Source organism: Hyaena hyaena, unplaced genomic scaffold (assembly GCF_003009895.1).
Source record: "Hyaena hyaena isolate Hyena2069 unplaced genomic scaffold, ASM300989v1 scaffold_21, whole genome shotgun sequence".
In the NCBI taxonomy this organism is placed as follows: Eukaryota; Metazoa; Chordata; class Mammalia; order Carnivora; family Hyaenidae; genus Hyaena; species Hyaena hyaena.
This window is the reverse complement of record NW_024080653.1, coordinates 4,906,221-5,024,990: the sequence shown is the minus strand read 5'-3', so window position 1 is coordinate 5,024,990 and position 118,770 is coordinate 4,906,221. Positions and strand designations below refer to the sequence as shown.

Below are 118,770 nucleotides of genomic sequence, written 5' to 3'. Positions count from 1 at the left end.
AAATACCAGTTACCCGATTACTGAGTTTGACAGCTTTACTGAGAAAGAATTCACATGCCGCGCATTCCAGGTATTGCCAGGCGCACGACCATCACAGGACGCTGCGGTCACCCCAAAAGAGGCCACGCACCCCTTCAGCAGTCACTTCACAGGGCGTTCCACCCGCCATCTGTGTCCTGTCTCCGCGGCTCCGAGCAGTGCGGGTCCCTCCCACGGGGGGTGCCCACAGCCCCTGTCCTAGTGTGAAGGCTTCCCTGGCCTCCGGAGCCGGCCTGTGTCCCCGTAGATGTCACGCTCCACCCCTTTCCTGCACTGGGATGTGCGCTGCTCACCTGCTGAGGGACAGAGCTACCTCACCCCTGGCACCCCCTCCCCCACACCGCATTGCTGCCTCAGGCTTTCCTGCACCTCCTCTAGGCCCAAACTCCCTTCTGTAGACACCCTTCCCCTGGGGCCCTGGGATCCTTCCGGGGAAAGGTGCCCTCCCCTCACCACCCGAGGCCTGGGCAGGCAGGAACCGTGTTTGACGCCATCTGCCCGAGATGCCTCTGGGACCCCGTACCCTAGGCCCAGAGGCTCCTGCCCATGACCTCGATCCCTGTGAGCCTAGGGCTTCCTCTGGGTCCTGTGGTGGACAAGCCAGAGAAGCAGCCTGGTCTTCGTGGGTGACAAGCCAGCCACTTGGCCACTTCGTGGGTGACCAAGCCAGCGGTCACTCAGGTGGTGTGGCACCCTCAGCCCCACCCCAATTAGGCCCAGTTCCTGCTCTGGCTGGGGAGGGTTCTGGGCCCCCCCCCAGGTCAGGGGAAGTGGGGGCACGTCTTCAGGGTCCTTGCTGCCTGCCCTCTACCCTGGGACCTCTCTCTCTGTCTCACTGCCCCTGCTCCTGACACTGGACAAGCAAGTGACCCAGGGCACAAGGTATTGGGTTTTGCTGCTGGTATTCAGGTCCTTTGCCTTCCCTGTGTTCTCAGAGGTCAGGGGGCTGGACCTCAGCCCAGGGGCCAAGGACAGAGTCCCGGGTAGCCTGGCCAGCCCCGAGCAGCCCAGCTCTGCCCTCCACAGCCCTGCGGCACCCTGTCTGCCCAGTGGGCCTCATCATGCCGGCCGAGGGTCAGGCTCATGCTGACCCGGTGGCCTCGGGCTCAGGAGCCCCGGGCAGGACCGCAGTTCCTGGTTCCGACTCTGGTGAGCATGCAGACAGACCCTCCCCTAAATCCCAGTGCCGGCCTTCCTGCCACACCGTGGGGACAGCGAGTGCTTGCTGGCTGGCCCCACGTGGGGAGCACGGGCCCGAGGGACAGATGAACGCTGGGGGGACGTGGAGTGCCTCCAGTTCGATGGTTACCATGGCAGGGACGTAGCGGGGCTCCAGGACACCCTCGGAAGACCCTGTGCCTGGGGCTGGGGGGAGGGGTGTCACTATGGTCAGGTGGGGTGGGGGAGGGGTGTCACTATGGTCAGGTGGCGTGGGTCAGGTGGGGTGGGGGAGGGGTGTCACTATGGTCAGGTGGGGTGGGGGAGGGGTGTCACTATGGTCAGGTGGCGTGGAAAGTTGCAGCCAGCCCCGGGGTTTTCCTTGCCCTGCCTGGACCCCAGAGGAATTCCTGTAACCCCAAAGCTCGAAGATCTGGCCCACCCTCTGCATCTGCTATGGGTGACCCCTGTGTGTTCAAGTGTGTGCACACGGGTGTGTTCATAGGCAAACCGTGTCACAGACCTGTCCTCTGACCCTGGTCAGTGAGGCCAGCTACAGTGGTGCAGAGGGTCTGCACAGAGACAGCTTAGGGCCACCGGTCATCTCCCCTGCCTGTCCCCCAAGGAGCCTCCCTGGGTGCAGGCATCCGGGGCACCTTCCTGGGTGGGCAGAGGCAGGACCCTCCATACGGGGCCCAGGCAGTGCTGGGCTTGCCTCCTGGGTGGGGAGGGAGGTCCTCGACTGTGGACCAGGCCCTTTCCCTGGGTGCACTCCTAGATCACAGCCCTCAGTCACCTTCACCATCGGTTGCCTCTGACCCTGCTCGCCCCTGGGGTCTGAGCACCTGGCACCCGCCAGGCCGTTTACGGGCCATTCCACCTGTGGCTCCTTCACCCTCAACAGGGCCTGTGAGGCAAAGCTGCTTAGAGCAGCCTCCACACAATCAGGGCCGGCAAGAAGGTTCTGGATGCCCTGTTCTCCTCCACAGGCCTATGGTGGGCTGGGACTGCCCAGAGCAGGGGGCTCTTAAGGTCTGAAGGGAAAGGAGGGAACCTTTCCTTCACCCTTGGGGGGGGTACTTTCTACACAAGGGGCCCCCTTAGAAGAAGGGCACATTCTGGCACCCTCTCCCTAAGGGGCCGACTCCCCCGCGGGAGCCTTGGTCCTTGCTCTCCCCAAAGCCTCCCCGGGCCCTGCGGGTGGTAGGTGCCCCTCCTGCCGCCCACAACACCCCTGCCCTCCAGCGGGGCCCCGCCAAGGGGTTTTGCTCATCAGCTGGGGAATGAATGGATGGATGAACCAGCGTGACCCAAGTTACATAAAACCCAGATCCCGGCTACACTGGAACTCCCGCGGCTCCCACAGGGGGAGGGGCGTAGACCTCACCCCCCACCCCCACCGGCGGCCCCTGCCCCACGGGCCCCTGCAGCAGGCACCGCGGCGGTGCAAGATGGCGCGGCGTGGGGTTGGGGGAGGGAGCACCGTCCCTCGGTGCCCGGCGCCGCCGCCCCAAACGCCCAGCGCTGTGCACTCCCGGGCGGGGGAGGCCTCCTCCTCCTCCACGGTCGTCGCAGCGTGGCACAGGCGAGGGTGCCCAGTGCAAAAATAACCCCCCGCCCGCCCCCAACCCCCCAGCGCGGGCACCGCCCAAGGGCGCGGGGCCGGGCCGAGCTGCCTCCGAAACCTGCGTGTGCGGGCCGCGTGCCAGGCCCCGAGCCCCGCGCGCGTGGCCCCCCGCGCGCCTCCCGGCCCCCCTGCGCGCGCTTTCGTATTCCTCCCGCGCGCCACGGTGCCCACCCCCGCGTGTGCCGCCGTGCCCTCTCCCGCCGCCCGTGCCCCCCACCCCCGCCTCCGTGCCTCCCGCGCGCCTCCGGGTCTCCCATCCTGCGTCTCCCCGTCGCCCCTGCCCGCGCCTCCTTCCCCACCCCGTCCCGGCGCCCCCCAGCCTCCGGGTCCCCCCTCCGCGCGGCTCCGTGCCCCCCCACCCCGCCGCGGAGGGAGCCCCCCCTCCCGCGCGCGCGCCCGCCAGTGTTTTCGGACTGCACCAGCCCCGGAGCCCCGCGGCGCCGCGGCCGGCCGGGCGGAGGCTCCTCGTCTGCCGCCGCCCCGCGCCCGCCCCGCGCCCGCCCCGGCCCCGCGCCCGCGGCGGTGGGCGCTCGGCGGGCCGGCGGGCAGGGCGCGCTCGGCACCTGCGGCGGCCGCTCGGGCGATGGCGCGGCGCGGCCCGGGGCCCCGGGCGTCCTGAGCGCGGCGTCAGCCGGGGATGCCCGCCGCGCTGCTGGCCCTGGCCATGTCGTCGTCCTTCTTCAACCCCAGCTTCGCCTTCAGCTCGCACTTCGACCCCGGTGAGTGTGCTGGCCGCGCCCCTGGGCCAGCCCTCTGCCCGCTGCGGCTGCCCCCAGCCTGCCGGTGCAGCCCGCCACCCCCTCCCCGTCCCCCACTGCGGACATGATGCTTCCTGAGCCGCGGTTTCCTCTTTTGCATGGAAATTAACCCTTTCCCCACCCCCCAGTAGGAGGACCTGCTCTGGGAAGGACCCCCTAGAGGCCCGGTGGTGGAGGTGGGGGCAGGCCTGGTGCTGAAGCCTCAGCGGGGGGGAGGGGGGGGCGCAGGTAACTGGGGCAGGAGGCCTGCGGTGGCCCCAGGTGTCCAGGGGAGGACGTGGCCAGGACCAGGGGCCCCCTGGGGGGTGTGGGAGTGTTGCTTTGGGTCCCAGGCCACCATGGCCCCCTGCCCGCCTATGGTCTTAGTGTGGGAGGCCCCTCTCCGTGCTGGGGGCCGGTTCTAGGGAGCTCTGCCTGGCTGCCCAGGAGCCTGCATAGGGCGTCGGGAGCAGCAGCCGCCACAGGACAGCCCACTGGGCAGAGGCTCAAAAGAGATGGGCCTCGGTGGGTGCCCAGGCCCCCTGGACAGCGTGGGGCAGGCCGAGGTGGCCCTGTCCGGCTGGCTGCAGGCGCCCTGGGGCCCAGCCTCTCACTCTGCAGACTGGTCTACCCGTGGCTGCCTGGCCTCCTGCACTGGTGGGCGAGTGCAATGGGCCCAGCGGCCAGGGGCAGCTAGAGGCCTGCCTCTGTCCCCAGGACGTGGTAGGCTCTCTTCCCTCGCCTTCGCCAGCTCCCGGCCCCTCCACCAGCGGGAAGGCAAATCCCTGCCCTGGAGCCCGGGCCCAGGGGCCTGAGTCCCACCCACATGTCACTGCAGCGCTGGCACAGGCGAATCCAGCCCAAACGAAGCCAGGCGCGCACGTGCGGGGCTCTCCTGGGCCTCCCTCCCTGGGGCAGGGCCGAGTGTGTGCAGCCATGCGGGGGTCCCCTGGGCACCGCCCCATCTGAAGGCACTTACTCCTGGGAGAAGGGAGATGACGTGAAGTCTGTCTGTTGGGTTTAGGGGGTGGGTGTCAGCCCCAGGCAACCAACCCCCAGGGCTTGGAGAGGGCGCTGGCGGCGGCGGCCGGCCCGGAGGGTGAGCAGCCCTGTGCCTTGGCCCTTTAGGGACAGGCATCCAGGCCACTCCAGGCCAGTGGTCCAGGCAGTGTGCCCTCTGGGAGGCGGGGGTCCAGCCTTAGGAAGTGCCGGCCTCGGAGCTGTTAGCAGGGTCTGCTGTGTGCGTGTGTGTGTGCGCGCGCGCACCAGGACTGCCCGGCATGGAGGCTCTCCCCCCTACCCGGCCTCTTGCACTCTCTGTGGGGCCCCGACGTGCCCTGTGTAGGGTTCCGCGACCCCCTCCCTACACTCGGGTGTGTCCCGGGCATGAGACCCTCCCCCACTTCAGAGAAACAGCAGTGCCCTGCGCTTACCAGTGTTTGCGTAAACAGCTGTGATCGGTGTAATTATAATGTGTCAGTTTAATGACTTACAGGGAAAAAAGTTGTCAGGGGGGTGAGGGGAGGTCTCCTCTGCAAATTCAGTGAAGGGCAGAGCCGTGTCCTCCCGCGGGAGGGGCGGCCCTGGACGGTGGCGGTGGGTAACAGGCTGGGGTGCACAGCTCCACGTTGGCCCCATGAGAGCGATGGGGAGAAGGAAAGGTGGGGTCCGCTGGCCTCCCGCTAAGCGCCCAGCGTTCAGAGCCCAGCTCGCAGCCGCTGGAGCCCCTCTGCCCAAACTCACCTCTGGGCTGTTTTCTCATCTGTAAAACGGGATAGCAGTGCCCACCCCCAGGCCTGCGTGGGGGTTAAGTGCCTGGGGAGTGAACAGAGGTCTGTTTTAGAGGTGGCTCCGTGGCGCCTCTCCATCCCCAGAGTGGAGACAGGTGGCTGCATGTGTTGGCTGGGGGAGGGGGGGGGACCCTGCTGGGGGCCACCAAGCCCGGAGGGCAGGAAGACCCGTGTTCTCCACTGTCTTGAAGTCTGTCTCTGTGGTTGCCCAGCAGTCAGGGTGGACAGAGAGGCCGGGCCCAGGCAAGGAGACCTCATCAAGTGCCAAGCCAGGCCGTGCAGCTTTCTTGGGGTTCCGCGGTGGGTCCCCATGGTGGGGGGCGGGGATGGTGGCAGTTATATTGAGAAGGGGACTGAGTTTGAGGCTCAGGCTGTATCTGCTCGAGTGAGGCCCAGGCTGGGGGGCCTCGCCTAAACCAGTGCCCACCTGGGCCCCCACCAGCTCGCAGGTCTGGGCAGGATCAGGTGCCATGGGGGGGGAGCCAGGTCTGCATGTGTGGCCTTGGGGCCCCTCGGGCCGGCGTAGGCTGCTGCTTCTGGGGTCCTCTTTCCGAGGATCTGGGTGAACGTGCGAGGTTTCTGGTAGACGTAGCCGTGTGACCTTAGTGCTGTGTGGCCTTGGGCTGGATGAACCCTCAACATCTCTGAGACTCAGTCCCCCACACGAGAAACCCGGCCCTGGAGAGCCCAGGTGGGAGCCATGAATTGAAGGATGACGGGGTGTCACAGGGAGGGTCAGGAGCAAGTGGGCCGGGCTGGGAAGGTCGGGATGGCGTGGCCCCGAGGGAGTGAGGGTCACCTGTCCTGGAAGAGTGTCCCGAGGCAGGGGCTCGGCCAGCTGAGGCCTGAGGGACCCCAGTAGGTGCCTGGCAGGTGCAGGCCTTGGTCAGGGTGCTGCTTCTGGTGGGCCTACAAGTCCCTGATCCCGGGGGACCTGGAGCTGTCTGAGAGGCTGTCGTCTGGCTCTGGCTTCTCCCCGAGAGCCCCCCTCCCTGGCTCCGTGGCCGTCTCTGTGGCTGTAAGCTGGGAATTAGTGCGGTGCCCACCTCTGGGGGTCACGTGAGGGTTTGCGGGTTCACGAGGGGGTTGGGGAATCTCCCGGAAGACAAGACAAGGCAGCCCTGGCTCGCTCCCCCCACCTCTCAGCTCATGTCGCACCCCTGCCCGATCCTGCTCCCCCCCCCCCGCCGAGCCTGGCCCACCAGGAGCTCACTCGCTGCTCTTGACTTGAGATTGGCACTCAGCACCGGGCTGGGCACACCCAGGGCCTTAGGGTGACACCTCGGAGGGCGGAGCTGAGGGGACGCAGGGAGAGGCACACCTGGGGGCACCCGGGATGGACAGCGGGTTCGAACTCCGGTGCCCTGGGGCTTGGCCGGATGCCCGTGCTCCCAGACCCTCCTGGACTGGCTTCTCATGCCCTCAGGGGGTGAGGGTGTGGGGTGTGCACCAGCAGGGGGAGCCATGCCCCCTCCCCCCCCACCCCCGCCGGGCAGGGTGGGAGGGGAGAGTTTCTTTGCTTCTGGCATATTCTCTAGGAAGCCAGCCTCTGCCCTATCCTCAGTGGGGCTGTCTCTCTGCCACAGGTCCCTGCACCCATGCAAGCAGGTACGCAGCCTCACGGATGCGTGAACACTCACGGATGCGTGAACACTCACGGATGCACACATGTTCTCACTTGAGTAAAGGTGATCTACACCCACACACATCACACATGTGCAGACACCTGTGCAAACACACGTGCTCACACACACCTGTGCACACACGTATAAACCCTTGCACACACCTGCACGCCTCCCAGGCACACATGCACATACAGGTGCATGCCTACACACGTGCCTCTTCACACAGACGAACGCACATGTGTACCTCGTGCTGGGGCAGAGCCTGTTTAACACGCGTGGTCACCTGCTTGGGGCGGAGGGGCCCTTGGCGGCCTGAGGCTCCGGAGTCCTGAGCTATCTGTCCCAGTGGGTGGCCCTCAAAGGCCCCTCAACCCGCAGTCATTGCCTGGGGGTGCACCTGCCTCTCCTTTATCTGGGACACTCCACTCCTCCACGTACCACGTAGCGCACCTTCCCCACCACAGCGGGCTCCCTGGTGATTCACAGTGTCCCCCCGCCCGAAGCTCCTGCCAGCTGGGGCCTCAGGATGGAAGCTTGTTTGGAAACAGTCCCTGTGGGTGTTCAGGGCGGGCCTGAGTCCCGCGGCTGAGGTCCTTGGGGAGAGCAGCAGACTGGCTGCGCCCAGAAGCTGGGAGAGGCCGGCAGGACGCCCAGGGAGCGTGGCCCCGACCGCGGACTTCTGCCCCCAGCGCCGTGGTGGCCCCCGCCCCACGCCGGGGATGTGCTGTTCCGGGAGCCCCGTCCCTCCGAGCCTCCCCTGGCCTCCGGCGCCTGTGTGGACACAGGGTGGCCGTCCCCACCTGGCAGAGTCTTGGAGGAAAGCGAGGCGACTGCGCACAGGCATCCTCAGGACCTGCCTGTCGCGCGGGAAGGGGCGCCAGCGGGACTGCGGGCCCGAGGCCACCCTCCCCACCCCCCGCAGAGGAAGCGGCAGAGGAAGCGAGGGCCGGGGACGCCGGGCCGGAGCCAGTTCCCAGGCGGCCTGTCTGGGCCGTGTCCATGCCAGGGCCCCCAGCTTCCTCAGGCAGTGGCAGGGCTGAGGCGGGGCGCCTGGGGGCCCCGAGGGGGGTGAGGGGTCTCCTGAGGGTCACTCTGGGGTTGGACCAGCCGTCGGAGCCACGTGCGAGAGGTCGCCCGGAGCCAGGTACGTGGGGGTTTCTGGGAGGGCAGGGGCCGCTCTCCCCCGTCCGGCGCCGGGGGGCGGGGGCTTGTGGTCAGAGGCCCCCGGCCCCCCCTGCTCTGGCCCCGGCGGAGGAGGAGGCAGGACAGGAATGGGCAGGGCCAGTGCGGTGGCTGGTGCTGGGTGGCCTGGGGTCACCTGTCACAGCGAGTGTGCCTGCGGCAGCGGGGTCCTGGCCACTGGAGGTCCCCTCCCACAGCGGGGTGCCGCCGGGCCTGGCCGCGCTCAGCCCGCGAGGGTGCGGTGGTGCCCGCCTGCTGGTCGCTGTGCCCCAGCAGCTGTCCTGGGGCTGGCTGGTGGGGGGTGAGCTGTTCGTCCACGGGGGCTGGGCCGGAAGCCAGGCTCTGCCGAGGCCGCCCCTGCGCTGAGCTGGGCAGCAGGATGGTGCCGCGGACACTGTCGTGGGACCTGGGGGTCCTCGTTGGGGTCTGGCTCCAGGGAGGGTCCCCCAGGCTTCATGCCCTGTTGCTGGCATGTTAAATTTCTTAATAATTTTGTACAAGGGGCTGGGGGGGGGCGGCCGCCGTTTTCCACGGTGCCCTGCGGGGTCTGCTGCGCCTGCCTGGGCTGCCGTCCAGCCTCAGGCCCCGGCCTGGAGCCTGCTGGGCAGGGGCCACTTGTCCAGGGATGCGGCGACTTTGCAACAGACAGGTCTGCGCCCGCGCTTGCTGCCTGGGGCTACGGGGCCACCTGGGGCCCAAGAGGTGCTGGCCCCCCCCCGGCCCCCCGCCTGCGCACGGGGCGTGAGGGGTTGTCTGTGGGTGTCCTGCCCACTCCGACGGCGAGATGCCCGGTGACCCGCGGTGGATGCTCATTGCCTTCCGTCCCCCACTTCCCTCTAACGGCTTTGCTGAGATATAATTCACATTCCGGAGGACTCAAACCCCCCTGCCCCGGGCTTTTTTTTTTTTTTTTTTTTGAGAAGGGGAGGGCAGAGTGGGGCGGGGACAGAGGCTCTGAAGCAGGTTCCATGCGGACAGCAGCGAACCCGATGGACATGGGGCTTGAACTCAGGAACTTCGAGATCATGACCTGAGCCAGAGTCGGATGCTTAACCGACTGAGCCCCGGACTCACCCCCTTGAAGTGTGTACTTTGGTGGCGGTTACCACACTCACGCGGTCCTGCAACCATCTGAGCCGCAGGTCTTCAAGCCCTGGTGTCCCCACGCGGGCTGCCAGGCCCTCCCCGCTCCTGCCGCGCCCCCCCCCCCCCCCCCCCCCCCCGCCTGTCAGCGCCCTGCTGAGAGAGCATGAGGAGCTGCTCGGGGCCGAGCAGCCGCAGTGGACGCCATGGGCTGCCCAGTGCGTGGTGTCGCCGTCCCGGGGTGCCGAGCGCCAGCCTCACTTGCCTTTTCCCACCGCCTGGCGCTGCCGCCGCGCCCTCTCCGGGGCCTTGTTGCCCGTTGGGAGGTCTCCTCTGTGAGCGCCCATTCCAGCCTCTCCCGAATCGGTCTGGGGTGGTGTGTATACATCCGGGGCCAAGCCCCAGGTCAGACACAGGTGTCGTGGCGCTTGCACTCCTGAGCGGGCTGGCCTGGGTGGCGAGTCCTTCCTGAGGCCGCGCTCTGGGGCGCCAGGCTGGTGGCCCGGCCGGTGGCCGTGGGCCCTGCACCACAGGACCTGGGACGCCGCCTGTCGAAACCTTCCTCCTCCCCCCTGTCGTCTTCTCAGAAGGCTGGTTGCTAAGCATTTGGGCACCTTGTTTATTCTAGAAAGATGCCTGGTCGTACTGGTGTGAGGTGGGTCCCTTGAGAAGCGGCCTCTCGCCCCCATGGGTGGTGGGCCCGGAGGAAGGGTCTTGCTCAGATGCCTGGACGGCCGCTGGGGCTTCTCAAGGCCGCTGAGCCTTGGAGGGGGCTGTTCTGGTCCCCTCGGGCGCATTGCTGCTGGTGGCCGAGGCTGTGCCTGGCCCGGGCGGCGCCCCTCCCTCCTCCTGCCCTAGCCGGCCTCGCCCCGACTCTGCCCTGCGTGGGGTCCAGGCAGAAACTTGGAGGCAAGGATGGCAGGAAATTTGGGGCTCGAGTGAGTCTGAGCCCGTGGCCCCTGGGGCTCTGCCGAGCTGCTGTCCCCAGCCGCCCCCACCCCGGCCGAGCTCAGGAGAGGCGCTTGTCTATCTGCTGGGGCCCCTCGGACGTGCGTCGGAACAGGGTCCCCAGGTGAACGGGACGGTCAGACCTGCTTCCCGGGGTGTCGGCCACAGGCCCCCGGGGGAGCGCAGGCCTTGGGCGTGCGTGTCCTGGGAGGGCAGGGGACGCGGCTGGGGACCGGGGGGGGGGCGTCTGTGCAGAGGAGACGGTGCGTCTGTCAGAGGGGGGCAGAGCGGGGGTCCCTGGCGCCCACATTACCGGTTCTCGCCCAGCCGCCCCCCCCAGCCATGGAGTGGGCCCAGCGTGCGGGAGGCGGCTCTGCTGCGGGTGCTGACCAGACCTGTGCTTCCTCATGTGTCACTGGACAGTGTGCAGATTGCAGAACTTCCTTCCGTCCCTGTGTTTGTGACAAGCTGGCCTGATGTGGGGGCGGAGCCGGCGGGCTGCTCAGCTGGCCCTGGGGTGCGGTCCTGGGGTGGGAACTAGAGGGGGCCCCCGGGCGCGTGCCCACCCCCAGACTGCCAGCATGCGCTCCGGGTGTGTGTGTGTGGCGGCTGGGAGTGTGAGTGTGCAAGTGCATGCGTGCAAATCTGGGAGCAGGCACGTGCGTGTGCCTGTGAGGATGTAGAGGCGTGGGTGGGTGTGCATGGGGGGAGGGTGTGAACGCGTGCAAGTGTATGAGCAAAGGTGTACGTATTTGAGTGTGTGCGTGCACGTGCGTGTGAACGCCCGTGTGTGAGCACGTGGGGACGTGTGTGCTGTGTTCCCCTCCCCCTTCTCCGAAAGGAAGGCCCCAGGCCCCATGGAGATCTCCTGCTGGGACCCAGGCTTCCCCTTTAGGCTCTGGGCCCCGACCCACAGCGACAGCAGGAGGGGGCTGGCACTGGCCGCACCGGCTGCTGGGCCGCCCTCCGCAGACCGATGGTCGGGGGCTCTGGAAAGAGCCCTCCTGGGTGAGCGGCTGCCGTGACCCCACCTGGCTCCTGGCCACAGCCGCCCGGGCAGGTGTCGCGCCCTGCGGGGTTGGAGCTGTGACCGCCGGCTCCGGGCCTGTCACTCTAAGTGGACGCTGGCACTTGCCCCGCTAGGAGGGGGCAGTGCCTTGACCTCAGGGCCCCGCCTCTGCCTCTGGGGTGCGCGACTGTCAGACCACGGCTCACCACGGAGCCCGCCCTCGGCCCTGAGCACCTCCCGTGCCCTCCGTCCTGCACAGAGCAGGAGACCCGGACTCAGGGGTGAAGAGATGCGGGAGGTTCTAGGGTGGGGGCCACAGCCTCCCCACCCAGATGCACCTGCTGGGGGTGGGGCTCGGGCCGCTGCGCCCCTGCCCGGAGTCAGGTTCCGGGGTGGGGAGGGTGCGCCTTGGTTTCCCCGCCTGGACGCGCTCAGGTGAGCCTCGGGGCCGTCTGTGACGGTTCTGGACGCCGTCCCAGCTCTTGTGGCCTGGGCCCTGCACGTGTGGCTTTCATCCTGGGAGCCCCGTGCAGGAGGCTCGGGCCCTGGAGGCCGGCGTGTGTAAGTGTGCGTGTGTCTCCGGCTGCCATTCCCACCCCGGCACCCACAGCCTCTCTTACAAGTGGGGGCTGTCGTTTCAGTCCCCGGTCCGTCCCGTCATCCCTCCTGCTGACCTCTGAGATCTGGGGGGAGAAGGGAGGAAACACACGGGCCTGGGGCCCCCCCAGGAGGCGCCTGGCCATGCTAGCTCCCGGCCCTGGAGGAGGGCATCCATGTCCCCATTCGGGAATTCCGTTCCTCTGGGAAAAACTTCCACGTCTGCGCCCACAGACCAACCTTCGTGGAAACCCTGGCCCCCGCAGCCCCCAGTGCTGGATCTGCCCACAGGCCCCTCCTGCTGCCCCCCCTGCCCTGGGACCCCCAGAATCCCGCTGAATCCTGCTCGCTTCGGCTGGGGCTGGGAGGTGGGGTGGCGGGGCAGACAATGGGTCACTGGGGCCTCCCTGGGATGTTGCCTCTGATGCCCTGGGCACGCAGACTGCCCCCCTCCGTGCTGTTCACCGGCCTCATCCTGTGAGCTCCGCGGAACGCCCTCCTGGCTGCAGCTCCTTCCTGAGCAGGACCCCGTATGCGTCACCGGGCAGGCATGGGGGCAGAGGGACTGGTGCCAGGCTGTCCTCAGATGCCCGGCCGAGGCCCCACCCCGGGCCAGCGCTGACCCCTGCACCGGCGTCCCCGTGGGCTGGGCAGCCCGGCCTGTCACGGGAGGAGCCCGGGGAGCCCTGGGCTGGGCTGGGGACCTCTCGGCCGCTCCCGCTGGGGAGTGAGCTCTCCGTGGTGTGAGCAGCAGAGGGCATTGGGCTGCGACGGACAGGCCTCTGTCGTGGATGTGACCCTTGACCTGGCCTCCGCGGGTGTCTGAGTGCTAAGCGGACACTTTTTAAAATTGAGGTGAGGCTCACGTCACGTAAAGGGAACAGTTCGGGAGTGAACGATGCAGGGCATTTAGTGTAGCCACCTCTCTAGTTCCAGAACATTCTCTTCTCCCCATAATGACACAGTGTGCCACTAGCAGCCCCTCCCCATCGCACGGCCCCGGCAACCCCTCCCTTTTCTGCCACCTCGGACGCTCCCCGCCAGGGGCCTCACCACACTGGCTTTTCATTAAAAAAATTATGGCATTGGGGTGCCTGGGGGCTCAGCTGGCTGAGTGTCTGACTCTGGCTCAGGTCATGATCAGTCAGGTTTTGAGAGTTTGAGATGCACGTCGGGCTCTGTGTGGAGCCTGCTGGGAGTCCTCTTGCTCTCTGCCCCTGCTCCACTGGTTCTCCCTCTCTGTCTCTCTCTCAGAATAAAATAAACTTAACAAACACAAATCACGGCAGTGCCAGGTGGACGGCAGGGTGTGGCCTCTCCAGAGGAGACCGGGGAAACCGAGGCACGTGGCGTGGAGGTTGGAGGGGTTGACGGGCCCTGCCCTCGCTCCTTCAACATGGCTCCCTAGTACTGCATGTGTCTCAGACCCCCGGGGATGTCCCCTCACGCCAAGCCCAAGTGGGGGTTAGCGTGGGCGGCTCAGAGGGGCCCTTGGGTGGTGATTTTGAAGACGGCTCAGGCCCTGGGTGAGGAACGGCCTGGAAGACCCCCGACGGTTGGGCAGGGTCCTGACTCTGCTGGCGGCCATCAGTGGCCTGGGCGGGGCTGGGGAGGAGGGTCCAGGTGGGGACAGCCAGGTGGGTGCTCAGAGGGGCCCAGAGCGCAGCTCAGTCCACTGTGCTTTCTGTACGATGCAGACGTGGCCAAAACTCAAGTTCCTGGGTGGACGGGGCCGGCGGGGGGGGGTCCATGGACCTGAAGGCAGAACCAGGGTCCCTGCCCCTTCTGCGTCCCCATTGTTCCTGGGGGAGACCTCACCGACCTCTGGCCAGGTGGCACCCCCGAGTGGGGTTTGAGGGGTGTGGGGGGCAGAGCCCAGGACTCGGTGATGCCAGGACTCTGTTCCGCGTGCCCCGTAGCCGTGGGGGTCTTTCCAGACGGATGCGCAGGCCACACGCTGCCCAGGCTTCTGCCGCCCAGGCAGGCGGCGCTCGCGGTCTGAGAGGTTTTCTTCCGGGTGAATGGTTTTTTAACCCGATCGTGACCTGGATCTGTGAGCAGTTCTGCTGCCTGCCTCTCGTTTTCAACCTTATCGACGTGGGACTGATGTCGACTCAGCTGCGCCCGTTGACAGCTGGCCCTGCGGGAGGCCTCGCCCGTAGTCTGGGGGCCGCGAGCGCTAGGCCGCGCAGTCACGCGACGGACACTCGCCCGGCTCCCACTCGCGTCATCGTGTGTCTTCCTCTTCCTCAGCAGCGTCATGGCGGGACTTCCGCTTTGAAAACTTCTCCAGCTCGCTTTTTTGGCTCCTTTTCAGATGGGCCCTTGTGTTTGCTCGCTCCTTCCTTGCTGGTGGACTCTTTCAGCTGTTTTTGTAATTCTTAGAAAGGTCGCCGCAGTGAATGTCCGCCCCGGGTTTCTGTCTGCGGTGTTGATACCCTGTTCCTCGTTGGTTTGTTCGGGGCTTGTGTGCCCTCCGGGCTGGTCTCCTGGTTTAAATTCCCAGACAAGGCGGGGCGCCTGGGGGGCTCAGTCGGTTAGGCATCCGACTTCAGCTCGGGTCCTGATCTCTCGGTTCGCGAGTTCGAGCCCCACATCGGGCTCCGTGCTGACAGTGTCCCCCTCTCTCTGTCTGCCCCTCTCCCCCCAATAAGTAAACAGTAAAAAACATTCCCAGACAAGGAATCACTTGGCCAACGAGAAGGGGGGTCCCCAAGGTGCCGCACCCACATCTCTGAGCCGCTTTCCAGCTGATGCTCCGAGCCTCGCACAACGAGTCTGGCGGTTGGTCTGGTGCGCTGGCTTCAGCCGGGGCGAGGGCTTATAGAACTCGCTCGGGCTGGAGGCAGACGTCATCTTTTGAATTGAACTTCTTTGATCAAGGACGAGGCTGAACGTTTTGTCGTGGGCTTTGCTTAGTCTGTTTATATTGTGGGGTCTTAATGTATTTTTTAATTTTCGCTGATGTGGGCCCCATGGAGTAACGCTACCAGTTCTTGTGATGTGTTTTTTGGAAATCACTTCTCCTGGTTTGCCATTTCCCTTTGATCGGGGTCTTCTATGGAACGTACGTTTTTATGGAACCAAACCCATCGATATTTTGTGATTCCCTTGTTGCTCTCAGCTTAAACACTCTTTTCCACGAAGAAGCCTGACGTCTCGCTCTTACCTTCTCCGGTGCTATAATCTGACTCCCAGACACCAGTCTGAAGTTACCGCGGTGGGCGGAGGGGCGGCCGGTCCCCCCCGTGGGCCCCCAGCCCCGCCGGCGCCTGTCTTCTGTGCTGGGTCTTCTGTCCTCTGGCCGGCCAGCCTGGCTGCGGGCGGGTCCTTGAGGCCTGCCCCCCCCCGCCCCCGCGTCTTCCCACAGCACCGGGAGCTGTTACTGATCACGGTGTCTCCACGTGTGAGCCACCACAGGCAAGTGACCTCTCTGCCTGTTTTAGCTTCTGTCACCAGTTTAGAGTTTCGTCCGCCTTAAGGTTACAGGACTTGCTGACTGGTGCCTGGGTGTGTGTGGAGGGTGGTGCTCTAGGTCATGTGACAGCCCCGCCCGGACACCTGCCCCCACCTGATGGCAGAAACAAGTGACATTTTCCTTTTACGGGAAGCCCGGCCGGGCACCTGGTTCTGTTCTGACCCCTTCTGTCGCCCAGCTCCCCAGGAACGCTCCGTCCCCTTCGCAGCCCGGAGGGAGACCCTCGGTACACAGCAAGTGCCCCATAAGTGTGAGGCACCGTTCCCAAACGTGGCCGGGCGGTTTTCCGGAACGCGGTGCGTCCTTTGGAAATGACCCGGCCGCGCCGAGCCGCGGTGCCCAGGCCGCCAGGCCGCGGAGGCGGCGTCCGCTCGGGAGACGGCGGGGCCGGAGCCGTGGGCAGCGGCCGGGCGGCCTCTGCAGTGGACGGAAGCGTGTGTTCAGTGTAACTGGCAGGAGAGGGTCCTCCGCCATCAACGGCCGCGCAGGGGGACGCGCGCAGAGGCGGGACCAGGGACCGCGTGGCCGGGAAGGCCGGCGGGTTCTGGTCGGCAGAGCCAGCGCCCGCGGTGACCGGCGCCTGCTGTGTGCACGGTGGCTTTTGTCGTTCCTTCTCGGGTGTTTCCGTGTCGAGAACGCGTTGGCTCTTACGTCTCGTGTCTTCGCGGGAAGGGGCTGCGCTCCACGGTCCCTTCCGTGTGGGTTCGCCTGCCGACAGCAGGACCTTAAGGACGAAGGAAAAGGCCCCTTTTGTGCCCGGTCTGTGACCCGCCCTGCCCGCAGGCTCCGGAGGCCGCAGGGTGGGCGTTAGCTGCGCTGTTAGGAGGCCCCCTTGGGGTTTTCCTCTAAGCCCCCTCCCCCCCCGCCCCCTATAGCTGCCCCCAGGCTGTAGTCACCCCTCAAAGGGTCCGGGCCCATGGTTCAACCTGCGCTTCCGGCCACCCCCAGGCCCTGTAGTGTTTATACCGTTCCCGTGGTCGTGCTCCCGGCCCCCAGTTCTGCCCACAGAGGGGAGGCTGGGGGGAGGCCGGGGCTGGGGCTCCTGAGGTAGTCCTGCCCAGCGCAGTCCGTGCAGCCCTGCCCGGGGGGCGGGTGCCCGACCACGGTGCCTGCTGCCTTCCTCAAGGGTCCGGCTGCCGGAAGTCCTGCCCCAGGCTGGGGGACCGGCCAGAGAGGAGGTGCAGGTTGGAGTGTGTGTGCGGATGCCCAGTGGGTCGCGAGGCCATGGTGCATCCTTGAGGGCACTGGCTGCACCCGGGGGTGCGGGGAGCCAGAGCCCTTCAGCCTGGGGAGGAAACGCAGCGAGTCAGTGCCTGTGGGTCGTGTGCTGTCAGCCCAGTGCGGGGACTTCTATGCGCACACCCCTGAATTGGCCCACGGAGGTCCTGGGAGGGTGTCTGTTTGACCCCTTGGGCATGGGGACACAGCCTGAGGCTCCTCCTGGTGCGGGCCCAGGGGTTTCCTGCCTCTCTGGCCCTGCCCGGCCCCTGGCACCTGGGCCCCTCTTCCTTCCTTGTGGGTGTGGGGAACAGGTTTGGAGACCCGAGCAGGAGTCCAGGCTGTGCTCACCATCTTTCTAGGCCCTTGGGCTCACACTGCCTCCAGGCAGCCCTCCCAGATGCCATGTTAGCTTGCAGCCCTGGGTTCCTACATCAGTGCAGAAAGGCATGGGGACAGGGGCACATCAGGCAGAGGTCAGCTCTGCCACCCTAGGCAGGCTCTTTACTTTCATGGAGACTTCATTTCCTCCCGTCCAGCGGGGCCAGGCCTGGAGGCCACTCAGTGACCATTTAGGACCCCATGAGGCCCTGCTGAGACTGGCTCTGACCTGAACTGATGGGCCCGGGATGCCAGGTGTGCTGGGCTGGGTGGCGGGGTGAGGGGTCGGCCCCTGGGGCCGAGGGGTGGGGGTGCTTGGTGTGCAGAGGGATTGGGGGTAGAAAACTTCCAGGGGCCAAACGGAAAGACAGAGGTCTTCAGGGGAGGGTGTCAGTGTGTCAGGACAGGAGGCGCAGGCTGCTGTGCCCGCCTCTGTCTGGGGGACGCCTGGCCTGGCCCATGGGCACTGGATGCGCGGAGCCAGGGGCATGGGGGCCACCCGTACATGTGGGGAGGCCGTGTCATGCTGTCCTGACACGTCAGTTCCCCATCTGGTGAGGGTTAGCCATGAGGGGGCCCTTGTGGACAGGTGCCGCAGAGGGGGGGTCCCCACTGTTCCCAGGACAGAAAGGGGGGCACTTCAGCAAGAGGGTGACTTGGAAATGCCAGGCCGCACAGGGGGACTCTGCTGCCCAGTGGCCATGGCACCAGCTTCTCGGGGACAGTGGGATCCCTGTGCTTCAGAGGCCGGACAGGCCTGTCTCATGGCTCTGGCCCCCAACGGCAAAGAGCCCAGCATGTGGGCAGCCCCGAAACTTCTCTCGCACAGCGGGGCCCCTCCCGGGTGCCATCCTCATCGCTTTAGGGAGATGACAGCCCCTGGGACAGGCTCCGGAGAGGGGATGTGGGGTGACCAGAGTCTGGAAGAGATGTGCAGGGGAGTTTCCTGCAGCCCCAAGACCCTGGCCTCATGGAGGGGTGCCTGTGAACCCCGACAGCCGGCCCCCGGGAAGGCTTTCCCAGCCCCGTGTCCTCTGAGTGAGGCCTCAGCGGCGCCCAGTGGCCGTCCTGGGAACTGCAGGCTCCGGGCCACGATGGCCACTCTGCCGGGAGCCCCGTGGCGACTGCGTGTGGGTGGCGGGTCTCAGAGCAAGGGTCAGGGTGGGCTGGGGAGTCGGGTTTGGCTGGGGCCTGGGTGCGCCTGGAGGGACAGGGTGAGTCTGGGGCCTGGAGCCTCAGAGGCTGCCCCGTGACCTCCTCTCCCTCGGCAGACGGCGCCCCCCTCAGCGAGCTCTCCTGGTCGTCTTCCCTGGGCGTGGTGGCCGTGTCCTTCTCCGGGCTCTTCACCGTCATCGCCCTCATGCTGGCCTGTCTGTGCTGTAAGAAGGGTGGCATCGGGTTCAAGGTGAGGGCTGGGGGTCCCAGGGGATGGGCCGCTTGTGTCCACTCAGCACTGAGCCTCCCTCCCCTGGGGGGCTGCCGACAGGGGGGGCCGTGGAGGCTTCCGGAGACCCAGCCCACTGTGGCCCCCGGTTTGGAGCCCCTCAGTGTGGACACGTCCCAGCTCAGGGCCAGGCCACTAGGTGTGGTGCACAGGTCGGGCACTCTGGGACGGTGAGGGGCTCACGGAGGCTCCTGAGCCGTTGGGAGGGGGCTCGCTTCCCCAGAGGCCCCTGACTCCTGGGTGGAAGAGGAGCGCTCTTTGCTCAGCGGTCCTCGAGTGCCTGCTCATTCAAACCGGCAGCGGGAAACCAAAGCCGCCCAGACATGCCTTCCCTGTACCACAACCGCCTTGCCTGCTGGACCTTACTTGGGGCGCCTCCTGCTCCACAAGGTGGGGGCTGAGTGTTGGAGCCGGAAATCAGGGGACCGTGCACAGTGGCAGTGATGGCTGCTACTCACAGAGCATCAGTGAAACGCACGGCGCGGCTTCACTATGGCTGCCCCCGCAGAGTTAAATTCCCCAGGGTCCTGGGCTGAGTTCTGGGGCTAAGTCCCCCTCCTGAGGGGGCACCCTCTGGGGAGCTGGGCGTGGCTCTGAGTGGGGAGGGGAGGACAGGACCGGGCAGAGGGGCTGGCAGTTGAGAACCCCACGCCGAGGCTCCCTGCCCCCCGCCCACGAGGGGTGAGTTCCTGCCGACTTAGCAAATAGCGGGCTAGGCTGTGGTCATTCACCCCTGCCCTGGGCTGGAGGTCGGATTCCTGGGCCCGGCGAGTTCAGGAGGGGAGGGCCGTCCTGTGGCCCCCATCAGTGTCCGGACTAAGTGGCCCACATCCCATTTTAGAGAAACAGCGCCCCCCCCTCCCCCATCGCATGTCACAGAGCCGCCCACCTGCTCGGTGAGGACGGGGGGCTTCGCTTTGACAAAGGCCACCCTTCCAAGGCTGTGGCTCCTGGTACCTGGCCCTGGGTAGGCCGTCTCCCTGACCTGTGAGCATCCAGCAGCTGGGCCCCGCAGGATCCTGGGCCCAGAGCCGTGAGGTCATGGGGGCTGGGGGTGGGGGAGCCTTGTATAGGTCAGCCCCTCCTCAGGGCCCTGCGAGAACAAGGCCCCAAACAAGGGCCAGCCTTGGCCCCTCCTACCCTTGCCCTCCTCACCTCCTGGAGAACATGGTGCCGAGAACATTCCAGCCCCAGTACGCGTGGGTGGGAGGGCCTGCCTGCACCAGGGGCTCCTGCCTGGTCTCTGGGGGCCCAGGGCTGGGCACCGTGGAGCTTGCTGGGAGAAGGGGCCGGGTGGCAATGCTCACACTGTCCTACTTGCTGGCCCGCTGTGTTGGAGCCGTACAGCAGGCTGTCGGACGGCAGCGTCAGGTATGGGCTGGGGCCAGGCCCCCGTGGGGTGCATGGGGCTGCGGCTGGCATCCCAGGGCCCCGAGGGTGGGCTCGCGAGCCCTGGGCAGAGAGGTCGTTGCAGGAACCAGCCCCTGCCCCCTGTCCCCAAGGTTCTGTTCTTTCCGGGCAGGGGCAAGGCCTGGCCCACAGGGACACCAGCTGAGAACATAGAAAGCAGGAAAAAGGAGGGTCCTGGGGTCCCGGGGTCCCAGGGTCACGCAGCACCAAGGGAGGAACCTAGGCCCCCTGGCACCCAGTCCAGCTGCCTGTCTATATGGGTGGGGCCCTCTGGGCCTCAGTTTCCCCACCTGGGCAGTGTGGTGGTGGGCTCCAGGGAGGAGAGCTGCTGTTGTTTCAGTAGGAGCTGTTTTGTGATCAGGCTCTGGATTTCTGAGACTTTGGCTCTTCCCTGGAATGTGCTCTGTACCTGGGGGGAGGGGTCTTGCCCACAGACAGGTGCAGCTGTGGCATTTCAAAATAGCAGCCAGCCAGGTGGGGCCCAGCCCCCGGCTACCCTGGCCAGGCTCTTAAGGAGCCTTGGGAGCGGATAAAGGCCCGCCTGGGTCAAGGTCCAGGGCAGCCTGGAGGCAGACGGCTGTGGTAGGTGGCAGGGGGCCTGGCCTGGGGGTGGGGGTGGGCTCCTTGCTCTGGGCACTCAGGAATGCTCCTTGCTGGAAGGGACAGGGGCTCTTGGATGCCTCTCCACTGAGGCAGGGTGGGTGGCGTGATGGAGCCCCCATCCCTGTCCCCACTCTCCAGCCCTAACCTTGAAGCTGGGTTCAGAGGCTGGGTGGGGTGCGGGCTGCAGGGGCGAGGGGTGGCAGGAGTTGGGGGCTGACCGGATGGGCAGTGGGCAGCTGGCCTCTGCTTCTTGGCCTCCTGCCTCTGGCCCCACCCCGGCCAGCGCGGGGCCAGCATGGCCCACCATCGCCGCAGCTGGTCAGGGTGGCCCGGGCTGGGCAAGGCGCTGCCGCCCTGGGCTCACGGCCCCCACGCCTGAGGCTCGGGCTCTGGGAGGCTGGTTTTCCTCACAGCCAACCAACACAGAACAAGCAGCCTCTGGCCCTCTGGGCAGCTGGTGTCCCTGGAGGGGGGAGGGGCTAGGAGAGCAGTGTGTTCTCTGCCCTGAGGCGCCAGAGGGTGGGTGGGAGGGACACAGGCAAGTGTCTCCCCCCCACCCCGGGTCAGGCCCCCCAGCCCACTCCACGCCCGGGTCCAGAGGAGGTGAGAGCGCGGTCCCTTCTGAGCCTGTCCGGTACCCCGGGGCCCTGCCCTCGTCCCCGAGCCCTGGCGCCCCAGCTCCCGGCAAGCCTGGCGCCCACCTACCGCTGCAGGAGTTTGAGAATGCCGAGGGGGAGGAGTACGCCGCCGGCTTCTCGGCACAGGGCTCCCCCGCCACGGGGGCACAGAACGGGCCAGACGTGTATGTCCTGCCACTCACCGAGGTCTCGCTGCCCATGGCCAAGCAGCCGGGGCGCTCAGGTGAGTGCGCCCCCGGGGAGGCCCCGCTGGGGTGGGGAAGGTGTGACTCTGGGCTCAGCAGCCAGTGCTCCCGGGGTGGGGTGACAAAGGGCAGGTGCGTGTCCCCTTCTGCCGGGACCAGGGAGGCCGCTTGGGTCAGCCTTCTGCCCACCAGCTGCCCAGCCTGCTGTGCGGGGCGTGGCACCGGCCCCAGGGGTGAGGGACCCGTTGCCCTGGTCCTGGGACGGGAGGAGGGGCTCCTCTGCTGTCCCTGGACGCTTGACCCCTGACCACCCACTCAGTGCCCGCAGGCCATGCAGGGACATGGGCTCCATTGTGCCCAGTGGGCGGGGCCCACCCACTTGGGGAGGAGGGGCTCTTTGGGGCCCCCGCTGTGGGCGGGGCTGTGAATGGGCCTTTTACTCAGGCCTTGGGGGACCCGGGGCGGGTGCAGGCAGGGGCCTGGCCCCTGTTGGTTCCCCACCCCGGGGTCCCCCCACCAGGGTGACCACCCGCAGGGCCGACGGGGGCCCAAGCTTGCGAGGTTGTAGGTCAGCGTCCGAGCTGGGCTTGGAACCCCTGTCCGCTGGAGGCCGGTGCTCTGGGAACCCCTAGTTGTGTCTGGGGTGGGGGACAGTCCCTGGCTTCATGCGGCTTCCACAGCAGCCCGACCTCAGTCCCCCTCCCTGAAAGCTCGAGGCGAGGCCCATGCCCACCCCCACCCTAGGAGCCGGTGCCAGTGGGACGGCTGTCAGGCCCTGTGGGCGTGAGCGCGCCCTCCCCACCTGCCCTGTTCCGCATCTTGCCAGGCCTGTGACCCTGAAGCCCAGACTTCATCAAGGGCTGCGGGCCCCCAAGGCACTGGTCTGGGTCCTCAGCCCTAGGGCCCAGGGTTCCGTGGGCATCACCCCCAACCCTGAGCCAGCGTCAGGCAGGGGCCAGGGCCTGGGGCTCAAAGGCACGTGCACATCTGCTGACACAGCCCAAATCTACATCCCATGAACCCCTGCTGCAGAAGGTTCCCCTGACCTTCCTGGACGACCCTGGGACTCTCTGAGCCTGTGCTGAGCCTGGACACTGTCACTGGTCGGGGAGCCAAGGGCCATCCCAGGGGACACTGCCCTTCCCCCCCCCCCCCCCCCCCAGGCTGGGCCTGTCACCTGCAGGCAGTGTCAGGGACCTTGAAGAATCTTTGATACTTGGAGTCTCCCACCCCTCTGATGGGGGCGGGGCCAGGGCCAGGGGTGAGTGGCTGTCTCCATTTCTGTAGCTCACGTGTAGTTCTGTAGGGTCCCCATTTCTGGGGACAGGAAAGATTTCAGGTGATGCTGAGGGGCAGCCCACCTGGAGGTCAGGGGTTAAAAACCAGAGTAACAAGCACCGCCTGGGGCTGGAGACTGTGGAGGAGGAGCCCGCAGGCTGGGGCCCATGCAACCCCCACCTCAATTCCGTTCAGCATCAAGGTCAATAGTCCCTGGGAGCGGCCCCCACTCCCGGGGCTCCCCCGGCATTCCAGGCCCAGCCCTGTCCCCTGGGCCCCCAGGACAGTTGGCGTGGGAGCAGAATTCGGGGAATCCCTTGCGGCACAGGGCACGAGTGGGTTCAGCAGCCCTGGCCCTTCCTCTGGGGCCCTCACTGACCCTTCCTCCCCGCTGACCTCACCCAGCACAGCCTGCAGGAGAATGGCCCAGTGTGCTCCGTGCGGGGCTGTGCCAAGCCGGCCCCAACAAAGGAGCCTTTGCTGTGCCTGGTGCTGGAATGCCAGCCTGTGGCAGGGGTGAGGGGACGGGCTGCTCCAGTGCCCTCCTCCCCATGGGCTGGGCCCCGGCCACACTGCCTGCCCGCCCGGCGTTGCCCTGGCTCCAGGCCCTGCGGTCTCCAGCCTGGCTCGTCCCCGTAGCCTGGGGCGCAGCCTTCCCAGACCCACCCAGAGAGTTGCCCGGATGTGACTTGCAGGTCCGCAGCGCCCCTGGGCAGCAGGCGCCCGGTTCCTGATGGTGGCCCCGGCTCTTGGGGGGCTCAGGGCCAGCTCCCCAGAATAGGCCAAGTGGGCAGCCCCTGAAGGGCCCGGGTAAGGGGTGATGGGGGCAGTGACAGCCTGAGCTGGGGTCCCTGAGCCCCCCGCCCTGTTATAGTGCAGCTGCTCAAGTCCACAGACCTGGGCCGGCACAGCCTCTTGTACCTGGAGGAGGTTGGCCACGGCTGGTTCGGGAAGGTGAGTTGCGACCCTGGGGCGCGGTGGGGGAGAGGGGCTGGCAGGCAGAGGGGCAGGGTGGAGATCTGCGTCTCCTGGGAGCCTCCCCAGCCCTGGGGTCCCTCCGGGGGGAGCTCTGTCTCTGCAGCTCCTGCCGTCAGATGCTGGGAGGTACCTCTGAGAGGCGGGGGTGGGGGAGCGGTGTCTAGGTCCTGGCATCTCCCTGAGCCCCAGCCTGGGTGGGGCGACAGGCCCCTCTTCCTCCCTGCAGACCCCCAAGGAGAGCTGAGGACAGCTGGGGGCCTGGGATGGCCGGCAAAGAGCAAATGTTTCAGCTGGGAGGGTCCCCCTGGGAGGGGCCCAGAACCCCCCCTTTGGCAGATGAGGGAAGCAAGGCTTGCAAGCTCGGGTTCAAGGGGAGAGAGGAGTGGCAGGGCCCGGAGGCTGAGCCCAGGGGGCCCGGTGCCGCCCGCCCCGCAGGTGTTCCTGGGGGAGGTGAACTCGGGCATCAGCAGCACACAGGTGGTGGTGAAGGAGCTGAAGGCGAGCGCCAGCGTGCAGGAGCAGATGCAGTTCCTGGAGGAGGCGCAGCCGTACAGGTGCGCGGCCCCCGGGGGGGGGGGGGCGGGCCCTGTGAACAAAGCCAAGCTCTGTACTGTCCCTGCCCCTCCCCCACCCCTGCAGAGCCAGCCCCCCTCCCCGCCCGCCCGCCCCCTCCCGCCCGGGGTTCGAGTCAGGGGGGCAGTGTGTCGGCTCCTGCAGGGCTCTGCAGCACAGCAACCTGCTTCAGTGCCTGGCGCAGTGTGCGGAGGTGACCCCCTACCTGCTGGTGATGGAATTCTGCCCCATGGTGAGTCCCCGCTCCAGGGCCCCGCGGCCCCTCCGCCCCGCACGTCTGTGCAGGATGTCTAGAAGGAGGGCCTGGCCTCTCCGCAGAGGGGCCTTCGCTGAGCTGGGGACCCCTCCTCACCCTCCTGGGGGCCATATGTTCCCCCCCGAGGTGGTATCGGGGCAGAGGCACCTGCGGGAGGAGGGGGTGTGGGGCGGGCCCAGCCGCCTGTCCTGCTGAGTTGAGACAACGTCCTGGATTCCGCTCACCCAGTGCCCCTTCCCTCTGAGGGGGCTCCGCCCCTGTTCTGAGCGGCACTGGGCAGACAGGGGTCCCCGCGGTGTGCAGGCCCCCACCCTCTGGTTCCTGGGCTCCGGGCAGTAGCCACGACCCCCCGGGGCTTCCCCAGCAGGGCCAGGCCCTCTCCAGCTGAGCCGTGTCAGCAGCTCAGGGATTTGCCAGCTGTCCCTCTGGTCACCTGCCCTGTGTTCCGACCTGGCTGGGCGTCACTGCTCACATGGCCTGTCTGCCGCTTGCCAGCAGGGAGGTGGCGAGCATACGGGCCCCAGTGGTCTGTACCTGGGGGGGTGGTCACTCCTTCACCACCACCCTAACCGTAACCCCAACCCTAACCCGCAGGGTTGCTTGGGTCTGCGGGGGCAGTAGACACAGTGCCGTCTGCCTGTGGGGCTGTCCTACTGAGAGCCGGCCACTAGGGGGCGGACTTGGGGGCTCCTCTTGATAGCTGCACCCCCAGGTTGTCTGCAGGCCCTGGCGGGGGAGGGGCTGGGCGGTGACAGGGCTGCCCCTCTTGGCAGGGGGACCTCAAGGGCTACCTGCGAAGCTGCCGGCTGGCGGAGTCCATGGCGCCCGACCCTTTGACCCTGCAGCGCATGGCCTGCGAGGTAGCCTGTGGCGTCCTGCACCTGCATCGCAACAACTACGTGCACAGGTGAGGGGGGCGGGGCTGGTGGCCTCTGCCCCTGCGGAAGGGAGCGGCGGTGCCTGCCCTGGGGCTCATGTGAGGGTTACCTGGCTCAGTCTCTAGTCAGCCTCCAGGGGCCGTGGTGCCAAGGAATCTGGTTAAATCACCGCCAGACGAGGTGCGGGGAGGTGCCTGCTTCTGCGGGGTGGGCGGCTGGCCTGGGCGGCGCACAGCAGGGCCCACGGCCCATCCTCTGTCCCTGGGGCGGTCAGAGCCACCCGCGGGCCCACACCGGGCCCTGCGGGCCTCTGGCTCCCTGAGACCCCAGAGGGGAGGGATGGGCTCCGTCCTGCTTCCCACCCTGGCCCTGGAATCGGAGGGACGGACCAGGGTGCCCAGGGTAGGGGGATGTGCCCGGAAGAAGCGGTAACGGTCAAACAGCCCCGCCAGCCCCGACGCCGCACGGGCCGTCCTCCCCAACAATATCCTGGTGCTGAGTGATGACACGTACGACTCCAGCATCAGTGATTTTGTTGAAGAGGGCAGCTGCCAGCCTCCTGACCTGCCCGCCGGGCACCCCGCCCCAGGCCCCCGCACACCCGGCAGGCGCAGGCTGCTGCCGTGTTTGCCCCGGTGCCCTGTGCCCCCAGAGCCGGCCGCGGGGCCCAGCCCTGTGTGAGCAGGGCTGGGGCAGGATCCCCGGGATGCTCAGGACCCCGGCTCCCCTGTGGCTGCCCGCCTCCCGGGGAGCTGAGGGTGGGAGGGAAGCCCACAGGGTCCCCTGCTGGCTCGTGCCCGGGACGGGTCGGCAGACGTGTGAACGGCTGGGGTCGGGAGAGGGTCCGGTGACGGCGGGGCAGTGCCTTCACCGAGGGCCCCGTGGCCTGCTCCGGCTCTTCCTGGGCCTCGATTTCCTTGTCTGCATCGTAACATTTGAGGTCCTGTCCACGCGGACACCCCAGGGAGCCCCATGGGGGGTGAGGGACGGGGGCTCGGGGCAGCGGGTGGACGGGCTGCCTCTCAGACACCCCCTCCCGCTGGCTCATGGTGATGCCCTTGGCCACAAGTGAGCTGGCCCGTCAGCTCCCCGAGTGCCCGCAGCCTGGCACTGCCACTGACCCCCGCCCTCCTGCCCTCCAGTGACCTGGCCCTGAGGAACTGCCTGCTCGCGGCCGACCTGACAGTGAAAATCGGTGACTACGGCCTGTCCCACGGCAAATACAGAGTAAGTGGGCGGGGCTGTGCGGGGGGAGGGGGAGGGCAGAGCCACCGGCACCCTGGGGTGACCCTATGCCCCGCGCTTGCAGGAAGACTACTTTGTGACCGCCGACCAGCTGTGGGTGCCGCTACGCTGGATCGCGCCCGAGCTGGTGGATGAGGTGCACTGCAACCTGCTGGTGGTGGACCAGACCAAGGCCAGCAACGTGTGGTGAGCCCCCCGCTCGGTGCCCGCCCCGGCTCTGTCTGCTGCCGTCACGGCTCACGGCTGCCAGGCCTGGGTGTGGGTGCGTGTCCAGCGAGGACCCAGGGCCCGCAGACCCTTGGGGACCGAGTCCCCCCACCCCCTGTGCTGGAGGGGTGCAGACTGGCCACCCTGAGAAGAGCCACACATGCGATGACATGCTTATCTGCTCCCCCTCATCACTCTGCAGGCGGGGGTGGGGGTGGGGGCTGCTGGGCCCTGCTCCGCCCCCGTGATCTGCTCAGGGTCAGGGCACACGTTCGGGTTGGAAAGCCCACTGCCGTGTGGCGGCACCACCCACCCTCAGCACGAGCACCAGGCAGGGCACAGACCCAGCCCCACAGCCTCCAGAGGCCCCCTGGGGTGGTCCCTGTGCCTGACCAGCCCCTCCCCCCCGCCCCCCCAGCTCCTCAGGCCCGTCTGTCTCCCCTCTGCTCCTAGCGAGCCCCCAGAGCCTGGACCCATGGACCCACCCTCCCTCCTGAGCACCTGAGTCACTTAACCGTAGCCCATCAGCCGCTCCGCCCCGCCATCCATCTCCCTTCCCCGCCCGCCCTGCCGCACGCGGACTGGGCTCCTTTAGACGGCTCGGGCCCCTCGACTTCCCTGTTGTCAGATTTGTTCTGTTTCTCACGTTCCGGGTCTCCCGGCACAGCCTGGGGCCCCAAGGACCGGGTGGATTCGCCTTCTCGCAGCCCTGCCTGCTCCCCAGGCCCGCCCCTGCCAGGCTGGGGTGCACTTAGACGCCCCCTCCCTGGCCGTAGCCCCCAGCGGTGCCCAAGGACTGGGAGCTTCACCAGGGCAGCTCCTGGTCCTGGACCCGTGTCTGACCTTCACCACAGCAAGGGAATGAGCACACGGACAAAGGAATGGACTTGAGTTTGTGGAAAGGCCAGTGTTGCTTTTATTTGCCCAGGTGCCCTGGACACAGGCTTGGGCCTGGCCGGGTGGCACGTCCTGCCAGTTTACTGAAGGCAGGTGCTGTCCCTTGGGAGGGGCGTCCCTGGGACGCTGGTGCAGTGACTGGAGCTGTCCTGTGGTGCCCGCGGCTCTGAGGTCCCCCGCAGCCATGCCGTGGCCAGACACGCCGACCCCCTCTGACGGCCGTTGCCTCCACAGGTCCCTGGGCGTGACCATCTGGGAGCTCTTTGAGCTGGGTGCGCAGCCCTACTCTCACCACTCCGACCGGCAGGTGCTGGCCTATGCGGTCCGGGAGCAGCAGCTCAAGCTCCCCAAGCCCCAGCTGCAGCTGACGCTGTCCGACCGCTGGTGAGGACCCTGCGACGCCGGGCTGGGGGCAGCATCCCCAGTAGAAAGGTCGAGACCAAGGAGGGAGCTCGGAGTGTGACTGCCTGGGTGTCCAGCTCCCGCTGCCTCGCCCCTCTGGGGCCCGTACTGAGTCCACACGGAAAGAGCCTTTTTGCCCAAAACTCAGACTCACCTGCAGCTAAGGTGGGGTGCGCTAACGGCAAAGCGCTTTGGCCCGCTGTAGCCCCCCCAAACCTCTGAGCCCACCTTGGGAGACTTGGGGCTCCTGTAATGCACTTGGAGGTTCTCTTCGATGTCCTTGGAGGACTCAGGGCGTGGGGAGGGCCAATCTGCTCCTCTGCAGGGGGAATGGGGTCTTGGCTGCGCGGTGCCCCCGGTGGGGGTGGGCAGGGCTGAGCCCCAGGCCTCCCCGCCCCCACAGGTATGAGGTGATGCAGTTCTGCTGGCTGCAGCCCGAGCAGCGGCCCACGGCCGAGGAGGTGCACCTGCTGCTGTCCTACCTCTGCGCCAAGGGCGCCACCGAGGCGGAGGAGGAATTCGAGCGGCGCTGGCGCTCGCTGCGGCCAGGCGGGGGTGGCGCGGGCCCCGGGCTGGCGGGCCTGGCTCTGGGGGGCGCAGGCGAGCTCGCCTCCGCCTCGTCCTTCCCGCTGCTGGAGCAGTTCGCAGGCGACGGCTTCCACGCGGATGGGGACGATGTGCTGACGGTGACCGAGACGAGTCGTGGCCTCAACTTCGAGTACAAGTGGGAAGCGGGCCGCGGCGCTGAGGCCTTCCCGGCGCCTGGGGGTGCAGCGAGCCCCCGCCGCGCGGTGCGCCTGCAGGAGCTGTGCACGGCTGACAGCGCGCCCCCGGGCGTGGTGCCCGTGCTCAGTGCGCACAGCCCCTCGGTGCGGAGCGAGTACTTCATCCGGCTGGAGGAGCCCACGCCCGCCGTCGGCCATGACCCTGACTGCGCCGGCTGCACCCTCAGCCCCCACGCCGCGGACCTGCTCCCTGATAGTGGTGACCAGGATAATGACTCGGAGGGCAGCGAGGCCACCTCGTTGGCCATGGAGCCGTTGCTGGGCCATGTGCCGCCTCCTGAGGGGTCCTGGGGCCGCTGTGACTACTACCTGCTTGGGAACCGTGCTCGGGAATCATCCTGTCCGCTGAGCTCGCCTTCGCCGGGGACGCGGATGCTGGCGCAGCCCAGGGAGGACGCCGCCGACTGGGGTACAGCTGCCTTCTGCCCACCCTTCTTGGAGGACCCGCTGGGCACGTCCCCAAGTGGGGAGGAGTTGGGGGCGACCGAGGGCTGCAGGGCCACCCAGCCCAGACACTGGAGTTCCAATGTGTCCGCAAATAACAACAGCGGCAGCCGAGGGCCGGGCTCCTGGGACCCGGGACAAGCGGGTGGCTGCATGGACTGCTGCCCTGGCACAGAGCACACCTTACGGGCTGTCCCTGATCTGGGCCGTCACCTGGCCCTAGAGGACCCCAGAGAGCCCCTCCTTGGGTCACAGGGGGCCTCCTCTGGCCAGGAGCTAGGCCGCTGCTTTGGCCTCCCTCAGCTGTGTCCTGCTGAGGGCCTGGCACCGGCCATCTGCCTGGTGACATCTGCTCGGACAGAGGCCGCCATGAGCCGGGCTGACAGCCCCCAGACCGAGCCCAGGCTTGCTGAGGAGGCTGAGGGCCCTGCCGGACCCCGACTGCCCCTTCCCTCAGTCCCAACCCCGTCCCAGGAGGGAGCCCCGCTTCCTGCTGAGGAGGCCAGCGCCCTCGACACCCTGCCCGCCCTGCCCACGCCCGCCGGCAGCTGGGAGACTGGCGCTGGGGCGGCCCAGACCCTGGACAGCTCCGGCGGCTGCCCTGAGCTGGGGGCGCCCGTCAGTGAGGACGAGGACGTGACAGAGGCCACTTCTGGTGTCTTCACTGATTTGTCCAGCGATGGCCCACTGGCCGAGAAGCCGGGCGTGCCGCTGGCCTTGCGCTCTCTGCAGAAGCAGGTCGGGACCCCAGACTCTGTGGACTCCCTGGACATCCCATCCTCAGCCAGCGATGGCGGTGGCCGTGAGGTCTTCAGCCCGTCAGTTGTCGGCACTCCCGGCGGGCAGCCCCGAGCCCTGGACAGCGGCTATGACACAGAGAACTACGAGTCCCCCGAGTTTGTGCTCAAGGAGGCACACGAGCCCTGTGAGCCTGAGGCCTGTGGGGAGCTGGTCTCTGAGGGGGAGAGCCCTGGGCCCGAGACTCAGCTCCCCACCTCTCTCGGTGGTGGCCGGGGCGAGAAGAACCCCTGCCGTGACTCCGCCTACTTTTCAGACCTGGACGCAGAGCCTGACTGCAAGGCAGGCCCCCAGGAGAAGCGAGGAGGCGGCCTGTCCTCCAGGCTAGAGCGGGGCCTGGGGGGCTCTGGGCTGCGGTCTGCACAGCCCTCCCCTGAGTCTGCAGGGGCTGGGGTGACGCCAGGTCCCAGAGAGGTGCCACCACTGTTGCCGCCGCTGCCTGAGGGCTCTCCTCCAGAGCCGGGCGCCTGCCCGGAGGGGCCCAGACCAGACCCTCCTTGGCCCCAGGGCCCTGCCCCAGGGCCCCCAGCGCCCAGCCCGGGGGGTTCCAAGGTTTTCCTGCTGACCCCGGTCCCGCTGAGCTCGGAGGGCCACCTCCCTGACCTCCAGGAGGCCCCTGGAGGGCCCGCACAGCTGGCACGGGCTGGGAGTCCTGGTGCCCCCAGAACCCCGCTGTGCCTGGCCCTGCCGCGGCCGCCCGCAGCCCCGGAGGGCCGGCCGGAGGAGGAAGAGGACGACAGCGAGGAGAGCGAGGAGTCGGACGAAGAGCTCCGCTGTTACAGCGTCCAGGAGCCCAGCGAGGAGAGCGAGGAGGAGCCGCCGCCCGTGCCCGTGGTGGTGGCCGAGAGCCAGAGCGCGCGCAACCTGCGCAGCCTGCTCAAGATGCCCAGCCTGCTGTCGGAGGCCTTCTGCGAGGACCTGGAGCGCAAGAAGAAGGCCGTGTCCTTCTTCGACGACGTCACCGTCTACCTCTTCGACCAGGTGCGCGGCGGCCCCGGGCTCTGCAGGGGGGAGGGTCCCCCCCGCGGGACGGGAGGCCGTGGGCGTGGCCGCTGCTGGCGCCCCGAGCCACGTGCCGCTCTGACCCTCCAGGAAAGCCCCACCCGGGAGCTCGGGGAGCCCTTCCCTGGCGCCAAGGAGTCGCCCCCCGCGTTCCCGGCGGGCGGCCCCCGCTCCCCCAGCGCCCCCGGCCGGCCGCGGCGGGCGGACCGCTGCCCCGACGACTCGGCGGCGGAAGAGGGTGAGCAGAGAGCCGGGCGCCGGGAGCGGCGGGGGCGGGGCCGCCGGGCGGGCCGTGACGTCCGGGCGGGCGGGTCTGCGTGGCGTGACGTCACGGGCGGGGGGCGGGGCCGCCGGGCGGGCGGGCCTGCGTGGCGTGACGTCACGGGCGGGGGCGGGGCCGCCGGGCGGGCCGTGACGTCCGGGCGGGCGGGCCTGCGTGGCGTGACGTCACGGGCGGGGGCGGGGCCGCCGGGCCAGCGTCCGAGCCGCGCGAATGACCGAGGGGCGGGCCTGCAGGCGGAGGGTTCGCGTGGGCCGACGGCTGCCCGCCGACGCCGGCCCCGGAGGCCGCCCGGCCCGCTCCCGCCGCGTCCCCCAAGCAGACCGCGCCCGGCCCCTTCTCGCGCTTCACCGTGTCGCCCGCGTCCGCCTCCCGCTTCTCCATTACGCACGTCTCCGACTCGGATGCCGGGTCCCTGGGAGGTGAGGCTGCGCCGGGGCTGGAGGCGGGGGGCACGGAGTCGGGACAGTGGAGGGGGCGGCCGGGAGGTCACCTGCTAGGGGCCGAGGCTCTGGACAAGCTCAGTTTTCAGGCGGGGAAACTGAGGCTCGGAGAGGTGGGGCCGGGCCCGGGCCTGTCTGCCCTGGCCACCTTGGCGCTCGGCCTCGCTTCTGGACCTTCTGGGGGGCTGGCCCGCCCCTCTGGGTGCCTCAGTGGGATTCCACCTTGCCCCTTTCTCTGTTCTCTGGAGGCGCCCGGCGCGACGCTGAGTGTCCCCGGCCGGGCTCTCTGCCTGACCCCAGCCCCCCAAACCTGCAGCCTCTCCCACCGCGACCTGCCCAGCCCCTGCTCATGTGCTTCATCCGCTGCCCTCCCCTCACCCCGGACCTGGCACATCGCCTTGTCAGGAGGCCGCAGTGTCTGGGGCTACGGTGCCCAGCTCACCCCGCCCTCCAGCCTCCATTCCTCCGTCAGCCTCAGACCAGGCGGGCTCGCCCTGTCAGGTTGCCCCCCGCCGTGTGCCTGACAAGTTCGTGCATTCCCGCCAGCCTTCCCTGAAAGCCCACCCAGGGAACGAGACCCCTCTGTCCGCAGACCACCTCCGTCCCTCTGGGGAAGGGCCAGGGCATTTACTGACTTGGGCTGAGCCCCCGGTGATGTAAGGGAAGGGAAAGGGCCCTGCTCCCACCTAGGCAGGTAGGCAGGCCCGTTGCAGTGAAGGGGCCCGGGGGTGGCAACCCCAGGCGGTCATTGGTCCCTAGGCCAAGGACGGAGGTCGGATGGGAGGCCTGGGGCAGGGTCCTCTCGGAACCCCAGTCTCCGGAGCCTCTCCAGACGCTCACACAGCGCCTCCTGTTTGCCAGGCCCTGTAGCAGGTGCTGGGGGCAGCTGTAAAGAGGCTTGAGGCCCGGGCGGGCATCCGTGGAGCTCCTGCCGGTCCGGCTGCAGGCAGCAGCGAGGATGGTGACTGAGAGCGGGGACCTCGGTCTTGGTGGTCGTCAGCGGCTTCCAGCGCCTCCGTGCCTCGTCCGGGAGGAGCAGGGCGGGACGAGGGGCCTCCTCCGGCCCCGGATGGTGGAGCAGCCCGCCACACACGCCAGCCAGTGCCGTGCTGCCGAGGGGCAGGGTTTGTCCCGGACATGGGGGCCCGTTGCTAGCTGCTGGGGGTGCCCTCCGGCGTCCGGCCCGAGCAGCCCCCCACCCTCCAACCGCCCCCCCCGACTCTGCTAGCGGGCTGCTCGGCTTCTGAAGCCAGGGGACCGGCTCTTGGCTCAGGGGTCCTTGCATGCCCGCCTCCTGGTTCCTGAGGTGAATTACATGGGCCCGCTGGGACGGCCTCTCTGCCCCCTTCGCCCCTTCTCCCTGGTTCGGGGTTTGCTCAGCGCAAGAACCCATGACCGCCCTGCCCTGGGCTTGTGTGTCCCCCTACCACCCTTACCTCAGAGTCTGTGGCTGTATTTCCCTCCAGTGACTCAGCTGGACCCGCAAACTGTCCCTCCCCAGCTGCCTGGGGCGGCTCCTGTCTGAGTCCACGGCTGCAGCCTGGCAGGCGGGCCAAGGCGGGCGGCCTGAAAGATGGGGGGGCTGTCCGGCCACACCTGTTCTAGAGGTGCCGGCGGCTGGCCCTGCAGCCCCCACAATCCGCACTGGGGCCCTGCCTGCGGGGTTGGGGCGCGGGTGGGAGGGACGTGGGGGCCTGGGCAGCACAGGGAGTATTTTTGTAACTGCTGTTGTCTGAGCAAATGGAAGCGGGGTGATTTTAAGTTATTGTTGCCAAAGAGACGTAAAGTTTATTGTTGCTTTGGGGGTGGGGGTAGGGGACTTGTTTTGGGTTGTGTTTTTTGTTTTCATTAGTTTGAGGCTTCGGATGCTGGTGCCATGATTTTGTTTTTTTGTTTGTTTTTTAAAAGAAATCAAGCTAAGAAAACAAGCCTTCGTGCTAAGTGTGTTTTCTTTTGGGGTTTGCACACACAGCCCAGGGCAGGGCGGTCATGGGTGGTGCTGGGATGCAGCCCGGCTGCCAGCCCTGCCTGGGGGGGCACAGCAGTCCCTTCCACCTGCCGTCAGTAGGGGTGCAGAGGGCGCCACCAACCCGCCCGCCAGCTGTCCTTGCTGCACCCTCGTGGAGGGGGACCGTGATTCGGGCCCCTCCTTTCCCCAGGGGTAAAGAGCAGGGGACAGCCCTCTCTTCCTGTCCTGTAGTTGGGGCTGACTAGGTAAGACTGAGGCGGGGCCCACGGACATGCCCCCCACGAAGCTCCTTCGCCGCCTTTCTGGAGCACGGGGTGGGGGGCGGGGTAAGTGTGAGGCAAGACGGGTTTTGAGGAGCCGGGGCTTCTGTGCATGTCCGTCCCAAACGTGGGCTCCACGACCCCACCGGGCCGTCTCCAGCTTCTGCAGCACCGGAGGCCCGTGTCCCTGCCTGCCCCATCCATGACCCATTTTGCTTCTGGTCCTGGGGATACAGACAGGCTTCGGGCAGATCAGGGCTCCAGAGCCCCCCTTCGAGGGCTGGGAGGGGTGACAGCGCCTGGGACTTTTCAGTGGGGACGGCCGGCACCAAGGCTGGTCACCACGGGTGTAGTTCAGCCAGAGAGAGCAGGCGGTGTGGATCCCGTCATGAAGCAGCCGGGGTGCGGAGGCCATCGCAGGCCATCGCAGCCGTGGCGCAGGGAGGAGAGCTGGGGGCTCCGTAGCCAGCTCTGGGTGGGAGCTGGGGCGACATAGGGGCCCCCAGCATTGCCAGTGCGAGTGGAGCCCAGCAGAGCCAAGGTCGAGGGCTCAGAATAAATCTGTCCTACAAAGAAAGGTGGCAGCCTCTCCCCATCCCTCTGTCCCCGGCCTCCCACCCCTTCGGGCAACAGAGCACAAGCGGGCACGGGTGGCAGAGCCTGTTTATTGGCCAGACACGTAGGAGCTGTGGGTGGTGTGGGCCTGTGGGCTGCGAATTGGCGGGGCGCCCCTCCCTGCACGGGGTGGGTGCTGCTTGCGGGGCTGGCCCCGCGGCCCCCCCACTGCGGCTCCCAGCGCCGGCCCTGGCCCAGGGGCCACCTCCGAAGACAGCCGGGGTCCAGCCCAGGCCAGACTCAAGTGGGCACAGAACCGGGCAGGTGAAGGAGAGAATCTCTAAACGGGGACCGCAGGTTGTTACAAAAGAGGTTGTGTGTGTGGGCAGTGGTGGGGGGGAAGAACAGGACTTGGCGGGGGGGGGGGGGAAGAACAGGACTTGGCCATCAGCTGAGGAGGGGGGCGGACCTGTCGTTGGTCACTGTTGGCTTCAGCTGGATGTTGGTGAAGGGATTCCTGAGGAGAGGAGAGAAAAACCGGTTTTAGTGCGGGGTGGGGGGCGCACCCGGAGGTCGTGGTGCCTTCCTGGGCTGCCCTTCACCCTGGGGGCCCCCAGTCCTGCGATGGCACCAGCCAGGACCCCGACGGCCCCGCCTCTGAGCTTGGAGCAGCTGGAGATGGAGGCCACCAGGGGGAGCCAGGGAACGTGCTGGCTGGCTGCTGGGGTCACCCCACCTGCGGCCCGCGGCCCTCCTGGGGCAGGGGGGCTGCGGAGCCGGTTCCTTCGCCACCACCGGAGGCAGTCCTGAAGGGGCCTACATCCAGGTTTCGTGAGCCGCCCCACAAGGCCAAGGCGATCCTCCCTTCTGCCCGAGAGCAGCGGGGCCCAGTTTTAAAGACATGCCACCGACAGACACGGACAGTCCAGCAGCTCACACACACCCGGCCCATGCGCCCCGGGCTCCCAGAGGTGGCTGGGTGCAGACACGGGCCCTCAGCCCGGCCCACGCTGACACGACACATGGGGGTGCACGCACACTGGCAGCGAGGAGGCCAGCAGGGGTGGACGAGGGCTCAGCCACCTGTCACCCGGGACAGTGACCCGAGGCCACAGCTGACAGACAAACGGACGCGCCAGACAAGAGGTGGAGATGGGACAAGATGAGCACAGTGGACGCCAGCGCCCGGCCCTCTGGGCAGCTGCTCCTCAGAGTCCCCAGCAGGCTCGGGAGGGCCCGCCTGGGCAGGGACAGCACAAGACAGCGGGCTGGGGGCCATCAGGCAGCCCCAGGATGACGGCACAGATGGTACGTGGGACACGGAGGGCTCGGCACGGACAGGACCGCACTCCCGGTGAAGCGCTCGGCCCTGTGGCCGTTACCTGGGGCCGGAGTCGCCTCTGGCGCAGCTGGGCCGGTGTCCGCGGGGCGGGGGCGCCTGTGTTTTCTAAAAAACTGAGATGCTTTGGACTGAATTTTTAAAAGGATGAGTTACAGAGAGTAGCTGACTTCTTGCTGGTTGAAGTCTCCGTCTCCGGGGTGGCGGCTGAGAGCCCCGTGTGGGCACACTGCTTGTGACTGTCCCGAGTCATCGACCCCCCGCGTGCAGCCCCAGTGGGGCCTCAGGCTCCTCCACGCGCTCTGGTGATCTGTCCGGCCGATGCGTACAAACGAGCTTCAGCTTCGACAGCGAGGAGCAGCGGCCACCCAGAGACTCCCAAGGCCAAGTCTGCTGCCAAGATGTGATGAGTGACATCTGCCCCCAAGACGGGGTGGCCCGTGTCCTGACTGCCACCTTGACTGGACTCTGGTTCTGGAGGAAGGCTCCGGGGCCTTGAATGTCCCTGGCTGGGGTCAAGGCGGGTATCCTGGGGGCTGGAACTTGGGCAGGTTTGTTCATGTGGAGTTGGGGACCTGAGCAGAGGACGGAGCTCAGGCCCTAGGCCGGAGGGAGGGGCGGGGGGGGACGCTGGCCGGGGGTACAGAGCGGCCAGGCCAGGTCAGGGCAGCACGCATCTTGCCCTGACACCCCCGCGCTCTCATCAGAAAGGGCTGGGGGCAGAACCGCATCCTGAGCTGGGCTGGAGGCGGGCAGCAGAGCCAGACAGCACCCCCCGAGATGGCGTCGGCCCCTGAGCCCCGTTTTCCTCCTCTCCTTCCCCCACAGGGCGGGTGCAGAGCACGCACCATCAGCGCCCCAGCTCTGAGGAAGCGCCCTGCAGCCGCGCCCAGCCCAGCCCTCGCCACGGGTGGGGCCTCTGGGGCGCCTCCCGCCTGTGAAGGAACTGGAGGGTGTGGGTGCAACCCTGGGTGGGTCAATGCCAACATGACAAAACAGGACTAAATTCAGACCCGAGGCCCATGAGAGTCTCTGGTCCCGGGGACATCTGTCACCGCTCGGGGTGCTCTCCAGGGGTGGACGCCTGATGGCAGACCACCAACACGGGCACGGCAGGCCTCCAGGCAGGGTTTGCTCCTGTCAGGAGTCGTGCAGGCCACCCCCCCCCCCCAGCCCCCTGCCCTGGGCAGAGGCTCCCGCCCTCAGCGGGCAGGGAAGCCCCCTGCAGATCCAGCGCCGCCTTCAGGGGATGCCCTCAGGGCATCGCGGGGTCCCAAGCCTCGGCTCCTGCCTGTGAACTGTCCAGCCCGAGAGGGCCGAGTGCCGGAGCCCAGTTCCAATCTCACGGGAAGCGCGGCGCCGACGCTTTAGGGAGTCGTCTGTAATTGTTCAGAATCCGCTTGTCGAGCGAGAACCAGGTCAGCCGAGAACAGCCATAGCTCCTTACGGATGGATTCTGAGCAGAGCGAGCAGGGAGCAGCTGGATGGACTTCCACTTTCTCCTGAACTTTCTCCTGAGACAAAAGTGGCTCCCACACCTTTAGGATGTCGGCCCTCCTGGGATTGAGTCCTTGCTCAGCTTCCCCAGGACCACACCTCAGTCGGACTTGGTCGAGGTGCTTTGACCAACCCAGGGGGCTTTTGACACCCCACCCCCAGTGGAATCTTGGGGCCAGGCTGATTCTGTGGCCGGGAAGCTGACTGGTGGTGCTGTGCTGATGCCCGCTGCGCCTCTGGGGTCCTGTCCTGCACCTGGGGACATGGTCCCCGGCAGAGGCCACACTGGCCTCCAGTGGGCCAGGACTGCCTGGCCTGTATGTAGCGCAGCGCGGTGGGGGTGGGGGTGGGAGATGCAGGGCTCTTAGTGCGTCCTGGAAGAAGAGAAATCAAGAAGCAGGGAAGGCATTTCTGCCCTGTCCCCAAATTTCAGGAGCACTGGTCTCCAGAACTTTCCAGAAGATCCTCACGCTGCAGCTCAGACACAGTGAAAGGCGAGTGAGTCCAGGGCCTGTTGCAGCAGCCACTACACCACGTCGCTGGTGACCAGTGAGGTCCTGTGATCACCATCCACCACAAAGGACGCAGGTGCCAGCATCCTGGGGTGGCGGGGGCAGGGACAGATGGGTGGCAGTGCCACCCCGACCGAGGCATGGGCGCCCAGAGTGCTGGCTGTCCCGGGGCCAAGAGGAAGGGGCGGTCACGGGATTGGCTGTAGCAGGCCTGCGGGGGCCCCACACGTGGCGGCACAGGCCTGCTCTAGAGAGCCCGGTGCAGCCTTCTGGCGCCGTGTCTGGGCAGGCGCGGGGTGAGGAAGAGCGGGCAGCGGGGCCGCGTGTGCACCCGCCCTGGCACGTGATCCTGCTCTGGCGTGCCCAAGGCCCACCCCGTCTCCCCAGCCCCCGAGGGGGCCACAGTACTCACCAGCCAGGGAGCCGGCCAGGCTGGGCTCACACCGGTACCCGCAGACGCGGTCCAAGGGGACCCCCAGCCAAAGGAGCCCAGAGCTGGCCTCTCCGCCGATCACCTGGCTTCGCCCTGATTGTGGCCGAAGCGCCCCGCAGAGAGAGACCCAGCAGAGGGCCGGGGCCGGACGCGGCCAGCGGTGCGGGGAGGCGCTGTGGGCGCCGGGGCACAGCGGGAGCAGCCAGTCAGGCCCACAGGCTACCAGACAGAGCAGGGGAGTCCCAGAGCCCGAGGAGCAACCCAAGGGGAAGCGGAAGGCCGGAGCCCAGAGCAGAGGCAGGCTCAGCAGACCCTCGGGCCCCGTCCCTGCCGGCCAGCAGGGTGCGCAGAGCTACCGCGGAGGCAGGCTGGGCAGCACGAGAGAACCCGGCAACTTACTAACTAGTCAGGGGCGGCTCAGAACCTGGCCACTTCCACCTCGGCGCTGCAAGGAAACACAAGGGCTCAGTTGGGTAGACGAGTGCGGGAAGGGGGTCTGCGTCCCCCTGGGGGGCGGCATGGGGAGACACCTGCGGCCGGAGCGTCCTCCCGGGAGCAGGAGATGCGGCCGCGGGGGCCAGCGCCGGTCCCACGGGCAGCCGGCAGGCGGGAGGCCCGGGGCACGAGAGGCCGGAGCCTCGGTGGCTCTGGGGGAGGCCGGCTGGCTGAAGCGGCGCGGTGCACACGGCGGCCCGGAAGGAGGAGCCACACCAAGCTCAATGCAATAAATAAAACTTTTATTCAAACAACTGCGGTACAGGGCACACTTCAGAGTTAAAAAAAAAAAAAAAGGAAAGGAAACAGGAAAAATATTTTCAGCACTTTACATCTTCATACAAGTTTTGCAGTTTTGTGTCTACATTCATCCATTGAGCACGGAATCCCCTGGATTTGAGATCTGTTAGCAAAATGAGAACACCCAACACAGAAGGCCGTTCACGCGGGTCCACGTCCTGGCTTGTTTTTCCCTTAAGTAGAAAACACGTCTGTATGTGTCTTGAGCGGCTTCTCTCACGAGCACTAGTCCACAGGAGAGCGGGCGGAGGGGCTTGTTCAATCACAGAAGAAGAAGGAGCATCCACGGCTTCCCAGGGGCTTGCTCGGCGGGAAGGGCCGAGCGGGGCTGTGCCCTCGCTCGCTTCCCAGACCCGGGGTGTGAAGAGGCGATGTCAGCAGCCACTGAGTCCAGCATGTCTGTTTCTGGTCACCAGGACGCACGAAAAGACGAGAGTGTGTGGGGGAGGACGGGGCAAGGCCGCCCGCTTCCCCTGGGGGGCGGGCACAGGCCGGCGAGGCCCAAAGCCGCCCTCCCCGGGGCCAGCCTTGCGCCCTGCCCGGTGCAGCCTGGGGGCCGAGACTCCCTCGAGAGGCTGTGAAGCGATTTCCGGAACACGTGGGGGTGGGGATGGTCTCTGGAGGTCTTTGGAATGTCCGAGTGTGGCCGGGCAGCGCCTGCCCCCGCCCTGCCCGTGCGCCAGGGGAGGCCACACGCCCTACGCGTGGCACCTTTGCCACGGTCTCTGTCCACTGTCCGACGGCGGCCGAGGAGAGGAAGCGCTCAGGGGCCCGGCCTGCTGGGCCGGGTGGGGCCGGGGGCCGTGGCCTCCCTCACAGGAGCGCCCCGCTTCCTCAGGAGGCCCCCCGAGCTGGGCAGCAGCCCTTCTGCGGACCCCCGCGGGGCGGCGAGCTCCCAGCACCTCCCTTTCCTGACGCGGATCGCAGCGTCCGCTGGGGGGAGTCAGATGCAGGAGTAACAGTACGGACACCAGAGTCCATGCAGATCTGTTTTTGTTTTTCAGGAAAAAAAGTCCTTTTCCTGTTTTTCTTCGCTTTTTTTTCTTTTTTTTTTCTTTTTCTTTTTCTTTTTTTTTTTTTTTTTTTTTTAAGATTTTTCTTTTTCTTCAAACTTGAGGCTTGGCTCGTGGTGAGCCTTTGAAAGGGGACAGTGCATCATGAACACGGCAGACGCGGAGCAGAGGCGAGGCCACCCTGCCCTGCCGCCCTGCCAGCGGCTCCTGCCCGGCGGGCACACGGGGTCGGGGGCGTGTAAACACGGGGAGCAGAGACGGGGCAGCACCATGGACCCTGAGGATCTCAGAGTCTGGGGTCACCAACCAAAAGGCGGGGAGAGGGCAGGTGGGAAAGAAAAATAACCCGAGAACAAACCGACGAGAGCAGAGGGAACCGATGGAGACCACACAGATGGGGGACTCTTCCGAGCGGCGGCCGCCCGTGGTCAGCGTCCTCACACTGTGGACACCAGCGTGCCGCTGCCGCTGTGGGACGAAGCACAGGACACTGCCAGCCGCACGCCTCTCCTGCTGCAGCGCAGCCCGCGGCTCAGGGCCGGGGGGAAGGGCGGGGGCGGGTAGGGGGACGGGACGGCCTGGGCCGGTTCTGGGGAGAGGAGCCCAGGGGCAGGCCGCACCCCGCCGGCCGACGCGGGCCTGGCCTCCAGGAAGACCGGGGGCCGGGTGGCTGTGTGGGCACAGGACCAGGCTGGGCTCCCCCCACCAGGTGAGAGCACGAAGGCGGCTCCCGACGCACTCGGCGACACCCGCGCGCTACTGCCCTGCGGCCCCCATGGCTCAGACAGGCGAGGGGCGGAGAGACCCGAGTGGGGCCTCCACAGTCTGCAGCCTGACCCCGCGGACCTTGGAGGGACCGTGAGGGGGGCCAGCGCCCCCCACGCGCAGCGCCCAAGGACACGCGTGAAAGCCCCTTACCTGCTCACAGCCCGCGCTCCGTAGTCATCTAGACCCTGGGGAGGAACGGGAACACAGGTCAGGCTGGGGGTTCTGGGTGCGAAGTGGGGTCTGCGGGGCAAGGTACTGCCTGCAGCTGAGGGCATGGAGGGCCCCCCCTCCGTGCACAGAAGGGACATCCCAAATTCGCGGGAGCATCTTGTCTGGCCAGCAGCAGCTCACGGATCCCATGAGCTCATGCTCACGGGCGGGCACAGACGGCTCACGTGCCGACCCCCTTCCACACACGGCTCCGTGGTGAGCGGGCAGGGCCCGAGGGCACCTGCAGGGGCCTGACGGGAGTGCCAAGGCAGGTGAGGTTGGGGCTACGTAGGAAGTCTCAGGGCAGGTAGCGGGCCGCCCCAGGGACCGAACCAGTGCCACATGCAGGGAGGGGGTGATGGGGGGGCGGAGCCAGCCTCGCAGGGCCCAGCAGCTCCCGCAGCCCCAGAGCCCAGTCACGGCTTCCGGCCTTGGGGAAGGTGCTGCGGCCCCCGGAGGCAGAGCCCCGGGTGTGGGGCTGATGGACGGGCTCCGGTCGGCCGCCACAGCTCTGCCCGCCTGGCCTGGGGCACAACCACCTCCGGAGAGCGGGGAAGGGGGGAGGAGCAGGGGCCACACCACCCAGGCCCAGCCATCTGTCCTGGGGCCCCATGGGGCAGGCTGGCCCGGTGACCCCCGGGTGCCGTGCCTCTCCCTGATGCCGCCCTGAGACCAGCTCCAGTCTCATCTCCACTGGAAGGTTCCGTCCAAAGGCCTTAGCTACACCTCCCTGGTCTGGCGCTTCTCACCCCCTCATCTCAAACTACATGTTTGCTGCCTGCCTGAGCTCCTCATGGGCAACTCCCCCGCCCAGCCAGTTATACCCTCCTTGTGGCAGGGCAGGGGTGAGGCTGCTCAGCACGAGGAAGCTGTAGCACCCCTCACCACAGCCTCCGTTGGCCCAGATCCTAAGTGGATCACTCATGCTGCCCAAATCTTACAGAAACGTTTCTCCTCCTCCCTGCTGCTGGGGGCTGATCCTCAAGCTGGCGCCTAGAACAAACTGCTGGTCCCTGCTCCCAACACAGCCACAGCAGCCGAAAGTTCTAGAAGCCCTGGGCTCCTCCAACCCTGGGAGCCTCCCTGGGCAGAGCTGTCGGGGAATCGCAACAGTACCTTCCACACTCACACCCCGGCCCCACCTGGGCTTCACGCCCAACAGCATGCATTCCAGGGGCTCCCCCAGGGACCTAAGCCTGGGATCTAGGCCTTGACCGCCTGCCGCTGGAGGCCCAGGCACACTAACAAGTTCTGGCCACATCACAGGTCTCAAGTGCAGGGGCACACAGACCCGCAACCACTGAAGCCCAAGAGCCTTGAGGAGGGGCTCCTGGATGCTAAGGGTCCTCCCGAGAGCTGGGGCCCAGAGCGGTGTCACGGCCGCCAACACCTCAGCTGGAGGGGAGGCCAGTGCCTTCACCAGAGTCCTGAGCCTGCACAGGGCCCGCTGGCAGCCCCTTCTGGACACCCCCCCCACCCGCTGTGGCCCTCACCTGGGAGAAAGCAGGCACAGCCACGCTGTAGGGCCTCTGCTTGAAGGTGCCCGCCGTCTGGGCGGGGAAGGCGCGGGAGGACGTGCCGTAGTCGGGGGGCGGGAGCGCCAGGTCCTCCTTGTCCAGAAGGTTCCCCGTGCTGCTGCTCTTCCCCTGCTGCAGGCTGCCAGGCGGGAGGGTGGTGCTTAGGGGCCAGGCCGCCCAGGCCCGCTGGCTGGCCCCCCACCTCAGCCCCGCCTCCCTCGGACCCCCCCAGAGGGCCTCCCTGAGCCGGTGGACGGGGCCCCAAGGGGCAGCAGGACAGCAGGAAGGGATTCCTGAAGCCTGTGAGCCCCAGTGAGCCCAGCCCTCCTCGCACCTGGTGACCCCGCGGCTTGCAGACCCCCTCACAAAGCACCCTGCACCCACACCCCCAGGCGCCTCAAACACTGAGCCCCGCGGGCAGAGAGCGAGGGCCGCCTGCAGAGGAGCCCCTGTGGAGCGAAGGGCCAGCTGCCGGGGCCGGCACGCTCACCTCATGTGCAACCTGTCGCTGCCGTCGCTGTCCAGAACCCGGGTGTAGGAGAACGGAAACCAGCCCCGCCTGGAAGACAAGACCCGGTGAGAGGGCGCCAGGGCTGGGCTGCCAGCGGGGGGTGGCGCTGGGAGCAGGGGTCCAGGACCCCTGGGTCCCTGGCCGGGCTGCGAGCTTGTACAGGCCACCCTGAGCTGCCCCTGGACGGGAGGCTGGGGATCCCCGGCAGCGCTGGTCTGAGGCCACATGGGCACAGGTGGCCACGCTGAGCAGGGTACCAACACCCGCGAAGGCATCTGGAGGGAGACAGGCACCGTGTTCGGGAACGAGGCTCCCTGGCAGCTTCCCCGCTCCTCGCTGCCCCCTCCCAAGGTGGTGGTGCTGCCTGGGGGGGGTGATGAAACGTCAGGGCTGACTCTGCCCCGGGGGGGGGGTCTCCCACGCCACCAACAGCTACATCCAGACGACAGTGGTGAGGGGGAAGCGGCACGCCCGAGCAGGGCAGCCCGAGGTGCAGTGAGCGCGAGATGCGGGCACGGCCTCTGCACCAATGTGTTAAGTGAAGCCCAACGCGGAACGCGATGGCGTGGCTTCTAGAGCCGCAGCACCAGGGCTGAGCAGAGTGGACTTGGGGGCAGCGAAGGCTTTGGAGCTGACGACCAACTGGGAAGCTGCACACCTGACGGCAGCGGGGGCGCCCGACGGGCCACGGTGTGCGCGTGTGGGGCTCTGGGCCAGTGGGTGACGTGGGCAGTGAGGGTGACGGGCTGGCAAGAGACGGGAGTGTGACTGACACGTGGTCACGTCTTTGCCACAGAGAGTTTCTGACTGAAGGCTTGTGGCGGGACAAGCAGTCTGGACAGGACCCAGGGCGTCTGAAGGCTGCAGGGGCGGGGGGGGGGCGAGCTCAGCACAGTCCCGACAGCCCCAGGGGCCCCGACGGCTGGCGGGGAGGGCCGGGCCTGTGGACACTTACATTTTTGTCTTCTCGCTCTCCCCATAGTGCCAGCCATCGCGGGCCTCGGGCACCAGCAGGGTGATGAGGTCGCCCTCCTTGAAGCTCAGCAGGGTGCTGTTGTCCCCGGCCGCGTGGGAGAAGATGGCTTTCACTCGCATGCGGCCATTGCGCTCCAGGCCAGCCGCCATGGAGCTGGAGCGAGGCAGGGTCTTGTTCTCGGCTGCGGGATGGCAGGGCAGGAGTGAGGGGACCGACTGGACCCGTCAGCTCAGCCACCCGATGGCGAGATGCTAGAAGGCCCCCGGTGGGCCTGCAGGGGACGCTCGCCAGCCTCCGGGGCCGTTCGGACAGAGACTCGGGAAGTTTCCAGCCGCAGGCCCGCTGCCCACCAGCTGCAGGGAATTCTGGGCCACAGCCGCGCCTCAGCTCTCCCATCCGCTCAACAGGAGGCGCTCATGGGCTGGGGGAAGGAGTGGGGTGCCGTCCACAGGATGGGGAGGCAGAGCCCAGGGACCTGGGCGGTGGCAGGCGGTGGGGCGTCCCACTGTCAACTGCAGCCACCCCGTGGACGTCCCCCACATGCTGCCGTCGCGGGCTGGGCCGACGGCGTCCTGGCTCGACGCCACCTATGGTCACAGCCCTGCAGCTCGCCCAGAGGCAGCTTGGAGAGCCGGGCGAAGCCCTGAGGGTCCAGGGCGGTGTCGCGAAGCGGGCCCCAGGGTGCTGCACGGGAGCACACGTGCGGGGGGTCTGGAGGTCTCCCCGACCTCCCCGCGGGTGCAGCACAACCCGGGACGCATCCGAGCCCTTACTGGCAGCGTAGCTGTTTTTCGGAGCCACACTCTTGCGCACGGGGAGCGTGTTGGAGTAGGAGTCGCTCAGCTTGCTCTGTGACTGTGGCGGGGACGAGGCCTTGGGCTGCGCGGCCTTGCGGTCGGCCCAGGGGCTGTAGTCCTCGCCGTCAGGGCCCGAGACGCCGTTCATGACGGGCGCGCCCTCCTGGGCGGACAGCCGCTGTCGAGAAGAAGGGGGTGTGGTATCATGGGAGGGCCCGGTCAGGTGAGGACCACGTGGAGACCCCTCACCCTGGCAAGGGCGCCCCAGGTGCACGGGGGGGCCGTCTTCTCACTCCCAGGAAGCTCACGGGAAGCCGCACTCACCCCCACAAATGGGGCCAGCTCAGGGGGCACCGGCAGAGGCTTGGCCCCCGGAATGGGGTCTGAGATGACCAGGCTGGACTTGGAGGCCGACAGGGCGCTGGGGAGCACGGAGCCGTTGCTGCTGGCCACCTGCTGCATCAGCTGCACTGCGCGGTCCGGGATCTTGTTGGGGTCGGCACAGGCCTGTTGCCAGAGCGGCAGCTTCTGTGCCAGCAGCTCCTTGCCCTGCAGTGGAGGAAGTGGTGGGGTCAACGGGGCCACACTCACCTCGGACACGACCCCTGGGCGACACATCCCACCCCCGGTGGAGACACCTGTCTAAGGCTAAAGGCCGCTCGTCACCAGGTGATGACTCATAGCCAGATGGACCACTTAGAAAAGAGGCTGGTCTGCAGCAGCGGGCCGTGTAGTTAAGGGGCCACCGGGGCTGAGATGAAACCAAGGTCTAACAGGGACAGACCCCTAAAGAAGGAAACAGGGAGAGTGGCCCACGCTCAGGCACGAAAGGGGCAGGCCCTCCGTGGGCAACCATCGAGTCCTGGGAAGAGCATCACCCTGGCACCCCAGGGCCAGAGACTACGTGGTAAGAGCACAGGCAGGGGCCTAGTGCAGTCACACCGGGCCACGGGGGTGCAGGAAGGCGGGGTCCCATCCAGTGGTCCTCGGGAGACGCAGGTGCTCTTCCTGCCCCCACCCAGGCGCCCAAGAGCCCAGCTGTCCCTCTGGTGTGCACTGGGGTGTGCCTGCCACACACATGCAGGACCCTAGCAAAGGATGAAGAAGCCACGGGTCTAGTGAGGAGTCCCAGCATGGGAGGGACGGCCCAGGCGACACCAGCCTGCGGCTCCCTGTAGCCCCTCTGGGGTCTTGCACCCACTACATGGGCAGGTCCAGGGCTGGGGGGCCGCTGGGGCCGCGGTGGGCTACCTGACCCGCAGCCGCCGCCCTGACCCCAGTCCTACCGCGGAGCCTGGAGCTCCGGGGGGAATGCTCCTCAGCTGGGGGCTGTCACCGGGGGGAGTGCTCCTCAGCTGGGGGCTGTCACCGGGGGGAGTGCTCCTCAGCTGGGGGCAGTCGCCGTCCCCAGGCCCTCACTGACCCCCACCCGTCCTCCCACTTCTGCCCTGCGTCTGGGGGGAGGGGGCGTCTGTGGAGTGAGCCAGAGGAGGCTAGAAAACGGCCCCTGTGAGGTCCTGCCCTCCACCGCCTGCTGGTTTGAACCAGGGACCCACGGGCCGTGGCCTGAGGCCTGGCCGGCTGTGTTGTAAATAAAGTTTAACTGAACACAGCTGTCTGTTTGCTCACACACCTGGGGCTGCTTCTGCGTGGACAGCCACAAGCCCCAAGTGTTACCTGGACCCCAGCTGAGATGAACGGGTACAGGTCTGGGCGGCAGTGACAAGGCGGGCCAACGGGGTCCGGCACCAATGGGGGCAACCCCAGGACCAGGCTGTGGCCCTCGGAAGGCTCCCCGGCTGAGGTGGCTGGCGGGCGGGGCTCCCACCCGGTGACGACAGCCCTGTCTGCAGGAGGGGTGCCCGGTGGCCTGCTGTTGAGGAGAGCCTGGGAGGTCCTGCCCTTGGTGTCCCAGGCTCTGTCACTTGGGAGGGCCGGGTCCAGCTCCCTGGGGACCTCCGCTTTCCTGCTCTCCGTCCCTGCATTCTGCCTGACCTGCCACACCGCCTGGCCGCCACCAGGGGGCACACACGTCCGCCGCAGCGCAGCCTCGAGCGCGGGCGGGGCGGCCCCCTGCTCTGCAAAGCCTGCCTGCAAGGCTGTTCCCGGCCCCCCGGCTCCCCGGCCCCCTGGCCGGGGAGCCTTCCCAGCGCCCACAGGGAACACAGGTCTCTCTGCTGTCCTTGCCCTGCGCCTGCGCACGGGCCCTCGGGCAGGCAGAGCCTCTCTGCAGAGGGAGGGCATCTTCCTCCTCCCTGCCCAGCCCGTGGGTGCTGGAGGGCAAGTCTCAGGCACATGTGTGTGACTGTGCGTTTACCCGGCTGATCCACAGACGCCTTTATGGATAAAGGATGTGAACCGGGCTGCCTAACCACACTGTCGGAGCTCTTGGAATATTCAGGAATGTTCCAGTAGACAAACCTGTTCCCACCCCAGCTCCCAACTAAGGACTATGAATAACAGGGATTCCTCTGAAGCTGCCTGTTCCTGTCGGGGGGCCTGTAGCCTACTGGGTCTCACCAGCCCCCGGAGCTATGCCAGCCTGCACTTCCCCACACCGCAGCCCTCCCCGAGGACCCGGCCCTCCTCAGGGGAGGCCCTTCGGGGCCACTGTCCCCACAAGAGCAGCCGGCAGTTTCTGAGGAAGGTCTGAAACCGTCCAGCATCTGCCCTGGGGATCCTCCTACTGGAATGCCGCCCCTGGGGACACCCTCGGTGCACAGCCACCGGCATCACAGCTCTGGGCGGACGGGCCCCACTGGTGCCCCCGAGGGCCCGGCCCCTGCACGGCGCGCAGGCCCCACCTTGGAGTGGCAGGCGGCGGAGCTCTTGGCCACGGCGCACTGCTTCTCCACCAGGAAGCAGAACCGCCTCCTCTCCTCCGTGAGCGCCGCCTTGTAGCCGTCAGACACGTAGTTCTCCAGCTCGCCCTGCTTGCTGCTGATGGCGTCGATGTACTGGGGGCGGGAGAGAGCGTGGGGGGCGGCTCAGGGTCAGGCCCAGCTCCGGGCGCACCCCCCCCACCGGCCCCCTACTGGGGTCTGGCCGCAGCTCACTCGGGCCAAGAGGGTGAGGCCCGCTGTCTCCCTGCCCCCTCTGTGCCCCAGCCGCCGTGCCCGTGGGGACTGTGCTGGCGGATCCGGTGGTGGGACCTGGCGGCAGCGTGGCACCTCCCGCGGGTGCTGCTTCCGAGCATCTGAAGCGCCCGGACAGCGGACCGGGGAAGCTCAGCCGGCACTGTGTGCGCGTGCGAATGACCAACCCACACCCAAAGCCTGCGGGGGCGGCACAGGACGCAGCAAACACTGCTTGACGCTGGGGCACGCGGGAACATTCTGATTTTGCTGGAAACTTTCAGAAACAAAGCACCCTCAGGACCGTAGGCAGCCGTCACGGGGAGGCAGGAGCACCCTGGACGCACACCGCTGGGGTCTGCAGCGCCCTCCGCCCTCCCCAGGGCACGCGTGCCTTAGCGTCTCCGGGGTCTGGGCTGTTTCCGAAGGGAGCCGCTGCTGGGGTGCAGGAAGTCCTCGCAGCTCCCTTCCCCTGCACCGGCTGCAGCGCCGCTACCCTGCAGGAGTCTCTGTAGCCCGGGGGTCTCCCCTGGAGCAGCCCCACCTCCGGCAGGGGCCAGCCCGGCCTCCAGGGCGCCTCCCCCGCCCGGCTCTGACTCAGCCAGGGTAGGTGGTGTTGAGCTGCCGTGGGCGACGGGAGGACAGGAGGTGAGCAGAACAGGCTGTTCCCGCCGCCTCCGCCGCCTCCCGCCCGGCCTCGCTCAGCAGGGGGGTGAGGACCGGCCTGTGGGCGGGGCTCGGCCAGCGAGAGGGAGCCACGCCGCCCCACGCCCACCCCAAGGCAAGGCCTGCCCATCCCGGCCACCGAAACCCGGGGCCTGCTCCCCCTGCCCGTGGTCCGGCCACCTCAGCACACTGAGGGCAGCTTAAATGGGCCTCGAAATAGCCCGCCCGTCACCCCCAACGAGTAGGCCCCGGCCCTTCAAGTGGCCGCAGGGCCCTGGCACCCGTGGGCCAGAGGGGACCCGGGATGGCTCTTGGGGCACAAACCCCGCCGGCCTGGGAGAAAAGTCTGAGCGCAGGTAAGAGGCCCCCCGGAGGGCTCGCTGCTCTGCTCCCCCAGCCCTGCCGCCTCCTCCCCCTCCTCCCCCCTGTTCCTCAGGGCTGCCCCAGGATGACTCCTCTGGTTCTGAAACGTGCTCCCGCGGGCCTCCCCTGAACGGGACAGCACGCTGGGTCTGCGGTGTCCCCAGGGACGGGGAGCACGGCGCCGAGGCTGTGCTTCACTGGGCGCTTCCTCAGACCCCAGCCGGCTGTGGCCGGACGAGGGCACCTGCCAAGGGGACGGCTCACACCCACGTCCGCTCCGGGGAGCCCCGGGAGGCGCCTGTGAGGCCGGGGGGGCAGAGACCCAGGACACAACGCCCACTCGATGGGAGAGCCCGGAAGGGCGTACGCACCAGAAGGGGAAGCGCCGGAGCCCCGCCCCCCAGCACCCAGTGCTGATGTCGCCTGGAGGGTCCCACGCACACTCTCCCAGGGCCTGGCAGGGATGCTGCTGTGGCCCTACAGGCTTCCACTAGCCCAAAGGCCCTTCTCGAGCCCACACACAGGGGCGCAGCCCAGCACCCAAGAGCTGTGTAACGGGACAGCCTCAGGAGAGGTTTCTGCAAGGTTCTAGAAGATCAGGGTTGAATCCCCCCAGGCAAACCCCCATCCACCCTCCCTGGTGCCGCCTCCTCCCACTCCCCCAGGGGCTGTGCTTGCTCCCCACCCACTCAGCGGTGGCCAGGCCTTCGAGGCTGGGGGGGGGGAACACGTGGAGGCCCCGCACCCAGGCGACAGCAGTGTGGAGATCAGCACGCGGCCTCGCGCAGGGAGGCCCAGGGGAGGCAGCCCAGAGCGCCAGCCTCCATGCCAGTTGTCACCTAGCGGGGACTCTGGAGAAGAGGGGCCACTGTGGACGGTTAGCACGGGAGAGCGTGGAAACCGGGCCACGCGGCCCCCTGGGTCTGCCGGGCCTGCGCAGCCAGCTGAGAATAGCTCCTCCTGAGCCGCGGCCCCTCGAGCCGGCCCAGCTGTCCCCCCGGCAGATGGTTTCTGGGTTTTTAGGCTGTGGTACGTCTTTCACAGCAGTGTTCACGGCGCCTGGCCCGCGCGGTGCAGGGCGCTGGCCTCATTATTGGGGTCTGGTGGCCTCCGGTGCGGGGGGAGGGAGTGGGGTTTTATTTTTAAGATTTCCATTTATTCCAACTGGCCCGGTGAACAGCCAGGAGCAGTGTAGGTCTGGGGGTGGGGGTGGGGACGGGACTGACGTGGAGAGCACGGCCCTGGCAGAAGCCACCCCCCACCAGGGACCACATGTCCTGGGGAGCAGGCAAGACAGCCACCAGGGGCCCCTGGGCAGATCCCTTGTCAGCGGGGAAGCTGGCTGCCACTCCGAGGAATGACAGCGGGCTCTCCTTTCCCAGGATGCAGCGCCTCGTGGAGAGAGACCACAACTTCCAGGCGCAGACCGTGGAAATGTGGGCAGGTAAGGAGGTGGGTGATCTCCGGGGGGGGGGGGGGGGGGGGGAGGAAGAGCGGAGGGTACCCCACCCACAGCATCCAGGCCACGCTGGCTCTGGCTCATTCTGTGGACAGAACTCGGCCTGGCCCCCCACCTCCGACAACTTAGCAACAGGCTGCTGGCAAGGGCCCTGAGCCTGTCACTGCCACGGGCAGGTGGGTGCTGTGGCCGGCTCCCCACGCCCGCCTCTCCCGCTCCCGCTCAGCAGTGCCATGGCGACAGCACTATAGAAACACCCTGCTGAACGCTCCCACTTAGTCACCCTGGGCTGAACAGCCCTGTAATCCGAGAAGACAAAAGTGATCAGAACATATGTCTCCTCTGCAAAGCGCGTGGTGACTCAGAGGTGGGGGAGGGGCGCTCAAATACAAGCGGCTAAGCTTCACCTCCTCTGCTATGGCCGCCGCGGTGGCTTTCCCACGTTTCTCAGAAACCTGCCGCGGCCCCTGCAGGTCCCCACGGCTCATGAATGAGCGTAAAGCTTGGCCCTCGGCTGTCATGGCCGGCCAGTAACCATTACTCCCAGGAGACAAGGAGGAACCTGATTGGCTGTGATATTCAGGGAAGGGACAGCAGAAACCTGACACCGAGTTGCGTTCAGGGACTGGGTACCTGGTGGCTGCAACCAGTGGCAGCCCTGGGGCCTCTGACCTGGCCTGTGCCCCCTTCTCCAGGCCGATGGACCTGGCACCCAGGCACAGAACAGGAAGGCCGTCAGAAGTCAGGGGACAAAACCTCAACCAGCCTCAATCCACGGCGCCGTGGCTGGGGCAGGGGCCGTAGCAGCAGGTCAGTGGGTGGGAGGACCCTTATCATTTCACTTAGACGTGAGAGCTTAGCGCGAGACTCAGGGCTGAGGCCGTGGCACCACAGCGCCCACAGGCCCGTGGGCAGAAGGCTCCTCGAGCCCCAGGGGTTCCCATTTTCTGGCGGAAGGCTCACCGCTGTCATCAGACCCCAGCTGCTCGTGCCCTGCCCCAGCACACTGCACGCCCACGGCACCTCTGCCCAGTGTCCCATGTGCCCAGGGGCCCGGGAAAGAGTGTGGGGCCGTTTATGTCCACACCAGCGGGCCTGATGCTCTGACAAAGGCTTAAGGGCCACAGATCAGCCTGTCCCCAAGACCCAAGGGGACGGGTCTCAGCAAACCTGAGCCAAGGCCTCGAGGATCCCACTGTCCAGGGCTGGGGCAGCTCTGCCCCGCGGGCCTGCAGGGGTCGGACTGGGCTCTAGCACCTGCTCCACCGGGGAGCCCTCGGATGGGTCTTGGTTTCCCCACACGGCAGGCGAAGGGGCTGGACCCCGCCACCCCCTCTGGCACTGCCCAGCACGGCAGCCCGGGTCTCCCACAGCCACGGAGGTCTGCAGCTCGAAGTCCACACCCAAGTTCACACACTCAACAGAAGAACGTGACATACCTAAGGTTCCCCGCAACGATCACGTGCCAGAGTGATGTGCTACGTACGTCCACACAGCGTGTGGTTTGAAAATTATTAAGAACTCATTATGTTGAACGTTATTAAGACCGATGTCCCCTGCTGTTCACATACTGAATGAACATGGACACTCGGGGTGTGAAGGGCGGGGGCGTGCGCCCAGCACTGCCTCCGAGGCCTCCTCCAGCTCTGACGGCCGCTCCCGGTGCTGTCCAGGCAGGCACGGAGGCCGCGGCCCCTGAGCGGCTCCGTCGGGAGAATGGGGGTGAGTGGGCGGGCACGGGAGGGGGCTGAGGTGGCCCAGGTGGCCCAACGGGTTCAAAGGAGCGGGCCGTCCTTCCCCAGCTGGCCACCTCTGGACACATGAGCCCTGACAGATTTCCCACGCTGGCTCTTCCCTGGCGAGGGCCCCCGAGTTACCGCCAAGGAAGGAACACGCCCGCACCGCAGCGGCCGGTCGTCTCATCCACGGGCCGCCTTTGGTGTTGAAGAGCTTTTTAAAAACGAGAGCAGGAGGCACATAAAGGTCCTGAACCACCAGCACAGCGTCAAGCGCCACATCTTAAGGGACCAGCCTCTGCCATTATCTTTTTTGAAGATCTAAATTATGGTTATTTTGTTTTTGCTTTGTTAATTACACATCCCTTTAAATAGAACAAATTTCCCCCTTTCCCAGGCTGAGCTCTAGACGTGTGTGCCTCACAGAACACGCGAGCCCAGCGCGGGGGGAGCAAAGTGACCGGGGGCCCCAGTGAAAGCCCGTGCGTGGCCACGAGGAGGTAGCCCGCTCACCTCCAGCACCGCCACCGGCCACACTGCACGGGGGGAGGGAGCAGGAGGGGGATCCGGCCGGTGCTCCCGGCAGCGCCCTCTGCCCTCCTCAAAAGCCGGACCCTGCCCAGATCGGGGCTCCAAGGGCGAGGGAGCCCGAGAGCCCGGGACGGCCACAGCCTGCTGAGCTCCGGCTGGCAGCTTCGGCCCACACGCGGGTGACCCTGCGCAGGGGCCGCCCCTCTGCCTCCAGTTCTCTCTTCTTGGGCTCTCGCCTCCGCCTTGGGGGCCCTGACGCCGCCTGGGGTCTCGGCAGCCCGCCCCTCAGTGTGCGCATACAGGTTGCCCGCATACAGGTTGCGAAGGACACACAGCTTCCCTGTGACCCCGGCTCACCACACACCCAACGTGCATCCTGGGATTTCCTATCAGCCATGACACCCCTGGGACGGTCAGGTCTCCTGCCTGCGTTCAGTCTCGTTCTACTCAAAGCAGGGCTGGGAACACGTGAGAAAAGAAATCTCTTTTTCTACAAGGTAAAAACAGGAAAATCTTGACCCCGGCCCTGCACGGTTTGCAGAGAGTAAGGTATGACACTTCACACCAGCCTCCCAGACCCTTCACTCAGAAGCCCTGGGACCACCCACAGGACACGCTGCCCTTCAGAATCACCCAGAAGCTCTGAGAGCCCCAACACGGGCCATGGTGTAACCACTCACACCCGCCTGCCTACGGAGGAGACAGGCTCGGCTGAGGCCTGCGGGGCCAAAGGGACAGGGTGGCTGAATGAGGCCTGTCACCACAGCACGCCTTCCGCCAACCACGTGCCCTACGGCCGCCTTCACGCAGATGGACCCGTCGTGGGTGCCAGGAGGTCAGGGAGGTGGCCTTGGCCGCGAGGAGCGCCTTCCCCACTTCCAGATGGAACCCTCGTCCTACTTAGTGCCCCAAATGTCTGTGAGCACTGTGACCTGACCTACAATTCAAATCAGTTCTCTTCACGGAAATCCCAAAACACAGCCTCAATTACCAGCTGTTCCTGAAAAGGGCCGGCTCTGACCCAGTCCCACTCACAGGGAACCTCCCCCTGACGGACAGACGGACACTCTCGGTCTTCAGCTCAGTGTGGGGCAGGTCTGACCAACTTTACCTCCCCCCACTCCACAGGCAGTGACCGCCACTCTGGCACAGCCCATCCTTGGTGCAGCTCGGGCCACCAGCATCCCGCAGGCCCGACACCAAAGAGGCCTCGGGGTAGGACAGAGCGCGTGGGGCCCCTCCTGGGCCGGCCGGCACCCCGGGAGGGCGAGGGGCTCGAGGGTCGGGCCGTGGCCTGGTGGGCAGCCCCCCTGCTCTCCCTGGCGAGGGCTCTGCAAACATGAAGTTCAAGTAGGGGAGGGAGGACGCGGCGGCCGGGGGTCCAGGGACAGCTGAGGATCCCAGCAATCGAGGCTCAGGACAGACCCGCCCGCTGTCCAGAGCACCGAGCAAACCCACACCTGAACTCACCTGCTGGAGCCCCCTGCCCTGCCGAGAGGGGCCCATCAGGGCTTGAGGACCCTGGAGGCTGCCCCCCACTGAGGCTCCCGTTCCCCACCCCACCCCCGCCCCCGCCGTGTAAGTCCCCAGATGCAGGACTTGCCGCAGCTCCACTTACTGCCCCCACCTGCCCTGCGGACAGCAGCCCTGGGCCAAAAACAGTCTCCAAAGGAGCAGGGAAAGGCCTCACCGGTGTTTGGATCCCAGGTTGCCTCCCTTCCCTGGGGTCATTACGCACCCCTCAGCTGAAGGACAAGCCCCAGGAGCCCGACAGGTCAGACCCCCCCCCCCCCCCACACCTGCCTCTCCCAGCTCCTCCTTAGAGCTGGGGACAACCTCTAAGGGCCCCTGTGAACTCTGAACACAGGAATGAACCCCTAGGTACACGTGAGTCCATGGCCTTGACGTGCCCCCAGGCAGGATTCTTGGTGTCCTGGTGGAGGGTGCTGTGAAGTGCAGCCTGGCCCCACCTTAGCACCCGGCCCCTCCTCCAACCTGGTCCTTGGAGCACAGGGTGCCTGGGGCAGGCGCCCTGGGAAACGGGAGAGACGGGAGAGACGGCAGGAGGAGGGGCTCTCACTCTTCCTCGTGGGAAAGGTCACGGGCCCTTTCCCGATGCTGCCCAGGACCTCAGCCCCAAGGCAAAAACCAACCCAAACAGGCTCAGCGCACAGCCCAGGGTGTTTCCTCTCCAGGGAGCAGGGGACTTGGGGGGGGGCGGTGCCACACTGACAGGCTCCTGGGCCATTCCAGGCCACACCTCAAGCCCAGGGTGGCCCCTGACTCAGATCTCCACTCTGGGAAGGCTGCAGCCACCAGAACACCAGCGCCTGGGCTGCTCGGAGCACGAGGCACAGCCCATCCCTTCCAGCCCAGAGCCCGGGGGGGGGCGGGGGGGGGTGGGGGGAGGTTGCGCTAAAGGCGGGAGAGCAAAGCACACTGGTTCGATGGTAACGGGCTTCTACCCTCAAACAAGAACAGTGAAAAAACTGGACATGTAGTGGCAGTCACCACGCGGCCACGTGTGGATACTGGATGTGACCCAGCCCCCGGGAAGCAGCTCGGTTACTCAGGGAATTCACGGTAACACCCTTGGAGAGCTAAGGATCCGACAGAGAAGGCAGGTGGGTTTGGGGAAACAAAAGACCAAGGAGTGAGGGTGGCCAGGGAGAGGGGCCTGAGCAGGTGCACGGAGGGGGAGGGGGTCCCATCACAGGGTCCAGGGCCTTGCCTGTCAGCGTTAGCGGGGGAGGAGTACCCCCCTCGCAAACAGGCAGCTGAGCGAGCGCCTGCGGCTATGATCACGCCACCTGGGAGGGGCCGCGCCAGGATGCGAGTCCAAATCCTGGTGCCAGGGCCTCAAGCTGTGCCCAGGGTGGGGCGGGGGGGATCTGCAACAACCCAGGTAGGAGGAGACAGGGCCTTGCTGAGGGTCCAGGGGAACCCTGGTCAGGGGGTGCCCCTCAGACATGGGAAGGAAGGTACATCCCTGAGGAGGGGCCCCGGGAGGCCAGGGTGGAGGTGGCCAGCTTGCTGAGCAGGGGCACTGCCGGGAGACATGGGCCCCCACGTTTCCAGCATGGCTGGACGATGGCTTGAGAGCCCTGTGCGGCCCACGGGGCGAATCCCACCCTGTGGCTCTGTAGGCCTGGGGCCCAGAGCGGAGCAGGGAACACGGAGGGGAGGGAGGGGGGGAACCAGATGAGGCAGTCTCCAAACTCCACAGAAACAGGACCCCAGGCTCCCTATGGAAAGTAAGAGCAGTGCGTCCATCCCCACCCGGCCTTGCCCTTCCCCCACGCCATCGGCTGCACGGGGGGCGGGGGGGGGGGACAGCATGGACACAGGCTGCGGCGCGGGTAGCCCTGACAGCATCGCATCGAGTGCAGGAGCCCAGAGGCAGGCGACCACGGTGACCCCATTCACGGGAGACGCCCAGACCACCCTGCTGACTGCCTGGGGGAGGGGCGACTGCTGACGGGCAGCGCTTCCTTCCTGAGGTGCTGGAAATGCTCTAAAACGGGGTGGGGACAGCCCCACGGACACACCCAAAATTGCCACACTGTCCTCGTGCAGCGGCCGGCTCCATGCAGGAGTCACCCTCAGAGCTGACACGGGGAAGGAGAACGGGCCACGGGTGAGGGGTGCACAGCTCCCGGCCCCTCCTGGCAGGTGGCAGAGCCCCCGGACAAGCCGGCCTCGGGGTCCCCATCGCCAAAGCGGCCCAGAGTCCCTCCGAAGGAGCCCCGGCACCACACCGGCGCTGTGGGGCCCCTGGCCTCCAGGTGGTGGGGGCGCACCTGCCATCCATGCTTTCAGGGAGCGAAACGGCCAAACCGTCAGGGACGGGACAAGACGGAGACATCAGGCCAAACGTGGCTTTCTTTACCCCTAGGCCTCCCCCCCTCCCCCCACAGCCTGCTCTGCAAGGGACTCTGCCCGACAGCCTCAGCAGGGCAGTGACGGGTTAGGGCTGCGTCCCTGAGCCTGACACCGGAAAGGTGCACTGAGCAGCAGAAGGGCTGTCCCACCCCTGCCCTGCGACAGGGGCCTCCCCTCCCCTCCCCTCCCCTCCCCGCTTCACACACCAAGCATGGGGAGGGCATGTGGCCCATGTGCTCCAGGGCCCACCAGTCAGTCCCCGCGTGCGGCCAGGCACCGTGGGCAGCGGGGCCCCAGCACCCCAGTGCACACGTACACACACATACACGGGCCCCCCCCCAGGGACATGTGCCCACACACATACACGCACGTGGGCGGGGGCACACGGCACACCTCAGGGGTTGCTGATTTGACGGCTGACATGAAGGGTGGGGCCCGGGGGGGGTTTCACACCTGTCCCTGAGGTGCTTCCTTCCCCTGAAGCAGCCGAGGCAGGTTTTCCCGATGTTTCCTTTGGATACAACTGCGTCCTATCTCGTCTTTCCTCCTTACCCGGGTCGTGTGACCTTGGGGACTGGGTGTCCTGGGCCTGATCTGTGTCAACTGGCCAGGGGGTTCCAGCAAATCAGGTGTAACGGGGCCGTGCCCATCACGGGCTGCGCTGCCCTAAATCCTAGCCCCGCTCAGAACGTGATGCCTGCCGTGCCGGGCACAGCGGTGAGGGAACCCACAGCAGCGCCGGCCCCTCCCGTGCCATCTGCCGCTCAAGGTGGGGCGGCTGAGACACTCGACTGGCCAGTGTCTGCCTGCGGAGGCTCTGGGCCCAGTCCTGGGGCTGGGCGGCCATGGGATCACTAGACGGACAGCCTGGGCTCTTTCTCTGAGGCAGAGTCCAGAGGGACAGGGCAGGAAGCGGTCCTTGAGGTTTCTGCTCCTTTGGTGGAGAGCCTTCCGGCACCCCACGGAGGACACAGGAGCAGGGCGGGGCCTCAGGGTCACACTGACCACGTGCCAGCTCCAGGACAGATGGTGCTTGCTGCCCCAAGCCCACAGAAGCCGCCGTGGCCGGGCCCCGCCCGCAGCCCCGAGCCCACAGAGGCCCTGCGGCCGGGCCCCACCTGCAGCTCCTTGTCCGAGTACTTCTGCGGGTTCTTGCTGCCTTGGCTCTTCTTGCGGAGCTTCTTCAGCTCGGCCTGGCACTTGTCCAGCGCGTCGCCCCTGCTCCTTTGCTCCGTCTGGTATTTCTTCAGCGCGGCCTGAGATCACAGAGCGCCGGCAGGGACGGGTGTGAGCCCCCGGCCCCGCCTGCTCTCTGCGCAGTGGCCGCCACCCCAGCCCCGAGGGACAGCAAGCCGAGAGGGGCCCTCTGCTCCCGGAGGTGAAAGCTCGGCCTCGCCTCGTCCCCTGCCACGTCACTGAGAGCCAGGCATCTCGAGTGAGGTCATGTCACACCCCCCTCAGGGCCCGGCGCCGGCGGAGGGGGATGGCGGTGAGACCACGGCAGGTCAGCAGCCGGTGCGGGCTCTGCGGGGCGGCAACACGGTGCCACGGTCGCCCCCCAGAGCAGCGGGCTGCGGGGGCAGCAGGACGGGCACGTGTGGTGTCCCACCCACCGCACGCCTCCCCGGGGTCTGCCAGAAGGGGGGCTCCCAGCAAGCTGACAGCCCTGCACGCACCCTGCACGCGGTGAGGGGCGGCGTGGGTGACCCGACGGGCACGGGCGGGCTACTTACGCTCAGGTAGCGCGAGTCCAGCTCCACCTTCTGCTCCAGCTGCGTGAGCAGCTCGTTGTGGAAAGACTTCAGCTGCACAGAGGACACGCCGCCGTCAGCACGACGTGTGCAGGCGGGGGCGAGGAGCCCGGGAGAGGCGGGCGGTCACCACAGAGCCCTGGATGCCAGCCACCCCAGGGGAAAGGGCCTGTCAGGTCCCTGAGCCGGTGGCCCTGCAGACAGGTGGGCCCGGGCTCCAGGACCGACAGACGAACGGAGGCCAGGAGGTCAGACCGCTCTGGCCTTCGAGGCCTCGGGACCCTGCTCCCGGGTGGGGGAGAGGGGGACGAAACAGCTCCCCGCCGACCCCGCCTGCTCTCCGGTGCTGAGGAGTTTCTCCAGCTGACACGGGCCACGGGCCCGAGTGCAAACTGGGAGGGGCTTGAGCGACCCCTCGCTCTATACCCTCTGGGTCTTGGCCAGGACTGTAATCTGGGAGCATGTTACCCCCCCCTACCCCCGGCCCATCACACACTGCACCCCCGCCTGGCCCTGTGGGAGCCTGTCTGCCTTTGCCTCTGGGTCCTTCTCTATGTACTTGCCCCCACAGTGAGTCACCTCCCCTGTAATATGTGACTTCTGTCCTGGGCCTAGGGCATGTCCCCACCTCTCTGAGTGTGGCCGCTGTGCCGTGTGGCCAAGGTGCACAGCTGGCTCCTCCCCTCCCCTCCGACCAGGCCTGCCCACCAGCACTTGCCCCTTGCTCCCTGGGGGTCTCACCATTTCTTCCAACTGATTTTGAATCTGCCTGTGGACCTCAGCCATCTGAAAGAGAACGTCACCTGGAAAGGAAGGAAGGCAGAGAAGAAGACAAGGGGAGCAAAGTTAAGCACCCTCATTGCCGGCCCTCCACCCATCACCCCTCCCAGGGCTGAGGACCAGGGTGCTGGTGGCAGGAGCAGGGGCCTGGGCTGGGTGACGGCAGGCAGAACTGCACCAGGAGCAGAAGAGAGGGCACTCCTGATGACACCATCGTGGTGAGATGGAAAATTCTAGAATGACAAGGGATGCCAGCCCTCAAGCAAAGGAAACAAGCCGGAAGCCCTTGGATTGCTCGCCGCCTTGGGCCCACGAGCACATGCACATCTAACCCCGCATCTCGCTCCCACGCGCAGCCGCCAACAGCTGCCGGCCTACCCGCTCTGGGCCCAGCTGACACAGGGGCCAACAGACACCGCGTTACTCAGGCCAACATGAGACTCAGCTGCAGGCCCCAGGGGTGAAGGTGCCCGAGGGGGTGCCCGAGGCAGTGTCCGAGGCGCGTGGGCCTCTGGGGACAATCGGAGTGTGCGGTACAGCCCTCCAAACACCTTTTCTGGAGCAGCAATGCTTCAGGGACACTGACGTGCCCTGGGCCCGTCTCCAGAGGCACATGAGGAAACTGAACGTGGCAGCACAAAGGTGCAGCCGTCACCAGAGGCTGTTTCCAGCCTGCATGTCAAGGACACGGCTCACTTCGCCGGCGGGCAGGGCGCATGCTCAGCTCTGCAGGTTTCTGGGCTGACCTGATATCAGGCCATACCCCCAATCACTCTCAGTAGCAGAGAGTCTGCTGCGAGGCGCTCCCCCAATGCCCCCCTCCACCCCCCCAGCTCCACGAAGGGGAGGGAGACAGAGAGGAGCTGGGGAGAGGCATCTGGGAGCAGGGAGCTCAGCCTAGCTCTTCCTTCTCCCAAAGCTCCTGAACGTTCCATACAGCTGCCATCCTGAATGTGGTCACTGTGATCGGCAGGTGCACAGCTCTGAGCATCTCAGGCTGTGGCCACGGAGGAAGGGACACTGTGCGGCCCGAGACACAACCAGGGACACTGTGCGGCCCGAGACACAACCAGGGTCAACAGAGCTCTGACCCCCACCCCCAAATCAGTGCCCATAGGACTCAAGCTCTAGGCTGAAGACCTTCAGTGAGACCTCCCTTCCAAGACCTTCAGGGCTGCCTGGCAGCCCCCCAGCACTGGCATGAAGGACCCCCACCCAGGGCAGAGGGGGGAGCTGAAACACGCAGCCAGGCTGCATTCATTTGTGTAGCTGGTCCTTGCGTGGAGGCCACACGTGGAGCAAATACCGTCCATGTGCCATGGACACACGGAGCAGGAGGCCCGATCCGCCCTCCAGGGTGGCCACCTGCGACAAGCCCCGCCCCCAAGATGCTGCCCGCACCAGCACGCCCTCCATGCTCACACCTGGGACACCTGGGGTCATGTGACCCAGAGGTCCTTTTGTGGGGCAGTCACGGGGGATACCCGGGCCCCCAGCAAGGCCAGCCAGGATGAGAAAGGCTCCTGTGGCCTCTGTGAGAAGCCCCAATGGGGTGGTGCTGCCCCCCGGACACACAGATGGCCTCTCCGCGGTCACTTTCGCTCCCAGAAGCACAACTGGGTTCCAGGGAGGCCCGTTTCTCCTGGTCCCGGACTGTTTCACGAGCTGCTGACACCGTCCTGGCCTGAGGGACCAGAAGCCGCACAGATGGCCCTGTGGTCGGCACAACCAGCCAGGCTCCACCTGAGCAGGCGGGACCCCACACTGTGGGGCCCTGAGCCTCAGCCCGAGCTCACTCACTCCGCTTCTTGGGGCCACCGGACGCGTCCCCAGACACCTGCTCTGCCTCACAGACTTCTGTGACCAACTCTCCTGGCAGCCGGACCCCACCGTCCCACCACGGGGCGGGCACAGCTGACCCAGGCCCCCTCCTCACCCGACCCTGAGCCCAACTGGGGCGAGACCCCTCACGCCTGCCAATCTGGGGCCTGGCCCGTGGGAGGCCTGGGGCGGAGGAGAGGCACCCTTGCCCCGGGAAGGGCCACTGCCACAGCCCTGGTGTGAGTGTGTGTGCGAGTGAGGGAAGGTGTGTGTGAGCCTGAGCCACTGCTACGGCCCCGTGGACCCGGGAATCTCAGTGGCTGGGCTGTGGGCACGTGGCCCCCAGACCACAGCTATATCCCACCAGGTCGTCTCTATGAGCCACAAGCTGGGAGGGAACGGAGGCAGACCCGAGCTCCCAGTGTGCAAGCCACCTAATTCGAACCATCAGACACCAACACAGGAGCCACAGCACGGGCCACACCTAGGAGGGCCCAGAGTTCCTCAAGTTACTCCCATTCCTGGACTGACCTCCGGCCTGAGGGCGCTGCGAGGTGGGGCAGGGAGGGGCTGCCCTGGGGAGAGGGCCCTGCCTCCACCACAGCTTTCTGTGGGGACCACATGCCAAGGGGCTGAGCTGACTTGCCCTTGCAGGAAAGGCTGACACTGCCCCCACCTGTCCTGACCCTGGAGGTCTGATGTGCTGGGGAACAAGCTGAGCACGACAGGAGACAGAAGGTGACACGAAGGGCCTGGTCCCCAGCCTTGGCTGGAGGGAAGCCACCGGGACACACAGGAGTGCATGGGCACCGGGCAGGGCAGCCCGGGGAGGGGGCCAGGCTGCCCCTGCCCGCCTGGTGCAGACCCGCGGGCCCCACCAGCACCTGCAGGGGCCGAGACAGCTGGGCGTCACCCTTGGTCCTTGTGCACTGGGATCTGGTGCGTGCGGCAGGAACGTGTCCCAAACCCAGACCCACGGGCCCCGCCCTTGGGGGCTCAGAACCGGTCCAGAACCCCAGAGGGCCAGCTCCACGTTCACTCTGCTCCTTCGTGCTTTTCATCCTTCTGTAAGTTTCCCAGGACACCCCTCGCCCTGAGATTGGGACGACGTCTAGGGTTTTCCTTGGGACGCAGGGGTCTTCCTGTGTGAGGGTCCCGGACACACCTCTGGGCTCTCCGCCACTGGCACCTGGGACTTGTTTAGATGGAGACTGAGGAGGGCAGTGCCCATGAGGCACGGGGTCTGGTGGGTGTGGGAAAGAGCCCCAGACCCAGCCTGCGGGCACTGCCCTCACACCCCCTCTGCCCCCACGGCCCACTGGAGCGGTGTCAAGTCCAGAAGACACATGGCAAGCAGCCTGGCCACGTTCTCACACGATCCAGCAAAGTCCCCCCCACCCCAGACAGCACCTGTGGCGTCAGCCAAGCTCTAGACCCCGGAATTAGAAGTCAGCATGAAGGTCGCATTGAAAGTATGTACTTCCTGGAAAGCCTGCGCACCACCAGCTCCCAGAGGCCACCTGAGAACAGTGAGCGCCACAGCGAGTCCCCAGGCCCAGGGTGCCTGCAGCCCTTGAGGGGCCCGTGGCTGTGCTGTGGGTGCACACGTGGGGGGGGGGGCACGCAGCCAGTGCACACACACGGCTCTAAGCCGTGGGCCCGTGGCTGCACAAACAGCCCACACAGTCAATTTTTAAATTGCATTTCACATGCAGCTGCAGGAAGCATGCGAGGCGGGGGCAGGGGGGTGAATGGGGTGCTGCTGGGTGCCCTGAGCTGGATGCAGGGCAGCCTCACCCCTGCCAGGAGGAGCCCAAACCAGGCTCCCCTAGCCAGGGAGAACTGGAGGTGTCAGCACTAATGCTCCCTTGTCCCCGTACCAGGTCCCAGAAGGCAAGCTAGTGCAGGTCCTTAGAGCCCCCGCAGGGGCCGGGTCTGATTTCGGGTCCCGTGACTCCCTGCGACCGTCTCCTGTGCACAGAGGGCAGCACGGAGTGGGGGCGCGCTCCCAGGACCCACCGCCTAGGAAAGAGGTGGCTGCAGGCCTTCCCCTTGGCCTCCCGAGCACAGGCCCAAGGGCCCCTGGAATCCATGTCCTGGGTTCACAGCACAGGTGGCTCCCAAACTCGAAAAACCGGGTTTAAAATAGCAGCTCAGACCCAGCCTTGCCTAAGCAAACAGCGGGGTGGCTCAGTACCGAGTGCCACCGGCTGAGGGAACCGCGTGCCAGAGAGTCAACACAGGGGGTGGCAGGCGGCAGGTGCCCACGCCCAAGGCACAGCGGGCGGTGGGAGGGCAGCGGGCCACACCCGGGCCCAGTGAGTCGGCGAAGCCCGGAGCCCAGCGGCGGGCTTGGCGGCGAGGCACCACCCTGGCTCAAGGAGTGACAGGTGGGGAGGAGGGTCTGAAGGGCCACAGGGAGCAAGGACGAGGGAGGAGCCACACACGGGAGCCATGCTTCATGTGGGACGAAACGCTGTCCACAACGCAGGCGACTGCGAAGCCACGCCCTCTGCAGCCCTCCCGCGGAGCGTTTGCCGCGCCTGCCACCCCTTGGCTCGGAGAGTCGATACATCAGATCCTCTCGGTACCTCCAACATCTTTAGGTGAGGAGCTGAACTCGGCGCCCACGGCAACCCTCCCCCCCGGGGGACAGCAGGGGCCCGGGCAGCCAGCAACTGTGCGCAGGTGCCAGAAAAACACGCACCCGCACACTGCTCACACACAAATACATATGCGTGCATACACACGTGTGCAAACACAGGCCTATGTTCATGAGCACACGCATGCACACAAATGTACTCATCCATTCATGAGCACACATGTGCACACTCCTAGGTGAGCACACACATGTGACACACTCCGTATACACAAACACCCGTGCGTGCTTACACCCATGCACACACAAGTGCACGCGTGCACAAGTGCTCACACAGTCACAAGTGCACATGGGCACGTGCACAGAGGGCAGCACAGCCTACCACGGGGGGGGGGGGATGTGCAGGGGACGTTTGGCTGGACTCAAGCCTGTTTTGTCTCGTGTGGCTAATAAGGGACAGCGGTGGGACAGGCATGACCGACCGCGGCCGGGAAGACTGAGCATCCTATAGGCAGGTCCGTGTGCAGCCGAAGATGGGCTGGGGCCCCTGGAACCGCAGGGTGGTGGCCCAGCCCAGAGGTGACGGGGGCACAAGAGACTCTGCAGCCCTCCAGTGGGGACCCAGCCCCAACGAGGACACGTGCCGGAGCCGGGCCTGAGAGCCCCCGAGGGGCAGCTGTGTCGCCTACATTCGCCGTGTACAGTGACCACCACCCCTAACTCCAAAACAGTCCATCACCTCAGAGAGAATTCCGTCCCCACGGACTCCCACCCCTCCAGCCTCCGACAGCCATCGGTCGTTCTGTCCACATGGATTTCCCTGCCGGGACGTGGCACGTCGGTGGGTGGGACGCGTGGACGCCACGGCCTGTGGCTGCTTCTTCACCGGTGCGTCCTGCAGGTTCGCCCGTGCCGCAGCGCATCAGCCCCGCAGCGCCCCCACGGAGGAGCACTCCCCCGGCTCGGGGATCGAGGGCTTGTCGTTCTCAGGCCTGACAAGTGGAGGCCACCACCTCGCGCAGGGGCCGGCACAGCGGCCGGGATGCTCCGCCCTCATCAGGAAGCCGCTGAGGTCCCGACAACCCTAAACTCCGCGGGCACCGCCACTGGCGTTCACAGCACGCGCTGAGGTTCTCCGGTCTGCGTGCAGCGAGACAGCCCCTGGCTGGTGGGGCCGAGCAGGGAAGCCAAGCAAAGCGGGGTTCCAGCTGCCAGAGCCGCCATTTGTGGGGGCCAGGGGCTGGGGACTCCAGAGCCACGGGCCTTCTCGAGGCTCCTCCAGAGGGAGCCCGTGTCAGCAGCCCTGTTCCATCCGGAATGGCACCGGCGCCCGGGACGCTACGACGACGAAGCTGCACATCCTAACAGGAGCTGAGTCCGTAGCAGGTCAGAGCCGAGACGGGGGGGGGGGCGCAGGGGAGGGTGAGGGGGCCTCGGCCGCCACTGGCCGCCCAGCAGGGAGCTGGCTTCTGCCAAACCCTGGGACGGCAAGCGGGAGAGAACACCAGGACTCTGTCACCACCGCTAGCGTGTATTCCGGCCCACGCCACAGGGCTCCCACCAGACCGCCACAACCTGCACAGGCCCCGGCAAGAACCTCGGCGCCAGGGCAAGGGGGCTGGGGCCCGGGCGGCCCCACGCAGAGTCAGGCGCCAGCCTGCAAGGAGAGACGGGGGCAAGAAACCACCCCAGCCCAGAGGGAGCCGGGCGGTGCGCGAATGCCGAGCAGGGCTCAGCACACGGGGGGTCGGGGTGGGGGGCCCTCACCGGGAGGACGGCCAGGCAGGGCGGACGCGCCGCACAGCAGCGGACTGATGTTTCCAGGAGGGCCCTGGCCCTCGAGGCGAGGACTGGACATGGGAAGAAGTGCCACTGGCGGCAGCCGTGTCCTGCGAGCGGATGACAGAGGAGGCGCTCTCAGATCTTCAGGGGGACGGCACGGAGGAATGCGCCGCCCAGAGAGGGACGTGGCCGGCTGCTTACACACAGCAGGGATGCCGCAGAGCCGGGAAAACCCTCCAATGTCCCCCACTCTGGGCTCTTGGGGAAGATAAAAGATTCCAGAAAAAATAAGACCCCCACTCTGGGCTCTTGGGGAAGATAAAAGATTCCAGAAAAAATAAGAGTTTCCATAAAAGAAAATTCCAAGTACCCCACTTTTTAAAAGTATGGACTCTACAGACCACAGGCTGCCATCTCGACCCGAGAACCGTCCCCTGGTGAAGGCGGCCGCTCCCAGCCTGGAGCGCCTGCGCCCGCTTCATCCTCTGCAGTCAGTGGCCGCCGTGAGCACCTGCGTTGTGCCACGTGCGGCTCCAGGTGACACCATTCACAGAGACCTCCGCGTGGCGTCTGTGCCCTCCTGGGCGGCGGGGCTGCCCGGCGTGCTCAGGGAAGCCCAAGAAAGTCGGCGGGGCTGGGGGAAGACGGGAATCTGGCCTCGGGGTTCCCCTGGTGGCCACCACGTGGCAGAGAGGCCACCGTCACAGCCGGCAGCCGGGAGGCCCCTCCCGCAGCTTCTGGGACCCCAGGACCAGCACAGGTGCAGACCCGCCTCCCGTGGGAACAGGCAGCGCCGGCCCGCACCCCGGGCTCCTCTGTGGGCCGGGGGAGGCCTGGGGACACGTCCAAGCCCGCTCTACAGCCGCACCCACAAGGTTCCCGACGGCCCTGGGTAAACATGGTGGGAGCCGCTAGCAGATCAAAAGAGCCGCGAGCCACAGCGGTGGAGCGCATTCTTCTGTGGCTCAGAGCACAGCACGTGCTCCTCAGGCCCGACCTTCCGGTCCTTCAGAAGCCTGCAGAGTAATAAAGCAAATACTGGTTTGCCACCACCTAAGTCCACGCATCCTCGATGTTGGGCCATGTTTGCTTTAGCGCTCTGCTTCTGATGCGCACGCACACACACGCCCACACCCGTTCTGCCAACCCGCTTGCGCGCGTCGGGACGTGGCCCCGGCCGGCCAGGCTGCACGCCGAGAGCGGGCCCCGGTGCCACGGCAGCACACCGCCGCCCCCTCGAGGAGGGCCATCACTGACAGACTCCCCGTGGGACAGCGCGCACAGCGCACCCCCGACCCCTCCCGCCTGGGCCTGCACGCCCGGCTCTGGTCTCTGGGACTCGGCGCCCTGGGTCTCCGGAGGCGGCTCCAAGTGCTCGAGCCCAGTGTCATAACCGGGCCTGGAGACAGGGTCCGGGAAGGGGCGCGGAGGGGGCGGTGCCCGGAGTCAGGTCTTCCTCCTTGGGCACGGGGGTCTGTGTCTGGGCCCACGGCGGCCCCCCATGCTGCACCACTGACCTTTGTAAAGATTCAGGGTGCGTTTTTATTTTTATTTTATTTTTTGCAGAAAATACGAGTGTTCTTACGAAGCTCAAAAGACAAGAAGCTGAAAAGGAGTGTGAATCTGTCAGACTGCGACCAACACGGGGCAGGGAGGGGGCCCGGGGCTCGCTCGTGCATGCGAGGCTGGGGCGGGTGCCAGGAGTCCGCGGAGAGCCCCCCAGGGCCATCCCGCCGGTTCCAAATCCCCAAGGAGTGAGGATGCCATTTCACAAGGATGACTTAACCCCATTGTGGCTTAAAAAAGAACAGTTTCTGCCAGCGCAACACAGGCCCGAGGCGGCGGCCTGGGGCGGCTCCCGCGAAGGCAGCCAGCGGCCTGTGCTGACCCTGCAGTGCGAGGGAGCAAGCCAGCCTCCAGGGGACAGGGCTGGGTGCCCCGTGGATGGCCAGATGAGCATCCCCTCCACACTGACAGGTCTGGAGGTGACCTGGTGGGGACACTCGTAAAACCGAACCCCAGCATCGGGGAGGAAGCTGGGGACCGCGGTGGAGGCAGGCAGCTCCTGTCTTTATCATGATCCCACTTGGCTATCACGAAGCATGCCGGTGGCCTCGGGTGTGCAACACAGTGACGGCATTCTTCCGTCCAGTGCCGGTCACGACAGGCGCCCTGCACCCCTGTCCCCCCACCTCCACTGCCCCGCATGTCCCTGCTGTAACCACCGCTGTGCTCAAAGTAAAGAGTCTGGTTCCTGACTGGTCTCTTTTGTCCCCTTTGTTCATCTGTTTTGTTTCTCAAGATCCACATATCAGTGAAACCATTCGGCACCTGTCATTCTCTGATGGGCGCGTTTCACCCAGTACCACTCTCTCCAGCGCCACCCACGCCACTGCAAACGGCAAGGCCTCGTTCTTTCTAACGGCTGAGTAATACTCCATTGTCTGAACACACCGCATCTGCTCTATCTGTTCGTCTACTGACGGACACTCGGGGATTTTCCACGGCTTGGCTACTGTCGATAATGCCGCATGGAACACCTGGTGTGTGAATCCCTCTGAATTAGGGTTTCCTGTGTTCTTTGGGTAAATGTCCAATGGTGTGATTACTGGACAGTAGGGTAGTTCCCTTTTTAACTTTCTGAGGCACCTCGGGGAAGGCAGCTTCAATCTCTGAGCCACAGGCTGGCTGAGCCCTGACTTGGGGGAGGGGAGAGAGGGTCGGACACTCAGCCGGGCCTCTCGAACCCACTCCCACACACAGCAAGACTGCGCCCCAGGGGCAGAGGCCAGCTTCTCTCCGCTGTGGCCTGTCTACAGGGCGGGCGCTCAGCAGGGGGGCTACCGACGGGGTGCCCGGCCCTCACGGAGGCGTCTGTGGGGCAGGGGCTTCAGGGCCGCCGCTCCCGGGCTCAACTAATTTTCTCGAGGGTTAATAAGCACGATGTGTAGCTGGTGTCAGGATGAAGTCAACAGGGCCACGCAGCTCGTGAGCAGGGGGACTGGGCTGGGCAATCGGTGGCCTCGGGGCGCGGCAGTGACAGCGACAATGACCGTGGGCGCAGCACCACCTCCCAGCAGCCCTGCCAGGCACACCGGCCCTGCTTAGGCAGAATTGCTGGTGGTTAAAGCGGCCAAGGAAACGGAGAAAGAGGCAGGAAAGCCCGGCAAGGAGATGGCGTTCAGTCTCCGTGCGGAGCCAGGCCTGTGCTGTGGGAGGCGCCATAGGTGCCCCCTAACCTCCCACCCCTGACCCCGTCCCCTCAGTGACAAAGGCAGACCTGGTGGGGGTTCTGAGCACCAGACGTCCCTGCCTGTCCACCTGCCGGTGTCCTTCCCACAGCGGGGGGTGGCACGTAGGCTCCGACCCTGGCCGCTACAACTTCACAGGGCCCTGCGGACACGAGGAGCCGTGCGCGGGGCACCACCCACGAAGGTGTGGTGTTTGCGCGACTGGGGGAGCCACCACTACAAGACACGGGGTGTGCAGCAGTGCTGTGATGGGGGTGCAATGCCAAGACCAGGCGCCTGGCCCACGGGCCCTTAGGGAAGATCAGTGCTCACACCGGGCTGGGTGCTCACAGAGAGCACTCAGTTTCTAGGAGGGGGTCATCCTGCAGTGAAGGGTCCTCACATGTGAGCCTCACCGGGGACCCAAGCTGGGCCCCAACTCCTCTGAGGGCCTCCACGTGGCTGTCACAAGCCCCCATTCGAATCCCACACCTGCTAACCTGCACCCAGGGACAGGCGAGCCCGTGACACCAGCCCCAGCAGCTCATCCAAGCCTAGACAGACCCCCAGGAGCAGCCAGGACAGGTGCTGGGGAGGGTCCCAGGGGATGGGAGGCCAGCAAGGTAAGGTCTGGGAGGAGACCTGCCACCTGCCAACCCCCCCGCCCGCCCCATCTCAAGGGGCTGACGTTCCTACTCCCGGGGGTTAAGTCGTGTGTCGGGTCGGGGGCCCGCGCCCTGACAGGGCTGGGCGTGACCACGCGGCAAAGGCAGCAAGAAGCCAGGGCTATAGGCTGTGCTCTCAGAGCCAAGGCCCTTCCAGGACCCTGGGGTCACAGCCACCAGGACTCTTCAAGGCAGGGCTCGGGGTGGCCCAGGTGGGATCGGAGCAGAACGCCTATGCCATCCAAGGCCACGCTGACGAGTGCAGGGGTCATGTGAAGCAGGAGCGACCCCGAGACATGCCTGTAGGAGTGCACTCTCCAATCAGATGTCTGGCCAGGCCAGAGCCACAGGGTCTCACTGCAGGAGCCCGAGGGGGCCTGAGGCCAGGGAGGGGTGAGGGCATGGACCACGGTGGGCCCAGGGACTCCGAGAGAAGGAAGCGTTATTCGACAGTCACACCAGTGGAACCCTGTGGAACCTGTGATTTGGCCGATCTCTCCTGGGTCTGAGCCCAGGGAGGACCATGGCCACAGGCCAGCCAGGAGGCCCACCCCGACTGGGGCGCGGCCACTCAGCATCCAGCCCTGGAGCACACAGCGGAGGCCATATGGTGACGACTGCAGCCTGGACGGCATGCTGGGTGGGCAGGGTCGCCCAGTGCTCTCTGCCCGCGCCCCCCCCCCCGGCAGGGCCCCGCACTGGGTGAGCCCTCAGAGCCCCAGACAGTGCCAGGGGACGCAGAGAAGGGACGCGACCTCCCTCTGGTCTTTCTGGAGCTGGACAGACCTGGTGGGAGGGACACACCGGTGCTGCTCAGAGACCATGGTGTCCCCGCGGTCACTAGTGGCCACCAAGAACACCAAGAGCTCATGTGTCTGGTACGCCATTTCAAGAGGGGCTCTGAGCCAAGGGGTCAGCTGCTCAAACTTGGCTACGAGTTCACACCCCGCTTCTGGAACAAATATCCAGCGCTCAATTACTCTGGTGGCTTCCAGAGCGGAAAGCGCCTCCGAGAGCCACGCACCCACAGCTCTCTCGCGGGGAAGACAGCTCAGGGGCTGAGGGGGCGCTGCACCGCCAGGGCCTGCGGGACGCGGCGCTCAGACACCACCAGGGGGACTCTGCCCCCGGGAGGAGCTGCAACATCGTCCTCTCCACTGGCCTCGAAGCCGCCAGCTCCTCCCGGGAGAAGTGGGTTCTTCTCCCGCCCACAAAAAAGGGCAAAAACGGAAGGCGGCTGATTTGGGGGGTGGGGGAAGCAAGAGAAAAATCGATGGCTGTGTTGCCATGGCGATGACAGCAGACCGTGATCCTCACCGACGCGCTCTTTGAGGCGCAGGGAGACCGCGAGGCCGCTCTGTGTCGAAGCCACGTCAGCCGTCCACGCCGGGGCACCGGGCCTTCACGGCAGAGGCGAGGCGAGGCGAGGCCAACCACACTCAGCCCCCGCCCACGCGCCTCCCACCGCGCTGCTCCAGGTCTGCGCCCGGGCCGGCAGCGACTGCGCCGGGGAGTGTGTTTGGATCTCAGAATCTCAAGCCCGCCCCTGGCCTCCTGCTGCCAAACCTGTGCTTGGACGCGGTCCTCAGGGGTGACCCACAGGCACGCGGTGGGCGCCAGGGTTCCCGGACACCGTCCAGGATGGCAGGGGGGCTGCCGAGACAGGAGGAGCACGTGGGCCTGTGATTTGCCAGGGGCACCGACTCCCTCCGACCCCTTCTCCGCCGGGGACCCCACGCTGTGAGCACAGGGAGCGGCCGCCGCTGGGGGAGGCGGAGGGGACAGCACCCCCACGCCCTGCCCCCACCTCGCACACCTGCCAGGGCACACCTCCAGCAGGCTCGCCACCCGCCAGCCTCGTCTTTCACTCCGCCTGGCGCGACTCCACCAGGAGACACGCCGTGTGAACACAGTGGGGGCTTCTTCCTACCGTTCTCCCCGTTCCCCCCAAAGGAGATGCCAGTGACCAAAGTCACCTGGGGAAGCGAACCCTGACACCGGGCCACAGGGGGCCACCTGGACCTCATCAGGAGTGGACAGGCAGAGCCAAGACCCTCCAGCAGCCACGCAGGCCCCGGCCCTGGCTTGGAGCGACGTGAGGCCGTGCCCTGGGTGTGGGGAGGCGCTGCTGCTCGACTCCTTACCAGGGGCCACCGAGTACCCTCCACCAGGAGCAACTCTCCAGTGACCTGCCCGTCGTGCTCCCCTGTGAACTGTCCAAGTGGACGTCGGCTCTGCCGGGACAGGCTCCTAAGCACCGACATGCTCTAATTCTTGCAAGACACAAGCAGGGACAGAGGCCACCTGGAGGGGACCGGTCGTTGGTACACCAGGTCACCACAGCCAAAGCGTCACACAGCCTGTGATGGCCCCACCCTCCTCCCGCACCAGCCCTAGAGCTGCCTGAGCCGCTGAGTTCAGGGGGAAAGGGAGGGGTGCTGTCCTCACTCTTAGGGGGGCGCTGCCACCACTCCAGGCGCGGCGCACTCTGTGTGCGGTGCCTCGATTCAAGGGTGACAGGGTGGGGTCCCGGGATGGGGGCCTCCAGGCCACACTGGCCGTAATGAGGAAGCTCTGGGCCCCATACCCTGCCTGGGTGTGTTGCCGGGGCGGGGGGGGGGGCGTTGTACAAGGCCTCAGTGAGCCTCCTGCCGCGTGCCGGGATGCGGGACAGGCCTCCCGCTCGCTCTTAGTGCAGAACAAGCTGCCAGCAGGGTCCCCAGCCCCGTCCTCACAGGCCCTGCCCACATCCTTCCGGGAAACACTCAGCACACAAGTCTGGCTGGAAGCTCCTCTCCTCCAAGCAGGAACCCAGGTAGCCCGGGGGCAGGCCCCACGGTCCCCAGCCCGTCCTCAGGACAAGACCCAACCACGACTGCCACCCCCGCTGACCTTCCTGCCCCAGAGAACACGGCAGGTGCAATTAACACGTCTACGGGTGGCTCCTGACGAAGGCTCGATCTGGCCCACGACGCCCTCACGAGGGCGGGCTAAGCTGCTCCCTGGAGGCCCCGGCAGGAGAGGCCCTCAGCTGAGCCCAGGGGACCCTGAGGGGGCCCCCCGCCGTCCCAGCCCCGCTGTGCTCGGCCCCGCGGCCAGGTGAGCACAGCCCGAGACGGCATTGTCCCACGGCTCCCAGGCTGGCTTCGAGCCTGGTGTCCGCGCCAAGTAAACAGGACAGCAGAGTCCACGGGAGTCTGTCCCCAGCCAAGCCCTGTGGTCCACGTGGCCAAGAAAGACCAGGAAAGTGTGGCCTCATCTTCAGGGTTCGACAACTGCCTCTGCTCTAGGGGCACCCCCACCTGCACGTGCTGCGGGGCGGGCTTTGGTGTTGTCAGCCGGGAAGGGGGCCTGTGCCAGGCTGGCCACATACACGTGTGGCCGTGACGGGCAGTGTGGGGGCTCAGAGTCAGGGCCCCTGGGCATGAGACGGATCCACCAAGGCCTGCGAAATGCAGGAGGGCTTAGCAAGGGCAGGTTCTACCGTGGGGTCTGATGGCAGATGACACGTCAGAACGCGTGCTGTCACACGCCTGAAGGGAGGCAGGACGCACGCGAACTCCTCGGACAGGTGTGAGCGGCTCAGCCACTCATGCACAGGGACGCGGGAGGGGCGGTGTCACTCGCTGGGACAGCGTCTCAGAACCCCCTCAGCCAGCAGGAGCTGTCCCGCCACGGTCTCTGGATCCCTGGGGTCAGAGTCAAGGGCATTCCCCTCTGCTGGGCCCTGCATTCCGGCCCCGCCACACTCGGGAACAGACACCGGTGCGTCCGAGCGCGAGGCCAAGCCAGACCGAGGCCGGCTGGCGGGCGGGGTGACAAAGCGGCACCAAACCCCACGGGCCTGGGAAAGCTCGGCCACAACCACGTGGAGCGCGGCCAAACGGCAGGGGAGCGTCCAGGTCGTGCCTTCCTTAATCCGGTGACTCAGGGGCCAAGGCAGGCCGGGTTTCAGGCCTCCTCCCAGCGGCGAGCACCCCGCTGCCAGGCCGCGCCCGGCACGGCGCTCCCGCTGCTCCTGGGCGGCTTCGCTGCGGGCGGACCGGGCCCTGCAGGAACACACACGCCCAGATCACAAACAGCGGCCTCTTCAAAGGCAAGGAACAGAAAGAGAAGGGCTGTTCACACGGACAAGGCCAGCAGAGGCGGCTGCGGGCGGGTGGGGGGGGGGGCTTGGCATGAAGGCTGGCCGCGCAGAGGAAAGAGAGGCTCAACAGAGGCTGTGCCCTGCTCACCATGACACCTGCTTCCCTTTAAGGAGTGCCACCTTGTTGAAAAGTCTAGAACCCTCCAGAAAGCCAAGGAAGGCCAGAGGCCAAGCGACGTGATCCTCTTCTGCCTGAGGGATCGGAGCACGAAAGGCCTGGGTCACCGCAAAGGCGTACCAGGAACCCAGGTGCACTGGGACTCCGGCCCCCACATCCTGCTCCCTACTTGGGCTCAGCCCGGCCCCTGGTACACCGAAGCCCCAAGGAGAAGAGACAAGGGTGTGGCCGTGGCCTCCTCCAGCTACGTGGCACCCGAGGCACTGTTGTCAGTGAGCCGGGACCCAGAGCAGCGGCTGGCACCCCAGGGGCCGGCGCTGGGGAGGGCAGCACGCACGACTGCACACGTGACCCAGGGCCCGGGCCCACTCTTGAATGGCCACGACAGCGGCACAGAGGACCCAGGAGCCTGGACGGGGGACACATGTGCCGGGAGCCCCCCGGTCAAGCTGCAGGTGCCTGTGGCATGCAGGGAGGTAGGCGCACTGAAGAAACGAGGGGACGTCAGGGAGTGGCTGCAGTGCAGACACGACAGCCTCCGGGGTTCCTTCTGCTGCCCTTCCTGCTCTTCTGTGAACCAAAACGTCTGGACACTCAAAGCTTGAAGTAGTGGAGAGCGTGGAGGGGCCTGGCCACCACCATGAGTCCCCCCGACTCAGTCCCGCGCAGGCAGGTGCTCGTGTGGCACGGGCACCACTCAGCTGCGAGCCACCATCCTGAGAGCGAGGCGACCCCGATCCACCTCAGAGCCCACGTAGGAGTTGCGGAAATACGCGCAGCTTGGTGCTGCGCTCCCACCCCAAGCTGACGGCACTTGAGACCGCTCACGGTCAGGTGGAGCCAGGGAGGCTGCCCCAAGGGGCTCGGGGACACGGGCGGAGGGGCGGCAGCCATGCTCGGATCCAGCAGGTTCCTGGGACAAGCATGCAGTCTGGGTGCCCTTCTGCGGGCCACACGCTGGGGCTGGCTTGCAGCCTTGGGCCCAGGCTGGACACGCCGTCGCCCTGAGCAAGCACAGCGACCGACCGTGAGAGCGAGGCGCACAGCAGGGTGCTGGAAGAGCCGCCCCTCCCCCGGGCACACACAGATCAAAGGCTCACGCCCCTGGAGGCGCCCTGCGGGGCGGGAGATGGCACTGGGGCGAGCCTCAGTGGAGACGTGAGGGCGCTGCATGCTGTCAGGTGCTGGCGGCTGCTGGCGAGCCGGTTAGAAGGGCTGTTTCCGGGCTCCCCAGGCCACCTGCTGCATCAAAGCGAGGCCCTGCAAGTCGGAGGGGGTCCCTCTGCGAGGCCCGGAGCCGGGGGCACGGGGGCCGGCAGGACCCAAGGCAGAGCGGCCGCCCGCATCCTGCACACGGAGAGGAGGGCCCGGGGCAGCCCGTCTGCAGCGGTGCCTCCAGAGCACGGAGGAGCCACCAGGCCGCGGCTCCCGCCCCGAAGTAGAAAACCCCACGTGGGAACTTTGGGGTTCAGCTCGGAGTGGCATGGGGAGACCAATGTGGGGGCGTGTGCTATTCAGGACCCTCACGCTGGGCAGGAAGGACACGGCACAGGGCTCCGCTTCAGAACACAGAAGGGAGTGGCCAAGGTCCCTGCCATCGTGCCCTGGCCTCGCCTGACCCTGCAGCCCCAGGGGCCACGTCAGCGGACCCAGCAGCGAGGCCGCGCGGGGCGTCCAGATGAAGTGTCTGCAAACCACAGCTGGTCAGAAAGCTGCGGGGCACCACCTCCACGGGGCACTGGTCCGCCAAGGCCGGTTCCTTCCCAGGACAGAGGCTCACACCTCCTCCCTCCCGTCCCGGGGTGAAAGGTCTGCTGAGAGGAAATGATCACAAAACAGCAAGCCCCCCGGGGCTGCAGGCGGAAGAGGAGCAGGAAACCAATCTCCAAGCCAAACAAAGGGACAGAAAGGCCACCACGTGGTGACGAGGTTTAGCTCCTCAGGAAAACATAACCGCACGGCAAGTAGCTTACACGCTCACGGACACACTGCGTGGCCACAGAAAGCCAGAACCAGGTGGAGAAAACCATGAGCCGTCGTCCTGGGGTCAAGGTGTGCGGCTCGTCTGCTCACTGCCTGGTCAGCGACACCATCAAAAGCAGGAGCCCGGACTCAGGACCAGCCAGGAACGCATGTGGCCCTTCCCATGGGGTCCCGATCCACCTGCAGGGAGGGGAGGGGAGCCCGTACAGGTGCCCCCTGGGCTGGCCGACTTATGGGACCAAGGAACTGAGAAATCAACATCTAAAGCCCCAACGACAGTGTTCCGTGGGGGCAGTGACCGAAATGCACCACCGAGCCCCGGTCCCCGCACACTCGGCCGACAACAGAGGACCCCAACTGTGATATTTCCGCCAGGGCCTCACGGCGCAGGGCAGCAGCAAGCAGCTCAGCAGGGCCCAGAAGACCCGCCTTTCCCAGCAGGTGGCTATATGGGACAGGCCCAGGCTCGGCGTCCCCCTGGTGCGTCACCTGCCCCTGGTATGCAGGCCCCTTGGACACCACAAGTCATACCAAGGTGGCCTCCTTGGGGTTGTGACTTGCCCCTCCCCCACCCCAAGAACCGGGTTGGCCAAGCTGGACGGTGGCTGTGGCTTCTGGCCCAGGGCTCGGGGCGGCCTTCAGGGCTCCTGCCCACGCATAAGGTGGTCTGGGAGCCTCTCTCGGATGGGAGCCAAGACTCTCAGAAACCTCACAAGCCAGGCATCAGCCACTTGCACACTCCCATCCCCGAGGAGGACCGCGTGTCGGCAGGGAGACCCCACGGCCACCTGTCCGGCAGCCCCGGCGGCATGTCAGAGGCGTCCCTGAGGGAGCCCCGTGGAAGGTGCCGTGCGGCAGGGCTCAGCACCAGCTCCCGGGACATATGTGTCCAGAGCAGCAAAACCCACGGGGAATAGCCCTACTGCCGACCAGAAGAATGGAGAAATTTACAGAATGTTCCACAGCAGTGAGAGCAAACGCACCCACTGTTGGGACAGCAGGGATGGATGCGCCCCCACAGCCCAGACCCCCCCCGACCCCCCCACACTGCTGCCCCTTCGTCCTGTCCTCGGCCCCTGCACTGCCCCCTCCATTCCTTCACGCCTGGTCACAGCCTCAACACCGGCCCGTGGTCACCCCTCTCGTGGCCCCAGAGGCCACATACCTAGCCCACAACTCTCCAGCCCGGCCTGGGCCCTTACAACGTGCGCGCGCGCGCACACACACGCATACAGTATCAGAAGACTTGTAACGAAGCACAAGGCTCAACTAAAAATCAGCATCCAAGCAGCAGGGAAGAAGGCAGCACGGGGGTGGGGGTGTCAAAAGATGTGGGTGGGGCCTCCTGACCACCAGGGAAAGACTGGAACTCCAGGTCGGCCAAGCCTTTTGCCAAAGAGAGGAAGGGTCTTTTCCCATTTACGTGCTGAGGAAGCATTTCTAAAGAAGGACAATCCATTGATCCGGGAGAATCAGGACCCAGAGTATGCAGTCCCCAGTCCCAGGGATGGAAAGGGGGTGCCTTGGGTACCTTGGGGGACTCAGTCGGTTAAGTGTCTGACTTTGGCTCAGGTCATGATCTCACGGTTCGTCGGTTTGAGCCCCGTGTCGGGCTCTGTGCTGACAGCTCAGAGCCTGGAGCTGCTTCAGATTCTGTGTCTCCCCCTCTCTCTGCCCCTCCCCCACTCACACTCTTGCTCTCTCTCTAAAATGAACATTAAAAATATTTTTTTTAAAAAAGAAGGAAGGAAATGCCTGGTGCACAGGTGAGTGCTGGCTCGAGGGATGGAGCTGGAAGACATGGCTGAGAGTGGGAAAAGTGGCTAAAGTCTTTTTCTTTAATTTTTATTTAAAAAAAAATTTTTTTAAGTTTATTCATTTATTTTTGGAAGAGAGATCAAGCGAAGGACAGAGACGACAGGAGAGAGAATCCCAGAGGCTCCTGCACCGTCAGCACAGAGCCCGACACGGGACTCGCACTCATGTACCATGAGATCGTGACCTGAGCTGAAACCAAAGTCAGATGCTCAACTTTGTTGAGCCCCAGGTGCCCCAGAAGTGGCTGAAGAGTCTGGGGCAGCGCCCGGGGGCCTGGGAAAAACCAGCACCCGCACACCGGGAGGGAAGCAAAGGGGAGAACAAAGCTGACAAAATAAAACTCGTCCCCAGAGTCGCAGTGACATCACAAAAACTCCACGAACCATGTGGTTCAAGAAAAAAAATCAACCAACGGGACCTCATTAAAGTGAAATGCTCTTGGGGCGCTTGGGGCTCAGTCGTTCAGTGTCCGACTCTTGATGTCGGCTCAGGTCGCGATCTCACGGTTCGTGGGAACGAGCCCCACGTTGGGCTCTAGCTGATAGCGTGCAGCCTGTGCGGGTTCTCTCTTCCCCTCTGCCCCTCCCCGGCTTCCATGCTCTCTCTTTCTCAGGATAAATAAACTCGAAAACAAGCTCTTCTTTGAGAATCGTGGGTCACAGAACAGTTGACAATTGTGGGAGAAAACACACGCAGGACGGATGCCCGACAGACCTCGTCCGTCCCACACACGCAGACGCGCTGTACGACGATTACAGGACAGACACCTGGCGAAGACAAGACACAAAGACGTGAACACGCGCCTGGCCGAGGAAGAGAAACAAGGGCGGGAAAAGGTGCTCAAGAGGCTGGTTCATCAGGAAGATGCAAACTTGGAAACGCCCGAACGTGGGTCACCGGGAGGCCACACGAGGAGGCCCGTGCAGTGTAGCGCCCTCCTCCCCCGACGTGCTCCCCGCCTCGCGGCCCAGCCCGGCGGCACAAGGCCGTCCGGCCGCTCAGCGGGCCCGTGGGAGGGCAGCACCCAGGACTCGGCCTACCGGAAGTTCTGGAACGTCACTGCAGTGTCGCACAAGCCTGCCCTCAGCCTGGGGCCACACGTGTTGTCCCGCGGGCAGACATCTGCCCTTCTGTGAGTGCGCCACGGGGAGGAGACACGCCTGGGCCCCCAGCACACGTGGCCCCGGGGCCAGCGCGTGACTACCTGCAACAGTAAAATGCCCCTTCCGCAGACGGGAGCCTGTGTGCAAACACACGTGAGTCACGCACAACACGGACTTCCCAGGGGGCTGGGGGGCCCAGGCTGCGGCGGCAGGAGCTGCAGCCTAGAGGCCCGGCAGCCCCAGGCCCACGTGGGGCCTCCGAGCCCAGAGCCGGTGGGTCCACAAGCACGTGGGAGTCATCGCAGGGCAGGCCAGGCCTCCCCTGCTTGAGCGTCTGGCACGTGACCAGCAAGGCCACAGCTGCAGGCCTCACCCCTGAGTGTCCCTCGGCCCCTCCACATTCCCTGGGTCTACAGGCCCGGGTTAGCTCCGTACCCACAGAGCCCAGACAGCCTCCCCCCAGGCCTGGGAGCAGCACGGCCTCGCAGACGTGGACACAGGGCCGCCCGCCTCAGAGCCCGGCCAGCGGGAGGGCCTGGCCCCGGTCAGGAGCTCCGCCTGGCACACTGCCCCTGCCGCGCTCCCCCCACCCCGGCCCCGGAAACTTCCACAGATGTCCATCAGCACAGCAGCTGCGTTTTCAGGCCGGCTCCGTGGGCGTCTGGGCACCGCTCTGCTCCACAGGGAGGCAGCCACGGGGCACTGGGCACTCCCGGCAGGCCGCCCGGGGACCGGGGCACTGGGCGCGGGTCTCCGTGTGCCCCAACACGGGAGTGCCAGAGGCCCCTGCAAAGCACCACAGGGGGCAGGCCCGGCGTGTGGCACCGCACGGCGTGAAAGTGGGGGCGATGAGAGCCGTGACCACGGACGCAGACAGCCAGCGCCCCACACCTGCCGGCGCACCAGGGCCTCGGGCCTGTGAGGGGGCTGAGACTCCGCACTGCGTCGCGTGTGCCTGGACTGCGAGGCCGACACGTGGTCCTGCCAGAGCGCTCGCAGAGCAGCGAGAGCATAAAGCAAAGCACCCGCCCCAGGAGCGGCACCGCTTTGCGTCCGGGCCTTTCCCTGTTTACCATGCGACACGCACGCCCGTGCGCCATGGGCTGGCATCCCCTTCCACTGTCACACCACAAACACCTGCTGTCACCTCAGCCTGGCCTCCGCGCGGCCACGGCCCCCACATGAGCCACGCACTTCTGCACCTGTCCTCACTGCCACTGTGCTTCTTCCAGGGGTGGATGGCCGGCCCACCTGCGTGCACTCCAAACGGCACCCCAAAGCCACCCAGCACACCCCACTTGCAGCTGGGCGTCTACCTCATAGCCCTCGCCAGCTCTGTGTCACGGTCATGTCACAAAAGTTTCTTGTTTGACAGGGAGAACCTGATCCGAGTGGAGGAAGGACCAGTCCCAGGACAGGAGCCTAGACCCACCCGGGCCACATCTGACGACCCGACGGACGTCTGAGGGTCTCCGCTGCGCCGGGGGTCTTACCGAGTTCCTTGGAGCCCTGGCTCTCGCTGGCTAGCTCGCCCATCTTCACGAGGGCATCAAAATAGCCCTTGGCAGCATAGGTCACACCTGAGAAGGAGAGAAGGGGTGGTTACTGACCTCACTGGGGACCAATCAGACCCTCAGCACCAATGCAGTGACTGCAGTGTGCGCCCCACTCTCCTGGGCCCCGGCCTCCCACACCCCAGCCTCCTGCACCCCGGCCTCCCACGCTCCAAGGCACTTCTGCCTGTGCTGATCTTGCCCAATTTCTAGTCGAAATTATTCTCCCGTTCCAATCCTAAGGGCTCCTCTTCTTTGTAAGCACATGGCACAGCAGTCAGCCTCAGAACTACCCCGGTCACTCTGCTGGGTCCTGTCCCCACCTCCCCGTATCTGGCAAGGGACAGCAGGGGCCGCTGAGCACACACCCAGACGGGCAGGAGGCCATGTGCTCAGAGATCGCGGGGAGGTGTGCAGACGGCGCCTGTCAGCTCTGCCCACAGGCTGAAGCCACACCGTGCCCTGCGGCTCTGGCCACCGTCAGAAGTGGACCTGCTGCCCCAGGGAAGGGCTCGGGGCCCACCGACTGGTGGGCCCGCAAACCCCTCCTCTGAGAAGGTGCCCACACGCCCGCCAGCTGGAGGGCAGACAGGGCACCGGGGGCAGTGCCAGCGGTGTGAGGACATCTATCCCTCCATTCTCTACAGGACCCACTTTGGGGCACCTAAAGGGCATCTCATCACGTCCTGTTTATATTCAGGTTGCTCTCAAAGAGCGGCGCACTGCGTGTCCACACCCCAGGGGCGTGCACTCTCTGGTCCCGCCCCCGAGATGTGCCTGCTGCCAGGAGGGGGGCTCCTCAGTACTAACGAAAGAAATGCCAAACTTGGCACCAGTCCGGAGCAGGGGAGGCCGAGTGCATGGAGGTGACAGTGGTGACGTGCCCGCTGAGAGGCCACATGTGGCCCCTGGAGAGCCTCATGGGGAACCCTAGTGGGGGCAGAAAGGCCCAGAACGACACCTGGCCTCGTCAAAGAGGAGACGGCGGCGTGGCCTTGATCAGGACTGGAGTGGCATGGTGACGCCCCACGAGGAGGCCAGGTGAGGGTGAAGAGTGTCCCATAGACGGTGGCTCCACTCAAGTGAACTGTCAGCCGTGCCCACGGAGCACAGGAAAAATCAGCCCCAGGCGGGACGAGGTGAAAGCCTGGTCCCGTCCCGCGGGCACACAGGGCCCCTGCTCAGACCCCCGCGGGAACGGAACATGCCAGGCCCGAGGCCCTGTAAGCTCCCTATGCCTCTGGCCTCCCGCCTCCTCTGCCCTCCCGCAGACGGGACGCAGACTCGTTCCCAGACGACCCGCAACAGCCTGTCCTGCGTGCGGAGCCCTGCAGGGGGCAGCAGACCCCATGTGGGACATCTGCCCCGAGGCAGAGGGGCCCCTGACTCCTGGCAGGGACAGAGGGCCCCGCCACAGCTCGGGACCTGCGTCGTCAGTGAGACTGTACAGGCTGGGACTCCGCTCGAGGAAGGGACGGAACCTGTGATCAACGAGCAGGTGCACCTCCTTTTTTGCTGGGGCAGCGGTTCTGTGCTCGGGGCCAGGCAGCTCGGGGGAGCCTGTGCGGGGCAAGGCCCACAGGGAAACGGGGCCAGCCAGGGGCGGCCGGTCAATGCCGCCGGCCCCCCCACACCCACATGGGAGCCCCACGTTCTCGGCTCCGTCTGTGTGTGACATCAAGGCCACGGTCCTTCAGAAAGGCCTGCAGCAGCGTCTCCTAGAGAGAAGGACCAGGGCCGAGGTGAAGGGCCAGGGCGCTGTGTGACGAGAGGTCCTCCTGGTCCCCGGACACAGCGAGAGGGCAGGACTGTGGCCAGACACCTCCCCCTGGAGACCAGCCAGGCCACTGCCCCGGAACTGGCTGCTTCTGCCGGGTGCCCTGTTCCCAGGTGACCCCAGGGACAGAAAGGAACAGGTGCTGTCTCCAATCAGAAGTCCCCCAACAAGGCTCCCACGGGGCGGTGGACCCCTGGGGCAGCTGGCAGAGGCTGGTGTGTGCTCTGCAGACACAGCGTCCCTGCTGGGGGGGGGGGTCTGCTCACAAAGTCACCACAGTCAGGGCAACAGCCTGACACCTAGCCCGGAGACACACAGTCGGGGGTCGGGAGACCGGCAGTCAGTCCCCCAGAACGGGGTGTCCCTGGCCACAGCATGACTCAGCCACCCCCATGGGGACTGAAGGGCCCAGACCCTGGCACCAACGTCCCCTCCCGGGTGGAGGCTGAGCAGAGCCACCCTGCCCCCAGGTCTCTGGGAGGAGCAGGGGGCCACCTGCCAGGGAGATGGTGTGGCCCCAAGCCCAGACCCCAATCCTACAGCTTCGAGGCAACTGTGCAGGACAGTCTTTACGTGCTGGGGACTGAGACAAAAGCCAGGCCCCGTGCCTTCGTCAGCCGCAGGGCAAGGCTGAGGACGCAGCTCTCCCTGTTCTGGGGCTCACAGGCCTCCGGGGTGCAGCCCCACACCCTCCCTCCGGCAAGCTTTGTTTCTGGAACAAAGCATCTCCTTTCACCCCTCAGCTGGCTCCACGAGCGGTCAGGCTGCTGGGAGCCCGGTGCCCCCGCCCCGTGGCCTCACCTGCCAGGGCCTTCTCGTAGTTCTTCCCCATGGCGATGAAGTTCCGGAGGCTGGGGTTGAACTGCTCCATGATGGTCTGAGGAAACAAGAGAAAAGGCATGAATGACTTGGTGGCTCTAGGAGGGTCCCAACAGGAGGAGAAAACCCAGAGGATCAGGACCTTGAAGCCACAGTCAGGCTTCTGGGGTCAAAACCCCAGCCCTATCCTTGGGCAGACCCTCTGAGCCTCAGTTTTCACATCCATGCAATGGGAGTAAAAACAGGCCTTGCTGCATTGTGGCTCTGCGGATCAAACAGGCGAGGGAACACGGAGCGCACGTGGCGGTGCCTGGCATACAATCGGCGCTCAGTAGCGGTGCCGCTGAGGTGCCATTACCCCGTGTGGCAGGGCTGAGTCAGCCAAGGAAAGCCCTCCTGCCGGCCACGCACAAACGGCTCCGCGCCGCCCAGCCCCTCCCACTAAAGTCTTCACTCAACACATCAATTACCACACGTCAGCTCTGATTAGAAGGACCTCAGCCTGGTCTGCAAATACCAGGCTATGAATAATCCAACAGGCTCGGGCTCCATCTGCCCAGCGGACCGCCGTTCTCAGAATGATGAAATGAGATTTTCACTGTGAGGGCCAAATAAATGTTTTAATTACAAAGCGTAAAAATAGGCGCACGCAAACAACAGCCAAACGTGAGCTCCGCTGGGGAACGCGCACCGGGAGCCAGCCCAGCCAGGAGCACGCGGCCCAGAATTCCCCGAGAAAACCCATCTCGGCCACACGAGGTCTTCGGATCCGTCAGCACAACGGGCAGCTGTCTGAGGACAGCCTGACGCGGAGGGGAAACCGCCTGACCCTACTGGAGAGCGCGCGCCCCAAATGCTTCTCTGTGAGCAGAGGCCGCCACCCCTGCCCGCCCTCCCCATCTGTGTGGCAGCCCCAGCGCCCAGTGACACCCTTCCTGTCACCTCTCCTCGGCCCTGGGCAGCATCGAGGGCCATGGGTTCTAGTGCCAGGGAAGTGGGTACTTGGCACGCGCTGCCATCTGCCCACCCTGGGGCGCGGTGCACAGGGAGGCCCGTGTCCACGGGACGAGGCCCTGCGTCCAGGCTGCCGCCTACTCACACCTGGGCCCGAGGCGTGTGGGGGCCTGGGAGAGGGAGCGCAGCAGCCTGACCCCCAGGGCAGGGCAGGGCGCATGCTGCATGCTGCACTAGAACTTAAGTGTGCAGGGGACACCGCAGGGGACGCCGCAGGGACCCTGCCCAACTCCCGTCCCCATGGGGGCGGCACCCCACACCACAGAGCGGACAGTGAGGACCCTGTGCGGGCCGAGAGCACGACAGCGGGACGCACCGCACAGGTGGGAGAGTGGGGCAGGGGCGACAGGGAGGCGGCCCAGCCCCGGCGCGCTCCGGGGACAGCAGGGCGGCTCACAGGCTGTAAGGTCGGCGGGGAGCTGAGAAGAGGCAGCCCGCACGGGGAAGGCCCTGGCCGCAGAGGAAGCCGAAGGGCTTCTGAGCAGAGCCGTGCAACCCGACTATGTTCCAAAGGGACCCTCACCGCTTGGGGGGAGCGGCAGCGTGTGCGGGGTCCTGACGGAGCTGCCCTGGGTCTGAGACGAGGAGGCCCCTGGGAGGAGGAGGGGCCGGCCCCCTCGTCTACACACACACACGCACTGCGACCTGGGGGTGCAGGTGGCCTGCTGGTCTGGGGACCAGGAATCAGATGCCTCAGCTTCAGGGGGCACCTGGGAGTCGGGACAGTGATGTCAGAGCAGGCAGCGAGGAGGGCACACGGCGGGAGGGGGCACCGGGGGCGGGTTCTGAGCAGGAAGCCAGGTCTGGGGTTCGCCTGTGAGGGGCGACTGGGGGGCCTGTGGGGGCTCTGGGGCGCGCTGCTCTCGCTGCCTGGACCTCAGGGCACGGGAGCGCCACATACTGCATGTGCGTCTGCTCCACGAAGGGCAGAGGGCGTTAACCCACTCAGGGCCACTTGGGTCCCTGAGTCCAGGGTCCCGGGGTGCCCGCAGACTGCATGAGATCGTGTGCTCGTGAGTGTGCTTTCCTGTGTGTGTCTGAATGTGTGCACAGAGGCATCCCTGTGGCAAGCACACCTCACACGCACAGGACCACTGCCACCCAGGCTCCTGGGGGACACCCCGAAGCCCCTGGCCAGAAGAGGACACTCAGCCCAAGCTCATCGTTTGAGCCCCATTAACATCCTGAGCGACAGGAGGAAACAGGCCAGGAGCCGCCCAGGCCAAGTGAGGGGATCGCCGTGGCAGCCTGCCCACACTCTCACGGTGACACAGGGGACCGCGGCCAGGTCTCCCTCCCTCGGCACGGCGGCTGAGCTCACGCACGAGGAATGCAGGAGAGAGAGGGCAGGGCAAGACGGGTGCGGGGGCGCCAGTCGGGCCACCGGGGCGGGGCAGGGCCGCTGCTCACTCCGCCGTGGAGGGCGGGTGGCCAGGACGCCAGGCCCCGCCACACAGGTGCCGCCGTCGGCTGGAGATAGTGGCAAAAGGCAGAAGTGTCCTCGCAGCTCCGCGCAGATGCCCACTCTCCGGCCTCGCGGCCAGCCACCACCCACCTGCCTCCACGTCACTGGGTCTCCAAGAAGCCAGGACCCCGTGTGGGGCTCCTCCACCCCCCCACCCGCACCCTCTGCACCAGCCCCACCACCGGCCCCCTGACCACGCCGATGGGGGCAGCAGGGGCTGCCAACAGTTATCACTGCAGAGGCTCAGGGGACTGTCACTGGACACCTCTTCTTGGAAGTGACGGACTCATTGTCTCTTCCCAGGCTCTTCCTGGAGGGGGTGCAGATCCGAACAGCCAAACCCTCCAGCAGGGGCCTGTCTACCGTGAGAGGAAAGGGAATTATCCTGCCCAGGACACCCTGCCCGCGGCCTTGCCGACCTCACATCTGTCCTGAAATGTGGGGGCCCCACAAGCCCACACTCCAGCACCACCTCCCCCAGCCAGGACACGAGCCCACAATGGGAGCAGGGACCCGTGTCTGCTTCCAGCTCCCAATTCGTGCGCCGCGCAGACGCGTCCCATGGGCTGACTCGACGCCCTGCGCGGAGGTTGTGCGTTTATTCCTAGGGCAGCTTTCGGGGGCTAAGACCACTCCACTGACGCTAAACCAGCACAGACCTTCACGGGCCCACGTCTGTGGGGTTTCTTCAGCGGACACGTACAGCACCGTAAACGCGGGTTCCAACGACTTGCTTGATAGCAATTCCGCTCCTCTGCCTCACTGTGTGATAACAGCACACGACATGTCACGTACGAAGTGTGAGCGGCCGCTCACGTGACCGGGAAGGCTTCCAGCCAAAAGCGATCTATTAGGTGGGGTGGGGGGGGGTGTCAAACATCACACACAGATTTTCCACTGGGTGGGAGGTCAGCACCCCTAAGCCCCCCAATATTCAATCGTCAGCTGTAGTTACCACTAGTATTTTCATTTATCTGCCGGTTCAGCCAATACTTATCATAGCACCATGTCCAGGTACCAGATGGGCTGCTGGGGTATCTGCGAGGGGGCCCTGGACACCCCACAAGATACACACTGTGAAAGGGTGAGAGCGAGGAGGGGTCTCTGCCAGACACGCTCACAAGTGAGGGGTGAACATAGGGCATGATGGGGAGTCACCCTCCTCCCAGGAGGGCCCAAAGCTGGCCGCTCCGGCCAGCCCTGGGGTCACAGCCATCTGGGCCTAACCGAGCCTCCACAGCAGGGCCGCCCTACCCAGACCCTGGGGACGCAGCCACGCATTTCTGTTAAGAGCAGCAGAGAGGGGAGGCATGGCTGTCCCGGGACCCCACCGAGCGCCCTTGAACCTTCCTGCCCAGAGGCCCTGGGACACCCCCAGCCTCCTGCCCGCTGATGGGCACTTGGGTTTACTCTGTGGTCACAGGTCTGCTGGCCAATGAGAATGAATGGGCAGTGGGACACTCGTGGGAACAAGGGGGGGGACGAGGAGAGAGACCCACACGTTTCTAGAAAGGAGTTCTGCCCAAGAACTTTGCCCCAGCCTGCTCCCGCGCCCGGGTCAGCTGCTCGGCAGCTCAGGAATCCTGTTTATTTCCCCGCTCTGGCTCCAGTGACGGCCCCCCTCCAGCACCTTCCTGGCAGGGCGGTCACAAGGAGCAAAGTCCCTCTGCTGACGGGGGAAGTGACGTGCCTTCTACTTCCCCTTCAGCCCCTCGTGTGCGGCAAAGAAGGACGGGGTGGGCACGTCTGCCCACGTCCTGTGCTCCCGTGGGCAGTGCTGTGTGGCTGAGCACCGGGACCCCGCCCCCGCCTGGCCTTTCCCCCCCATCATGCTGCACCCTCGCCTGACTGACCCGTGGGTGCCACTGCCCATTTTACAGACGGATGGGGAGAGGCCGGAGGAGGTTAAGAGCCTGCCTACACGCTGAGGCCACATGGCCGAGCTCAGCCCTGGCTGCACACGGGCCTCAGCCCTGTCCTGATGCCCATCAAGGCTGCACCAGATGCCCCCTCGAGCCCATCCAGCAACAGAACGAGGGCAGGGCTGAGGCAATGCGCACCTGCTCTGCAACCCCTACGGGAGGGCCGACGTCGGGACGCCTGCCAACCTGGGGCTCACGACGTCTAGCCACTGAGGGCCCCGCTGCCCCTGCCCCCCTCGGGGGGGGGGGTGCCTGCCTGCCGCAGCCCCCACAGACCGCACCGGAGCACTGGCGCCCTGGACGGGGGGCTCGGCTCATAGTGCAACGGGGCCAGGGGACGGGGATGGGAAGGACCATCAGGCTGAGCCAGGAGGCTTGGCTTCTCAGGGCAGCTCTGCTCGACTCCCACCTGGGGGTGAAGGCAGGCGGAAGGCCCTGTTCCGCTCTAAAGGTAGGGACATCTATCCTGGGGACCCTTTCTGAGGGAATAAATCAACGAGGAGTTCAGTGAGTGCTGGGAGAGGCTTCCTGGAGGAGGCGAATCTTGAGCTGGAACTCACTAGGTCAGAACCAGAGAGAAAGTAAGAATGTGTCCATGACTGTTCAGAAAATGACTGCATACAGGGAAGCTTCCAGAACAAAACAGTCCACGGGGTGATGATGGGAGAGTGAAGACCAGCAGAGGACGCAGAAAAGCCCCCACGGGAACAGGGACAAACCACGCAGCCCTCCACACAGACCAGTTCTACTTTAACAGCACCAGGGTCCCCTCCCTGCACGCCCCACGGGACGCCCCCATGGGCCACGACCCCCCCACAGCTCCCCTCCCCTCAGGCCACAACCCGCCACCTTGGGCACTCATGGCCTCAGCCCCACAGCCACCAGCAGAAACGAGGGCCACATGTGGCCACAGGGAGGCCAACCCGGCCACAGCCTCCGAGGGATGGAGCACGGAGACGCAACAGGACCCGCTGTTAGGAAACGAGGCGGCAGACTGTTCAGGAATGGATGGAGCTGGAGCTCCTGACCCCCAAGGGAGGGCGGCACGGCTAGGCCAGAGAGGGGTCAGAGAGGCAGAGAAGCAGCCCTGTGGTGAGGCGGCGGTTCCTGCCTCCGTCACCTCTCGGACGAGCCACCAACTTACAATAAAGTGACAACCCACGTCTTTGGCCAGCCACCAGAGGGGTCAGGGGCCTGAGGCCCCAGGAGCCACTGGCAGAGCAAGGCAGGGACAGAAGACAAAGTTCTGGCCCGCTGGGCGGTCCTGGCTCGAGTCCATGCGAGAGCAAGGGGCCCCAGGCCCCCGCCCCCCACTCGGGGTCCTGGAGCACCAGCACCTCCTACGCCTTGGGCACCCCCTCCCCGACCCCGGGGACCGGGCAAACCCTGCAGCAGGGTGCAAACACCGGCCCCGCAGCCCAGCCTTGCCTCTGAGACACACTCTACCCATCTCGACCTCAGCGGGCACAGCTCTCCACTGCTTGGCCCTGCACCAAGGGGGGCCTGCGCCCGCACTGCTTTCCGTCTGCGCTTCGCACTGAGCTGAAGCCCACGCTCCCGCCGACCGCTTCCGTGACGAGACCCGTGTGCTCCTGTGAAGATCTCAGATCCGTAATCGCCACTGCCGCTTCACCGCGGCTGCACAGAACACCATCACGGGCCCCCGATACGACCTGCCTGGAATCGTGTCACCCGGATTCAGAGACACAGCACGCAGGATCCCTGCTGACCATACAAGCCACTGCACCCTGGGGTGGGGGTCCAGTGGCACATCGGTGTCCCCTAAATTCGTATGTTGAAACCTCCCCCAGCCCCCCAGAACGTGGCTGTCCTTGCAGACAGTCCTGACAAAAGCCATTAAGTTGAAAGAAATTGTTAGGATGGGTCCTAACCCAGTTGCACCAGCGTCCCTCCGAGAAGGGATCAGACGAAGACACACACAGGACAACTACGTGATGACGTGGGCAGCCCGGGGAGAGGCCTCAGGAGAACCCAGCCCTGCCCACGTCCGGATCTCGGGCTCCCACCCCGAAGCTGTGAGGAGTGGGTGTCCCATCGAGGCCACCCTGTGCCACTGTGCTGCAGGGCGTGTGGAGACACCGGGCCACCCCCCCGCTGCGTGAAGGCTCGACACTGACAGCAAAACGAAGTCTGGTTCCTGCTTGCCCGGTTAGAACATTCCAAGGCCGCTGACCCGTCCTTGTCCCTGGGAAGGCTCTGACCTGAGTTTCACAGGGCTGGGCTCCAGGGAAAAACTACCTATGAGCAAGCAGGGATGCAGCCTTGGAATGTTCCGGAACCACCCCCTCCCACTGTCCTCGTATCAGGTAGGACGCGCCCACAAGGAGGCCGTCATGCTGGTGAGAACACAGGCCACATGGCACCCAGGAAGCCAGCCTCGCCCGGGCCTGCCCGCCCTGCCGCTGACCTCCTGCTACCCAAGGACTCTCATAACCACCACGTACCCAGCGCCCTCCACACGCCAGGAAGGGCTCTCCGGGCCTGTTTACTCGTCAATGAGAAAAACCTTGCGTGAGGTCTGTGGGACCCCGAGTGGAAAGACAAAGGGCTCCAGGCTTCAGCAGGCCTGGCTCCAGCCCAGCCCCCGGCCAGCTGATGGCTGGAACACCCTGCGTCCCCTCGTGGAGGCTGCCCCACCCACTGGGGCCCGCCGGGGTCCCCTCGGGCAGCGGGATAAACGAGGTCGGGCGCACGGCTCTCAGCACACAGTGCCTGGCCCATGGCTGTCAAGGTTACTTTCCAGCAGGCTGGAGAGCCCAGGTGGCCTGCCAGGTGGCCGCCCCCCACCACCGAGGCAGAGCTGGAGAGAGTGAGACACCTGACTTCACAGCCCCCTCCCCAGGTGGGGCCTGAAACCATGACTCTGGCCCCTGGCCTGACCACAGCCCCCGGCTGACAGCGGCATCCAAGCTGCCCCAGCCTGGGGCCAGCAAGGCCCTGGATTCCCAAGGGAAAGACAGGCCACAGCCTGAACTCCACTCTCTAGACTGCAAAAGACGTGGCTTCTATAGGAAAAGCAGAGAGAATGGAAGGAGGGGCAGACGACAAGCCTCTCCCACTGGAGACAGTCTCCAGGGGCAGAGGGGGCTTAACCAGCCCCACAGCGGGCTCAGGGGCAGCGGGTGCAGAGAGGCCCTGGGTCTGCTTCACCTTGGGCGGCAGACCCCTTCTTTTAAGAGCCCCACCGGGAATGGCAAGGCCACTCTGCCTCTGTGTGTGGCCCTGGGGGATGCTTGTGCCCTGCTGGACAGTCGCTCCAGGACGGCAGTCCCCACCCGTCCCCACAGCCCCCACCCCGTCCTCGCCGCCAACGCCAACATCAAGATGTCAATTTGTTTCCCAGCACAAACACCTATCGTGCTCTGGTCACAGGTATCCTAGGTTTTTTTTTTTTTTTTAATGTTTTATTTATTTCTAGGAGAGAGAGAGAGAGAGAGACAGCGTGAGCAGGGGAGGGTCAGAGAGAGAGGGAGTCACAGACTGAAACAGGCTCCAGGCTCTGAGCTGGCAGTCAGCACAGAGCCCGACGCTGGGCTCGAACCCACGCACCGCGAGTACATGACCTAAGCGAAAGTCGGACGCTTAACCAACTAAGCCACCCAGGCGCTCCTAATGTTTGTTTTTGAAAGAGAAAGAAAGAGAGAGAGAGAGAAAGAGAATGTGCACTAGTGGGGGAGGGGCAGACAGAGGGAGACACAGAATCCAAAACAGGCTCCAGGCTCTGAGCTGTCAGCACAGAGCCCGACGCGGGGCTCGAACCCACGCACCGCGAGTACATGACCCAAGCGAAAGTCGGACGCTCAACCGACTGAGCCACCCAGGCGCCCCACAGGTATCCTGGTTTTGTGATCTGTTACCTGTGTCGTCACCTGGCACACGCTGGCCCGTGACTGTCCCCCTCATGGCTGGGCAGAGGCAAACCTGGACGTCACACCCACAAACCATTCCCAACTCAAGGAACAGGCAGGGGTCCTGGCTATTGTCTGAGAACCTTCTTCGATCAGAGAAGATTGTTCTTGGAACGAAATCCCCAAGCCTTGCTCAGGAGACACTGGTCACTGACACCCACTGGCCCGGGGGAGGGGGAGGACGCCGTGACACCAGGACTGCGACCTAGACCGGAACTCAGGAGAGCCAGACTCTGAATGCAAAGCAGTTTCAGGAAAACCCTACGCACTTATTTCACGTATGTTTAGTACAGGACTTTCTAAAAATCGTCCAATGATTCTAAAAAGCACCATCTGTAAGAAAAAATTAAAACCCCAGACGTGAAGGAGACACCGTGTTCTGATCGGCGGCCTTGTTTGCTCCCAGCAGCCCTCGCCGGCCCCGGCATCTCAGTTCAGCGTGGGGTCCAGGGATGCGCAACCAGACGTCACGTGCTCCGCCCCCAACAGCGGTGCCCTCAGGTGCTCCTCTCAGCCAAAGACCCCAGACAGGCCCTGGAGTGGGGAGGGGCACCTGCAGGGACCTGGGACTGTCCTGGCCGCCGCGTGCTGGGTCGGAGCCAGGGCAGGGAAGGGCCAGACGAGCCGCCTCCTCGCTGGCCTGCAGCAGCCCAGCGGCCAGACAGGCTCCCGTGGACAGTGTGGGCATGCATCCCCCATCCCTGTCCCCAAGGTCACCTCTTAGAGAGGGGCCTGGTCTGGCCCCACCTCCACACCCAGCCCCTCCCCTCACAGGCCTGCTCCCCCCCCCCCCGCCCCCAGGGACCGAGGCCAAGGTGGCTGGAGGACCAACCGCTTCCCAGGCAACACCCGGCATGCTTCGGGCCTCAAGAAAGGGGGACACATGGTGCTCGGGGACACAGACCTGCCACAGCCGCCAGGGCCCATGCGAGGCTGCGCTGCTGCCCCGGGAGCGACTAGGAGGGCAGACCCCAGGCGGGGCGCAGACGCAGGCGCCCCAGATCCCAGCCTGCCCCTCCAGGCCCGGCACTCCAGTGCAGGCCCTGACAGGGCGCCAGGCCCGTTCCCGAGTCAGCACGCCCGGCACTCGGGGGCAGGCTGGCCTCACTTGGGAGCACGCAGCCTGCAGACAAAAGCTTCTCCCTTTCAAGAGAAGCCCAGGCACCCACGCAAGGCGGCCTGTCCGAGACAGCCCAGCCAGCACACCCGGGCCAGGGGACACGGGGACCACGCTGGCCCTAAGGGAGATGCATCCAGAACCGCGCAACATGTCGTGCTTGTGCAGCACCCATGTGCGCCTCTCCCTGCTGATGGCACCCCAAAAGCCCAGGGCCAGAGCCAGCCACCAGTCTGGCCTGAGGCCCCAGGTGCACGGGTTGTTCCCATGAGCCAAGCCAGCCTCCCAGGCACAAGACGCGTGCTTGGTGCAAGGCCCACGGGGACGGCGCGAGCAAGACACCCCTGACGCAGCAGGAGGACTCCATGGAACCCCAGGCCTGGGCCCGCGCACCCCCAGGCCACCCCATTACATTCCCGGGCCATGTGCCAAGCATCCTGTCAGCGAGGAGCCTGTGCAGAGCCGGCGGTCCCCGGGACAGGACTTGGGCACAAGGAGCTGCCACAGCCGGTCAGCTCAGAGGTCAGCACAACACAGGAGCTGCCCCCGTGCCCGCTGCTCCCGGCGGGGCAACACCTGAGAGAGTGACGGTGGGTGCTGCCACCCCCAGAAGGCGTCCCCCCGACAGGGCACCCCTGAAAGTGCCTCTAAAGCAAAGCACACACACCACACGCACGCACACATGCCATCACACTCACACGCACACACAGGCAAGAACACACACAGCACACATGTCCTCACACTCACATGCACGCACAGGCAAGAACGCACACAGCACACACGACCTCACACTCACACGCACGCGGAGACAAGCACACAGCACACACTCAGCACACATCCTCACGCTCACACGCACACATAGGCAAGAACACACACAGCACACACGTCCTCACACTCACATGCACGCGGAGGCAGCACACAGCACACACTCAGGACACGCGTCCTCACGCTCACACGCAAGTGTAGGCAAGGCAAGCACACACACACGCACACACACACACAGCAGACACTTCCGTTGCCAAGGAAGGTGCCTATCAGAGCCCAGCGCACCTTCTCCAGCTAAGGGTCCTCTGACCTCCGTCCACACCAGACCTCGGGCTACTGATGGCAGCAAACGCTCCAGCGTGATGTCCAGCTGTGGGTGAGGGAAGTGGGCCCGAGGTCAGTGGCCCCGGGCTCCCATGGCTCCCCCAGACACCCACCGGAAAGAGCATACGGGACACAGTGGAGGGCAGGGGGCAGGGCCCGGGCAGCCAACCCTCAATGGGAAAAGCCAGCGGTGGACTCTCGCCTGCCCAGGTCAGCTCCCTCCCGTGAGCGCCCACCGCCCACCATCTCGCACCAGCCTTACCAATGGCACCAGCAGCGGCCCACCTGCCTGGCTCTGGCTCTGGGAGCCCCAGTCACCCACTGCCTTCACAGGGTGGCTGCGGTCGGGCCAGCTTCCCCATGACAGCTATGGGGTGAGGGTGACCAGACAGCCGCTAGTGACCAGCCTGGCCCTGTGCACCAAGGCTCAGAAACCACACCACCATACACAACCACACCCGCGACTTTCCTGGGAACTCCTCCTCTCCGGCTGCCTCCCCCCTTCCCAGGCTGCCTCCCCCCTTCCCACATCCTCAGAACAAGCAACGGACGCTATTCCTGGGAACCCTGCAGAGCCGCTCCCCTCGAGGGTCACAAGGTCACCTGAGAGCCATGGCTGTTCCCAGCCTACCAGACACGAGAACACCAACCTGACGGTCGCTCCCCAGAATCCCCAGGGCCAGAGGCCCCTCTCCCTACGCACGGTCATCAGAGATCTCTCCTGAGGCGGCCGCAGTCGAGGCTCGTTCTGAGCAGTCGTGCTGGCCTCCCCACTCCGTCCCTCACGCCAGACACCCGCCCCAGGGCTGCCCCTTGGCCAGGTCTTGGACTCTGAGCTCTGCTGCCTGCACCCCCATCCCCTGAAGGCCTCAGCCCAGTGCCTGATGCCCTGCCCAGCCCCGAGGGTGAGTTCTCAGCGGACACCAGGAAGCCACTCTGCTGCTCTCCTCTTCGGCTTCCACGAAATTCCCCGAGAACGTGGCTCCCGCAGGAGCCGGGCCACAGGGAAGGAGATGAGAGTCCGTGTTGCTGGTTCCTCCAGGGAGGAGTGTGGTCTATTCTCACATTTTTAATCAGCGAGACCAAGGACGCGCGTCCCCGGCGCTCCCGTCTTTGCCAAGGCAAACAGCACTCAGAACCGCAGCTGAAAGGATGCAGGGCCAAAGCAAACAGCCACGCCGCGGCGCGGGGGACACGACTGGGGCCACATCCCGGCCACCCTTCCGCCAGCCAGCCAGCCAGCCAGGCACGGAGGCAGCAGGGCTCCCGGCCGGGACAGAGGACCAGCCAGGGCCACACGGGGGGGCTCCAGCTCGCCCCGACTGTGCCTCCGTGCGGGCCGCTGTCTGCCCGGCCGGCCTGCCCCCGCCACCCCATCGGCACCGGCTCTTCCGCGGAGCCCTGAGCTCCCCAGTGACACAACACAAAAGGGTAACACAGCACCGGCACTCAAGTCTTGGCAGTCGGGCCACAGAGCACCGCCTACAACCCAACCCGCCTGTGTTGCAGTGCAGGCCTGCCGTGAGGCCGGGAGCGTTCTCGGGGGTCACAGCCCCACCAAAACTGTTCCCATCAAAACTGGCTGCATCAGGCCCCCCAGGTCGCCGGTCGCTCTGCTGTGCTTGCTCACGGGAGCTCATGAGTCAACTGAGCGACAAGCACAAACCACAGACTTGCCTGTTGAATGTGCACCCCAACCCTCCAGGCTGCCTCCAGGGGTTCTCAGCCCTCACCCTCGCCGTCATGCTGCCTGCAGATCTCCAGGTAAATCACAGCTCTGACTCGAGGCCGCTCAGCCGTGACTGCACGCCTCGCTGCCCAGGTTACATGAGTTTCAGTAAGGATGATCATGGGGTTCCCCAGAGTGAAGCCAGGCTGTGTGCCCCTCACGAATCTCACCATGGAAGTTCCTGTTTAATGGTTTCGTTGCAGAAGCAAGGAAAATAGGAAAAAGATCCTCTGCCCGGCACTTCCCTTCCACCCCCTGTGATAATAAGCAAACGGTTATGGAACTAATGACTAATAATTTAATAAATCTCTCTTCCCTGACAGCATTTGTAGAGAACACAACCAGAAACGTCTGCCACACACTTGATGTGAAACCAAACACAGAGCCCCAGAGGCTGTTCCTTTTACGTGCCGAGTCCTCACCCGCCTCTGACTCGTGTTTACCAGCAGCTCCAACATGGCTCCAGACCCGACTTACTCAATCCCGAGCCAGCTTCGGAATTCTTGCTGTGACCCAGCGCTAACTTGCAAACCTACGTGAGAAGCCGGGTTACAGGACAGTCTGCCACTCGAAACCCAGCTGAAAGCAAAGGGGGCCACCCGGGAGGTCTCCCTCTGGGCGTCCAGAGCTTGAGCGAGCCTAAGGGGGAACGGCTTCAGAGCCCACTGGCTGAAAAGGCACAGCCACAATGGTTAATACAATTTGGAACTGTTGCTCCGCGGGTGCCTTGCAATCCCATTTAGTGGCCGTGAACCAGCAGCCGCCGCGTAAACACCAACTACCTGAATCTCCCAGCCTGCCACTTAACCTTCAGACACAGTTCTGAAATAGGCAGAGCTTTGTAAGACGATTGCTGAACACGCCCGGGGCTGATTCGCCCTCTTGAGAAAACGCCGGCCTGGGACTGCCCTGGGCCCGGAGCCCCCGGGAGCGTTTTAGTGGAGGTGAGGGTCCAAACCGAGAAAATGGACGCTGGAGAAACAGAAACCCAAGGGCCTGTTAATGTCGACAAGGCACAAAACGACCAGGGAGGGGTCTTCCCGCGGGGCTCCGCGGGCTCAGACGTGACAGCGACAGTGTGCAGAGGAGGACGCGAACCCCTCTCTCCGCACACACCGGAGGCAGAGGCAGGCGCGCCAGCCTCCTACACAATTAGTCTTCCCCCCGCGGTTACATAACACGACGGATTATCCGTCCACCCCTCCAACCTGCCCGCGCGCGACCTCCCACCTGGGGCCCCGTCCATCACCGCCCGGGAAGGAGGTGCGGAAAGGGAAAGCCTGTTGAGGAGAAAGTGCCCAAAGGCTTGCGTGACCGCGGCCGGAGGGGCCACCGCGGGGCCACCACGCCGTCCGGGGCGCAGAGCGACGCGAGACGCGGCCCCCGGACCCCCGGGGGCCTCCACTCCGCTCCACTCCGGACCGAGGGCCCCTTTCCCCGGGACCCGGCGCGGAGGGGCGCGCGGAGACAGCGCAGGGCTGCCAGGGCGGGGGGCTCCCGAGCCCACCTGTGACCCAGCGGCTGGCCGCGGGACGCCGCGGTCGGCGCGGGGCTCACCTTGTAGACATTTTCCGTGAGCCGGTGCATCTCTTCCGTGCGCGACAGCGACATGGTGCTGGTCCGGCGGCACCGCGGAGCGGAGCGGGGGCGCGGGCGGCGACGGCGGCGGGCGCGGCGGGAACGGGCGGGCAGCGCGCGAAACCGGACCAGAAACGCGGCACCCCGCCGGCGGCCGCCTTTATAAGCACCCAGGCCCCGCCCCCCGCAGGCCCCGCCCCCCACACTCGGATCACCGCCCCCGGCCGCCCGCCCCCGCCCTGCCGCGCCGCTGCCAGGCAACCGGCAGGCCCCGCCCCCGCACCGCCCTTCCCATTGGTGGGTTCCGGAGATGGGAGGAGGCGGGGCCCGCGGGCCGGCTGAGGGCAGCAATTGGCCGATGGCGCTGTCGATCGCGGGGGAGGAGGCGGAGGCGCGGCGCGGGCCTCGGCCCTGGGAACAGCCTGGGGGCCGGGCGACAGCCGGGCTGGGGGCGGGGCGGCGTGGGCCGGAGGTGCTGGAGGCGGGGAGCGGAAGGTGGGCGAGCGCGCGTGGGGGCGGCTCTTCGCAGAGTCGCGAGTCGGGGCGGCCCCTGGGCGCCGCTCCCTGCTAGCGGCGGGGGGCGCGGGCTCGCGCGGGGCGGGGGCGGGTCCCTGGGCGGCCGGCCGCCGGGCGCGCGGGCGGAGTGAAGGATGGGGAGAGGCCGGCGCACAGCGGCACGGTCCGTCCCGGACCCGGACTTGGGGGAGGTAAGTCTGCGAGGCGGCGGAGGCTCGGGGCGGAGGGGGGGGGCGGATGGATCTTGGTTATGACTCTGGGGAGGAACCTGAGAGGGAAGGATACTGGGGGGTGGGACTTACCGGGGGGGCGTGGACTCTGGGGAGGATGCTGCGGGGCTGGACCCTTGTGGGGGGTGGTGCCTGCGGGAAGACCCTGGGAGGGGTACATCCTGGGGGAGGGGGAGGAGAATTTGCCAGAAAGATGGTAGAGGGGGCTGAGGGGGATGGAGAGAGGACCCTGTGGGGAGGACTGCGGGGGGCCCCAGGGAAGGAGGGGACCCTGTGATGGCAGACGGCCCTTGCTGGGGGCAGTTTCTTTGGGGAGGGAGTGCCCTGTGGGTGGAGCAGAGCCTTCCTTGAAGGATCAAGGGGCAGAGCTGCCTGGTTTTCCAGGGCCTTTCCTGGGAGGTTCCGCTGGGGAAGCTGGCCAAGCTGGCACTCAGGGATCCCAGTACAATTCCTTTGAAATAATATTTGCATAAATTAGAGTTACATATGGAGGAATTATCTGCTTTACTTTGTAAAACACCAGATCTGAGTGTGTCCCTCTAACGAAGCCTGACTCTCTATGCCAGTGTCCCATCCAGGACAGTCACTCATACTTTGCCTTCACGCGCAGGCGCCCAGGGAGACAACAGCCCCACAAGACGCCAGTCGGACAGACCGGGACGAAGGCAGGTCCCAAAGCCACAGCCAGTCTGCCAGGACCCAGGTGGCCTGCGTTCCGCTTCGTGGGAGCGACGTGGAGGGGGAGGTTGCCCGGCCTCCTGTCTGCCGACCTTCCATCACAGACCCTTTTTGGTTTCATTTCCTCCCTGAAACCAGCTGTGGCTTCCTCTTCTTTCTTTGTCGTTTGCAGCGTTTTAAAGTGGATCCCGCGTTTGTAGATTTTGGGATTGTTTGGGTCGTAAGCGACAGAAAGCTAATTCAAAGCGGCTGTAACCACTGGGATAGTCGTGTGCTTGAGCCGCTGTGAAGTTAGGATTTTCTTTGCCGCCTTTCTCTTTCCTTCCAGGCCAGCATGCTGCGGGGCACACTTCCATCCTGCCGGCCCTAGGATTAACATCCGCTGACCTGACTGGGGTCAGGGGGGCCGAGGTGGAGCTGGGTGGCTGCAGGGTGGAGCTGCTGCTTGCCCAAAGGGAAGTGACGTGGCTGGGAACAGAAGAATGACAGGTGGAGGCTGGCAGGAAAACCAGGGAGGGCGTGGGGTGGGGTGTCAGTCTGGAGAGTTCTGAGCTGGATGCTCCCCTCGGCCTCAAGACAGTGGAGGGAGGAGAGAGTCCTCTTCTGAGAAGCATTTGTAGCCCTAAGCACCACTCCGCCTCTGGAAGATTCTGCCCTTGACTACTGTTCTCCTGCCAAGGGCATGTAGCGGCTGAGGTAGGGGACCCACTCCTCCCGTCCTGGGCCACCGCCCCCTCTCCCTGGCAGCTGGCCAGGAGGTGAGCGGTGGGGTGGGGGGGGGAGCCATCGGCACCGGCCCCAAGTGGACATGAGTGAGCATCACACCGAGTATCACCCAGAAAGCGAGAGGGGCTGATGGCAGGCGCCGCGTGAGACCTGGGCCAGGCAGGCCTGTCGAGCCCCCATCTGGTGGCTCGGGCACAGAAAGGTCTCCAGCATAGGCACCCCCAGCCCTTCAGCCGTGAGGAGGGGTCTGAGCTCCCCCCCCGCCCCCTGGAGACCCCCCAGAGTTCTCTGGGGGGTTTCTTATTTGCAAGGAAGCTCCTTTAAACGGTGATGGTGTCTGGGGCCAGGGCTCAGGTCCGAGAGTGAGGCTCTAGGGTCTAAGTGGGGGACGAGGCTAGATGGCGGGCTGGGTGCTGACAGGTGTGCCACAACGCCAGCTCCCAGGACTGAGGGGCACTCTTGTCACGGCACCTCTTTAATTGGGAGCCCTTTGTAAACCCCACCTTCTTCCTTCTCCCTTTAATTCCGAGCGTGTTGGGAGCTGCGGGATCCGGCCCCTGGCCTGGAGCTTGGCGCTTGGGGCAGCTGGGAGATGGTTGCCCCGACCCGGGGTCTGGCCCACCCCCTCCAACACCGACAAGAGGAAGGCATTGTCACGATGGAGAAGTTGGAGAGGACTGGCGCCAGCCAAGACAGGCGGGTCCCAGCGCCCCCAGAACAGGGTGGTGGTCTTCCTGCACTTGGGGCGGGGCCGGGGGGGCAGCTGGTGTCCGCAAGGAAGCAGGTGCATTCATTTCCCTGTCACTTCTGATCGCCAGTCCTCACCTCTGCGGTCTGCGCCACCAGAGAGGCATGTAGCCATGGCGATCTTGAGCACGTAGCTCTGAACCAGAGGGCTCCCCCGCCTCCACCCTGCGCTCCGGCACCAGGCCCTCATGCATGCAGGGTGCTGGGTTGCCGTCGGAGGCGAGAACCTGACCGTGTGGCCCTGTGGACGCCGACCCCGGCTCAGCAGACCCCTGCCTGGGCGGCCCAGGAGAAAAGGGCTGCGAGCAGGGAGAATAAAAGTGCGTCTCTTCATCAGCTTATTTTTAGGCGTGTTATATAAGCGGCTCCATCTCAGCGTCACGTAGGGAGGGGGGTCTCAGATTTAATTACAGGATGACAGCCTTTGCTTTTCAAGCAAGCTGTTCTCCTGGCAGGCAGGCACAAGGATTTGTGAATTTTTGCTAAACAGAAGGAGCCCTTTCTGAGGTGGTCGCCCAGCAAAACTTGGGAGGGTTTTCACCCCCATCTCTCTGTCCAGCCTAACCCGGTTTTGGCTGGGCTTGGCCTAAGCGGCGGCCATTCGTTTCAGATCACAGGGACATCTGTGCTTGGCAAGGGGGCCGTTTCTCTCTCCCTCCGCCTCCCCCTTCCTCCCCATTCTCAGAGAAGGAGCCACCCAATCCAGACTTCTCTTCTCCTTCCTGGATTAAAGTACTCGTAATCAGTAACCAGAAAGTTCCAGAATGGGAAGGACAGGCATCCTTAGCAGAAGCTCATCTTTTCTGTCCCCCCTGGCCTGCACCACTGACCCCCCAGTCCCATCCATCCCAGGTGCCCTGGGTGACTGGCCTGGGCCAGTGTCACCGGCACAACTGTCCAAATCGTGTCCGCAGGACTGTTTTCTGGTTCTCAGCCAGGCCCACATTCTTTATGACTGTCAGCAGCATCAGCAAGAAAGCCGGAGCTGCCTGGGGCAGGAAGCCCGCAGGCCCGGGGGAATCCTGTCTGCTGCTGGCAGGAAGGTCACCCCAGCGGCCTCCCGCACACCGAGGCTTTGTCCGGCACAAAAGGAGAGCCGTGTTTCCTGCCGCTGGGGGAGGCCTGGCATCTCCCCGCTGGCTGTGCTGTTGAGGGAGTAGATGCCGAGGGCAGGAAGAGTCGGTTACCGGAGCCAGTCACTGAGACAGCCCAGCGGGGCTTGGGCGCTGCCACAGCCTCTCCCAGCCCCACCTGGGTGCAGTGGGTGGTGGCAGCTGCCACAGAACAAGGGGGTGATTCAGGGTGCAAACAGCAGGGAAGCACCCAGGGCGTCTGGGGGACTCAGTCGGTTAAGTGTCCGACTTTGGCTCATGAGCTTGAGCCCCAAGTGGGCTTTGCCGACAGCTCGGAGCCTGGAGCTGCTTCAGATTCTGTGTCTCTCTCTCACTCTGCCCCTCCCTCGCTCATGCTCTGTCTCTCTCAGAACTAAATAAAAACATTAAAAAAAAAAAAAAAAGGAAAGTCCTGAGAGCTGTGCCTGGCGTGTGGCAAGCCTTAAATGTTTTAGAGATTATTGTTATTAGCCTTTAGATGGACGTTTCTAGAAACCACCCAGGTGCCATGTAGAAAGCACGTGAAAAGCTGCCTCAGGAAGATTCCGGGCCCTTACGTGGGGGCTGTGCGGGAGCACTTCCCTCTCAAGAATGCAGGAGGAGGGGGAGGTAGCCTGTGCGGGAGCACTTCCCTCTCGAGAGCACAGGAGGAGGGAGAGGAGCTTTATTGGGAGACCCTGAAGGGTGCTCCTCTGCCGGGCCGGCTAGGTGGCAGCTGTGGTGGGTGTTCCGGTGATCGTGTGTGGCCCTTTGGCTCTCTGGTCTTCCTCCCAGACCCTGTCACCCCCGTGTAACCCCTGGACACATCCCAGCGGGGGCACGGCCCCAGCAGCCCCAGAACTGCCGGGCTACCCGAAACCAGGGACATGAGAGATGGCTCAGCCCAGAGGTGCCCGGGGAGACGCGATGATGAGGCAACAGGAAAATCAAGGACACCTGAACGGAGTGTGGACTTTGGTTGACGGCAGCGAGCTGCTGTGATTTGTGTCTCCTGCAGCACGATGACAGGAGGTGCTGACGGCGGGGAAGGGAGGGGGGAGGGGGGATCTTTGCAATAGTTATGTAAATTGAAAACTGTCCTGAAATTAAAAGTTAATGGGGGGGGGGTGTGCATCAGCATCGCTGGCACCAGCCCCTACCTGGCCTGCGTCTCACCTCCGCCCCTGCCTCTGTGGGGCCAGCGGGTGGAGCAGCTGCCCCCCCCCCAACAAAGCCCACTCGGGGCCGGGTCTGTGGGCAGCAGCCCCAGACAGGAGGCTGGGCCCCCGCGTGCGGGCCGCTGCACCGCCAGGGCAGGCCAGGCCCAAAGCCAGGAGGGGGTGGGCCGGGCTGGGGGCTGCTTTCCTGCCAGTCCAGGTGAGGGCTGTCCCCCACTCCTCCCCAGTTGCTTAGATTTGCCCTTTATCCCCAAACCTGCTCATCCTTGACCTGCACACAGTTTAAAGGCTTTCTTCTCTCTAGCCGAAATGTTGGCCCTGGACAGGACGGATTCCTCTGGGGCCTGCAGGGACCTATGCTGTTACCTTGTCTGTCCCCAGAGGAAGCAGGCTCTGTCCAGCTGCCCCGCACAGACGGGGATGGAGGAGGGCGGGACAGACTCAGGTGCGGCTTCAAGGCCCCGCGTGGCCCTAAGCGAGGCAGCTCCGTTCTCTGGCCTCCCAATTCCCCCAGCTTCCCTGCTGGCCAGGCTGGGGGTGCCCGGGAGGCGCCGGCCCCGAGGCAGGGCTGGGTGGGAGAGGTTCCTCAGCAACGGCGGCGGCCCCCTTACATAATCGCTGTGCCTCGGCGTGACTCCAGGGGCCGTGGGAGGCAGCGCGGGGGTGAGTGCCAGGGCGCGAAGAGGCTCAGAGTTTCTCTGGGGGCTCCTCCCCCCTGCTGCATCTTAGCGTCATCCCGCGTCTGCCAGCTCCGTCACCCACTTGCTGGTTAGAATACGTTAACTGACAATGCAGATTTAAATAGCCCAGGCAGGTGACGTGGGCGCCCCCATACCTGGGCCTCCCCGGGCCAGGTGAGGTGGGAGGGCCGGGTGGGGGGTGGCCTGAGCCGACCAAGGGGCCGGGGGCAGGGACACCCACACCCCATGGGGCACACCGCTCCGGTGCCGGCCCTCCAGCCGGCGAGTGGGACCCTGAGGTTCCCACACCTCCGTCAGAAGGAGCCAGATTTGCGGTGAGGAGTCCCCAGGCCCCGGGCACACATGGGCTTGGCTGGTCACACCGCTGCCCTGGGGGGCACAGGGGAGACACTGGCTTCGCACGCGCTTGCTGCCCCTCTGTCCCGAGATGCAACCGTCCTGCCCCTCTCTCTGCTTCTCAAGGGACTCGCGGTGCCTGGGCAGTGATCTGGACGCTGCTTTGGAGCAGAGAGGAGGGGCCGTGTTCTGTGGAGTCTGGACTTGGAGGCCGCCTGGAAAGCGGGGCCTTGCCTGTCCCCAGCCCCTCGGCGCCGCCAGGAGACTGCAGACGGCGCTGCCTGGCGCACAGATGGCCCCCCGCCCAGGGCCGCCGCTTCTAATTTCGGCTGCCGGAGGCTCCGAGCGCTCTTTTTTAATTCCATGTTTATTTAAAGCCGGATTTTAAAATGTTGCCTTCAGCCCTGAAATCTGACTTTTTCTTCTCACTGCAGATCCTAAACCCACCCAAGGGGAGCATCGAGGCCCCCTGAGCCTGGGCCTGCGGGTCGCCCTGCGGCGTGTGCGCGGCCGTCTGCTCCCCTGGCCGGGGCCATCCCGTACGAGCTGCCCGGTGCTGAGTCCCTGGCCCCCTGCCGCCGCCTGTCCCCTCCCTGCCTGGGGGCTGCTCTCCTGGGCCAGGCCTGTCCCCCTGGAGGGACAGGTGAGGTGAGTGCAGGTGGGTGGCTTCGACTCTGCTCTTCCTGGCCGTCAGGCCTCCCCCTTCTCACGTGGTTGGGAACCCAGGATGTCCAGAGGGTGTACCCACTGTGTCCCCATGCCGATGGGACGTCTGTGTGTATCTGCCAGACAGCGGGAGAGCTTTGTCACACCAGCAGGGTGGTGCCCGAGTGCATGATGGGCACTCAAGAAATGTGAAGTCCTGTTCTCTTGGGTAGCACATAAAACTGTTATCCCCTCCTGCAGCTCGCCCTAGAATGTGCTAGAATAACTGTGATGGAACCAGACAGGCAGAAGGCAGAGCTGGCCGAGGGGCGTGCAGGTGGGCACCTATGTGGGACAGAGTGTACAGAGCCACCTGGCCTCTGGCGGGGGCCGGGTGGGCAGCGGGCTAGGGAACGCCAAGCCAGTCCCTTCAGCGATCCAGGGGGGACACAGGCTGGAGTCGGTGCGGGCAGCTGGGGGCCCCGAGGGGCTCCTGCACTAGCGCGAGCCGCCTCGCTTTCACAGCCCAACGAAGTGTGGAGGGTTTCAGAATTGCTTCCTTGGCAGGCCTGGCCAGAAAGTAATGTGATTTTGAGAAAACTTATTTTAGTGTCAAGCTTGAGAATATTATCTATCCCATCCGGCTTTTTTTCTCTCCAAGTTGGAAGAAAAATCTCTCTACAGAGGCTCCCGGAAAACTTAGCTCCGTGTGACATTTAACCCCCGGACCAGCTGCGTGACCTTTGCTGGGTGTCGCTGTTAATTCACACCTGGGTTTGGGGGTTTCCTCTGCGCCCCGGGATCCAGCAGCCCTTTGTGCAGCCTCGGGCGCCGGTTTTCCGAGCCCCTGGGGCTGGTGGTGGTGGGTTCGATTGGAATTTTCCTTCATCGTTCCATTCTGCATCAGGAAAGTGAGGGCCGGGACTTGGAGCCGGACGCAGCCTCCATCAGCGGCGCGGCGCTGGGACGCGGAGCTGGTAACGTGCAGGTGGCTAGGACCGAACGTCAGCCGTAGGGCGGCCCCGCGGTGCTCTCTGGACGGACGGGCACCCGTGTGTCGGCTGAGGTGGGCACAGAGGGCTGAGGGCGCGGGCGCTGGGGCGCCTGTGCCGAGCTCTGCCTGCAGGAGCCGGGCCCCTGGGCTGCCCGCGGGGCGTCGGGCCGGGACTCCACATCGAGGAGCCTTCACTGCCACCTGGTGGTCAGACCTGAAAGTGATGCCGTCAAGCGACCGGGCGGGGCGGGGCGGGGTGGGGCGTGGCCAGGCCGTGTCCTGACTTGCAGAGGGTCCTCGAGGACAGCGGCGGGGAGGGGTGGGTACGGGCTGCAGGGTGTGGACAGGATGGGGTCAGGGTCAGGGCGGCCGCCGCAGGCTCAGGCGGGTGGCTGCAGGGCTCCGGTCCGAGGCCTGGCCAAGCCACAGACCTCCCGGGGGCCCCTGCCCCGCAGGTCCCAGCGAGGAAGGAAAGGTCACACGGGTGACAGGGGCCTCTCGGTGTGGCGCAGACGCTGCCTGGAGCCTGCAGAGGCGACGCATGGAGGGTGGTGTGGTCTCCCCTGGCAACCTCGGCTCCGCGACGAAAATTGCTCTCTGTAATCTGTGTTGTCAAAGGGACCAGGGACATCTCATTTTAAGATTGGGGTAAAAGTCACATAACAAAATAAATTCGTTTAAGGCACACAGTGCAGTCCACGTTAGAGGCACGTAGGGCACTCAGTGCTGTGCAAACCAGCCCCTCGTTCCAGTCCGGAGCCTCGTCACCAGCCCGATGGGAGCCCCGCCCCCACCCGCGGTCCGTCCCTGCCCCCCTGGCACCCAGCGTCCGTCCGTGTCTGTGTCCGCCTGTCCCGGACACTTGCCATCCATGGAGTCCCACGGCGTGTGCGTGGCTTATCGCCTGGAGGTCCGTCCGTGTTGCAGCAGGCGTGTGCTCTCACCCACTCTCCCCCCGAGTGGCCGGACCGTGTTCTGCTTCTCCGCGGGCCGGTGGCGCGTTGTGGAGGTTCCCGCCCTTGGGTGGCTGTGTACACGCGTGTGCAAGTTTTCGGTTCCGTTGTGTGTGTCTCCGGCGCTGGGTGCTGGGTCACGTGGTGGTTTCATGTTCAGCTTTTTGAGGAACCACCAAGCTGCTTTTCCCAGTGAGTCCGGAGCTGCCGCGAGGGCTCCGGTCTTTCCACGTCCTCGCCAGCCCTTGCTGTTCGTCGTTCGATTCTGGCCACCGTGCTGGACGTGCGGTGGCGTCCCTTGTGGTTTTGATTTGCATCTCCCTGGTGCCTCATGACAGCGAGCCTCTTCTCACGTGTCTGGCACCTTTCTTAAAGGGGCCAGACTTCTCCAGACTTCCGTGGCTTTACCTCAGAACTCCGTCAGGGAAGCGACCCTGGAGGCCAGCCAGCCCCTCTCAGAGGCTTTTGACCACATCTCGCTTCCCCCGGTCACGAGGGGGTCCCGGGGCCCAGTGAGGCGCGCCCTCAGCGCAGGCTGGGTCCCAGGAGCAGCGGGGACCACGGGCCCCTGCACGGGCTGAGCAGTTCCTGCGCGCCTTCAGGATGAGGCCCCTGGGCCTGACGAGGGCGTGAGAGCTGGGGGCCCGGGCTGTCGGCACCCGAGACGTTTGTGAGGCCCTGCGGCCCTTCTCCTGCCCGGCACTCTGAGTGGAGACGTAGAGCGGCTGCCTCAGGCGCGCAGAGTGGATCAAGCCCTGACCTGTTGCCGGCAGACGCCTGGGGGGCGGGGGGGGGGGGCAGACCATCCGCGGCCCTGGCGGGACCCTGCTGCCCGGTGGTGGTGGCCGGGCTCCAGCAACGCGCCTGAGGCGTCCGACCATCGGGCCACGGGACAGGTGGGGTGGCACCAGGCTTCGGCCCTGTCATTCTGAGATCTGGACCCGGGAGTGGCTTCCCCGGGGCCACGAGACCTTCCCCACCAGGGCACTGGGCCGCTGCGCCTGGCGGTCCTGAGCCTCAGACTTGAGCAGAAATGGGCTTTGTCAAAAGGTCAGGTGGGTGACGGGTCCGCAGGAAGCTGGAGAGCTGCCCGAGAACGCTGGCAGCGGCCACCTGGTCCGTGGAACAGTGGCCCAGGGCTGGGAATGTGCCCCTGACCCCGGGGTCACGGCTGTCGCTGGGCCACGGCCCTCCCTGCCTCCCCAGAGCGCTCCTGTCCGAGGCCCAGACCCCCTCCCCCCTGGCGTGCCATCTTGCCCCGCCCCCACGGTGACGGACCCCCCCCCCCCCCAGGAAGGGGCTCTGCCGCCCACGGTGCCAGCCGCGGACCTGGTCCCCTCTCCCATCTGCTCCCTGACTGGGCACCGCACAGTCCACAAGGTCACACTCGGGGACGTGTGTGCACTTGTTTTTAAGCTGTGGAAACCATTAGAAGCCCCTTTCTTCCTCAGTCCGGCCAGGCCTCCAAGTCTGTGTGTCCGGGGGGCCTGCCCGAGGCTCCCCACTCCCCCCGCCGCCCCCCAGAAAGCTGCCAGTGCGGAAAGGCCGCACTTTGGGTTAGTTTCTCAACGCAGGCACCGGCAAGGTCTCGGGCAGGGGCAGGGGCGGGGGCGGGGAGAGGCCCCGGAGCGCAGGTCCCGGCTGGGCCCTCTCACCGGAGGAGTGGCTGCTTTGTCGTTTGTCCAGTTCTCGCGGGAGGGCTCTGGCCCCCCCCCCCCCCCGGCGGTGGAAGTCCCCTTCCCACGCTTAAAATTTTAATTTCAGCCTCCAGCTGTTCACTGCTAGTAAACAGAAATACGTATGGAATTTTGTGCGTTGACCTAGACGTCTGTGACCCCACTAAAGGTACCTGTTAGTTCTAGTAGATTCCCTGCAGCTTCCTTCGGGATTCTCTGCGTAAGTAGTCAGCTCGCCACAACTAGGAAGTTTCCTTTCTTCCTTCCCAGCACGTGTGCATTTTATTCCTCTCTTGATTATACTGATTAGGACCCTCAACCTGATGCTGAATCGAAGTGGTCAGAGGGGTCCCCTTGCCTGGTTCCCGGGGGGACAGCATTCAGCCCTTTGCCATTAAGCCTGGTGTTAGCTGCAGGATTTGGCAGATGCCTTTTGTTTGTTTTTATTATTATTATTTTAATGTTTACTCATTTTTGAGAGAGAGAGAGGGAGACACAATCTGAAGCAGCTCCAGGCTCCGAGCTGTCAGCACAGACCCTGATGAGGGGCTCAAACCCACAAACTGCAAGATCATTACCTGAGCCAAGGTCAGATGCTTAACCAACTGAGACACCCAGGTGCCCTAGAAACTTTTTTTTGCTTTAATTTATTGTGAGAGCACACGTGTGCACACACACAGCCCAGTGAGGGCCTTGAGCTCAGGGACTGTGAGACCATGCCCTGAGCTAAAATCACTTAGCTAATTGAGCCACCAAGCACCCCAAAACTTTATTTATTAAAAATTTTTTTACAATGTTTTATTTATTTCTGAGAGAGAGAGAGGGAGAGAGAGAGAGTGAGTGAGCAGGGGAGGGGCAGAGAGAGGGAGATACAGAATCCAAAGCAGGCTCCAGGCTCTGAGCTGTCAGCAGAGCCCAAAGCGGGACTCGAACCCACGGACCGTGAGATCATGACCTGAGCTGAAGTCGGACGCTCAACTGACTGAGCCACCCAGGCGCCCCAACTTCTCTTTTTTTAAAAAAAATATATAAGCATTTAACAATTGTTTTTCCCTTAGAGGAAAAGCACTACTTTAGCTAGAATCCATAAATGCTAATGTCTTCATTTTCATTTGATTCAGAATACTCTCATTCCCCTTGTGAATTCCTCTGTCCCGTTCATCTTTTAATATTTGTGGGTCTTTCAGGGATGGGTCACTGATTTCCGGTCATTACATCATGAGAACATAACTGTGTAGGATTTCAATTTTTTAAAAAGTTTATTTGGTTTACCGCCTGGCCCAGAACACGGTCATGCCGGCGAGTGTCTGTGTGTGCTTGACCAGAGCGCGCTCTGCTCTGTGTGTCCCCACAGGACGGGCGTCTAACCGGAGACGCTCCTGGAGCCTCAGTCCTCCCAGGCTCTGCTTCTCGTGCGCTCGAGCCTGCCGCTCTGTGGTGCTCATTTCGGGTTGTGATCACATTAACCCCGCCCCCCCCCCCCCATCTCTGGTGATATTCTCGTCTTGAAATACAGTCCGCCGGTGACATAACCATTCTACCTTTCCTTTGATTAGTGTTTGCAAGGTGTATCTTCCCCCATCTTTTTCTTACCTGCTTTTATATCGGAAGTGGGCTTCTCATCAATAGCACAGAGCCAGGCGCTTTACTGTTGTTTTGTTTTTTAATTCCAATCTGTCAAACTGTCTTTAATTGGTGTGTTTGGACTGGTGATGCCTGACGTAGTTATTAAGAATTGAATGCAGGTTTCCCACCTTATTGTTGGGTTTGCTCCTAGCTCCTCCCCTCCCCCACCTTCTGTCGGGTTATTTGGTAACCTTAGTATCCCACGTTACCTCCTGACTCTTGGGCTGACCTCTGCACTTGAACTGGCCACACTCAAGATTTCCGCCTACATACTGCCCCTCTCACGGCTGATGTGGACTCACCCCCACCCTCGTGGCCCGGTGGTCGGGCACCCACGGAGGCTGAAAATCCCACCTGTGTTAGAAGTTCTGCTTTCAACAACCACACATGCATTTTTTAAAACGTAAAAGGGAAAATTATCTTTTATATTTACTCAGGTGTCGGCCATTTCTGTGGCTCTTCCTCCGGTCCTGAAGACACACACCTCCAGCCGGCACCCCTGCCTGCAGCGGGTGTCTCCTGTAGGGCAGGTCTGCACAACCAGCTCGCTCTTCCCCTTCCCTCCCACGGCGTGTTGTTGTGAGACGGAACTCTAGGCTCACCGGGCTTGTTTTCTGGCACTTTCAAGATCCTGTTTCTCCTTCTTCTGGCCTCCGTGGCTTCTCATCAGAAGTCTGGTCGCTCAGACTGCCGCCCCACTGCACTGGTTTCATTATTACCTGTCAACTTCTGGGTTTCTTTCTCTGCCTTTCACAGTTTAACTATGACCTGTCCAGACACGGGCTTCTTTAGATTTGCCCTGTTTGGGTGGTCACTGCATTTCCTGAATCTGTAAATTCAATCTTTTCCCTAAATGTGAGAAATTTTCAGCCAGTCTTTCTTCAAAAAATTGCCTTCCCTGCTCTGTTTCTTCTCCCTTAGGGTTTCATAACACAATGTTGGATCTTCTGATCCTGTCACACAGCTGGTAACTTCCTCTCCTCTCCAGACCGGATGGCTTCTGTTGGCCGATCTTCTGGCTCACTCGGCTCGGTCTTCCCTCGGATGCCACCTACCTGCTCGAGAGGCTGCTGAGTAATGTTTTAGATTTCTCAGCCCTGAAATTTGCATTTTGTTCTTTTGTATACTCTACTCCTCAGCTGAGATCCTTCCATCTGTTTCCAGCGTGTTCGACTTTACCTTCTGTGACATGGTGACGATAATTGCTTTCACGTGTTTTTCTGATAATTCCACCACCTGGATCTCAGAGTCGGCATCTGTTGATTGTCCTTCCCTTGGAAATGGTCACGTTTCCATAATTCTTTGTATGTTGAGTAACTTGGGATCGTAAATTCGGCATCTTGGCTGCCATGTTGTGTAGACGCTGGGTCAGTCCTCTGGAGAGTGCGGAGGGTTTCAGCAGCCTGTTCACCTGGCTAGTCTAGGCCACAGGCTCCGCCGGGCTCCCGTGGCCAGTGCGTCCAGGGTTCTCGTGCATGTGATGCAGATGGGGTGCCAGGGTCTCCCTCCTGAGTTTGGGGTGCAGCTGATGAGTGACCACGGAGAGGAGCTGGCACCACCAGAGGCCGGTGTTGTCTTGACAATGCCTGACACCATGTCCGATGTCCCCACCCTCCCTGTGGGACGGACAGGGTTGCAGGGAGACCCTACGGGGTGGCCATAGGTGGGAAGGGGACAAATGCCTCCCCGGGGGAGGGCACAGAACCAGGCCAGGGTGCCCCATCCATCCCAGGCACTCCCCCATCTCATCCTGGGTGCCCCCTCCCCAGCCCCCCATTCTCTGCTGTTATGTACGTCCCCTGTTGCCTGTACTGGGGACCAATGTGCATCCAACCAAAATGGCCCCAGTGCCTGGCCCTTCCCCCTGCCCACTCGCTCTTGTCCCAGACCTACGGCCCCCCCGGGCAGCCTTCTCTGGTCAGACGGCTCCACGTCCGCCCCCCGTGATCCTCTCCCACCTGTACTCCCAGCCCCCACTGATCTTGGGTAGGAAACCAGCTCTGCCACCAGGGTTTGAACTCAATCATCTAATATCCGCGGGTCCTACGTCCGTAGATTAGAATGAAGTCGGGTCAGGCTCATATGGCTGGTGTTTTAGGACCAGGGCTCAACGCTGGGCAGGATCAGCGTGGGTCTCATCCTGGCAGGAGGGGCCATGATTGCCCCTTATACGTACACACACAGGGGGCTGGCAACCTTCAAGGCCAGAGCCCAGGAGTCAGCTCAAGGTCACGCGGAGTTTTGGGGCAAAACCTCCCTTGGTGAACAAAATAAACACGTAAAAAGAAAGTGGGTGATTAAGTGGTAGGCAGGATCGAACTTCTCAAACTGAGAGAGGACCAGGTTCCTCCCCCGATTCCTAGGTTGTTTCAGGAGAGGAGGAGCCCCTGGCCCGTGCTGCTGCGGGACGGTAGTTGTGTCCCATCCCAGGGAGCAGGCGGTGCCCAGGCAGTGGGCTGTGCAGACCTGGGCAGGCTGCAGGCGCTCACCAGGAGGGCAGTTGGCACCGGGCAGCCCCAGTGGGGACACCACCGGGGAGGCCAGTCAGTGCACTGGGCTGGGCAGGCTGCACAGACAAGCCCGAGCTCTGGGGGCCTGGGGAGCAGATGGAAAGGAGAGGGATCCACCCCGCTGGCGGAGGTCTGTCTCCCCCCGCCAAGCAGGCCATCCGTTCCCTCCATGCCCTCGGACAGGCAGCTGCAGTGGGACGGGATCACCGGATGGAAAGGCAGCCTGCTCCTCCCTGACTGTCAGGTCTGCCCTCAGGACCCCTGTGCAGGCTTGGGGACAGGTGGCTGTGTTACCAGCAGCCAGACTGGGAATGGCAATGCCTGTTTCCTGCCAAATCCCTCAAATCAGCAGACAGAGAGCCCCCTCCTGGCTGAGGCATGCATTACATCTCAAAATCCTGTCAACCCCTCTGCAACTGGGCTGCATCCCATCATGCCCTCTAGCTGACGGGCATGGAAGCCCCCCTGAGGTGGGACAACCCCATCTTTCTCCCTGCCGTTGCCTGCTGGCTCCCTGGGGCCTGGGGCTTGCCACCCGGGTACCGGGGCTCTAAACCGCCCCCCCTCCTGAAGGCACCCAACTGACAGCCCTCCCTGTGAGGGCCCTGAGGCCGGCCGTGGGGAATGAGTCCGCTGGCGTCCCTTCTACAGGCAGCTGCCCAGGGGTGGTGGCCAGAGCACGGGGCACCCTCAGTGCTGGAGCCCCGGAACAGCGAAGGCCTCCAGCTGCCGCTGCGTCCCCAGCCCCTGGGCGGGTGCTCTCAAGTGAATCCCTTTGGGGGCGTGGGGGTTGTGTTCCAGGGACCCTCAAGGAGCCACACTTGAACCCACCCAGGTACCCCGTGGGCCCCACTCCATGAGGCAACAGACCATGCAGGCATCAGCTTTAATAGGGGGCTGGCCCGTCTGGGGCTCCCTCCTTGTCGGGAGTGAAATGTCGGCAGGATTGTCTAATACCGTAACGAACCGTTAACTAGGGAAGCCATTTCCAGCCTCCGCAGTGTGTGGCCGGAGGCTGTTGGCTGGGGGGGGGCGGGGCGGGGAGCCCTGGGTCTCTGGCAGATTCCTGAGCCCAAGCTGCAGGGAGTCCCAGACAATGGGGGGGCCACACCCACCAGAGGGGAGCCCGTGAGCACCTCCGGGAACCCCAGCAGCGCCTCTGGCTCTCTGGGAACAGCCTTTGCAGCGGGCCGGGCCTCTGCACCCAGGCCCACAGGTGAGGAGGCCCGGTCAGGGCTCCCGCGGCCGTCACTCCACAGGGACGCGTCCCTCCTGGTCCGGCATCCCCAAACGCCGACACAGAAGGGGAGAGCTTTCCACCCCCGAACCGATGGGGAAACTGGGCGGGTCAGGACGCGCCCCGCCAGCTGGCGGGAGCGGCGGAAGTGGAAAAGGTAAGGGAAAGAAGCTAGGTCTGACGCGCCTTCCAAAGAGAGCGAGCTGGGGAGGTGGCGGCCTGCGGAGCCTTGCGGGGCGGGGGACAGGAGCGTGGCCAGCACCAGGAGCCGCGGGCCTGCCTGTGGCCGCAGGGGAATCACAGCCTCAGAAGCTGGGTTTGGCTGGAGGCTGGGAGTGTTGCCGTTCGGTCCCGAGAGGAGAGCGAGACAGCAGCGCAGGCAGAGGCTCTGCAGAGCCGCCCCGTGTCAAGCCCTGCGTGCGCGTCGCTGCTCCAGCAGCACCCGCCCGGCCTGGCGCCGGCCCCGGGGAGCCGGTCGGTTGGGCCGTGCACCGAAGCTCTGTGGGCCCCAGTCTCGGGGCGTCCCCACCAGTCCCACGCAAGAAGGCCGAGTTAGGAGGCTGCCACCAGGTCCCCCTGTTGAGGCCTGGCCTTGACGGGGACTTTTTCTGTAGAGGAAAGAAAGAGGGGTTTGTCGAGTATAGAAGACCCCACGGGAAGAAACTTCCAGAGGAGAAGGAAGGCGGCAAGGAGCCAGGTCCCAGGGCTGTACGCGGGGCTGATGGGTGGGGACCTCGGACACAGCGGCCCTTCACAAGCACTCAGGAGCCCCGCGAGGAGGGACAGGGAGGGGCAGAAAGAAAGGCAAAGGGACCACCAGCCACCAGGGCCCTAGCGGGGTGGGGGGGCCACAGGGCCATGCCACATAGAGAACAGCTGGTCCTGGGGTGGACCCGGCCTTTTCCCAGCTCTGCCTGCGGGACACGCCTACCTGAAGGCTCTTACAAGCCCCCCCCCCGCCCCGCACCAGAAACCGGGCCCAGCCCCCGAGCAGGCCTACAGGCCGCCTGAGCCCCTCACCCACCCAGCTGGGGAGGCAGGAACCAACTCCCACCAAGTGGAAGGGCGGAAGCCTGCAGCCGGGGCATTCCACTTTGTTCTAGAAGGCACGGCCCTTCACGGGACAGAACAGGAAGCATACCTGGCTTCTTCTCGGGGAGGGGCTCTGAAGGGACCTCGGGGAGGTCTATCTGCTCCTGCAAGAGGCAGAGGGAGAGGCGCTGAGACCATCTCAACGAGAGCCCTGCTGTGGAAAGTTCCAGAGCTCCTTCTCCTCAGCTTCCGGCAGCCCTGAGACTGGATTCACCCCAGGGCTTCCCTAGAGATCCCAGTTCACACCCTGGCCGTACAGGACTGACGGCTTCAAACCGGGCGCCCACGCAGCTCGAAGGGCGGAGGGGCAGCGCCGGGGCCGGGTCTGGGGCAGGCCAGCCACCCGGGGGCACTGGGCTGCGTCTCGGACAACACACGGCGGGTTCGCCCCTAGCTGGCTGCTCGGGCTGCTTAGGGGACACCTGGGTCCTCGGGAGGAAGCACACCAGAGGGCAGAGGGTGGCCACACCAACCCCCTGCTCGGCCCGCAGGCCCAGGGAACGGCGGGCTGGTGGGTGCAGTGAGAGGCACCCTGAAACCATGGTCCCGAGATGCAGAGCCCTCGCTCAGGGAGCGCGCACGCCTCGGGCCCGCACGGAGCCAGGCCACAGGTAGAGGGGCGCGGGCCCCGTGCTGCCCAGGGTGTGGCCTGGCCATGGCGGGAAAGAACGCCTATGTGATCGAAAACCCACACGCTGTCCTCCAGGCGGGTGAGGTGTGAGCAGCCAGCACTGCCCTCCAGGGACAAATGCTCAGCCGCGGCAACCTTCTTGGGTGGCCCGGCCGCCTGAGGAACTGTTACCGCGGGGCCAGGCTCTCCCTGCTGCCACGGGGCAGAGGAGGAGCGGCCTCAGCTTAGCACAAATTCTACTTCTCCTAGGAAGGAACACCAGTTGCAAAACCAGGATTGTGTGCTCATGTGAAGCACCCCCATGCTCAGTCCTGCGGCTCCCATCACCTGAGTGAGTGATCGCGCTCAGTCCAGGGGTCCCGTCACCTGAGTGATCGCGCTCAGTCCGGGGGGTCCCGTCCCCTGAGTGATCGCGCTCAGTCCTGGGGCTCCCGTCCCCTGAGTGATCGCGCTGAGTCCTGGGGGTCCCGTCCCCTGAGTGATCGCACTCAGTCCGGGGGGTCCCGTCCCCTGAGTGATCGCGCTCAGTCCTGGGGGGTCCCGTCCCCTGAGTGATCGCGCTCAGTCCGGCGGGTCCCGTCCCCTGAGTGATCGGCTCAGTCCTGGGGCTCCCGTCACCTGAGTGATCGCGCTCAGTCCTGGGGCTCCCATCCCCTGAGTGATCGCGCTCAGTCCTGGGGGTCCCGTCCCCTGAGTGATCGCGCTGAGTCCTGGGGGTCCCGTCCCCTGAGTGATCGCGCTCAGTCCTGGGGCTCCCGTCCCCTGAGTGATCGCGCTGAGTCCTGGGGGTCCCGTCCCCTGAGTGATCGCGCTCAGTCCTGGGGGTCCCGTCCCCTGAGTGATCGCGCTCAGTCCTGGGGGTCCCGTCCCCTGAGTGATCGCGCTCAGTCCTGGGGGTCCCGTCCCCTGAGTGATCGCGCTCAGTCCTGGGGGTCCCGTCCCCTGAGTGATCGCGCTCAGTCCTGGGGGTCCCGTCCCCTGAGTGATCGCGCTCAGTCCTGGGGGGCCCGTCCCCTGAGTGATCGCGCTGAGTCCTGGGGGTCCCGTCCCCTGAGTGATCGCGCTCAGTCCTGGGGGTCCCGTCCCCTGAGTGATCGCGCTGAGTCCTGGGGGTCCCGTCCCCTGAGTGATCGCGCTGAGTCCTGGGGCTCCCGTCCCCTGAGTGATCGCGCTGAGTCCTGGGGCTCCCGTCCCCTGAGTGATCGCGCTGAGTCCTGGGGCTCCCGTCCCCTGAGTGATCGCGCTCAGTCCTGGGGCTCCCGTCCCCTGAGTGATCGCGCTGAGTCCTGGGGGTCCCGTCCCCTGAGTGATCGCGCTCAGTCCGGGGGGTCCCGTCCCCTGAGTGATCGCGCTCAGTCCTGGGGGGTCCCGTCCCCTGAGTGATCGCGCTGAGTCCTGGGGGTCCTGTCACCTGAGTGATCGCGCTCAGTCCGGGGGGTCTTATTACCTGAGTGATTGCATTCAGCTCCTCCAGGATGGCATCTTCATCCTCCTGAGTGAAGCTTCCTGCCAGCAGCTCATCTATTTGCTGCAAAGGAAGGAGCAGAGGTGAGGACCGTGGCCAGGCGGGGGTGGAGGGCGACGTGGCCGCTTGAGGAGGAAGGAGGCAGTCCGTCGCTCAAGGCCCCCCTCGCTGAGAGGAGGCGAGCGCCAGCAGCTTGGGAAGGCACAGCCCTTGAGGGCGGCCGGGCACTCGGGGTTGGGGACGCCCCCGCTGGCCCAGTGACACCTACCCGCTGGTACTCCACGGCCTCCTGGGTCTCCTCCAATATCCGCTCCACTTCTTCTATGGACATCACCTGATCGGTTGGGAGGCTCGTCAGTGAGGCAGGTAACAGCCCGTCACGCGGGGTCACCCGGACTGACAGGGCACGAGCCAGGCCAGGCGGATGCGATGTGGCTCTGGGAGTTTCTGCTGCAGGCCGGCCCCGCCCGCAGGGGCTCTGGGGCCCTGGGGCTCGCTCTTTTCAGAAGCCTCGCCTGCACTGCCCAGACTCCCGCTGGCCCGTTGCCCCCAGACCCTCGGGCTCCCCAACCAACCCGAGCAGGTCCAGGTAGAAATAAGTAAAACTTGACTTGATTTCTTCTAGGTTCAAAGGAACACGCGGACTTGCTGGGCTGGGACACACCGGGACAGCCGGGAAAGCCGTGGGTGCATCGCCATCTGCTCGTCACCTCTCCGGTGGCCCAGGGCCTCTCTGGGCCTCACCTCCCCTTTGGCCACCCACACCTGGGCTGCTTCCTGTGATGAGGGCGAGTTCACCTCCTCCGGGAAGCCCTGCCAATTAGTTCGCACACCCTCACGCTCTCACTGGACTCTGCCTCTACCTGGGCACGTGGACCCACTTTATCATCTGCGTCTGTCACCCCATTCTCGGGTCATCACCCCGAGTGAGTCTGCCCCCAACACCCTCTCCCGGGAGCCACCGGCTTGCCCACATTCCCACCTGGCACAAACGCCTCTTTGGCAATGGCCTGGGCATGGGTGTGGCCTCAGGAACAAGCCCCGCCCCCTCCTTCCACAGAGCCCTGTCCTCTCCCCTCCCCCACCCCCGGCCCAGGACCCACCTGGTGCATCTTCTTCAGACACTCATTTCCAATCTGCAGCCCTTCGACCACCTTCATTTCAATCTGGGTGAACTCAATATTCTGGACCTGGGCGGGAGGGCAAAGCGGAGCGGGCAGTCAGGGGCCTGCCTTCGGCACCCCTGCCCCCACCTCCCCCCCCCACGTGTCCCCCCCCCACCCCACCCCCGCCTCCCTGCTGGCCCCGCCCCCGCCTACCATCGTTTCCAGGCTGGTGATCTGGTTTTCTGTCTTGTCCAGAAGCTGCTCCCGGTACCGCTTCTTCTTGAGCAGCAGCTTGGCCCGTCTGCAGAGGGAACGGGCAGGAACCCGGCAGCCGTGCCCGTCGGCTGGCCTTGCCTGGCACTAACCTCCCGCCCGGCCGACCCCCCCCAGGCCCCCAGGGGCCCAACACCCGCTGTTGCACAGCCTGCCCAGGGCCCTACTCACTCCTTCCTCCCGTCCCGCAGGAGCTGCCGGGCGATCTCCCGCTCCCTCTCCAGCTGCTGGGTGATCCTCCTCTGGTACTGCTTCAGCTTATCTCGCTGCTGCTTCAGTTGCTGCGCGAGAGAGCAGGCCCGGTCCGCACACACGCTGCCCCTGCCCCCCCGCACCGGCCCCCCCTTAGCACCTGGCCGGCCGCCCCGCCCTCTGAAGCACAGTTCTACGTGGGGACAAGTCTGCCCCCCAGGGCACGCGTGGCAGCGTCTGGAGACACCTGCGGCTGGGGGGGCTGGGGGAGCTGCTGCTGGCGTCAGCGGGCGGAGGCCAGGGACGCCGCTTGCATCCTGCCGTGCCCGGGCTGGCCCCGGCACAGACGGTGACCCAGCCCGGTGTCCACAGCGCAGAGGTGCGGATCAGAGAGTGTCGCCAGTGCCTCAGAGGTTCAGAGGCAGCACAGAAGGGCCCCAGAGAGCCAGCGCGCTACCCGGCCACAGCGAGGGTCTGGGGCCTCCCCTCCCGGCTTCAGACATTCCTGCCATCAGGGAACACACAGATGGCGCATCTGCAGGCCTGGCCTCGCCAAGCACCCAGGACCCTCGTGTACTGTCCCGGAAAGGGTGGACTGCCGTTTACACGTCAGTCAACTCTGCCTTTTCTTAGGCCATTCCATTTCTTCCAAATTTCATCACTTCAGACAGGGCATTTCTCAAACGTAGGTTTTATCTTTAGGATCCGTTGCTGTGACTTAACTAAAGCAAGGCGCAAGTGTTTCTTTAAGACTCAGTATAGTGAGAACTCTCCTGCTAGTGTAGACATGTCTGCAGGGGCTTCTCAGGGTCCCTCCAAGCACATTCTCCGGCGCACCAGGTGGCCTGTGGGTCGGGCCAGATGGCTGCACGCCTTCTCCTTGCTTGCAGTGAAAGGTGCCCACCATCCTGGCCCCACGGCCCAGAGACACCATGGCTAGCCTGCGTGGCCAGTCTTCTCAGCTGTGGCTGCTGGTCCTCCCCAGGGGCTGACCCCACCCCTACCCCTGCCCCTCCGCACCCCTGCCCCCGGGGCCATTAACCCAGCTGGCAGAGTACAAAGTACGGAAGAAGCTAAAAGCAGCAGGTGTGGCCAAGCTGCCATATTTGCAAAACAAGGGGTATCGGTGGAGGGTCACGGGACAGCACACTGGGGCATGGAGTTTCTCAGCTCAGCTTTCCATCCTAGGAACACACCACACAGTAATTTGTTTTATGGTGTGCAAACCGCGTTGTTAAAGCCTGGACTGCACCAAACCATCCCTGCCAAGTAGAAAGGCCTGGAAGAGAACCCAAAGGGGAGTCCTGGAAGAGAGTCACCTCGGGGGCTCCCGCCTGCCAGAGCTCTCCGCCAGGGATGCCTGCCTCCCTGCCGGGCGCCCCACTTCCCATGCAGCACCCCGCGCTGTTCGGGTTTTCTCTAGCGAAGCATGCCTGTTTCTTCTCTATCTGGGGAGCTTCGGCTAAGAATCTTTTATGACAGGGTTTCAGAAACCGGGTGTGGGGGGGGGATCTGTCATTTGTTTCTCTCTTAGTACAAAATCACGTATTTTTGCTGCAGAAATTTTTGGGAAGAAAGCAAAGGTACACTCTGCTCAAATTCTGGACCACCTCCTTCCTGGTCGTGCTTCTCCTTGCAAACTGGGTTCCTCTTGACGCGCCTTTGCACGGAAACGAACTTTCCTCCCGGAGCCCCCCGGGAACAGCGGCGCCGAGGCCGCGGCGGACGAGCCCACCGCCCTCGCTCAGCGCCGGGGCACCGCAGGGGCCGCACACGCTCGGCCCCAGAACCGGCAGCGGCCACACGGCGGGGCGGCCCGGAACGTGGGGCTCGGGACCCGCCACCTGCGAGCGCGCGCTCCCCGGGACACCAGGTGTGACCAGGACTCGGCGCGACA

At 65.3% G+C, this 118,770-nt stretch overlaps 3 protein-coding genes across 7 annotated transcripts in view; 1 reads left to right on the top strand and 2 right to left on the bottom strand.

The window, feature by feature from the left end:
- The first annotated feature begins 3,481 nt into the window (after window positions 1-3,481).
- Window positions 3,482-33,276, top strand: AATK (apoptosis associated tyrosine kinase). Of its 2 annotated transcripts, XM_039226524.1 has the most exons (14): window positions 3,482-3,543; window positions 18,144-18,277; window positions 21,043-21,190; window positions 23,305-23,384; window positions 23,844-23,962; window positions 24,126-24,213; window positions 25,011-25,144; window positions 26,258-26,342; window positions 26,425-26,546; window positions 27,699-27,848; window positions 28,270-30,874; window positions 30,986-31,133; window positions 31,412-31,597; window positions 32,480-33,276. In XM_039226524.1, exons 1-14 carry the CDS (start codon window positions 3,489-3,491, stop codon window positions 32,518-32,520), a joined length of 4,095 nt encoding a protein of 1,364 aa, XP_039082455.1. In that variant the 5' UTR covers window positions 3,482-3,488; the 3' UTR covers window positions 32,521-33,276. The 2 variants fall into 2 exon arrangements, with proteins under 2 accessions (XP_039082455.1, XP_039082456.1); XM_039226525.1 differs by lacking the exon at window positions 18,144-18,277 and having other exon boundaries at window positions 3,486-3,543.
- A 1,217-nt stretch (window positions 33,277-34,493) lies between these two features.
- On the bottom strand, window positions 34,494-96,386 carry BAIAP2 (BAR/IMD domain containing adaptor protein 2). Of its 4 annotated transcripts, XM_039226300.1 has the most exons (15): window positions 96,250-96,386; window positions 82,410-82,485; window positions 79,772-79,858; window positions 58,974-59,035; window positions 58,215-58,286; window positions 57,600-57,737; window positions 47,575-47,727; window positions 45,095-45,319; window positions 44,747-44,948; window positions 43,953-44,154; window positions 42,977-43,045; window positions 42,463-42,625; window positions 40,910-40,944; window positions 38,583-38,628; window positions 34,830-34,919 (listed from the first exon to the last, which is right to left on the bottom strand). In XM_039226300.1, the coding sequence occupies exons 1-14, from the start codon at window positions 96,301-96,303 to the stop codon at window positions 38,601-38,603; spliced, it is 1,566 nt and encodes a 521-aa protein (XP_039082231.1). In that variant the 5' UTR covers window positions 96,304-96,386; the 3' UTR covers window positions 34,830-34,919; window positions 38,583-38,600. The 4 variants fall into 4 exon arrangements, with proteins under 4 accessions (XP_039082229.1, XP_039082232.1, XP_039082231.1 ...); XM_039226298.1 differs by lacking the exon at window positions 38,583-38,628 and having other exon boundaries at window positions 34,494-34,919; XM_039226299.1 differs by lacking the exons at window positions 34,830-34,919; window positions 38,583-38,628 and adding an exon at window positions 40,052-40,459.
- A 15,363-nt stretch (window positions 96,387-111,749) lies between these two features.
- The window catches only part of CHMP6 (charged multivesicular body protein 6), a 7,282-nt gene continuing 261 nt past the window's right edge, over window positions 111,750-118,770 (bottom strand). The window contains exons 2-8 of the mRNA XM_039226591.1: window positions 116,853-116,962; window positions 116,622-116,709; window positions 116,406-116,492; window positions 115,571-115,636; window positions 115,285-115,365; window positions 113,256-113,310; window positions 111,750-112,722 (exon numbers count right to left, since the gene is read on the bottom strand). Of these exons, the coding sequence (XP_039082522.1) occupies window positions 112,667-112,722; window positions 113,256-113,310; window positions 115,285-115,365; window positions 115,571-115,636; window positions 116,406-116,492; window positions 116,622-116,709; window positions 116,853-116,962 (543 nt within the window). The 3' untranslated portion in view covers window positions 111,750-112,666. The remainder of the gene's footprint in view (window positions 112,723-113,255; window positions 113,311-115,284; window positions 115,366-115,570; window positions 115,637-116,405; window positions 116,493-116,621; window positions 116,710-116,852; window positions 116,963-118,770) is intronic.

Coding starts and splice junctions, on each gene's coding strand:
- AATK (XM_039226524.1), top strand. CDS start 3,489: ATGTCGTCGTCCTTCTTCAACCCCAGCTTCGCCTTCAGCTCGCACTTC. Junction 23,963..24,125: donor GAGGAGGCGCAGCCGTACAG/GTGCGCGGCCCC, acceptor CGGCTCCTGCAG/GGCTCTGCAGCACAGCAACC. Junction 30,875..30,985: donor CCGTCTACCTCTTCGACCAG/GTGCGCGGCGGC, acceptor CTGACCCTCCAG/GAAAGCCCCACCCGGGAGCT.
- BAIAP2 (XM_039226298.1), bottom strand. CDS start 96,303: ATGTCGCTGTCGCGCACGGAAGAGATGCACCGGCTCACGGAAAATGTC. Junction 79,859..82,409: donor CTACGAGAAGGCCCTGGCAG/GTGAGGCCACGG, acceptor TCTCCTTCTCAG/GTGTGACCTATGCTGCCAAG. Junction 40,945..42,462: donor CTGTGCCTGCTTTCTCCCAG/GTGAGGGCCACA, acceptor GTTCCTCCCCAG/GGTCTAGATGACTACGGAGC.